Consider the following 144,179-nt stretch of genomic DNA (forward strand, 5'->3'; position numbering starts at 1 on the left):
GAGGAGCTTAGGAGGAAATGTCCTTGGCATGCCAGTCAATTACACAGAGCAGACACACGACGGGAAACAGTAACAACGCAGACGAAAAAACTGTTATGAAGATCATCAAACCGCTTATGAAACCGTTACTAAGATCATGAAAAAAGAAAGAAAAACAAAAAACAAATGTATCATGAAACCAATTTCATTGAGCAAACTTGATTGAGTTACCAAGCAGGAGGGACCGGTTATCAGGTTACGTTAATGTCACTTTGCTCGATTTCCTCCGTCTTAACTGAAGCTCCTCAAAACACTCAGAACTCGCTCACTGTCCTCAAAGAGCCTCAATCAAAGGGCACCGCTGCCTGTAATGTAAATCAAATGCCAGCAATTTAAGACTTACAACTTGCTGTCCAATTCAATCCCAAAGGAATCCGCTAGTCACAAGGATGAACCGCGGATGAACCCGACGACTTCTGCCATAATCTGCTTAGGGTCAAAATAGAGACTTTCCTTCTGTATGAATGGATTCTCACTACTGAGTCAAAGTAGGACAAATTGCAGATATATAATAATCATAATATTGCTGTGTATCTAGCTGGGGATTATTCCCTCACTGAATGGAACATGGCATGTATTCTACCAGGTGACATGATGACGTGGAGAGGATCTGTGTCTGCACCACGTACTCTCACTACTGGTGTCCCCCAGGGCTCAGTTCTAGGCCCTCTCCTCTTCTCTCTATACACCAAGTGACTCAGCTCCGTCATATCCTCACACGGTCTCTCATATCATTGTTATGCGGATTACACTCAAGTACTTTTTTCCTTCCACCCTTCTGACACCCATGTGGCGACACGCATCTCTGCGTCTCAGCTTGGATGTCGGCCCACCACCTCAAGCTCAACCTCGACAAGACAGAGCTGCTCTTCCTCACGGGGAAGGCCTGACTGCTCCAAGACCTCTCCATCACAGTTGACAACTCCACGGTGTCCCCCTCCCAGAGTGCAAAGAACCTTGGCGTGACCTTGGACAACACTCTGTAATCCTCTGCAAACATAAAAGCAGGGGCTCGCTCCTGCAGGTTCATCCTTACAACATCCGTAGAGTACGACCCTACCTCACACAGGAAGTGGCGCAGGTCTTAATCCAAGCACTTGTCATTTCCCGTCTGGACTACTGCAACTCGCTGTTGGCTGGTCTCCCCACTTGTGCCATCAAACCCCTGCAACTTATCCAGAACGCTGCATCCCGCCCTATGTTCAACCATCCCAAGTTCTCCCATGTCACCCCGCTCCTCCGGACATTCCACTGGCTTCCAGTCGAAGCTCACATCCACTACAAGACCATGGTACTTGCCTATGGAGCAGCAAGAGGAACTGCCCCTCCCTACCTTAAGCCTATGCTCAAACCCTACACCCCAACCCAAACACTCCGTTCTGCCACCTCTGGTCTCTTGGCTCCCACTCAGCCCAGTCCAAGCGCTTCTCTGTCCTGGCACCCCAATGGTGGAACCAGCTCCCCCTGAAGCTAGGACAGCAGAGTCCCTGCCCATCCCCCCCCCCCCCCCCCCCCCCAGCCTTTCATGAACTAACAGTCGCAATTGACGTTTTCCCCCCTCACTAGCTCTGACTTTGCTTATAGCTCCTTTATTGAGGAAAAATGTACTTACTATGACTCTGATATGTGGTTGTCCCACCTTAAGATGAATGCAGTCATTCTGGATAAGAACGTATGCTAAATGACAAATGTAAATGTATTCATTACTGTATCAGTGATTGACATTGTAACCAAATGTTTATTAATTTCACCCCACCCCCACCCCTCTCCTCATTCACATTTTGTAACCTTGTAAGTCTTATCACATCAGAATGTATATAGTATTCCCCTTTCATAACATTTATTTTCAAATCGAGTGACAACCACATTGAAACCTGTTTAAAAGCGGGTCAGATAAATACATTATCATCATTACATTTACATTTTAGTCATTTAGCAGACGCTCTTATCCAGAGCGACTTACAGGAGCAATTAGGGTTAAGTGCCTTGCTCAAGGGCACATTAACGTCATTTAGCAGACGCTCTTAGCCAGAGCGACTCACAAATTGGTGCGTTCACCCTATAGCCAGTGGGATAACCACTTTACAATTGGGGGGGGGGGGGTAGAAGGATTCCTTTATCCTATCCCAGGTATTCCTTAAAGAGGTGGGGTTTCAAATGTCTCCGGAAGGTGGTGAGTGACTCCGCTGTCCTGGCGTCGTGAGGGAGCTTGTTCCACCATTGGGGTGCCAGAGCAGCGAACAGTTTTGACTGGGCTGAGCGGGAACTATGCTTCCGCAGAGGAAGGGGAGCCAGCAGGCCAGAGGTGGATGAGCGCAATACTCTCGTTTGGGTGTAGGGACTGATCAGAGCCTGAAGGTACAGAGGTGCCGTTCCCCTCACTGCTCCATAGGCAAGCACCATGGTCTTGTAGCGGATGCGAGCTTCAACTGGAAGCCAGTGGAGTGTGCGGAGGAGGGGGGTGACGTGAGAGAACTTGGGAAGGTTGAACACCAGACGGGCTGCGGCATTCTGGATGAGTTGTAGGGGTTTAATGGCACAGGCAGGGAGGCCAGCCAACAGCGAGTTGCAGTAGTCCAGACGGGAGATGACAAGCGCCTGGACCAGGACCTGTGCCGCTTCCTGTGTAAGGCAGGGTCGTACTCTCCGAATGTTGTAGAGCATGAACCTGCAGGAGCGGGTCACCGCCTTGATGTTGGCGGAGAACGACAGGGTGTTGTCCAGGGTCACGCCTAGGCTCTTCGCACTCTGGGAGGAGGACACAGCGGAGTTGTCAACCGTGATGGCGAGATCATGGAACGGGCAGTCCTTCCCCGGGAGGAAGAGCAGCTCCGTCTTGCCAGGGTTCAGCTTGAGGTGGTGATCCGTCATCCATACTGATATGTCTGCCAGACATGCAGAGATGCGATTCGCCACCTGGTTATCAGAAGGGGGAAAGGAGAAGATTAGTTGTGTATCGTCAGCGTAGCAATGATAGGAGAGACCATGTGAGGATATGACAGAGCCAAGTGACTTGGTGTATAGGGAGAAAAGGAGAGGGCCTAGAACTGAGCCTTGGGGGACACCAGTGGTGAGAGCACGTGGTGCGGAGACAGCTTCTCGCCACGCCACTTGGTAGGAGCGACCGGTCAGGTAGGACGCAATCCAGGAGTGAGCCGCGCCGGAGATGCCCAGCTCGGAGAGGGTGGAGAGGAGGATCTCAATCAATTTTATTTTATATAGCCCTTCTTACATCAGCTAATATCTCGAAGTGCTGTACAGAAACCCAGCCTAAAACCCCAAACAGCTAGTAATGCAGGTGTAGAAGCACGGTGGCTAGGAAAAACTCCCTAGAAAGGCAAAACCTAGGAAGAAACCTAGAGAGGAACCAGGCTATGAGGGGTGGCCAGTCCTCTTCTGGCTGTGCCGGGTGGAGATTATAACAGAACCATGCCAAGATGTTCAAAAATGTTCATAAGTGACAAGCATGGTCAAATAATAATCAGGAATAAATCTCAGTTGGCTTTTCATAGCCGATCATTAGAGTTTAAAACAGCAGGTCTGGGACAGGTAGGGGTTCCATAACCGCAGGCAGAACAGTTTAAACTGGAATAGCAGCAAGGCCAGGCGGACTGGGGATAGCAAGGAGTCACCACGGCCGGTAGTCCCGACGTATGGTCCTAGGGCTCAGGTCTCTCAGTTGGCTTTTCATAGCCGATCATTTAGAGTTGAAAACAGCAGGTCTGGGACAGGTAGGGGTTTCGTAGCCGCAGGCAGAACAGTTGAAACTGGAATAGCAGCAAGGCCAGGCGGACTGGGGGCAGCAGGGTGTCATCATGCCCGGTAGTCCTGACGTATGGTCCTAGGGCTCAGGTTCTCAGAGAGAAAGAGAGAACGAGAGAATTAGAGAGAGCATACTTAAATTCACACAGGACACTGGATAAGACAGGAGAAGTACTCCAGGTATAACCAACTAACCCCAGCCCCCCGACACATAAACTACTGCAGCATAAATACTGGAGGCTGAGACAGGAGCGGTCCGGAGACACTGTGGCCCCATCCGAAGAAACCCCCGGACAGGGCCAAACAGGAAGGATATAACCCCACCCACTCCGCCAAAGCACAGCCCCCGCACCACTAGAGGGATATCCCCAACCACCAACTTACAATCCTGAGACAAGGCCGAGTATAGCCCACAGAGGTCTCCACCACAGCACAAACCAAGGGGGGGGGGGGGCGCCAACCCAGACAGGAAGATCACGCCAGTAACTCAACCCACTCAAGTGACGCACCCCTCCCAGGGACGGCATGAAAGAGCACCAGCAGGCCAGTGACTCAGCCCCTGCAACAGGGTTAGAGGCAGAGAACCCCAGTGGAGAGGGGAACCGGCCTGGCAGAGACAGCAAGGGCTGTTCGTTGCTCCAGCCTTTCCGTTCACCTTCACACTCCTGGGCCAGACTACACTCAATCATATGACCTACTGAAGAGATAAGTCTTCAGTAAAGACTTAAAGGTTGAGACCGAGTCTGCGTCTCTCACATGGGTAGGCAGACTGTTCCATAAAAATGGAGATCTATAGGAGAAAGCCCTGCCTCCCGCTGTTTGCTTAGAAATTCTAGGGACAATTAGGAGGCCTGCGTCTTGTGACCGTAGCGTACGTATTGGTATGTACGGCAGGACCAACTCGGAAAGATAGGTAGGAGCAAGCCCATGTAACGCTTTATAGGTTAACAGTAAAACCTTGAAATCAGCCCTTGCCTTAACAGGAAGCCAGTGTAGGGAAGCTAGCACTGGAGTAATATGATCAAATTTCTTGGTTCTAGTCAGGATTCTAGCAGCCGTATTTAGCACTAACTGAAGTTTATTGATTGATTGATTGATTGATTGGAGAGGAGGATCTGATGGTTCACAGTATCAAAGGCAGCAGACAGGTCTAGAAGGACAAGAGCAGAGGAGAGAGAGTTAGCTTTAGCAGTGCGGAGAGTTTCCGTGACACAGAGAAGAGCAGTCTCAGTTGAATGACCAGTCCTGAAACCTGATTGGTTTGGATCAAGAAGGTCATTCTGAGAGAGATAGCAAGAGAGTTGGCTAAAGACGGCACGCTCAATAGTTTTGGAAAGAAAAGAAAGAAGGGATACTGGTCTGTAGTTGTTGACATCAGTGGGGTCGAGTGTTGGTTTTTTGAGAAGGGGAGTAACTCTCGCTCTCTTGAAGACGGAAGGGACATGGCCAGCGGTCAAGGATGAGTTGATCAGCGAGGTGAGGTAGGGGAGAAGGTCACCGGAGATGGTCTGGAGAAGGGAGGAGGGGATGGGGTCAAGCGGGCAGGTTGTTGGGCGGCCTGCAGTCACAAGTCGCAGGATTTTATCTGGAGAGAGAGGGGAGAAAGAAGTCAAAGCATAGGGTAGGGCAGTGTGAGCAGGACCAGCAGTGTCATTAGACTTAACAAACGAGGATCGGATGTCGTCAACCTTCTTTTCAAAGTGGTTGACGAAGTCATCCACAGAGAGAGAGGAGGGGGGGGGGGGGGGATTCAGGAGGGAGGAAAATGTGGCAAAGAGCTTCCTAAGGTTAGAGGCAGATGCTTGGAATTTAGAGTGGTAGAAGGTGGCCTTAGCAGCAGAAACAGATGAAGAAAATGTAGAGAGGAGGGAGTGAAAAGATGCCAGGTCGGCAGGGAGTTTAGTTTTCTTCCATTTCCGCTCCGCTGCCCGGAGCTCTGTTCTGTGAGCTCGCAGTGAGTCATCAAGCCACGGAGCTGGAGGGGAGGACCGAGCCGGCCGGGAGGATAGGGGACACAGAGAGTCAAAGGATGCAGAAAGGGAGGAGAGGAGGGTTGAGGAGGCAGAATCAGGAGATTGGAGGGAGAAGGATTGAGCAGAGGGAAGAGATGATAGGATGGAAGAGGAGAGAGTAGTGGGAGAGAGAGAGCGAAGGTTGCGGCGGCGCATTACCATCTGTGTAGGGGCAGAGTGAGGGGGGGAGAGGGGGGGAGAGAAGGAGAGAGAGACCCAGTAAAGTTCTGCTTACCCAGTTAGAGTGCACTAGTATAATCTGTGCAGCGCGACCGTAATAAAGACGACCTGGAACGCAACAAGAGTCTGAATAGACCAGAGCGACACGTTTATGTGACTACATGGGATTTATTCAAATGAGCAGCACACAACATACATAGATTTTTATCTGCATCGTTCTAGGCATTGAATCCCATTAAAAATATATATCATAAATATTTTATTGTCACATATACCGGATAGTTGCAGTGGATGTTTTGTTTTACAGGGTCAGCCATACTAGTACTGCACCCCTGGAGCAAATTAGGGTTAAGTGCCTTGCTCAAGGGCACATCGGAAGATTTTTCACTTTGTCGGCTCAGGTATTCGTACCAGCGACCTTTCAGTTATTGGCCATAAACTCCAACCACTAGGCTACCTGCCACCCTTAAAATAAGCCATGAAATAAGCCCTATGTGTTTGAATCCACATACACTCTTCTACCTCATATTAGTTAACTCTCTCTTCCTATAACCTCCACTCTCTGTGTTCTCACCCTATTCAAAGGGTGTAAATTCTAATTTCTTAACGTGACTCTCCATCTCTCTCTTTATCTCCAGGGCACTACCCTGGCGAGGCAGATCGGCGCCGTGGCCTACACAGAGTGTACGTCCAAGTACTCGGAGAACAGCGTCCGCGATGTCTTCCACGTCACCACCCTGACCTCGGTGACGCGCCTCCACCGGCCCCAGCTAAAACGCAGCGGCTCACGCCGCGGCCTCAAGCGGGTCTCCCAGCAACCTCCCCGGACGGAGGTTCTGGAGCACCCCCCCGCCATGAGAAAGAACCGGGCCAAGAGCTGTGTGCTCATGTAGGGTTCAGACTGGCCAGACTGAACCAACTGACCCCAAACGATGTACAAAAGAGACAATGTATATTATAAATGTACTTTATTTATTGGTTCAATTTTGTTTGCACTGCAAATGAATGCAGGTCATTGCAGCGGGGATGATGATTTTCCTTTTCAAACCATCAACCTGTGGAGAAAGAACGATGGAGAAACATGGACACAAACATGGATTTGTTGGCTATAGGAATAGAGTGAGAGAGAAAATATGAGGGGATGAGGTAAAGAAAAAATAATGAAGTGGTTGGTTAAACTCAGACGAGCCAATTGTAATGAGATTGTCCTGGAATCCCTTTCTATTCTGTCTCTTGTCCTGAGATGCCATTCTATTTAAGTGTTTAACCAAATGAAGCACAAAAAGATGCACGCAAAGTGTAACGACTTAAATGTCAGGGAATTATATTATTATTCCATCTGATGAAGCTTAACAAACCAAGGTTTTATGCCCAGAGCGACAAAAAACAATGGGCCAACGTGACACAAATGTTCTAAACCCACAAGTGCTTTGGAGGAGAAAAACGTAACAAATCACTGACATCACATAACATTGATGTGTTACTGAAAATTAACATTGTTCGGATTTGAACAATTATATTTTAGGGAAATCTCAGAAGGGAAACGGTTATAACACAGTTTTTGCTATATGTCTTGCTGTATGTGTGATTCTGAAATAAAGTAACTAGCTCTGCTAAATGAAGAGAATTTAACCCTGGTTTTATTATTTGTTAACATGACTGTAGTCCATCCAGCTCCCCCAGGGTCCAAAGACACAGAGACCAGAAACATACGTTGTTTTGAATAAGTGAGATAAAAAAATTGATTTGGTACCATGAAAATCTGCAACCCACAATGTTGCCTCAATATTAACTTGAAGTTGTGGGCCTTAACATGCCATTGCTACGTAGGCGGCCATGTATGAACCAGAAATGTTCACATGTCTTTGGGGTAGAGTCCAAGTCAAGTCTCAAGTCTTTTAGGGCCAAGTCTAAGTCAAGTCCCCTTTGGCAATGGCTTTCTGCTTGCTGTGGTTAGGTCTATAAACCTTGTAAATTATTTGAAGAGACTCCCTTCATTAGTCCATACTTGTATGAAAGAAAGCACATCAGGCACTATTTAAATCAAAATAAATGTCCTTTTAAAATGTAGACAGTTTACATGAATAAAAGTAACTGTACCGGATATGAAAATAAGCTAAGATAACATTTTAAAGTGCATAGTATTTTGTGGCAGACATTGTTTATATTTCACTTCATTCTGTCACACAAACAGAAAATCTGTAGGTGTCTCCCGAGTGGCGTAGTGGTCTAAGGCACTGCATCGCGGTGCTAGCTGTGCCACTAGAAATCCTGGTTCGAATCCAGGCTCTGTTGTAGCCGGCCGCGACCGGGAGACCCATGGGGTGGCGCACAATTGGCCCAGGGTAGGGGAGGGAATTGCCGGCAGGGATGTAGCTCAGTTGGTATAGCATGGGTTGTGGGTTCGATTCCCACAGGGGGCCAGTCAAAAATAATTATGTATGCACTCACTAACTGTAAGTCGCTCTGGATAAGAGCGTCTGCTAAATGACTAAAAGATAAATGACAAGTATAAATGTAAACTAAAATGACTGATAACTGTTCAATAACTGCACTACTAAAGTGTTCTAGATCCCTAAAATATACTTACTGACCTGGACACTTAACAACAGAAACACAATTTCCTGTAGCAAATTACATCCTGTGCCATTAGACAGAGAACATTTCTGTTGCAGACAGGTTACATTTCAGAAAGATCAAGTTTGTCAGCGTTCTTGCGCTGAGCCTGGCACGATGAGGGCGCATGATTAGGCCTCCATGACTAAACACTCTCTCCACTGGGGCACTGGTGGCAGGCACAGCCAACACTGTCATTGCTACCTGCTTGAGCCTTGGAAAGTCTTTCGCATGGATTCTCCAAAAATCCAAGTAATCAACTTCATTTTCATCAGAAGATACTTGAATGTAGCGAATAATCTCTGCTATGACAGATGACTTTATGTCTCCTTACTTCTTGCTGATCTTGTTGCGGTAGCCAGAGAACAATCTGGAGGGTTTGGCAGGTGGTTGTTCTTCTTCTTCTCCACTACTAAAATTCATAAAATGATGTATATAATCAAGAATATAACAGGATACATTATACATGAAAACAAATCATTATTATTTGAATGCAAGTGGCATAGAAAATTGGATAGCTTTAACATCAGCGTTGTACTCTTCACCAAATTCTTCCCATAGGCTGGGGTTATCCACATCATCATCATCACCATCATGATCATTGCTTGCTTTGGGGAAACAAACTGTGAAGGCCTTTTTCATATTTGCAGCGTTATCACATATGATATAATCTAATTTATATTTTATGCCAAAATTATCACATATTACTTCAAATGTATCACTGATTCTTTCCCCAGTGTGTGACCCTGTGAATCTATCACAGCTCAACAGAACTGACTCCAGTCTAGGAGTTTTTTTCATTTTTCATGGCCATGTAATGGGCCGTTACTCCCATGGTCCGGTCAGTCCATATATCTACAGTGACAGACACTGATTCTGTCTTCTCTAGGGCACTTTTGATTGTAGCCTCTTTGTTCAGTGTTAAGTCATGCAGGCGCCTGGTCAACTTGGGCCTACTTACTGGTCTATATTTGTCATCTACCACTGACATGAAATGCCTAAAGTGAGGGTTGTCCACTAAGGACATAGGCAGGTTGCAGGAAATGATCAGGTCTTGCAGTATAGCCTCTGTTATGGCCTTCTGCCTGGGGTGGCCCTGGCTGTACACATGGATACCTGTGGTGGTCAAGAATGAGTCAATGCTGCTCTGTCCTTCTGTCCCTGCGCTGGCCACCTTTGCTTTGCAGAATTCAGTGAACCTGCAGATGAACAACATGATGGATAGTTGTTGCTGACTTGAGATGGAAGTACAAGGACACAAACAAATATATATGGTCTATGGAATTTTTCAGCAGAAATGTCCAAGAAGTTGCATGCTTTGAACTCTCGTTTTATACTAAGTTACTTCCTAGGACCAGGCTACAACAGAAAGTATATTAAATCCCATAGTGATATGCATATCGCTGAGATGTAATTTAATAATCTCTCCTAACAAGTAGGCCTAGCTATCTGACAACCCACCTCTTAAACTTTCGAGAAATATTCGACAGTAATACATTTCCAGTTAGCTAAAAGATGACACACAAGAAAGCTAGCTATATCAAGCTGGCATCTGCTAAACAGGCTATTATTAGTTTAACCACATTGTAACGTTGTTAGCTAGCTAGCTAGCCTGACCTTTCGCTGTGAGTTTTCAAATGTCAGATGAAGTTAGATGTAGTTGCGCCACCATCTTTAATGTTAATTCCACAAGTTTTGCAAACAGCATTTCGTTTTTTGCCACTGGCATTATACTGCAGGTTCTTGTAACCAAATTGAACAACGAAAGCCTCACCACCTGATGACATTGTTGCTGATTACAATTGTTTAGCTGTAGTACTACAGTAACGTACAAATGACGCAGCCATTCTAGAATGCTTTTCAGCCCTCTGTATTAAACTACTATCTCTGTGTTACAATGCCGCCTGTTCCATGTTATCTGACAGAATGCACAACAAAAACTTATCCCAGTACTGACTTGCATTGTTCACAAGTCTCTCATCTAGAGTCCAAGTCAATTGATCATGAGTCTAAATCAAGTCGCAAGTCATTTTCTTTGCGATTTAAGTGCGACTCGAGTCCGAGTCTCAGACTCGAGTTTCCATCTCTGGTATGAACCACATATTAACATTGGCAGTGTTTCTTTTCTCACAGTAGCTGATATACAGGTAAGTGCCAAAATAAAGGAAACACCAACATAGTGCCTTAATAGGGCATTGGGCCACCACAAGCCGCTAGAACAGCTTCAATGATTCTACAAGTGTATGGAACTCTATTGGAGGGATGTGACACCATTCTTCCATGAGAAATTCCATAATTTGGTGTTTTGTTGATGGTGGTGGAAAACGCTGTCTCAGGCGCCTCTCCAGAATCTCCTATAAGTGTTCAATTGGGTTGAGATCTTGTGACTGAGACACACACACACACACACACCCTTTAAACCCCTTATGCTCCTTTGAGACCCCTCTTTCAAACCCACTGAGATCTCTTCTTCTAGCCATGGTAGCCAAAATAATGGGCAACTGGGAATTTTTAAGGAGTACATGACCCTAAGCATGATGGGATGTTAATTGCTTAATTAACTCAGGAACCACACCTGTGTGGAAGCACTTGCTTTCAATATATTTTGTATCCTTCATTTACATGTCTTTCCTTTATTTTGGCAGTTACTGGTATTTGATTCAGTAAACCAGAACTGAAATACTAGAATTCCAGCTTTGAAACATCGGGTTACCCTCAAAGTAAAAAAGCCATGTTCTGAAAAGTAGGCTAACAACAGTATAGCACATCCAGTTTTTAAATTCTAGTGCTTCAATCTAATCTGATCTGTTGTTATACCATAACACTACACATTGGTGTCCAATTTGTAAGTCGCTCTGGATAAGAGCGTCTGCTAAATGACGTAAATGTAAATGTGAATGTAGTCGGTAGACCTGAAACCTCTACTGCGACATTTTCTAGTGCTCACAGCTCACAACAGTTTCTCCTCCTGAATCCTTCCCCCACCTCTCTCCCTCTCTCCATGCAGTGGAGCCCCCCCAGCAAGTTACTGCCTCTGTGAGCAGTGTCATTTCACAAAGTGACATTTCACAGCGTCACCGCGATGTCTCCATGCGGCTTGGAGTGCGAGGTCGTGCGGTGCGCCCAAGGCAAGGCCAGTGTTGGCCTCCAGTCACAGAGACTTACTCACAGCAGAGGTTCCCTGAGACTGTTGGGGCAGAATACATTTAGACAGCTGTATAGGCTATCCCACTGGGCACATACATCAATTCAACATCTATTCCACGTTGGTTCAATGTAATTTAATTTAAATGACATGGAAACAACGTTGATTCAACCAGTGTGTGCCCAGTGGGATGATATTGCAAGCCATGGCCTTGTATCACGGTCTAAGCTTTCACCAGAGCTTTTAATAAACCCATTTTGGTCAACACTTGTGCATATACAGTATTTTATTGATCCTTTTTAATGTATTTGTCATTGGAGTGAGCGCAGTGTTTGGCAAGTGGCTTTAGACACACAGATATTTCTGGCTTGTGTTTTCGTGGCTACATTCCACTCCATAACCTAAAACTAGTCAACTACAACACACTGTCTACTCTGCAACCCAGAACTTGTCAGCTCCAAAACCTCCCATAACACAACACTAGTCAACTCCACCATCTAATTCTACACCCTAGAGCTACTGTGTAGACTAATACAGTCATCATCTCCTTGCCTGAGCCTTCAACAAACATTCAGATGACAAACCTCCAGTCTGTCTGCCCTCACCTTGTTGTCTTGTCCCTTTCCTTTACCCCAAGGCTAGTGGCCATGTTTAGCAAACACTCACCCCATCTCCTCTTGTCCTTGTTGCTCCTCCTTGTCCTCTATGTGACTCTGCTTGAACAGCCTGAAGCAGCTAGTGTTCCTATAGAGAGGACCACAGTCTGTTCACAATTGTGTCATTGGGGTCAATGCCATCCGAATTCCAGTCACTTCAGCAACAGCATTGCACTCATCTGGGTCGGGTTTAGGAGAGAAAACGGAAGAAAATGGTCAGAAACTGAGTGAAACAAGGAGGTATCTGAACTTGTGCTTTACGTTGCAAAATGTTTTGCTTCAGTGCACCCTAATGAACACCACCCTGGATGAAATTTCACATGCAACTCATTTGACAGTAACATAGGTCAACTGGTTTGCATGAGTTTGTTGAATCACCTGCCAGCTCTGTCTAATGTGCGGTGGATCAGCCTCCAGTCAGTCACCCTCATTAGGGTGTGTTTGCTCACTGGCTTAGAAACAGCTCCTCGCACCTCTAGCGTACCTCTCGTTGGTCTCAGCATCGAAACACTCATCCACAAACCATAAGGCCAGTTCAGTTCTACCTCCTCTATCACCTCCACCCTGTGAATCACTGTCCGTGTACAGACCCCAAAAAAATGGTATATGAGGCACACACATAAAATGCCTTATGATACACCTATAGTGCATTATGATACACTTATAGTGCACTTGCTACAAACTGTAATAAAGTAGTTACAAGATTCCTATAATACATTCAATATGTTACTGAGAATTTTTGGAGACAAATTAAATAAGCCTTAATTATATTATATAGTAAAGAAAGAAAGCCACATAATATAGTGAATAAATGGGTCATTCCACGACTAGAGTGCCTTTTATGACCCTCAGACATTATGTGTGTACATTTTTGTAAAACATTATATTGAACAGTTGGATCACATACATCTATGCTCTTACTAAACTAAACATTATTTTAAAAAATACAATAGCAGTGTGTTTTCATTCAAATAAGTTATTTGTTTTCTCTGAAATCCCCATTTTGGCGTGTACCACGTCATGTTTAACCCCAATATTTCCCGAAATTTTCACCATCATTGTAAAGCCCTAGTTATTTTGTTGCTTTGGGAAAGTAATTTCTGAAATGTTTAACTTATTTCATGTGATTAGTAATTCATTTACATTAGTCCCTCTGGTTTAAGGTCAACCCTGTAACGTGAACTGAACTCTCTTTTTAATAGTTAAACTATTCCTTTTGAAATATTTTCTAAAGAAACATTGAGCATCTAATAGTTACCCATACTGTAGATAGACTAGAAATGTTTTAACCATATCAGTCCCAAGCCAAATTAGCCTATGAGTCCAGTTTTGTCACTAATTTCATGTATCTGCTTGGCAAGCCGTCATATTTAGCCTCACAATGAAGTGCTTTACTGTTTTCTTTTCAGGACAACCAGGACTACAAGTAAAATGTAAACAAATTTGACATAAAAAGTTACATTCATGAGTTTTATTGACAAATGTCACTATAACAATGAGGTTCGCCAAACAAAAACCTTATAAAAAAGGCATTCATAAGAATAATGTAAGCATAAACACGAGACTCAGGTGGTGTTCAGAACCAAAGATGGTAGATAAATGAAGATGTCTTACTCAGGCCGTTTACCATTGAATAAAATGGTCACAGTTACGCACACACACACACACACCAAGTCAAAGCAGTTCTCCCCTGGAGCAGATTCATACACACACAAACAAACGTTATGATATGTCACCTGTTGTCAGCATGCCCCACAGGACTGAGCACCAGACTGTGTGTCTGTGTACGTACACATGGTTGGATGCTAGAGGGAGGGTGGGATGTATTGTCTACCTACATACTATATGAAATGTGTTATAACTAACTGTAAGTCGCTCTGGATAAGAGCGTCTGCTAAATGACTAAAACGTAAACGTAAAATGTACACAGAGGCCCACAGACCCTCCAGTTTATATCATTATCTCCACACACACACACACAACTTAGAGAGGGGGTCCATCTTTCCTTTTAATCCCACCATAAACTTGCTTGATTAGTGGCCCTCCCAGACCAGACCCTCCTGCATTTTTAATGGTGGCTCCCGCTTGCATTGTGTCAGCTGCCATAAAACTTCGGAATAGAAGTTACCCTTAGGTACAGATCTAGGATCAGCTCACCCTCTCCAATGCCTAACGTTAACCATTAGGGGAGGAAACGTAAAACTGACTGTAAATCAGTGCAGAGGGCCCATAAAACCTCTTTGTAATACGCCGCTCCAAACAGAAGTTACCCTTTGGCACAGATCTAGGAACAGCACACCCTCACCAATGCCTTACCTTAACCATTATGGGGGAACAAAGCCAAACTGACTTCAGATCAGTGTTGAGGGGTAAGTAACGTCATCCTACTCCAGTAACGCAAGCCATTATGACAATGCGATGGTTACGGCTGCCATGTCTGTGGAGAGAGAGTGAGGCATTAACAATGCATTACCCATTTAAACAGCATGAAAAATTAAGCAGATAAAACATATATGCAGCCTGTGTCCACATGGGCTGGAACTCGCCTTCTGCTCTCCTCACAACAGTTAGAGACAAACAGCGCATGGCTCCAGGGCTGCCGGGCAACTCTTTTCCACACACACACCAGGGTGAGACACACACAGACAAGTGTGTTTACAACTATGTAACTACGGAGTGTGTGTGTGTGTGTGTGTGTGTGTGTGTGTGTGTGTGTGTGTGTGTGTGTGTGTGTGTGTGTGTGTGTGTGTGTGTGTGTGTGTGTGTGTGTGTGTGTGTGTGTGTGTGTGTGTGTGTGTGTGTGTGTGTGTGTGTGTGTGTGTGTGTGGAGATGACAGGGGCCTCTGACTTCTGTGATGTAATAGCGATGGTTGCACTGCAGCAGTGTGTGTGTGTGTGTGAGGGAGAGACAGTTTATGTGTCTCTATGTGTGTGTGTGTGTGAGTGAGTGAGTGAGTGAGTGAGTGAGTGAGTGAGTGAGTGAGTGAGTGAGTTCAGTTGTGAGTAAGGGATGTTCCAAAACTGTTGCTGAAACGTTACCTCTGCCGCTAGAGAGCGGGGTAATCGTGAGAGCGCAATCGGGTCATCACATACAGTTGCACTCTATTCACAGTGGTGAGACTACGGAATGTTGATGACACCACACACACACACACGCAGACACACACACCCTCATATGAACATCCCAGACTAAGACAGCACTTATACTGAACAAAAATGTAAATGCAACATGCAACAATTTCAAAGATTTTACTGAGTTACAGTTCCTAGAAGGAAATCAGTCAATTGAAATACATTAATTAGGCCCTAATCTATGGATTTCACATGACTGGGCAGGGGCGCAGCCATGGGTGGGCATAGACCCACCCACTTGGGAGCCAGGTCCTCCCACTGGGTGAGTTTTTCCCCACAAAAGGACTTTATTGCATACAAAAATACTCCTCAGCACACCCCTCCCTCAGACGATCCCTCAGTGAAGAAGCCGGATGTGGATGTCCTGGGCTGTCGTGGTTACACGTGGTCTGTGGTTGTGAGGCCAGTTGGAGGTACTGCCAAATTCTCTAAAAAGACGTTGGAGGCGGCTTATGGTAGAGAAATGAACATTCAATTATCTGGCAACAGCTCTGGTGGACATTCCTGCAGTCAACATGTAAATTGCACGCTCCCTCAACTTGAGACATCTGTGGCATTGTGTTGTGTGACAAAACTGCACATTTTAGAGTGGCCTTTTATTGTCCCCAGCACAAGGTGCACCTGTGTAATGATCATGCTGTTTAATCAGCTTCTTGATATGCCACACCTGTCAGGTGGATGGATTATATTTGCAAAGGAGAAATGCTCACTAACAGGGATGTAAACAAATTTGTGCACATAATTAGAGAGAAATAAGCTTTTTGTGCATATGGAAAACTTCTGGGATCTTTTATTTCAGGTCATGAAACATGGGACCAACACTTTACATGTTGCGTTTATATTTTTGTTCAGTGTAGATACTGTATCTGTTCACACTGCTGCAGAATTGAATTTTGGGGAAAACAACATTTGCTCCAGATATACCACTAAGTATGGCCTAGGTGCATGGTAAAGAACATTAGATTAAAATCACCTCAAAGACAGTCATCCTACTTGCTAGGCTAAGTGGCTAACTGTTCACCCAGGAGGCAAACAAGCTGTCTTCAGGTCTCAGCATGGTCATGGTGATCAAGCCAACAAGTCTATAACATCTCATCTACACACATACACGTGTGCATAAAAACATGCTACACGCACACACAGTATGTCATACATACAAATCTCACACACAAGCATCACGCCAGATGGCCTCACAGATTGTTTAGTGCTAATTTCCCCTGTGATACATTTCAACAGCAGCAGCATCATTCACAAAGGGATGCTGCCTAGCCTGCAGTCCAGGCTTTGCTCTTCAAACCATTCCCTCCACATCCACATTTTAACAATCGGTCTTTCCACACAGATCCATATGTCAGCTGAATGATTTTCTTTAATGCCCACTTTTAATTGTTTGGTACAAATGTGTGATTGTTAGGTTACAAAGCTCCTTTATGTAGAGACATTAACAAGACAATGGTTTCATCCCAAATGACACCCTGTTCCCTATATAGTACCCTACTTTTGACACGGGCCCATATGGCTCAGGGGCTTCATTTATAACCGTTCTGTAAATATCTGCATGCGCCATTTCTGAAAAGAATAGGTAAGTCTAAAAATATTCAGATTTATAAACTTGGCACACGCCATACATAAGCATGTTTCCCATAATAAATCAGACCTGTTATAAAACTTTCCACAGGTGAACAGCATTAAAACCACTGCCCGGAAAACACCCTCCATTCACCTTTAATGGTGACAATAACGCCCTTTATTTGGCACAATTGGAATTTGTAAAAGAAAGAGCAATATCATATTTGATCACATTTCTGTAAAGGTGTGGGCAGAATGTTTTGATATTTTGCAGTGACTTTTTCAAGCTAAACATGCATGCATGCCTATAGCGAGTGCCTGTCCGTGAATTCTGCAAGATTGATTGTATACACACTTGCAGACACTCATACACACATCTTCATATGAACATCCCAGAATTGAATTTTGGGGAAAACAACATTTACTCCAGATATACCAGTAAGTATGGCCTAGGTGCATGGTAAAGAACATTAGATTCAAATCACCTCAAAGACAGTCATCCTACTTGCTAGGTTAAGTGACTAACTGTTCACCCAGGAGGCAAACAAGCTGTCTTCAGGTCTCAGCCTGGTCATGGTTATCAAGCCAACCAGTCTATGATGCCTCATCTCCTCTACACACATACATAAAAACATACTACACGCACACACATAGTATATAGTACATACAAATCTCACACACAAGCATCACGCCAGATGGCCTCACAGATTGTTTAGTGCTAATTTCCCCTGTGATACATTTCAACAGCAGCATCATTCACAAAGGGATGCTGCCTAGCCTGCAGTCCAGGCTTTGTCTGTACCATTCCCTCCACATCCATATTTCAACAATCTGTCCACATTTCTTTCCACACGTTAGCTGAATGATTTTGCTCAATGCCCACTTTTAATTGTTTGGTAAAAATGTCTGATCGCTAGGTTACAAAGCTCCTTTATGTAGAGCCATTAACAAGACAATGGTTTCATCCCAAATGACACCCTGTTCCCTATATAGTACCCTACTTTTGACCCGGGCCCATTTGGCTCAGGGGCTTCATAAAATATGCGTACATTTCACATTAAATATCTGCGTGAGACATTTTGAAAAGAATATGTATGTCAAAAAATATTGAGATATATAAACTTCGCGCACGCCATGCATTCCCATGTTTCCCCTTATAAATCAGACCTGTAGTAAAACTGTGCGCGGGGGAAAACCGTTTAAAACTAATGCCAGGAAAACGCCCTCCATTCACCTTTTATGGTGTCAATAACTCCCTTTATTTGCTCTATAATTAGCCTACCCATACCGTCAAATATTTTACATAAGCTGGTCTATTTACTGTGTTGGAAGAATGTTTTAATTTTTTTTGCAGTAATTTATGCTTATGACAGTTTGAGTTTCTGTAAGATAAAACAATTGCAAATTGTTGTGGACCTGTCAGCTGATCTTTTGAATTCAACAATGTTTTGCACCAACTTTTCCCCCAACCTAAATATGCTGGACTGCTCGTGAATTCTGAAACATTGTCTAGAGCCTCTTAGATGTTAAGTCCCCTTATACTGTACTAAGGAATCTCCAAGAATACCTTCCAGTTTCAACTCCAGCAACAACCACGCTGTACATTCGTCAATGACACTGTTAATATAAAACATATATACAATCTAATAAATAAGTGTTGCGATTGACATTTTGGTTTACAAAGCGCCCTGTGAACATCGTAGGGTCCCGTACCTTATAGTGCCAGAAAGCCCCATTTGTCTGCTCTCCCCTACCATTTTTTCAGCGGAAAGGTGACAGTCTAGCGAATCCAACATTTGTCATTTCACCTCGCTGTGACATTCTCAGCCAGATTTAGATGTCACAACATGAAAACAAATACTAAATAATTTAATAGAATTGAAACAAGTCCACTTTCTCTTGGTCACAGACAGGATGAAATCACGTTGTGCTTAAAGCTGAAGTTGTAACGAGCCTGCACACATTTGAATCATGTCTCTGCACCGCTCAGTGGACATTTAGGATACAATTATTTGTCGTCAGTTATATGAAATATTATACTGTCACTAAGTTTGATCATAGTTATAAGAAAGGTGAAATGTTATATTATGTTGTTACTATATTTAGAAAGCATTTCAGTCATTTCAAGCCCTATTGCCCCACTTTCGTTGAATAGGGGAAAAAAATAGATTTTTCATAATTTTTGTACTATACACTTGAGCTTGTGTCCTCAGCAATTTGTTCTTTTTTCCAGACCTTTCTTAAACTATGCAACATTACCAGTTATTGTTTATAGGGTATGTCTATTTAGGCAGACATCTAAATGTTGCCCTATCATTCAAGACTAGGTACATACTAAAGAAAGAAAGAAAATACGTTTTGGGCAAAAGTTTTTTTTTTTTTACACAACTGAAAACTTCAAGGAGTAAGGCACTCAAGAAGTTGGTCTGATGGGAATCCGTGATGTCATCGGCCTCCCCCCTTACTTGAGGAGCAGTAGAGGAGAAATAGAGAACAAAAGAGGAAAGGCCCACCCCCCTTCCTCTTGTGCCATGTCATGACATACCTGGACCACCTATTGAGATGTGCCTTTTATTAAATAAATCAGGTGTTAAATGAGGTGAAAAGCAGACTCCCAAATGACACCCTATATACTTGTGCCGTACTTTTGACTTGGGGCCTAATTTATAAACCGTACGTACGCACAAAATATACCTCAAAATGTGCATCGCCATCTCGAGACAACTCTGATATAAAGTGTTTTTTCTCAAAGTTGTCGGGATGTCATGTGTCCTACTTATATCAGTACACTCGTAACAACCTTAACATTACAAAACTTTATTAGATCAAATAAACCTAATGTAGCAAATAAGCCATTACGTTTTTTATTGACCAAATTGAAAACTCTCTCATAGACCTCCATGCAAAAACTCCTTGCTTAGTGTGGGAAAGAAACAACGTCACCTGCTGGAGAAGACAAGTTTTTGGCCCAGTTATCCCTCTGACTTCGCCTCTGTTTAGATCAGAGATGGGCAACTGGTGGCCCACGGTGGCCCCCATTTCGAAGGCCCTCGGATCAATCGGGGTCTCAACTTACAGTTGCGAAGTAGAATAGTAGTCTAAGGGGAATATCAAGACAGTTGATCTTTTACTTTGAAGTATGCATGCTACTACTGTATGTAGCCTACTGTCATTTCAATTAGTTTTGAGTAGCCTACACTGTATTTATACTTGGGATATCACTTTTCAAAAGTCAAAGGACGTCTTTAATGCTATTCTCTTCAGTATGCCAAGGGACTTCCCATCTCAGTGCTTTTGGACAAACGCTGTGACACGGTAGTTGTTGGTGAGGTTCATAAAAGCCAATTTATGCTTGATCCAAAATTGTGGCCGGCTCCGTATGGAGGGTGTGACGCAATTGCGGAGCCTCCGGAGGCACGCAGAGGCCAAATTGAGCTCGGTACTGCATCGCTGTGCACCTCCCAAATTTTGTAACAATGCGGAGGGCTCAATATAGCTCCGCATTGACATGATTGGTTGATGGTAGGTGGGGGCGGGAGGTCCTGTATAAACACAAACTTCCTTCACAACAGCTCTGCTTAACAGCTCTGCGTTGCTCCACGCAGCGCAAGAAGTATGAATGCCCGGACGTCTGCAGAGGCCATATCACCATAAATGCTGCACAGCTAATGCAGACGTTGGATTGACCATGCAGCGCCTTTTAGGCATGGTGTGGAGGGGACGAGGGGCTGCCCCAACAGCGGAGGTGCATAGAAAATGGCAGCCACCATGCACTTACAACAAATGCCTTGTTGGTTAAATTCGCTGTATTCAGTAGATAGTGCTAAAACCATAGAAATAGAATGATTAGAACGGGCGTCCCCATTCAAGTCAATGATTGCATAATGGGTGGACTGGCAGCCATTGCAAGTATACCCATAGGAGCAAAGCAGGACATGTACACATCAATATGTGCTGTGATTTGTTGATTCAACTCAATTGGCATTACAAAAATACAGGACATATACACATCAATATGTGCTGTGATTTGTTGATTCAACTCAATTGGCATTACAAAAATACATTCCATTGAATGAACCACATCAGGCAACATAATTTCAATGACAATTCTACATTACCAGGGAAATTATTGCATCACAATATCAGGCAGCCATTGAGAGTGGACCCATGAGTTTACCAGTCAAATTGACAGGGTTAAGGGTTCCAAGCCCGTTCTATTCATTCTATTTCTATGGCTAAAACAATGACATCATTCCAACATCTTTATGCACATTCGCCATTGTCTATTGAACCATTTGAATGTGTCCATTGTTGTTTGGCCCTTAAAAATCACTCTCGTAACAGTGCAATAACTCAGCTGATGGCTATGCGCAGTGGTCAGGACAGAGAAACAGTGTCACATTGAGACAAGTACTGAAAGAGCTGAGACCCAATTCAGTGTTTTCTTCTTGTCTCCCATAAAGTGCATGCTATTGTCAAAGACAGTTAAGCTGAATCCACACTCCACAATGTTTCTCTGTGGCTTTGGGGGAAAACTTTTCCATTTGAAAATCAGCTGATCAAATGAAAACAGCATTCAGGGCTCAGTGACACCAAAGTGCACATCTGGCATTTGAAAGGCCAGCAAGTCAGAATTGTGACTATTGTTTTCTTCTATTTTCGGCTATGACGGAGTCAGTAACAGCCTTGTTCGAGTCGGAGATGGAGCGTTGATATGAGGACATTATGGCACTTTGGTTTGTTTTGAATGGAAGATTTCAGAGTGCTTTCAGCTGAATTCTCACGGCTATTCTCAGTCTTCAATAGTATGCCCGAAGCGTTCACATCATTCTTTAAACTGAGGGTTTATGAATAATTATGAAACTGTTATTGCTGATGTTCCAAAGGGGGGTTAAGGCTGTTTTGTAATAGGCAACTTGAGTCTAGAACTTAATTTTCATGACTCAGAACGTCCAGCAGAACTTCGTTCTCCACCCCCTCCATAGCTCCAAATGCTATACACTGTAATAGAATGTTCATGGATGTTGGAAGTGTTGTATTTGAGTGTTTCAGTGAAAGGTTAGTGAGGGAGGCCTCGCTTCCCCAGATGTTTAGTTAATTTCATTCCGATCTCCTTTGCATTAGTGGACTGGAGGGTAGCCTATGCTACCCTCCAGTCCCTCGACTTCTTTGGCGCAGACGGAAACATGGATTACTACAGAAAACACTGCTACTCCTACTGCTCTCTCCTCGTCTGACCATGTGTTCTCGCATACCCCGAGAGCATCTGGTCAGCGGGGCGGTGGCACAGGAATCCTCATCTCTCCCAAGTGGACATTCTCTCTTTCTCCCCTGACCCATCTGTCTATCTCTTCATTTGAATTCCATGCGGTCACAGTCACTAGCCCATTCAAGCTTAACATCCTTATCATTTATCGCCCTCCAGGTTCCCTTGGAGAGTTCATCAATGAGCTTGATGCCTTGATAAGTTCCTTTCCTGAGGATGGCTCACCCCTCACAGTTCTGGGTGACTTTAACCTCCCTACGTCTACCTTTGACTCATTTCTCTCTGCCTCCTTCTTTCCACTCCTCTCCTCTTTTGACCTCACCCTCTCACCGTCTCCCCCTACTCACAAGGCAGGCAATACGCTTGACCTCATCTTTACTAGATGCTGTTCTTCTACTAATCTCACTGCAACTCCCCTCCAAGTCTCCGACCACTACTTCGTATCCTTTTCTCTCTCACTCTCCTCCAACACTACTCACTCTGCCCCTACTCAGAAGGTAATGTGCCGTCGCAACCTTCGCTCTCTCTCTCTCTCTCCCACTACTCTCTCCTCTTCCATCCTATCATCTCTTCCCTCTGCTAAATCCTTCTCCCTCCAATCTCCTGATTCTGCCTCCTCAACCCTCCTCTCCTCCCTCTCTGAATCTTTTGACTCTCTATGTCCCCTATTCTCCCGGCTGGCTCGGTCCTCCCCTCCTGCTCCGTGGCTTGACAATTCATTGCGAGCTCACAGAACAGGGCTCCGGGCAGCCGAGCGGAAATGGAGGAAAACTAGACTCCCTGCGGACCTGTCATCTTTCCACTCCCTCCTCTCTACATTCTCTTCCTCCGTTTCTGCTGCTAAAGCCACTTTCTACCACTCTAACCCTAGGAAGCTCGTTGCCACCTTCTCCTCCCTGCTGAATCCTCCTCCTCCTCCCCCTCCCTCCTCACTCTCTGTGGATGACTTCGTCAACCATTTTGAAAAGAAGGTTGACGACATCCGATCCTCATTTATTAAGTCAAATGACACCGCTGGTCCTGCTCACACTGCTCTACCCTATGCTTTGACTTCTTTCTCCCCTCTCTCTCCAGATGAAATCTTGTGACTTGTGACGGCCGGCCGCCCAACAACATGCCCACTTGACCCTATCCCCTCCTCTCTTCTCCAGACCATTTCCAGAGACCTTCTCCCTTACCTCACCTCGCTCATCAACTCATCCTTGTCCGCTGGCTATGTGCCTTCCATCTTCAAGAAAGCGAGAGTTGCACCCCTCCTCAAAAAACCTACACTCGATCCCTCGGATTTCAACAACTACAGACCAGTATCCCTTCTTTCTTTTCTCTCCAAAACTCTTGAGCGTGCCGTCTATAGCCAACTCTCCTGCCATCTCTCTCAGAATGACCTTCTTGATCCAAACCAGTCATGTTTCAAGACTGGTCATTCAACTGAGACTGCTCTTCTCTGTGTGACGGAGGCTCTCCGCACTGCTAAAGCTAACTCTCTCTCATCCTTCTAGACCTATCTGCTGCCTTTGATACTGTGAACCATCAGATCCTCCACTCTGAGTTGGGCATCTCCGGCGCGGCTCACTCTTGGAGCTCACTCTTGGATTGCGTCCTACCTGACAAGTCGCTCCTACCAGGTGGCGAGGCGAGAATCTGTCTCCGCACCACGTGCTCTCACCACTGGTGTCCCCCAAGGCTCAGTTATAGGCCCTCTCCTATTCTCTCTATACACCAAGTCACTTGGCTCTGTCATATCCTCACATGGTCTCTCCTATCATTGCTATGCAGACGACACACAATTAATCTTCTCCTCTCCCCCCTTTTGATAACCAGGTGGCGAATCGCATCTCTGCATGTCTGGCAGACATATCAGTGTGGATGTCGGATCACCACCTCAAGCTGAACCTCGGCAAGACGGAGCTGCTCTTCCTCCCGGGGAAGGACTGCCCGCTCCATGATCTCGCCATCACGGTTGACAACTCCGTTGTGTCTTCCTCCCAGAGTGCAAAGAACCTTGGTGTGACCCTGGACAACACCCTGTCGTTCTCCGCTAACATCAAAGCGGTGACCCAATCCTGTAGGTTCATGCTCTATAACATTCACAGAGTACGACCCTACCTTACACAGGAAGCGGCAGAGGTCCTAATCCAGGCACTTGTCATCTCCTGTCTGGATTACTGCAACTCGCTGTTGGCTGGGCTCCCTGCCTCTGCCATTAAACCCCTACAACTCATCCAGAACGCTGCAGCCCGTCTGGTGTTCAACCTTCCCAAGTTCTCTCACGTCACCACGCAGCCCAGTCAAAACTGTTCGCTGCTCTGGCACCCCAATGGTGGAACAAACTCCCTCACCACGCCAGGACAGCGGAGTCACTGACCACCTTCCAGAGACACTTGAAACCCTACCTCTTTAAGGAATACCTGGGATAGTATAAAAGTAATCATTTAACCCCCCTCCCCCTACCCCGCTATGCGCTTCAGCTTTCGGCGGTCCCGTTCTGTGAGCTTGTGTGGCCTACCACTTTGCGGCTGAGCCATTGATGCAACTAGAAGTTTCCACTTCACAATAACAGCACTTACAGTTGACCGGGGCAGCTCTAGCAGGGCAGAAATTTGACGAACTGACTTGTTGGAAAGGTGGCACGTTGAAAGTCACTGAGCTCTTCAGTAAGGCCATTCTACTGCCAATGTTTGTCTATGGAGATTGCATGGCTGTGTGCTCGATTTTATACACCTGTCAGCAACTGTCAGTGTGGCTGAAATTGCCAAATCCACTAATTTGAAAGGGTGTCCACATACTTTTGTATATAAAGTGTATATGTGCACAAGACTAAATTTAAAACATACATGCATAATATTACCCCGTCTAATTCACAACTTCTTGATGAAAACCTTTTCAGATTCCCTCAGTAGGTGATAATGTATAAAATAGCAGACGATAAAGCAGTATAGCAGGCCCTGTGGGCACCGCCAATCAATAAACCAGCGGCAGGCAAAACACTTCCAGCAGCACAGGCAACGGCTCTGTCGATATTTATAACCCAACCTCTACCTGGAGTAGGCTGTGGCCAACAGGGTAGGACTCACTGAAGAGAGGAGAGACGTCCTTGAGGGGTCACTCTTCCATCAGTGTGGTCTACCATAAAAGTACAACCCAATATAGGGATATTATTACAAGCTTACAACTGGGAATCAGGACTATCTTTCCGTCTCGGTCGCACTGTCATATTTGCTCTCGCTGCATCTTGTGATAGCAGACCAACAGATATATAAAATTGCTGAACATATGGTATAGCATTATGTACAGTGCGGAGAACAAGTATTTGATACACTGCCGATTTTGCAGGTTTTCCTACTTACAAAGCATGTAGAGGTCTGTAATTTTTAGCATAGGTACACTTCAACTGTGAGAGACGGAATCTAAAACAAAAATCCAGAAAATCACATTGTATGATTTTTAAGTAAATCATTTGCTTTTTATTGCATGACATAAGTATTTGATACATCAGAAAAGCAGAACTTAATATTTGGTACAGAAACCTTTGTTTGCAATTACAGAGATCATACGTTTCCTGTAGGTCTTGACCAGGTTTGCACACACTCCAGCAGGGATTTTGGCCCACTCCTCCATACAGACCTTCTCCAGATCCTTCAGGTTTCGGGGCTGTCGCTGGGCAATACGGACTTTCAGCTCCCCCCAAAGATTTTCTATTGGGTTCAGGTCTGGAGACTGGCTAGGCCACTCCAGGACCGTGAGATGCTTCTTACGGAGCCACTCCTTAGTTGCCCTGGCTGTGTGTTTCAGGTCGTTGTCATGCTGGAAGACCCAGCCACGACCCATCTTCAATGCTCTTACTGAGGAAAGGAGGTTGTTGGCCAAGATCTCGCGATACATGGCCCCACCTATCCTCCCCTCAATACGGTGCAGTCGTCCTGTCCCCTTTGCAGAAAAGCATCCCCAAAGAATGATGTTTCCACCTCCATGTTTCACGGTTGGGATGGTGTTCTTGGGGTTGTACTCATCCTTCTTCTTCCTCCAAACATGGCGAGTGGAGTTTAGACCAAAAAGCTATATTTTTGTCTCATCAGACCACATGACCTTCTCCCATTCCTCCTCTGGATCATCCAGATGGTCATTGGCAAACTTCAGATGGGCCTGGACATGTGCTGGCTTGACAGGGGGACCTTGCGTGCGCTGCAGGATTTTAATCCAAGACGGCGTAGTGTGTTACTAATGGTTTTCTTTGAGACTGTGGTCCCAGCTCTCTTCAGGTCATTGACCAGGTCCTGCCGTGTAGTTCTGGGCTGATCCCTCACCTTCCTCATGATCATTGATGCCCCGCGAGGTGAGATCTTGCATGGAGCCCCAGACCGAGGGTGATTGACCGTCATCTTGAACTTCTTCCATTTTCTAATAATTGCGCCAACAGTTGTTGCCTTCTCACCAAGCTGCTTGCCTATTGTCCTGTAGCCCATCCCAGCCTTGTGCAGGTCTACAATTTTTTCCCTGATGTCCTTACATAGCTCTCTGGTCTTGGCCATTGTGGAGAGGTTGGAGTCTGTTTGATTGAGTGTGTGGACAGGTGTCTTTTATACAGGTAATGAGTGGAGAACAGGAGGACTTCTTAAAGAAAAACTAACAGGTCTGTGAGAGCCGGAATTCTTACTGGTTGGTAGGTGATCAAATACTTATGTCATGCAATAAAATGCAAATTAATTACTTAAAAATCATACAATGTGATTTTCTGGATTTTTGTTTTAGATTCCGTCTTTCACAGTTGAAGTGTACCTATGATCAAAATTACAGACCTCTACATGATTTGTAAGTAGGAAAACCTGCAAAATCAGCAGTGTATCGAATACTTGTTCTCCCCACTGTATATCAATGTTTTTGTCTTGCATACATTTGGCTAGTTTCAATACATTATTTAGACAGTGCTTTTTCCATATGTGATCGTTAGAGATATTGTCACCCTTTGGGGTCCAATTATAGTCAAGCCAGACATGAGGCCTTCTGTCTCTCACAGCAGGAACGGTGCTCCATTACAACATGCCACACAACTAACTGTCCTTTGTTCATATGCATGCCTTTCAACTATTAAGATTATCATGGACCTGATGCATCCATAGCATATGGTGCCTTGAGGGTGAAAATTAATTATTTCTATCCATTCTATAGGAGAGGGTGAACTTGCAGAATGACTAAAATCAGAGAATGTGTCCCTTCCTGCTACCATTGAGGTTAGTACCCTAATGTGTTATTGAGTTAAATTTTTTGGGGTGATTGTAGTATCGAGTAAATGCTGGCAATTATTGCTGATAAACAAAGGAGTCCGCTCATACTGAACCTTTGATCATAAGTTTATTCATATCACAAGATTCCAGCATAAGTGACGGATGTCATGACCACCCGGAGAGCGACTTCCCAGATTGCAATGGCCGCTCTACCTCTTCTTCGCTTTTTACCCAGTATATATAATCTTCCCAAGATGTGGGTGGCTCCCTCTACTGTCCAATCCCCTGTCTACAACACACACTTCCTGTCTGTTGTATGTGGCGTTACACTAAAACATTCCCTCTTGATACTAAAATAAACATCCTCAAAGGTTCCACTTAACCCCATTAAGAAAGTCATAATCTTAATACACTACATGATTTTCATTATCGATTAAATTGTCCGAAGCACATGGGGAATGTTATTTTGGTCTTTAATACCCTGGATACATACAAATGAGTTTGGATGGAACAGTGCCCTTAGGCTTTTACATTGCAACTGTACCACATGCCACTAAATGTGCTACAGTCTTTCATTGCACAATATTTAGGACACCACCAACTTTGTCTATCAGGAACATCCTCCCAGGCTTATGTGACCAACCAGATATGCAACCCGGATCATCTGCGCGCCACAAGACCGTGTTAGCCTGTTGAGCTAAACCTAGGCATCAGCTCGGGGAGCTAACTCAAGTCTTCAGGTCTCAATGTCAGGCTACCCTAGTCACGCTAGCTTACTTACAGTCACAGAAGTGCAACAGGCTCTCAAATTATGGACGAGGGCCCCTTAATGTGCTTGTGGTCCTCTCCACTCCTCTCAATCTCTACCCTCTCTGTCTGCTTTTCTATTCCCATGTCGCCTGTTCAATAATTCAGTAGAACGCTTGCTACTGGCAGAGCATATTCCTGCTCCCCCCCTCTCCGCGCTGGTCTTGTTTAGGATATCTAGTGAACAGGGATCTGAAAGCCTTGTAGGATACACATACAGTGGGCTTTAATGAACCAGGGGTAAAAAGCTTCTTCAACATTAAAATGCATGAGACCTTGAGAGGAGAGAAGAGAACGGCATCCTGGGAAGTCAAGGTAAATAAATACTAATAGGTTTTCCTGAAAATAAAACACTCAGATGACGCTGGCTCAAAACAACAGGTGTGTCAGATAAAAGGTTAAGCCAGTTGGCGCTCCTGGCCCTCAAACAAAGGTATTTTTTCCTGCCCCGTAGAACAGTTTTGTGCTTGGCCCGCTCTTGCAATATGCTACTGATTCACAGAGATGCTCTGGCCTGCAGCACAGTTAGTGTATAATGTCAAATAGTGGAGAACATTTCGAAACAGGCCTGTGAGCCCCACAAGCATTCCCCTTTTTGGGGTTGTTTTCAGGGTATACCAGGGTTTTTGGAGGAACCTGAGAGAGAGGGAGGGAAAACGGAGGCAAAAGAAGACAATGTTGCTCCACCCTATTAAGATTCCGGTTCGCTTTCCCTGTGTGTGTGTTTATATATACAAGAGTGTGTTTGTGCGAACGTGTGCGCATGTGTGTATGTATGCGTGCATATATAATAAACACCAGCCTCTGGCTCTCTTCAGGTCGCTGGTTTCTCATTCTCACAGGATAAAAAAATAATTTGTTTCCATGTGAGTCGTTTTAAGTAAGAGAACATTAACTTTATGTACATCACACAGGGTTTAGTTATAACACAAAGCGACTGCATAAAAACTATTTTAAAGGAAGTCATGTAGTCATGGCAATAAAAACAAGTCAACCTCAGGAGGATGGGGTAAAGTGCAGTAATTGCGCTCAGTCTTTTGAACTGGTTGATCATGGATTGTCTCTTAGGCATACAGTGCCTTCAGAATGTATTCACATCCCTTGACTTTTTCCACATTTTGTTTGTGTTACAGCCAGAATTTAAAATGGAATAAATTGAGATTTTTGGTCACTGGCTCACACACACAATACCCCATAAATATCAAAGTGAAATTTAATTTTTACAAATTTATAAAAAAATGTAAAGCAGAAATGTCTATAGTCAATAAGTATTCAACCCCTTTGTTATGGCAAGCCTAAATAAGTTCCCATAATAAGTGTGCAGTATTAGTGTTTAGCATGATCTTTTTAATGACTACCTCATCTCTGTGCCCCACACAATTATCTGTAAGGTCCCTCAATCGGGCAGTGAATTTCAAACACAGATTCAACCACAAAGACCAGGGAGATTTTCCAATGCCTCGCAAAGGGCACCTATTGCTATGGTGTATCAGCACACCCAGTCACTGCAAAGATACAGGAGTCCTTCCTAACTCAGTTGCCGGAGAGGAAGGAAACCGTTCAGGGATTTCACCATGAGGTAAATTGTGACTTTAAAACCGTTATAGAGTTTAATGGCTGTGATAGGAGAAAACTGAGGATGGATCAACAACAATGTAATTACTCCACAATACTAACCTAATTGACAGAGTGAAAAGAAATCATGTACAGAATACAAATATTCAAATACATGCATTCTGTTTGCAACAAGGCACTAAAGTAATATTGCAAAACATTTGCCAAAGCAATTCACTTTTTGTCCTGAATACAAAGTGTTATGTTTGGGGCAAATCCAATACAACACATTACTGAGCACAACTCTCCATATTTTCAAGCATAGTGGTGGCTGCATCATGTTATGGGTATGCTTGTAATCGTTAAGGACTGGGGAGTGTTTCAGGATAAAAAAAAATTAACGGAATGGAACTAAGCACAGGCAAAATCCTAGACGAAAACCTGGTTCAGTCTGCTTTTCACCAGACACTGGGAGATAAATTCACCTTTCATCAGGACGATAACCTAAAACACAAGGCCAAATCTATACTGGTGTTGCTTACCAAGAAGACAGTGAATGTTCCTGAGTGGCTGTGTTAGTTTTGACTTATATCTACTTGAAAAACTATGGCAAGACCTGAAAATGGTTGTTTAGCAACGATCAACAACCAATTTGATAGAACTTAGAAGAATTTTGAAAAGAGTAATGGGCAGGTGTGGAAAGCTCTTACAGACTTACCCAGAAATACTCACAGCTGTAATTGCTGCCAACTGTGCTTCTACAAAGTATTGACTCAGGGGTGTGAATACTTTCTGTATTTCATTTTCAATACATTTGCTATAATTTTTTAAAACATGTTTTCACTTTGTCATTAACAGGGTATTGTGAGTAGATGGGTGAGCAATTTTTTTTTAATTTCATCCATTTTGAATTCAGGCTGTAACACAAAATGTGGAATAAGTCAAAGGGTATGAATACTTTCTGAAGGCACTGTATTAAGAAAGAGGGTGGCAGGGGAGCCATTTGGACGTGACACCAGGGACGGTCTCTAGTAGCGTAGAGTAGAGTAGGTCCAGGCCAGGGGAGCGATTTGGATGTGACACCAGGTCTGGAGGTTACGTTCTGTAGTTGTCGAGGCTTTGAAGGGTGTAGGTTGCCACAGTATCAAATAGCCAACCACGGGTGATGACCGTGGCTTTCCTCTGGAGGGCTGTGGAGAAGACACAGGAAGTGAGGATGAGATATATGTTGCTATGGCAACACCCTCAACAACAATGGCCACAGGTGCATTCAACAACAACAGGTAGACACAGTGATATGACATCACACACAGCGGATCGACTTCTTACACCATTTGCTCTTCCCAATGTGAGCGTGGCCTTGTGTTACCTTGTGTATGGGCTGATGTGTGTAGTGTGTGCGCGTGATGTGAATATGTTTGATTAAAATCGATGGTGCAGAGGGGCTAGCAGGTATACTTGGTTACCTGGGAGAGCCTGCGGACATTGGGTAAGAAAGGCCACATGAAATATGCAACTACACAAACCAGACCACCAGGAGAGGGATTTATTGCGTGTGGAGCTGTTTGTAACTTGCTATATTTTATGAAAGAAATCGCATTTTGTGGCACAGAATTGATATTTTTCACAAAATATAGCATGTTAAAAACGGTGCCCCATAGGGATGCTGCTGCTGCACCAACCTCTCTCTCCTCTCCCTCTTTAACACCCCTCCCTTTCCACTTTCCTCTTCAGCTTTATTAGTCAATTTGTTACAGTGAACAACAATTTATTTTCTATTTGTTTCTCAGACCCCCAGATAGTATGCACAAACACAGCTTTTTCTCCTCCCCCTCTGTCTGACACGCTAGAGGTCTATCCCTGTGCAGTGCTTCAGCCTCAGGGCGTGGATGACTTATGTAACCGCCCTGTCGCTGGCCGGGATGGCACAATAATCACAGCATTTCGGGACGGAGTCTAACGGTGTGTGTTTGTGTGAGAATGTGTGAGAGAGAGAAAAACTTTGAAAATGTGTGTGTGAAAGAGAATAATATTCTCTTTCACACACACATTTTCAAAATGTTTGTGTGACTGTGTGTGCACCCGCGAGTGAGAATGTGTGTGTGTGGGGAAGAGTGTGTGTTTCCACTTGTGAGACTCACCTTGGTAGTTTATTGGTGATTGGTCCGAGCCTGGTTGTACCACTATTAGCTGACGAGTTTTCTGACAAAAGAATAATATAATTTAAAATCCCCTCTTCCCCTCTAGTGTATCCCGAATTATCCACTCAAGTAAAGAACAAGAGTAATTTAGTATTTCTCCACTTTCAGTCCTTTCAGTGCAGTTGCAACACAGGTCTTACAAGTAAAGGCCCACACTGTGATATTTACAGCCGATAGACACAGTAAGCCCTTCTCCAGGGTTCACACACACACAAACATATACACAGAGAGGATACTTGAGCATAGTTTTGGTTGTTGAGTGTAGTAGTGTGTGGATGTTAGACTTGTAACGTGTGAAGAGGGAACTATCTGCATCTATCTTGCACTGACTCTATGCATACTTAGAATACTATATTTACACTATATACAGTGAGTGCCAAAAGTATTGGGACAGGGACACATATTTTGTTGTTTTGGCTATGTACTCCAGCACTTTGGATTTGAAATGATACAATGACTATGAGGTTAAAGTGCAGACTGTAACTTTAATTTGAGGGTATTTTCATCCATATCGTTTAGTAATTACAGCACTTTTTGTACATAGTCACCCCATTTTTGAGGACCGAAAGTATTGAGAAAAATTCACTTATACGTGCATTAAAGTAGTCAAAGGTTTAGTATTTGGTCCCATATTCCTAGCACTCAATGATTACATCAAGCTTGTGACTCTACAAACTTGTTGGATGCATTTGTTTTGGTTGTTTCTCAGATTATTTTGTGCCCAATAGAAATTAATTGTAAATAATGTATTGTCATTTTGGACAATGTGCTGTAATTTCTAAACGGTTCACCCGATATGGATGAAAATACCGTAAAATTAAAGTTACAGTCTGCACTTTAACCTCATAGTCATTGTATCATTTCAAATCCAAAGAGCTGGAGCACAGAGTCAAAACAACAAAAGAATGTGTCACTGTCCCAATACTTTTGGAGCTCACTATATACACTCACTCACTACACTAACACTCTCACACAAACCCACACTTTCATACTCATCATATGCTGCTGCTGCTACTCTATTCTTTATTTGACTCTTATTATTATTATTATCTATCCTGATGCATCGTTGGGAAGGGCTCGTAAGTAAGCATTTCACGGTAAAGTCTGTTGTATTCGGCGCATGTGACAAATAACATTTCATTGGAAGGTCAGACAGACACTCTTACCTGTTTACCAGTGAAGAGAAGAGGCTCTTTGACCACTGTCGCACCGCAAAGCTCCACCATCCACTCCATCTGACCTGGAGAAAAGGGAGGGGGCGAGAAAGACATACTTCCTGATTAAGAGACAGAGGTCAGTGAGTTTCCCAGAGCCTTCATTAGTAACGTGGCTCTTAAAAACCTCTGCACGTCTACGAGTGATCCAGACAACTCGTAGGGCAGCCAAAGGGCGTTGTTAGATGCCTTTTTGCCTTTCCGCGTCACATTATTTACAGAACATCTCTGCTAAACATATAATCAAGATGTTTAGGCTCTGTCTGACAGTACAACTTGGTCTCAGAGCATTGCGTATAATTCTGTACGTACATCAGAAATACTCCATATGGTATGCATTAATTTGAGGATGTCCATCACCCATTTCGTATAATATGCTACGAATTACAATTCATATTATGTTATGAATTTTCAAACAGTACAATATGCTACGAATTTGTAAAATGTACTATACACTACATGACAAAAAGTATGTGGACACCTGCTCGTCGAACATCTAATTCCAAAATCATGGGCATTAATATGGAGTTGGTCCCCCCTTTGCTGCTATAACAGCCTCTACTCTTCTGGGAAGGCTTTCCACTAGATGTTGGGACATTGCTGCAGGGACTTCAAATCAAAATCAAATCAAATTTATTGGTCACATACACATGGTTAGCAGATGTTATTTAGAGTGTAGCGAAATGCTTGTGCTTCTAGTTCCGACAGTGCGGTAATATCTAGCAAGTAATATCTAACAGTCCCACAACAAATATCTAATACACACACATCTAAGTAAAGGAATGGAATAAGAATATATACATATATGGATGAGCAATGTCATTGTCAGAGCGGCATAGGCTAAGATGCAATAGATAGTATAGAATACAGTATATACAGTGGGGAGAACAAGTATTTGATACACTGCCGATTTTGCAGGTTTTCCTACTTACAAAGCATGTAGAGGTCTGTAATTTTTTATCATAGGTACACTGCAACTGTGAGAGACGGAATCTAAAACAAAAATCCAGAAAATCACATTGTATGATTTTTAAGTAATTAATTTGCATTTTATTGCATGACATAAGTATTTGATACATCAGAAAAGCAGAACTTAATATTTGGTAAAGAAACCTTTGTTTGCAATTACAGAGATCATACGTTTCCTGTAGGTCTTGACCAGGTTTGCACACACTGCAGCAGGGATTTTGGCCCACTCCTCCACACAGACCTTCTCCAGATCCTTCAGGTTTTGGGGATGTCGCTGGGCAATACGGACTTTCAGCTCCCTCCAAAGATTTTCTATTGGGTTCAGGTCTGGAGACTGGCTAGGCCACTCCAGGACCTTGAGATGCTTCTTACGGAGCCACTCCTTAGTTGCCCTGGCTGTGTGTTTCGGGTCGTTGTCATGCTGGAAGACCCAGCCACGACCCATCTTCAATGCTCTTACTGAGGGAAGGAGGTTGTTGGCCAAGATCTCGCGATACATGGCCCCATCCATCCTCCCCTTAATACGGTGCAGTCGTCCTGTCCCCTTTGCAGAAAAGCATCCCCAAAGAATGATGTTTCCACCTCGATGCTTCACGGTTGGGATGGTGTTCTTGGGGTTGTACTCATCCTTCTTCCTCCTCCAAACACGGCGAGTGGAGTTTAGACCAAAAAGCTATATTTTTGTCTCATCAGACCACATGACCTTCTCCCATTCCTCCTCTGGATCATCCAGATGGTCATTGGCAAACTTCAGATGGGCCTGGACATGCGCTGGCTTGAGCAGGGGGACCTTGCATGCGCTGCAGGATTTTAATCCATGACGGCGTAGTGTGTTACTAATGGTTTTCTTTGAGACTGTGGTCCCAGCTCTCTACAGGTCATTGACCAGGTCCTGCCGTGTAGTTCTGGGCTGATCCCTCACCTTCCTCATGATCATTGATGCCCCGCGAGGTGAGATCTTGCATGGAGCCCCAGACCGAGGGTGATTGACCGTCATCTTGAACTTCTTCCATTTTCTAATAATTGCGCCAACAGTTGTTGCCTTCTCACCAAGCTGCTTGTGCAGGTCTACAATTTTATCCCTGATGTCCTTACACAGCTCTCTGGTCTTGGCCATTGTGGAGAGGTTGGAGTCTTTTTTATTGAGTGTGTGGACAGGTGTCTTTTATACAGGTAACGAGTTCAAACAGGTGCAGTTAATACAGGTAATGAGTGGAGAACAGGAGGGCTTCTTAAAGAAAAACTAAACAGGTCTGTGAGAGCCGGAATTCTTACTGGTTGGTAGGTGATCAAATACTTATGTCATGCAATAAAATGCAAATTATTCACTTAAAAATCGTACAATGTGATTTTCTGGATGTTTGTTTTCGATTCCGTCTCTCACAGTTGAAGTGTACCTATGATACAAATTACAGACCTCTACATGCTTTGTAAGTAGGAAAACCTGCAAAATCGGCAGTGTATCAAATACTTGTTCTCCCCACTGTACATATGAGATGGGTAATGCAAGATATGTAAACATTATTACGATAGTATAGAATACAATATATACATATGAGACGAGTAATGCAAGATATGTAAACATGATTAAAGTGGCATTATTAAAGTGACTAGTGTTCCATTTATTAAAGTCTGTATGTAGGCAGCAGCGCCTCTGTGCTAGTGATGGCTGTTTAACAGTCTAATGGCCTTGAGATAGGACTTGCTTCCATTCAGCCACAAGAGCATTAGTGAGGTCGGGCACTGATGCTGGGTGATTAGGCCTGGCTCGCAGTCGGCGTTCCAATTCATCCCAAAGGTGTTTGATGGGGTGGAGGTCAGGCCTCTGTGCAGGCCAGTCAAGTTCTTCCACACCGATCTCGACAAACCATTTCTGTATGGGCATTGCTTTGTGCATGGGGGCATTGCCATGCTGAAACAGGAAAGGGCCTTCCCCAAACTGTTGCCACAAAGTTGGAAGCACAGAATCGTCTAGAATATCATTGTAAGCTGTAGCGTTAAGATTTCCCTTCACTGGAACTAAAGGGGCCTAGACCGAACCATGAAAAACAGCCCCAGACCAGTATTCCTCCTCCTCCAAACTTTACAGTTGGCACTATGCATTGGGGCAGGTAGCGTTCTCCTGGCATCCTCCAAACCCAGATTTGTCTGTTGGACTGCCAGATGGTGAAGCGTGGTTCATCACTCCAGAGAACGCATTTCCACTGCTCCAGAGTCCAATGGCGGAGAGCTTTACACCACTCCAACCAACGCTTGGCATTGCGCATGGTGAACTTAGGCTTGTATGCGGCTGCTCGGCCATGGAAACCCGTATCATGAAGCTCCCGACGAACAGTTATTGTGCTGACGTTGCCTTCCAGAACTCAGTAGTGAGCATTGCAACCGAGGACAGATGATTTTTACACGCTACGCGCTTCAGCACTCGCCGGTCCCGTTCTGTGGGCTTGTGTGGCCTACCCCTTCGTGGCTGAGAAGTTGTTGCAACTCGACGTTTCCACTTTATAATAACAGGACTTACAGTTGACTGGGGCAGGTCTCGCAGGGCAGAAATTTGACGAACTGACTTGATGGAAAGGTGGCATCCTATGATGATGATGAGCTCCTGAGTGGCGCAGTGGTCTAAGGCACTGCATCGCAGTGCTAACTGTGCCACTAGAGATCCTGGTTCGAATCCAGGCTCTGTCGCAGCCGGCCGCGACCGGGAGACTCATGGGCGGCGCACAATTGGCCCAGCGTCGTCTAGGGTAGGGGAGGGAATGGCCGGCAGGGATGTAGCTCAGTTGATAGAGCATGGTGTTTGCAACGCCAGGGTTGTGGGTTCGATTCCCACGGGGGGCCAGTATAAAAAAAATATGTAATCACTAACTGTAAGTCGCTCTGGATAAGAGCGTCTGCTAAATGACTAAAATGTAAATGTAAATGTAATGATGCCATGTTGAAAGTCACTGAGCTTTTCAGTAAAGCCATTCTACTGCCAATGTTTGTCTATGGAGATTGCATGGCTTTGGGCTCAATTTTATACACTTGTCAGCAACGGGTGTGGCTGAAATAGCCGAATCCATTAATTTGAAGGGGTGTCCATATATTTTTGTATATACAGTGAGGGAAAAAAGTATTTGATCCCCTGCTGATTTTGTACATTTGCCCACTGACAAAGAAATGATCAGTCAATAATTTTAATGGTAGGTTTATTTGAACAGTGAGATACAGAATAACAACAAAAAAATCCAGAAAAACGCATGTCAAAAATGTTATAAAATGATTTGCATTTTAATGAGAGAAATAAGTATTTGACCCCCTCTCAATCAGAAAGATTTCTGGCTCCCAGGTGTCTTTTATACAGGTAACGAGCTGAGATTAGGAGCCCACTCTTAAAGGGAGTGCTCCTAATCTCAGCTTGTTACTTGTATAAAAGACACCTGTCCACAGAAGCAATCAATCAGATTCCAAACTCTCCACCATGGCGAAGACCAAAGAGCTCTCCAAGGATGTCAGGGATAAGATTGTAGACCTACACAAGGCTGGAATGGGCCATCGCCAAGCAGCTTGGTGAGAAGGTGACAACAGTTGGTGCGATTATTTGCAAATGGAAGAAACACAAAAGAACTGTCAATCTCACTCGGCCTGGGGCTCCATGCAAGATCACCTCGTGGAGTTGCAATGCTCATGAGAACGGTGAGGAATCAGCCCAGAACTACACGGGAGGATCTTGTCAATGATCTCAAGGCAGCTGGGACCATAGTCACCAAGAAAACAATTGGTAACACACTACGCCGTGAAGGACTGAAATCCTGCAGTGCCCGCAAGGTCCCCCTGCTCAAGAAAGCACATATACAGGCCCGTCTGAAGTTTGCCAATGAACATCTGAATGATTCAGAAGAGAACTGGGTGAAAGTGTTGTGGTCAGATGAGACCAAAATCGAGCTCTTTGGCATCAACTCAACTCGCCGTGTTTGGAGGAGGAGGAATGCTGCCTATGACCCCTAGAACACCATCCCCACCGTCAAACATGGAGGTGGAAACATTATGCTTTGGGAGTGTTTTTCTGCTAAGGGGACAGGACAACTTCACCGCATCAAAGGGACGATGGACGGGGCCATGTACCATCAAATCTTGGGTGAGAACCTCCTTCCCTCAGCCAGGGCATTGAAAATGGGTCGTGGATGGGTATTCCAGCATGACAATGACCCAAAACACATGGCCAAGGCAACAAAGGAGTGGCTCGAGAAGAAGCACATTTAGGTCCTGGAGTGGCCTAGCCAGTTTCCAGACCTTAATCCCATAGAAAATCTGTGGAGGGAGCTGAAGGTTCGAGTTGCCAAACGTCAGCCTCGAAACCTTAATGACTTGGAGAAGATCTGCAAAGAGGAGTGGAACAAAATCCCTCCTGAGATGTGTGCAAACCTGGTGGCCAACTACAAGAAACGTCTGACCTCTGTGCCAACAAGGGTTTTGCCACTTGTACTAAGTCGTGTTTTTCAGAGGGGTCAATACTTATTTCCCTCATTAAAATGCAAATCAATTCATAAAAATTTTCACATGCGTTTTTCTGGATTTCTTTGTTGTTATTCTGTCTCTCACTGTTCAAATAAACATACCATTAAAATTATTGACTGATCTTGTCTTTGTCAGTGGGCAAACGTACAAAATCAACAGGGGATCAAATACTTTTTTCCCTCACTGTATAGTGTATGTTATGAATATGCTAAACGTATGATATGTTACGAATTCTAGGTAGGTGGCTAAGTGGATAACGTTAGCTAGCTGGCTAATGTTAGCTAGGCTATGGGTTAGGGTTAAGGTTAAGTTTAGGAGTTAGGTTAAAGGGTTAAGGTTAGGGTTAGTGGAAGGGTTAGCTAACATGTTAGTAGTTGCAAAGTAGCAAAAAAGTAGATCGTAGTTGAAAAGTTGCTAATTAGCTAAAACGCTAAAGTTGTCTGTGATGAGATTCGAACTCGCAACCTTTGTGTTGCTAGACGTTCGCGTTATACGTGCCCAATCTGTGATTTAGTGCATTATTATTGGGTAAGCATAATAAGCCGCCTCAATAGCCTATTTGCAGCCAGTGGCATGTATTCATGGATGCCAAGGGACCCAGGCTACTCCCAAAAAATTGTCTAAGAAAAAAAGAAAAACACATAAAAGAATGTACTTTTCGTCTCTCTGCTTCAATTCACAAGAGCGGAGAAAGCATCCAAGTGAGCAAAACATCGCATTTCTGTCTATGTGAAGCCCATCTATCTGATGCCGTCTGGTCAAAAGGAATATGGTATTGTTGCCACCAGTAGCATTGAATACAAGGGAAGCCAGCAAGCATTTGGCCTCCCTTGATATCTATATATATATATATATTTTTTTCTTCAATTATAGCCAATCAGCGTTGAGCTAAACTGAGTGAGCTCAACTGTGAATGGTCCTGGCGCACCAAAAAAAAAGTCTAAAGGGAAGCCAGTTTAGATTTGGCTTCAGACCAATCATATCACCCCGAAAACCAAACGTCATTTACAGAAAAAACTTGAATTGTTGCATCTCGTTGTGTTGTTGTCTTCCGGTGGCTAGCTAGCTAGCTAAAAAAGGCCCTTTCCTAAATTAGCCATGGATGGAGACAGGGATTTGGACTTGTGGTTTTACTTAATTCTCCGTACTGGCAAATGAATTGTTGGGTTTTATTTTTCTCATAATTGGATTTGTATGTGATGAATAGCTTGGAAGGAATGCATTGATGATTAAGCATGAAGGGTTTGTACTGTACTGATATAAATTGTTTCACCTAACAAGCTGTGATTAATGTGAGGAGCTGTTTTAGGGAGTAGGGGGAGATAAGAACTTGTGTCTCAAAATACTAGACCTCACTGCCTCTTTGTGATCTGTGAACCGTCCTTGAACGTAGGTACATAGAGTACAGTGGAACGGTGTCTTTTCGGTGCTGACTCTGCAGGTTATTATCATAGCAACTATGCCTGGCAACAAATGGAGTGCCAAGGAGTTGAGACCAACCCCCGCGCCAACGGATTGGCTGAAATGGAGTCTGGACCACACTCAGTCCTTTGCTCTGGTTGGCCAACAGAAGAGGTGGAGGCTTTCTGTCAGAGTATTTGAGAAAGAATCTGTAAACAATAATTCTAGTTCTCTGTCGGCCCTGCGTGGTTTGTCAGTGAGCCCGTATACGAACTTTCATACTTATCATACATACATTTTGCATATAATAAATTAAGCTTGGATTGAAGATCTCTTGATTCTTATTCCAATACCAGATTTGAATTACGCAATTTCTAACAATTATAATGTCGATTCTGATCCAACCATAAATTCATACATTGTGCCACTGGCCTGAAAGGATGGAAGTTCAACATGTAGCTAGATGTAGTAGGCTAATGTTAACTAGCTGGCCTGGTATTTTATCCAGGTAGCCTAGGACAACAAAAACTAAACCGTGTACTGTATCATGACAGTGTCATAGACCATTTAGGCAACATGAAAGAGGAAGATGGCATTGGCGTTTCTCTACAAGTAGGGTGAGTCAACATGTTTTTTTCCTACTTGCGCACACACACACACACACACACACATCATATTTAGCTGACGTTGATTGGACTAAATCTTTTTTGGTATATTTTAGTTGTCACTGTATTAGCATAGGTGATTAGATTATGTTGAAGTTGAAATGGTGATGGAATAGTGGAGGCAGCGCCTGTTTTCTTTGCGATTTGTGGTAACTCTCTGTGGTTCTAAATCAATAGTTGTTTAGTAGTCAGAAAATGTCGGAAACATTAACTTGTTTGACCATGCTGTAGGTCAAATAACTGTTTGTTACATGCAATATGCTTTGTGGACTTCACTAGACAAATTTTGCTCTCAGGTTTTGTGATGAAACAAAAGGTGTGGTTGAATGTATTCTGCCACTGTGTCTTCTTATTGTCTCGGCCTTAGGCCTATGCATCACAGTGTCAAGACATATGAACTAACAGGTTATAGAGCAAACAACGCAATTATCACAACACGTAGGTTGTAATATGGCTTATTTTCCTGGCTTCGCTTCTCCAGTGATTTTACCCACGCACCGCTACTGTTTACAGCCATAGGTGGTAATATCTCTCGGAGCTGATCCCTAGTCAGTATTGTGGAATGATTCTAATGTTAATTTTAATGAAAGCTGATCCAAGAGCAGCACTGCTTTTCTTTCAATCCTATCAGTATCGACACATGGTCTAACGACGCACTTAGCGAACATTCTCTCTACATTTAAAAGTTGTCTCGAGGCCATGTTCATCTTAAGTAACAGTCAAATCAGAAGGCCGCTAAACCTCGTCATGGATAGGTATCGACTCCTTCATTCACCAAGTCACAAGACTTCATTTCCTCTTTATCTCCTCTCCCCAGTCTTCCACATCACCAAAAACGATTTAGAGCATGGATTCATTACAGGATTTGATCACGCGAATGGGAAGAGATAGGGAGAAAAGTATAGCGGGGGATGGACGTAGCAGTGGGTTGGTGGAGAAGGAAGATGGGGGAAAGACCCTCACCATGTGTCAATCACCACATAGAACCTGTCCATGGGACTCCCGAGTGGCGCAGTGGTCTAAGGCTGTGCCACTAGAGATCCTGGTTCGAATGCAGGCTCTGTCGTAGCCGGCAGCGACCGGGAGACCCATGGGGCGGCGCACAATTGGCCCAGCGTCGTCCAGGGTAGGGGAGGGAATGGCCGGCAGGGATGTAGCTCAGTTGGTAGAGCAGTTTGCAACGCCAGGGTTGTGGGTTCGATTCCCATGGGGGGCCAGTATGAAAAATATACAAATAATGTATGCACTAACTGTACGTCGCTCTGGATAAGAGCGTCTGCTAAATGACTAAAATGTAAAAAAATGAAGACCATGTAAATTCTCTCTGACGATGAGATAGTGTAAAACGTCCCCCCCCCTTAAGTTCCCATCTTCTCGCCATATAAATTCATACCCAGAGGTCACCTCGGGTTTAGGTTGGTTTTGCGATGACTACACCGACTGCATTGCTTTGAAGTATTACTTTATCCACTTTGTTTATGTCTTCAGTCTGTCTTGTTTATGTCTGTCTTCATCCACAGGTGGTGGTGTGATGTTCGGGGAGTTTCCATCATATTTCTTAGCTATACCTGGGGTGGCCAGCCATTCTCCTGGAGAACTACTGGGTGGCTTGTCATTACATTCAGTACCCTTTTCACATTAACGAGTCCACACAAACAGAGTCGAAGCCGAGCTGTACTTCCCTTCACTGAGCTAGCCTGGTTATGCGTTCACCATAGTGGCTGGAAACGTTTGGCACAATATGTGAAAAGGGTATAATGTTGCTGCTCAAGACTCAGGACAGACTGTTGGACAACAAACATGGGGGAAGGAACATTTCCTGAAAAACTATATATTTTGTGGGTCTAGCCAAGTCGTTATTGGAAAATATAATTTGTTCTCTTCAGGAAGAAAAACTTAATTCCAAATATTACAAGGTTAGAAACGGAAATTACATTGTGTGTAAATCAACAAGCTACACAGAGGAACCCAACCGCAACATTGATGATTCTTTGCTTTCTGGGCTCGGTTCAAAGCACTTTGTAATTGCAATCTATATCCCAGAGAAATAACAAAATAATTCTGCACCAACAAAGTGGCACTCGTAGACAAATGCCAAGTCTCCAGCGAAGCCGGTGCACCCAAAACCACAGTTTTATTCATACTTAACTTTTATTCAGCCAGGTAAGTCACGGATAAATTATCTTTTGCAATAACCTCGTTCGTCAACATGCAAAAAGTTAAACATTGTCGGACTAAAAATAACTTCAAAATGTCTGCCTCATTTTCTACTTCACGAGAATCCTCATTTGGGGAAAGCCAAGTAAATGCACATGATGTAGAGATGATATAGATTGCACTTATTGTATATGATCCACACAGTGGAAGCAGGCAGGTAAATAATAGATCCTGTTGAGACATGTTGCAGAGGAGAACAGACTCCAGTTGTGTACCCTCTCCACGTGAAAGAAAGCCACAAACACATGCACGCCCGCTGACACTAGAGACATTTAGCACGCAATCTATAGCAGGGGTTCTAAAAGCGGGGTCCACGGACCCCCAGAGTTACTGCAGGGGGTCCACCCCCTCCGTTTAAACAACAGATTAAATAATTTTGGCCAAGGGATCTGTGGAATAAGTTGAGGAAGGAGTACAATACAATGTAATATTAATCTACCATTTATGTTCTTAACCCTGGGCAACATGGGCCTGGGAGGCTCACAGGGATATTGGTATCCACAGTACTCCACCTATTACAATTATTATTTGTATTTTTTACACTAATTTAAAGTAACTGTCCAGTGAAAATCTAACTTTTAAAAGTTAATATTCTATTAACTCATACCCAAATAATGTTGACTCATCCTATAGGTCGTATTTGTGGCCAATGTTCCCTCTAAGCTGCACGGGTGAGCGGCCGCGCACCTCCTCCAGGACTGCCTCGTAGAAGAAATGCCAGGCCGCGAAGAGACGAAAGACATTGAACTTCACTGAGTTCGCCCCATTAGTTTGCACTATATAGATCAATGTTCTTTCTGTGATCGAGTCAACATTATAAATAGGCCCCTTTTCAATGCAACAAACCAAAACAAATCTAACTTTTCAAGATTGAGTTTGTGATTCTGTTGTAGGCAGAGCCAGAGCGCAATGCAGTAGAATTATATTGGCAGAGGTAGCCCCCGAGTGGTCATTCAATCACCCGCAAGTGAATGCGCTTTTCAGATCAGTTCTGATCAGAGATCAGAGCGCAGAGCCGCGCGTTTGCAAATTTTTTTATATCCTTTGCTAGTTAGCAAGTTATTAGTCCAGTTATAGATAAGTATAGGTCAGCAATGGGGAGTTACTGCTTCCTACAAGAGCACAAAACGTGTAGGCTAAATTTTTTTGAAAAGCAAGTCAGGTAAAAAGCTAATGTCTTAATTAAAGGGCCGGTGTTGTATTTTGCGACAGGCTTGAATATGTAAATAAGCCAATAGGCAGAGGGGTAGCCTACATTGTCTAATTATCTGTATGGTAATAATAATTACTTTTATTTTGTAAAGTGGTTTTTTGTTGCATCATATAACAGAATACAATGCAATTTACAGTCACCTATTTGGCCCATGGGGTTACAGACTTTTTTTAAAAGTCTCATGCAATGTTGGCCTGCATTGAACACCACATATAGGCTCCTGTGGGATATATCATAGAAATCAAAAGCTATTTCCATGTGAAAATGTTATGGGATTTGATTAATTGGTTTTGTTGGTAGGCCTACATTATGCTCAAATAGCCACAATAGTCTATTGGCTACTGTCTAAAACTGTCAGGGTACAGCCTCAAAGTTTACTGTAAACGCATGCCGGAAGAAGAAAAATGTTTTCACAACATTTAAGTTTCCGGTCACAAGACCTAAAATTTGCTCAGTGCCCCAAATAATTAGAGGGTGGAGCCTCCCGAGCGGTGCAGCAGTCTAAGGCATTGCATCCCAGTGCTAGAGGCATCACTACAGATCAGGGGTTCGATCCCGGGCTGTTTCGCAGCCAGCCGCGACCGGGAGACCAATGAGGCGGCGCACAATTGGCCCAGCGTCGTCCGGGTTAGGGGAGGGTTCGGCAGGCTAGGATGTCCTAGTCCCATCGCACTCTAGCGACTCCTTGTGGCGGCCAGGCGCATGCCCGCTGACTTCGGACGCCAGTTTCCGGGTTAAGCGAGTAGTGTCAAGAAGCAGTGCAGTTTGGTGGGTTGTGTTTCGGAGGACGCATTGCTCTCGACCTTCACCTCTCCTGAGTCCGTACGGGAGTTGCAGCGATGGGACAAGACTAACTACCAATTGGATATCACGAAATTGGGGAGAAAAAAGGGGTAAAAAGTACTAAAAAATTGAAATTAAATAAAAGAGGGCACATTGTTTGTGGCCAAAGCATACATTTGAGGGGAAAAAAAACACTTAAAATAAAACAACCTCAAACTTATATCTCAAAACAGACTTGCCATTTCCTCATTGAGGATGATGTCACCCTCCTGAGTATGAGCTGGCCAATCAGCAGTCTACTTGCATGACTATTTTTTATGACCGATATATACCCACACCATTCTGTTTTTGGGGTATGCCCACATCATTCCAACAAAGAAAAGCAGATTTTGAACATGCATAATTACCATTTTTTGGAAGGAAAACCGTTTCTCTCATATTGTAATTAGTTATAGGTCATGGTTCATAGAAATCTGGAAACAGTGGGCAGTTACATTAAGCTTTAAAACCGCAAGGTTCTCTCTCTGCCTCATTGCAAAATGTGTAGAATTGCAGGATATTAGCTTTGAAGCTGCAACATTTTCTCTCCAATGTAAAGAGCTGGGCTTTTAAAATATTATTTCCCACTGCCCGAGACTTGCTTCGTCCGGCCATGCACTGCCGAAGTCAATGTAAAACTTATTGTATGCTTTAAATCACTTGAGTTGTGTTCTGATTATGAGGGGGTGCCTGATGAATTTGCTATCACAAAAGGGGTCCCAGGCCCCAAAAAGCTTGAGAACCCCTGATTTATAGTGCACACACGGACGCCGAACGCATGCACGCACACCCATTAGCCAAGCCTGCATTGATCCAGCCTGCAGAAATACACAGAAGGAGTACTTTGATGCCCCAGGACCTTCACCCATCCATCCAACCACTCTCCCACTATACGGGGACGAAGGGGAAGAAATGTTTTTGCATGACGGAATATGAACTCTCCTCTACCTCTTCCGAACAGTGGCTCTTCTAATACGGAGTGGACAGGGAGGACAAGATACAGATATCCTTTACAGTCTCTTTCCATCAGTGTTTGCCTCTTATCAAATTTGTGATGAAGGGAGAAGATTGAACCTCTGAACCTTTACTACCTACAGTGCCTTCAGAAAGTATTCATACCCCTGAGTCAATACTTTGTAGAAGCACCTTTAGCAGCCATTACAGCTATGAGTCTTTCTGGGTAAGTCTCTAAGAGCTTTCCACACCTGGATTGTGCAACATTTGCCTATTACTCTTTTCAAAAGTATTCAAGCTCTGTTGAATTGGTTGTTGATCATTGCTAGACAACCATTTTCAGGTCTTGCCATAGATTTTCAAGTAGAACATTCACTGTCTTCTTGGTAAGCAACTCCGGTATAGATTTGGCCTTGTGTTTTAGGTTATTGTCCTGCTAAAAGGTGAATTCATCTCCCAGTGTCTGGTGGAAAGCAGAGACTGAACCAGGTTTTCCTCTAGGATCTAGTGGTTTCCTTCCTATCTGGCAACTGAGTTAGGAAGGACGCCTGTATCTTTGTAGCAAATGGGTGTATTGATACATCATCCAAAGTGTAATTAATAACATCACCATGCTCAAAGGGATATTCAATGTCTGCTTTTCTTTCCCTCTACCCAAATACCAATAGGTACCCTTCTTTGCGAGGCATTGGAAAACCTCCCTGGTCTTTGTGGTTAAATCTGTGTTAGAAATTCACTGCTCGACTGAGGGACCTTACAGATAATTGTATGTGTGGGGTATGCAACATGTGACTAAGCACATTTTTACTCCTGAACTTATTTAGGCTTGCCATAACAAAGGGGTTCAATACTTATTGCCTCAAGACATTTCAGCTTTTCATTTTTAATTAAATTGTAAACATTTCAAATGTAATTCATTTTAAATTCAGGCTGTAACATAATAAAAGTGGGAAAAGTCAAGGGGTGTGAATACTTTCTGAAGGCACTGTACTTGAGGCTAAAAGGATTCTACAAGAAGAGTGAAAGATTGCGTCTTAAGACAATTAAAACATATTTACATGTTCAGACCTTTGGCACCAACTTCACTTCACAGTTAGCCCTAAGGGCAAATCATTTCTGTATAATGTACAGGTAAGTGGCAAAATAAAGGAAACACTTGAGTAAATGAGGGATATAAAGTATATTGAAAGCAGGTGTTTCCACACAGGTGTGGTTCCAGAGTTAATTAAGCAATTAAAACATCCCATCATGCTTAGGGTCATGTATAAAAATGCCCAGTTGCCCATTATTGTGGCTACCATGGCTAGAAGAAGAGATCTCAGTGACTTTGAAAGAGGGGTCTCAAAGGAGCATAGGGGGTTTAAAGGGTGTGTGTGTGTGTGTGTGTGTGTCTCAGTCACCAGATCTCAACCTAATTAAACCCTTACGGGAGATTCTGGAGCGGTGTCTGGGCAGCGTTTTCCAGCACCATCAACAAAACACCAAATCATGGAATGGTGTCGAATCCCTCCGATAGAGTTCCAGACACTTGTACAATCTATGCCAAGGCACACCTACGTTTTTCTGGCAGCTCGTGGTGGCACAACGCCCTGATAAGACACGTACGTGTTTTCTTTATTTTGGCAGTTACCTGTAGCTCCTCTTGTGACTCTGCCACAAGTGAGGTGATAGGCATATATACTGTACAGACAGTGCCTTTGAATGTTTTCAGACCACTTTTTCCACATTTTGTTACGTTACAGCCTTAATCTAAAATGGATTAAATAAATAGAAAATCCTTACAGAAGGACAACCATCTCTGCAGCACTCCACCAATCAGGCCTTTTTGGTAGTGGCCAGATGGAAGCCATTCCTCAGTAAACGGCACGACAGCCCGCTTGGAGTTTGCCAAAAGGCACCTAAAGGACTCTCAGACCATGAGAAACAAGATTCTCTGGTCTGATGAAACCAAGATTGAACTCTTTACTGAATGCCAAGCATCACGTCTGGAGGAAACCTGGCACCATCCCTACGGTGAAGCATGGTGGTGGCAGCATCATGCTGTGGGGATGTTATTGAGCGGCAGGGACTGGGAGACTAGTCAGGATCGAGGGAAAGAAGAACGGAGCAAAGTACAGAGAAAACCTGCTCCAGAGCGCTCAGGACCTCAGACTGGGGCGAAGGTTCACCTTCCAACAGTACAACGGCCCTAAGCACACAGCCAAGACAACGGAGGAGTGGCTTTGGGACAAGTCTCTGAATGTCCTTGAGTGGTCCGGCCAGAGCCCGGACTTGAACCTGATCGAACATCTCTGGAGAGACCTGAAAATAGCTGTGCAGCGACGCTCCCCATCCAACCTGACAGAGCTTGAGAGGATCTGCAGAGAAGAATGGGAGAGGATGTAATCGCGGCTGTAATCGCTGCCAAAGGTGCTTCAACAAAGTACTGAGTAAAGGGTCTGAATACTTATGTAAATGTGATATATATATATTATATTTTTTTACATTTGCAAAAATGTAAAAAAAAACTGTTTTTTCTTTGCCACTATGGGGTATTGTGTGTAGATTGATGAGGGAGAAAACTATTTCATCCATTTTAGAATAAGGCTGTAACGTAACAAAATGTGGAAACGGTCAAGGGGTCTGAATACTTTCCAAATGCACTGTATTTTTGCATTTTGAAGGGGGATTGCACATTTTTGCTTTTTGATTGACTTTGGGACTATTTTTTGTTAGGATTCTATTTGGACTTGCTGAACTTTGTTTTTGGTCTAGTTGAAGAAAGTGAATTAGTTTGGTGGATTGAAATGCTTTATATATATATATATATATATATATATATATATATATATATATATATATGTATATATATATATATATATATATATATATATATATATATATATAATATATATATCAATATATGCATATTTTGCTCACTTTATTCATTTTGTCTGTCTTGCTTTGGTTACTCATATGAAGACATAGGAACACAGTATGTCTTTGAACTTTTATATTGTAGCATGGTTTGAGATCCAAGCTGGTTGTTACACTCTAGGTATGACTCATCCACAACTTTTAGTCTATTCTCAACCCTCCCACAGACTATCAGCACATTGTCATTTTTAACCATTCAATAAATTGACAGGCACAAAACAATGGGCTTCAAACTGTTCCCAACGAAATGAGAGAACTACTCCTCCATGCCAGTGTGTGTGTGTGTGTGTGTGTGAGAAAGAGAGAGTGTGTCAGTGAGTGAGTCCTACAGTTCACAGTGGTAAATGAGGGGGAGTGGGTAGAGAGAGGTGGATTCATTTTCTTGTCTCTAAAGAGACAGCGGTACTACCAGGAGTCCTGGGGAGGCTTTCCATAAATGAATGTCACCTTTTGTTTTTCATGAATGCCAGGCTTCTTCCTTTTCACTTTAAAAATAAATAAATAAATGAAAACAGCATAATATCTCTTGTTCCATTAGCCGACGTTCCCAAAGTTCAGCCGATTAGCTGTCACCTGCAAAAGGCTCTAGGGGAAACTGATGATACTTCTAGTTCAAATGGATTTCTATTTTGAATGAGGGTGTTAGTAGTGAGAGTAGTGTATTTTTTCCCAAAACATTAAAAACATCCACCACTGCCAAATAAATCAATGGTATTTTCTAAAATAAAAAATTCAAGCAAACCTAAAAGTGTTCCATCAATTTCAATCCTCCAACCATTTCTTGGCGAGGTGAGATTGTGTGTAGTATGGTCTGTAGTAGGTTGTTTTCTGGTCGGCGTTGCGGTCACTTACCAGTGGTCATATCGGTGAAAGGGCCTTGGAAACAGATCTCGTAGTCCTTCATCAGCAGCTAGGGAGAGAGACAGGAGCTCAGTTTAGATTTAGTGCATTCAGGAGATAATACCCTTTTCCAGGTGGGGCACAAAGGCCCAAAGCAACATTCAGGCCCTGTGGGACCATAATGTTCCATTGAAATCAGTGAAGCCAAGGTTGGGGGGGTCCACCCTGCCTATATAATTGTGTGGAAAACACTGTTTCAAACCAAAAGCCCTAACTGCTTTTGAATCCAGTATGGTGTCGAAAACAGAACATGGGGACAAAAAAGGCTCAACAGCTGGAACGACCTAGCTGTAATATTTGGAGACGCTTTCTCTCGGTTGGGACAGACGCGAACTGGCTAAATCAATTCAGTAGCTAGCTCTACACTTAACTAGCTATCAGTAGCTACTAAGGGTAAGTTATAACCTATATTTATTTTTAATCTGTACGTACTGGTAACCAGAGTCTTTCAAAAGGAATTCAAGACATGGGTGACTTAACGTTAGCTTGGCTCTCTGTGTTTAATACCGTGGGGGGAGGGGTTGGTTTGCTGACTGAGAGCAATGGCTAGCTAATATGCTAACTATTCTAGCTAGCTAACTAACTAACTGGCTGAATAAGTTACTTCTGCGTTATGAAAGGAACTAGACACGGACACGAATTATCCGTTGGTAGTTCATTGTAACCAAGTATTGGTGCTAAACCGTGTGATATTGGATGCTAGTTAGCTATGGCGTCATAGGATACGGTGCCCTGTGCGGTTTTCACGGAAGAATACTGTACCAAGTTAGCTAGCTGAATAAACTAAGTTAGAGTCTATTCCTGGAAACATTGATTACAAAAATTATAATTTCTAAAGTGGAAGTTGGAAGAGTTGTATTTGAGTGTTTCCGTGAAAGGTTAGTGAGGGAGGCCTCCCTTCCCCAGATGTTTAGTTAATTTCATTCCGATCTCCTTTGCATTAGTGTAGCCTTTTCTGTAGCCTGTCAACTATGTGTCTGTCTATCCCTGTTCTCTCCTCTCCGCACAGGCTATACAAATGCCTAACTCCGCGTGGCTGCTGCCATTCTAACCTCGTGGTCCCTGCACGCATGACCCACGTGGAGTTCCATGTCTCCGGCAGCCTCTGGAACTGCCGTTCTGCGGCCAACAAGGCAGAGTTCATCTCAGCCTATGCTACCCTCCAGTCCCTCGACTTCTTGGCGCTGACGGAAACATGGACTACCACAGAAAACACTGCTACTCCTACTGCTCTCTCCTCGTCTGACCATGTGTTCTCGCATACCCAGAGAGCATCTGGTCAGTGGGGTGGTGGCACAGGAATCCTCATCTCTCCCAAGTGGACTCTCTTTCTCCCCTGACCCATCTGTCTATCTCCTCATTTGAATTCCATGCTGTCACAGTAACTAGCCCATTCAAGCTTAACATCCTTATCATTTATCGCCCTCCAGGTTCCCTTGGAGAGTTCATCAATGAGCTTGACGCCTTGATAAGTTCCTTTCCTGAGGATGGCTCACCCCTCACAGTTCTGGGTGACTTTAACCTCCCTACGTCTACCTTGGACTCATTTCTCTCTGCCTCCTTCTTTCCACTCCTCTCCTCTTTTGACCTCACCCTCTCACCGTCCCCCTCTACTCACAAGGCAGGCAATACGCTTGACCTCATCTTTACTAGATGCTGTTCTTCTACTAATCTCACTGCAACTTCCCTCCAAGTCTCCGACCACTACTTTGTATCCTTTTCTCTCTCGCTCTCCTCCAACACTACTCACTCTGCCCCTACTCAGATGGTAATGCGCCGTCGCAACCTTCGCTCTCTCTCTCCCCCGCTACTCTCTCCTCTTCCATACTATCATCTCTTCCCTCTGCTAAATCCTTCTCCCTCCAATCTCCTGATTCCGCCTCCTCAACCCTCCTCTCCTCCCTTTCTGCATCCTTTGACTCTCTATGTCCCCTATCCTCCCGGCCGGCTCGGTCCTCCCCTCCTGCTCCGTGGCTTGACGACTCATTGCGAGCTCACAGAACAGGGCTCCGGGCAGCCGAGTGGAAACGGAGGAAAACTAGACTCCCTGCGGACCTGGCATCTTTTCACTCCCTCCTCTCTACATTTTCTTCCTCTGTTTCCGCTGATAAAGCCACTTTCTACCACTCTAAATTCCAAGCATCTGCCTCTAACCCTAGGAAGCTCTTTGCCACCTTCTCCTCCCTGCTGAATCCTCCTCCCTCCCTCTCTGTGGATGACTTCGTCAACCATTTTGAAAAGAAAGTTGACGACATCCGATCCTCGTTTGTTAAATCAAATGACACCGCTGGTCCTGCTCACACTGCCCTACCCTATGCTTTGACTTCTCCCCTCTCTCTCCAGATGAAATCTATCCCCTCCTCTCTTCTCCAGACCATTTCCGGAGACCTTCTCCCTTACCTAACCTCGCTCATCAACTCATCCTTGACCGCTGGCTATGTCCCTTCCGTCTTCAAGAGAGCGAGAGTTGCACCCTCAAAAAACCTACACTCGATCCCTCCACTCGATCCCTCAACAACTACAGACCAGTATCCCTTTTTTCTTTTCTCGCCAAAACTCTTGAGCGTGCCGTCTTTAGCCAACTCTCTTGCTATCTCTCTCAGAATGACCTTCTTGATCCAAACCAGTCAGGTTTCAAGACTGGTCATTCTACTGAGACTGCTCTTCTCTGTGTCACGGAGGCTCTACGCACTGCTAAAGCTAACTCTCTCTCCTCTGCTCTCGTCCTTCTAGACCTATCTGCTGCCTTTGATACTGTGAACCATCAGATCCTCCCCTCCACCCTCTCCGAGTTGGGCATCTCCGGCGCGGCTCACCCTTGGATTGCGTCCTACCTGACAGGTCGCTCCTACCAGGTGGCGTGGCGAGAATCTGTCTCCGCACCACGTGCTCTCACCACTGGTGTCACTTGGCTCTGTCATATCCTCACATGGCCTCTCCTATCATTGCTATGCAGATGACACACAATTAATCTTCTCCTTTCCCCCTTCTGATAACCAGGTGGCGAATCGCATCTCTGCATGTCTGGCAGACATATCAGTGTGGATGACGGATCACCACCTCAAGCTGAACCTCGGCAAGACGGAACTGCTCTTCCTCCCGGGGAAGGACTGCCCGTTCCATGACCTCGCCATCACGGTTGACAACTCCGTTGTGTCCTCCTCCCAGAGTGCAAAGAGCCTTGGCGTGACCCTGGACAACACCCTGTCGTTCTCCACTAACATCGAGGCGGTGACCCGATCCTGTAGGTTCATGCTCTACAACATTCGGAGAGTACGACCCTGCCTTACACAGGAAGTGGCACAGGTCCTAATCCAGGCACTTGTCATCTCCCGTCTGGAAAGTTCTCTCACGTCACCCCGCTCCTCCGCACACTCCACTGGCTTCCAGTTGAAGCTTGCATCTGCTACAAGACCATGGTGCTTGCCTACGGAGCTGTGAGGGGAACGGCACCTCCGTACCTTCAGGTTCTGATCAGTCCCTACACCCAAACGAGGGCATTGCGTTCATCCACCTCTGGCCTGCTGGCCCCCCTACCTCTGCGGAAGCACAGTTCCCGCTCAGCCCAGTCAAAACTGTTGGCTGCTCTGGCACCCCAATGGTGGAACAAGCTCCCTCACGACGCCAGGACAGCGGAGTCACTCACCACCTTCCGGAGACACTTGAAATCCCACCTCTTTAAGGAATACCTGGGATAGGATAAAGTAATCATTCTACCCCCCCTTACCCCACCCCAAAGAAAAATAAAATAAACATATTGTAAAGTGGTTGTCCCACTGGCTATCATAAGGTGAATGCACCAATTTGTAAGTCGCTCTGGATAAGAGCGTCTGCTAAATGACGAAAATGTAATGTAAAAAATTTACAGAATTCTCCAAGGTAACATCATGCTTTTGGCAAAGTGCAACGCCAGTCAGGCACATCTCTAGTGTTTACAGTTAATTTAGGCCTAGAATGGCAAAGGTATGTTCTAAATGGGTATCTCATGAAGTACTTCATTATCAATAGTTAACATTTGTCCAAACAAAGTTATTTATAGCCAGTCAAGCCATATAAAGCCACAACACTCTGATTTCACATTAAAGCCAAGGCTAATATCCACGGTTCGGTTGAATGTTACTGTTTTAGAAGATAAAGCTCCAACCTATTTGACTGAGAAATGCTCAATCTCAACACCTCTGTGCCCATCCATAATGATCATTAGCCCGCTATGGCGGTCTGATGAACAAACGTCTCGCTTACAGATTTCTCATTTAGACACCTAAAGAACAAGGACATGATAACACACACATACACAAATGTGTACAAACGTGCACACACACGCACGTAAAAATACACACAAGTACACACAACCTCCCTTTCACCCACCTCCCTACCAGCCACATCTTGCCATCAGCATTCTGGTGACAAACACCTAGAATACCAATTTATCAGTTTGACTGTCTGTCCTATTCGTCTGGCGACAGCAAGCGAATATGAACACGGCAGTCTGTCTGAAGCCATCAAGGTGGAGAGATTGTAATCGGGTCCTTCAAATAGGCCTGAAATTACTGCTTAATTCAATTAGGGGCCTCCTCAAAGCAGCCAATAATACCAACATGACATCCAGCCATTTCAAATTTTCCTCTTCAGTTGCAAAGTATCCTCTGCTGCTGCTTTCAGGACTGGCCCCACTCCAGCAGGAGACGAAAGCGCCATTAGAAAATGGTTTTGACTTTTTAAAGCGGGACTAGGCGAGCACTCCAAGATGACATATCTAGTGGTTTGAAACATGTGCTGGAGATTAAAAAGTAAAAGGAAGACTGCACACATCTTGTAATATGGGGTGTATTAGTTTGAATGCAATATGGGGTAATAAGTTGTAATAGAATACCGAGGTGTACTTTGGGATGGAATAATGGAGGTGTGATATGGGGTCTAGTATGTATTATGGGGTGTAATAGTGAAGGTGTAACAAAACAGGTGTAAAACTCACACTTGTGTACCCTGTGGTGCGTGCTCTCATGGGCCCTTGGTGATCAAGTCCGTTCACAACATCTCCTCGCACCTCAAATGGCGTCTGTGGGGGGACGAGGGGCGACGAAGGGTTAAAATATTCTTAATAGGGAAGTCGGTAGTATCGTTTGTCATAGAGAGAATAAAATCAACTAACATGTTTTTTTTTTTTTTTAAACGACCAAGACTTTGGAAAAAACAACTAAGACCAAGAAAATTACAAATTAAAATCCATGCTTCACAAACAGCTGCTCCCATCAATAGTTTAAGAGTTTAACTCAATGGGAAACATATGGAATATTCTGTAATCTGCTCTTGGAATATTAATATGACATGCAACCTGAGAACGTACCTCATTTAAGACTTTCCCTTGTTTGAAGCACTCAGAAATCCCTGCGGAGTATAGGAACAAAAAACAATGCTTATAGTCTGCAACACAAACAATCCCTATTTTCCTTGAGCTGTGCTACATAAGAAACCTTCCCTCCCCTGTGGTTTCACATAAACACTGGTTTTCCTAAATCTGTCTGTGGTGGGGGGACTAATTACAGTGACGGAACTCTGAACTCACACTGGAAGCTCACCACCCACTTCCTGCCTGCGATGCCCAGGAAGTACTTGAGCGTGCGCTCACACACCAGATCATCATCTGTGAAGGACAGACAAGAGGTAGGGTAGACGTGAGAAAACATACACATAGAACACATGCACAAACAGAAAACACACCTTCAATGAATGTCATCCATAGCTTTTCATGAAAAAGGCCTCAAAACACGTCTTTAACCTCATACAATGAAATCACTGTTCACAAATACTTAATTGTTGCCATATTGGGGATTTGTGATTTGATGACAAGATTTTCAAACGACAGTAAGATCATGACACCATTTTGTATACATCTGGCCCTTCATTGGACACTGTTAACAAACCTTAAAACGAGCTTCAATGCCATACAGCACTCCTTCCGTAGCCTCCAACTGCAATTAAACACTAGTAAAACTAAATGCATGCTCTTCAATCGAACGCTGCTCGCACCCGCCCGCCCGACTAGAATCACTACTCTCAGCGGGTCTGACTTAGAATATGTGGACAACTACAAATACCTAGGTGTCTGGTTAGACCGTACATTCTCCTTCCAGACTCACATTAAGCATCTCCAATCCAAAGTTAAATCTAGAATCGCAGTCCTATTTCGCAACAAAGCCTCCTTCACTCATGCTGCCAAACATGCCCTCGTAAAACTGACTATCCTACCGATCCTTGACTTCGTCGATGTCATTTACAAAATAGCCTCCAACACTCTACTCAGAAAATTGGATGTAGTCTATCACAGTGCCATTCGTTTTGTCACCAAAGCCCCATATACTACCCACCATTGTGACCTGTACGCTCTCGTTGGCTGGCCCTCAATACATACTCGTCGCCAAACCCACTGGCTCCAGGTCATCTATAAATCACTGCTAGGCAAATCCCCGCCTTATATTAGCTCATTGGTCACCTTAGCAACCCACCCGTAGTATGCGCTCCAGCAGGTATATTTCACTGGTCACCCCCAAAGCCAAAACCTCCTTTGGCCGCCATTCCTTCCAGTTCTCTGCTGCCAATGACTGGAACGAACTGCAAAAATCTCTGAAGCTGGAGACACTTATCTCCCTCACTAACTTTAAGCATCAGTTGTCAGAGCAGCTTACCGATCACTGCACCTGTACACAGCCCATCTGTAATTAGCCCACCCAACTACCTCATCCCCATATTGTTATTTATTTTGCTCTTTTGCACCCCAGTATCTCTATTTGCACATCATCTTCTGCACATCTATCATTCCAGTGTTAATACTAAATTGTAATTATTTTGCACTATGGCCTATTTATTGCCTTACCTCCATAACTTACATTTGCACACACTGTATATAGATTTTCTATTGTGTTATTGACTGTACGTTTTGTTTACCCCAAATGTAACTCTGTGTTGTTGTTGTTTTTATCGCACTGCTTTGCTTTATCTTGGCCAGGTCACAGTTGTAAATGAGAACTTGTTCTCAACTGGCTTACCTGGTTAAATAAAGGTGAAAAAAATAAAATAATGAACTGAACTTGGAATTCCAGCAGTAAAATGGTAGAGCAGAGCATCAATCGGAAATCCATAGTCGTATTTTACAGTGGAGTACAAGTCAGCATTCTGTGGGAAATGAATGCTTTCCCGCACGTGATCCACAACTAGCTTAGAGAGACATGTCATGAAGTCTAGTGATACTTCATAAATCTGTGTAATAAAGTTAAAATGTTTATGAAGTTACACTAGATATCAAGCATGCTGTGGTTGACAGTGCAGAGTAGACAGCTGACCCAGAAGGCATTAGGAAGGAAATGCTGAAAACCAGGGGCCACAAAAACACAGGGCAATGAGTGCGTAGGCGAGAGCCCTGCTGTGATCTTAGGGATAGTGCCTGGAGCTTCCTCTGCAACAGTCTTGTCATCGGTTATGTCTTTGTCACAATCCATAAACCATCTAGGGCTCCTGTAGCTCAGTTGGTAGAGCATGGCGCTTGCAACGCCAGGGTTGTGGGTTCGATTCCCACGGGGGGCCAGTATGAAACATTTATGCACTCACTACTGTAAGTCTGGATAAGAGCATCTGCTAAATGACTAAAATGTAAATGTAACTCGGAAAGTATTCAGAGACCTTCACCTTTTCCCCATTTTGTTAAATTACAGCCTTATTATAAAATGGATTAAATTGATATTTTTCCTCATCAATCTACACACAATAACCAATACTGACAAAGCAAAATATCACATTTACAAAAAAGATTCAGAGCCTTTACTCAGTACTTTGTTGAAGCACCTTTGGCAGCGATTACAGCCTTGTGCCTTTTACTGAGGAGTGGCTTCCGTCTGGCCACTCTACCATAAAAGACCTGATTGGTAGAGTGCTGCAGAGATGGTTGTCCTTCTGGAAGGTTCTCCCATCTCCACAAACGAACTATGGAGCTCTGTCAGAGTGACCATCGGGTTCTTGGTCACCTCCCTGACCAAGGCCCTTCTCCCCCGATTGCTGAGTTTGGCTGGGTGGCCAGCTTTAGGAAGAGTCTTGGTGGTTCTAAACTTCTTTCATTTAAGAATGATGGAGGCCACTGTGTTCTTGGGGACCATCAATGCTGCAGACATTTTTTGGTACCCTTCCCCAGATCTGTGCCTTGACACAACCCTGTCTCGAAGCTCTACAGACAATTCCTTTGACCTCAAGGCTTGGTCTTTGCTCCGACATGCACTGTCAACTGTGGGACCTTATATAGACAGGTGTGTGCCTTTCCAAATCATGTCCAATCAATTGAATTTACCACAGGTGGACTCCAATCAAGTTGTAGAATCATCTCAAGGATGATCAATGGAAACAGGATGCACCTGAGCTCAAATTTCGAGTCTCATAGCAAAGGCTCTGAATACTTATGTAAATAAGGTATCGTTTTTTTTTTTTTATACATTTGCAAAGATTTCTAAAAACCTGTTTTCGCTTTGTCATTGTGTGTAGATTGAAGAGGGAAAACATTTTTTTGTTGTTGCCATTTTAGAATAAGGCTGTAACGTAACAAAATGTGGAAAAAGTGAAAGGGTCTGAATATTTTCCGAATGCACTGTATGTCACCACATTGAGGAGTGCAACATGTCAAGTACAGGGTTGTAATCATTAGTGCTCTTCCATTTGGTGCCTAATGAATAGTACCTAGGTGTGGAATTCAAACGTCTGTTTTAGTCTAATGACCATGGTGAGACAACTCTTTCTCGCAGGCAGACCCAAACTTTCCTCCTCCTACTCCTCCTCTCCAACCTTTCACTAGCCCCAAAAGATCAAGAACCTGAACACTTTCATTTGGCGGTTGCCGGGGTAACAGCTGCCATTAACGTGGCTTCCTTAAAGCACTCTTCAGCTAATGTTGTGCTTTGGAGGAGGCGGCTTTGAAATCCAAAGAATCCATCAGAGAGCGCAATTAAGGATGGAAGACTGTGTGTGTGTGTGTGTGTGTGTGTGTGTGTGTGTGTGTGTGTGTGTGTGTGTTTGTGTGTGGAGGGGTGTGTGTGTGTGTTAGGGATGGGAATTGCCATTGAACTGATGATACGATATTATCACGGTACTTACAGTGCCTTCAGAAAGTATTCACACACCTAGACTTTTCCCACATTTTGTTGTGTGACCGCCAGAATTTAAAATGGATTAAATAGAGATTTGTTGTCACTGGCCTAAATAAAATACACCACAATGTCAAAGTGGAATTATGTTTTTTGAAATGTTTACAAATTAATAAAAAAATTAAATGTCTTGAGTTAATAAGTATTCAACCTCTTTGTTATGGCAAGCCTAAATAAGTTAAGGAATAAATATTTGGTCCCGTAATGAGTTGCATGGACTCACTCCGTGTGCAATAATAGTGTTTAAAAATGTTTTTATGACTGTCCCACCTGTGTACCCCACACATACAATTATCTGTAAGTCGAGCAGTGAATTTCAAACACAGATTCATCCACAAATTCTTCTGTACATAATGTTTCTGCCACCGTCTCTTATGACCATAAAGAGCTTCTGGATATCAGGACAGCGATTACTCACCTCATATTGGACAAAGATTTTTTCTTCAACGAGTCGGACGCAAAGGATATCCTACAGACACCCGACAAGGCCGAAATCCCCGTCATTCGCATGAGAAAGAGACGGAGATATCGTGGACGTAGGTCAGGGTGCCTTGTAAGGATCCGACGGTGAGCGAATAAACTGCCTCTTCCATCAATCCTATTAGCCAATGTTCAATAATTTGAAAACAAATTGGATGACCTAAGATTAAGGTTATCCTACCAACGGGACATTAAAAACTGTAATATCTTATGTTTCCCCGAGTCGTGGCTGAACGACCTGGATAACATACAGCTGGCGGATATACGCTACATCGGCAGGATAGAACGGTGGGCTCCGGTAAGACAAGGGGTGGCGGTCTGTGTATATTTGCAAACAACAGCTGGTGCATAAAATATAATACTAAGGAAGTCTCGAGGTTTTGCTCGCCTGAGGTAGAGTATCTCATGATAAGCTGTAGACCACACTATTTACCAAGAGAGTTCTATATCTATATTTTTCATAGCTGTCTATTTACCGCCACAAACCGATGCTGGCACTAAGATTGCACTCAATGAGCTGTATAAGGCAATAAGTAAACAGGAAAACGCTAACCCAGCGGCAGCACTCCTAGTGGCCGGAGACTTTAATGCAGGGAAACTTAAATCCATTCTACCTCATTTCTACCAGCATGTTAAATGTGCAACCAGAGGAAAAAAAACTCTAGACCAACTTTACTCCACACACAGAGACGCGTACAAAGCTCTCCCTCGCCTTCCATTTGGCAAATCTGACCATAACTCTATCCTCCTGATTCCTGCTTATAAGCAAAAACTAAAGCAGGACGCACCAGTGACTCGGTTAATAAAAAAGTGGTCAGATGACGCAGATGCTAAGCTACAGAACTGTTTTGCTAGCTTCCGATAGCAATGAGGAGTATACCACATCAGTCACTGGCTTCATCAATAAGTGCATCGATGACGTCGTCCCCACAGTGACCATACGTACATATCCCATCCAGAAGCCATGGATTACAGGCAACATCCGCACTGAGCTAAAGGGTAGAGCTGCCGCTTTCAAGGAGCGGGACTCTAACCAGGACGCTTATAAGAAATCCCGCTGTGCCCTCCGACGAACCATCAAACAGGCAAAGAGTCAATACAGGACTAAGATTGAATCGTACTACACCAGCTCTGACGCTCGTCGGATGTGGCAGGGCTTGAAAACTATTACAGACTACAAAGGGAAGCACAGCCGCGAGCTGCCCAGTGACACAAGCCTACCAGACGAGCTAAATCACTTATATGCTCGCTTCGAGGCAAGCAACACTGAAGCATGCATGAGAGCATCAGCTGTTCCGGATGCAGGGCCAGACGAATTACCAGGACGTATACTCCGAGCATGCGCTGACCAACTGGCAAGTGTCTTCACTGACATTTTCAACATGTCCCTGACTGAGTCTGTAATACCAACATGTTTCAAGCAGACCACCCTAGTCCCTGTGCCAAGGACACTAAGATAACCTGCCTAAATGACTACCGACCCGTAGCACTCACGTCTGTAGCCATGAAGTGCTTTGAAAGGCTGGTCATGGCTCACATCAACATCATTATCCCAGAAACCCTAGACCCACTCCAATTTGCATACCGCCCCAATAGAGCCACAGATTATGCAATCTTTATTGCATTCCACACTGCCCTTTCCCACCTGGACAAGAGGAACACCTACGTGAGAATGCTATTAATTGACTACAGCTCAGCGTTCAACACCATAGTGCCCTCAAAGCTCATCACTAAGCTAAGGAACCTGGGACTAAACACCTCCCTCTGCAACTGGATCCTGGACTTCCTGACGGGCCGCCCCCAGGTGGTAAGGGTAGGTAACAACACATCTGCCACGCTGATCCTCAACACGGGGGCCACTCAGGGGTTGCGTGCTCAGTCCCCTACTGTACTCCCTGTTCACCCATGACTGCATGGCCAGGCACAACTCCAACCCCATCATTAAGTTTGCCGACGACACAACAGTGGTAGGCCTGATCACCGACAACGATGAGACAGCCTATAGGGAGGAGGTCAGAGACCTGGCCGTGTGGTGCCAGGATAACAACCTCTCCCTCAACGTGACAAAGACAAAGGAGATGATTGTGGACTACAGGAAAGAAAAGAGGACTGAGCACACCCCCATTCTCATCGACGGGGCTGTAGTGGAACAGGTTGAGAGCTTCAAGTTCCTTGGTGTCCACATCACCAACAAACTATCATGGTCTAAACACACCAAGACAGTTGTGAAGAGGGCACGACAAAGCCCATTCCCCCTCAGGAGACTGAAAAGATTTGGCATGGGGTCCTCAGATCATCAAAAAGTTATACGGCTGCACCATCGAGAGCATCCTGACTGGTTGCATCACCGCCTGGTATGGCAACCGCTCAGCTTCCGACCGCAAGGCACTACAGAGGGTAGTGCGTACGGCCCAGTACATCACCGGGGCCAAGCTTCCTGCTATCCAGGACTTCTATACCAGGCGGTGTCAGAGGAAGGCCCTAAAAATGGTCAAATATTCCAGCCACCCTAGTCAGACTGTTCTCTCTGCTACCGCACGGCAAGCGGTACCGGAGCGCCAAGTCTAGGTCCAAAAGGCTTAACAGCTTCTACCCCCAAGCCATAAGACTCCTGAACAGCTAATCATGGCTACCCAGACTATTTGCACTGCCCCTCCACCCCACCCCCCTCTTTCACGCTGCTGCTACTCTGCTTATTTATGCATATTCACTTTAACTCTACCCACATGTACATATTAACTCAATTACCTCGACTAGCCGGTGCCCCCGCACATTGACTCTGTACCGGTACCCCCCTGTATATAGCCTCCCTACTGTTTATTTTACTGCTGCTCTTTAGTTATTTGCTTTTATCTATTTTTTACTTAACACTATTATTATTTTTATTTAAAAAACTGCATTGTTGGTTAAGGACTTGTAAGTAAGCATGTCACTGTAATGTCTACACCTGTTGTATTCAGCGCATGTGGCAAATACAATTTGATTTGATTTTTGTTGCCAACAGGATTCATGTTTTAGAATATTTTTTTTTTTGTACAGGCTTCCTTCTTGGCACTCTTTCAATTAGGTTAGTATTGTGGAGTAACTACAATGTTGTTGATCCATCCTCAGTTTCTCCTATCACAGCCATTAAACTCTGTAACTGTTTTAAAGTCCCCATTGGCCTCATGGTGAAATCCCTGATGTGGTTGTCTTCCCTTCCGGCAGCTGAGTTAGGAAGGACGCCTGTATCTTTGTAGTGACTGGGTGTATTGATACATTATCCAAAGTGTAATTAAGAACTTCACCATGCTCAAAGGAATATTCAATGTCATTTTTTTTTATCCAACTACCAATAGGTGCCCTTTGTGAGGCATTGGAAAACCTTCCTGTTCTTTGTGGTTGAATCTTTGTTTGAAATTCACTGCTCGACTGAGGGACCTTACAGATAATTGTATGTGTGGGGTACAGAGATGAGGTAGTCATTCAAAAATCCTGTTAAACACTATTATTGCACTCAGAGTGAGTCCATGCAACTTGTTATGTGACTTGTTAAGCACATTTTTATTCCTGAACGTATTTAGGCTTGCCATAGCAAAGGGGTTGAGTACTTATTGACTCAAGACATTTCAGCGTTTCATTTAAAATGTATTTGTAAAAACATAATTCCATTTCGATATTATGTGATATTGTGTGTAGGCCAGTGACACAAATTCTAAATTTAATACATTTTAATTCAGGCTGTAAAATGTTGAAAAAGTCAAGGGGTGCTAATACTTTCTGAAGACACTGTAGCTAGTACCTACTGGCTAAAACTTGACATTTACAGATACTAATGAAAGAGCTTGTAGGCCTAATGTGTATTGTGTAGGCTATACAATAAATCCTTTGTCCTCCATGTGTTGTACACTTACCAAACAATATAATCAAGAAGTATAGTTAATGAATTAAGATGCATTGATGACTTTAATGTCCCCCAAAAAACTGTCCACTGGCACTCAGCCAAGGATGCATAAATACAGTGTAATATAATGTAGGCTTACCTGTTACAACTGACCCATGTTACATTCAGCCGTGGTCTCCCCTATGCACTCAACGTGAATGGCTGAGCGCTAAACGCCACTAAACCATGCTACTACAGTGCCTTGCATAAGTATTCATCCCCGTTGGCATTTTTCCTATTTTGTTGCATTACAACCTGTAATTGAAATTGATTTTTATTTGGATTTCATGTAACGGACATATACAAAATAGTCAAAATTGGTGAAGTGAAATGAAAAAAATTGCTTGTTTAAAAAAATTCTAAAAAATAAATAACGGAAAAGTGGTGCAAGTGCACCAGTCCCTCCTGCAGCAAAGCACCCCCACAGCATGATGCTGCCACCCCCGTGCTTCACGTTTGGTATGGTGTTCTTCGGCGTGCAAGCAACCCCCTTTTTCCTCCAAACATAACGATGGTCATTATGGCCAAAACAGTTCTATTTTTGTTTCATCAGACCAGAGGACATTTCTCCAAAAAGTACAATCTTTGTCCCCATGTGCAGTTGCAAACCGTAGTCTGGCTTTTTATGGCGGTTTTGGAGCACTGGCTTCTTCCTTGCTGAGCGGCCTTTCAGGTTATGTCGATATAGGACTTGTTTTACTGTGGATATAGATACTTTTGTATCTGTTTCCTCTAGCATCTTCACAAGGTCCTTTGTTGTTGTTCTGGGATTGATTTGCACTTTTCGCACCAAAGTACGTTCATCTCTAGGAGACAGCCTTCCTGAGCGGTATGACGGCTGCGTGCTCCCATGGTGTTTATACTTGCGTACTACTGTTTGTACAGATGAACGTGGTACCTTCAGGCGTTTGGAAATTGCTCCCAAGGATGAACCAGACTTGTGGAGGTCTACAATTTTCTTTCTGGGGTCTTGGCTGATTTATTTTGATTTTCCCATGATGTCAAGCAAAGAGGCACTGAGTTTGAAGGTAGGCCTTGAAATACATCCACAGGTTCACCTCCAATTGACTCAAATGATGTCAATTAGCCTATCAGAAGCTTCTAAAGCCATGACATCATCCTGGAATTTTCCAAGCTGTTTAAAGGCACAGTCAACTTAGTGTATGTAAACGTCTGACCCACTGTAATTGTGATACAGTGAATTATAAGTGAAATAATCTGCCTGTAAACAATTGTTGGAAAAATTACTTGTGTCATGCACAAAGTAGATGTCCTATAGTTTGATAACAAGAAATGTGTGGAGTGATTGAAAAACGAGTTTTAATGACTCCAACCTAAGTGTATGTAAACTTCCGACTTCAACTTTATGTCTGCAACACCACTAAGCAAGGGGCACCACCAAGCAAGCGGCACCATGAAGACCAATGAGCTCTCCAAACAGGTCAGGGACAAAGTTGTGGAGAAGTACAGATCAGGGTTAGGTCATAAAAAAAAATTCTGAAACTTTGAACATCCCACGGAGCACCATTAAACCCATTATTAAAACATGGAAAGAATATGGCACCACAACAAACCTGCCAAGAGAGGGTCCGCCCACCGAAACTCACGGACCAGGCAAGGAGGGCATTGATCAGAGAGGCAACAAAGAGACCAAAGATAACCCTGAAGGAGCTGCAAAGCTCCACAGTGGAGATTGGAGTATCTGTCCATAGGACCACTTTAAGCCGTACACTCCAAGCTGGGCTTCACGGAAGAGTGGCCAGAAAAAAGCCATTGCTTAAAGAAAAAAATAAGCAAACACGTTTGCCAAAAGGCATGTGGGAGACTCCCCAAACATATGGAAGAAGGTATTCTGGACAGATGAGACTAGAATTGAGCTTTTTGGCCATCAAGGAAAACGCTATGTCTGGTGCAAACCCAACACCACCCCGAGAACACCATCTCCACAGTGAAGCATGGTGGTGGCAGCATCATGCTGTGGAGATGTTTTTCATCGACAGGGACTGAGAAACTGGTCAGAATTGAAGGAATGACGGATGGCGCTAAATACAGGGAAATTCTTGAGGGAAACTTGTTTCAGTCTTCCAGAGATTTGAGACTGGGACGGAGGTTCACCTTCCAGCAGGACAATGACCCTAAGCATACTACTAAAGCAACACTCGAGTGGTTTAAGGGGAAACATTTTCATGTCTTGGAATGGCCTAGTCAAAGCCCAATTTTTATGCACGCTCAAGTTGTTTTTTTGTCTTATTTCTTGTTTGTTTTTGCATCTTCAAAGCGGTAGGCATGTTGTGCAAATCAAATGATACAACCCCCCCCCCCCAAATCCATTTTAATTCCAGGTTGTAAGGCAACAAAATAGGAAAAATGCCAAGGGGGGGGGGGGGGGGGGGTGAATACTTTCGCAAGCCACTGTATATACTCCGGTTTAAGGAGTTGAGAAATAAATGTAGTCGCAATGGAAAGCTGGGATTCCCCTCTTTCAAAAGTGCTTTGAGAATAATATTCAAATGTATTTTGCATAAATTTACATAAATTATTAGCATAAATGTCAAAGTTTAGGTGATATGCGTATTGGCTTACAGCATCGCATGTCCACACATGCTGAAATGAGGGAAGCACCAGAAAATGTAGCCAACTTTAATTAGACTTAATTATAGGCTAAACGGCAGTCATGTTTGACTAATTTAATGAAGGATAATTAACGTTAACGTCTAAAGGCTTGATTCTGTCTGCATACTTAAGGCACGGTTCGTTCACATAGGAGAGAAAGGAAAGTGCCTGTTGCGCACCGCCTACTGGAATCTGAGTGGAGGCAGTCAGCATTTTGAAACTATTTAACCATAAACTTAATTGTTTAAAACCTGGACATTCTTTTATTTTGTCATTTTATAAAGGCATGTCTAACATTGTTTCAAAGTAGCCTAGCCAAAATCCGACCAAATAAATACTGAGGGAATTATTACTGCCGTGTGCGTATTTATGCAGTTAATGTTAAGAAATACGTTTTATCAACATTTTATGCTAACGTTCTGATCAGCTGCATCAGCCTCATTACTTTTTTACGTTAATTTTTTATTTACAGCGGTTGTATGAATTTGGGATCTATCGTCGCACAACTGTCCCAGAATCTGTTTTGAACCGTGAGACATTTTTTTTAATGGTCCCCGTGACGCCCTTAATTTCAAGCCGCCTCGAGATAAATATTTATTTCTCGCACAGAACGACAAGCTGAGCAATAGTATAGGTAACCTTTTCTATGGGGGATAGTAGATTGACATAGGCCAGTAATTTTGCTGTTCGTTTCTCGTCTTGATGGCTGAGGAGAGATAAATGTGGACAGTTCTTCTAACATGTTTAAAGTGTGCCTCGGAATTCAATAAGAAGGACGCGCACCGTTGCATTCCCTATGTGTCTGTCTTCATTTGTACTTAGGAGCTGTGAGGCCTGTGAGGAGCTGATCACGTGACGGGCATTGGCAAATAAGAATTGAGATCTGAGAAAGCCATTTGAGTGAGAGATGCTTCAGAGCAAGGCGACTGGTAGCCGGGGGAAGGGAATTATAATTATTATATTTAGCCCAAGGACCCAACGGCCACAAGGCATGGATTTTTGGTGGGGGGCATTATGGCCACACAAGGGGGCATCGAAGGCCCTGCTGCCGTGAAATTCGAGGCCTGGACCTACATGAATTAGTCCAATAAGAAATGCTTGTTTAATTTTCTGTAGCAAAAGGTTACCCCACACTAACCTGTACTCATGATGACGTGGGTGGTCTCGGACGTAACCTGTGAACACACACGGCCTCCCATCCTCTTGGCAAACTTTTTCACCATCGACTGTAGAGAAAGTGGGGGAAAAAATCTGTCATCAGTCAGCAAACTCGAGACTCAAGTGCCACAGAAGTACAAAAAAGTACACAGAAGTACAACCAGTATCTATAAAGTAGATTAAATATGGTAGATTAAAGTTATACTATATTAAAACCTAATCACTTCAAGTATTAACACACATTAAACACCTGGAACGTGTGAATTGAAGTACTAGGATGTGTCACAGAAACATTTACCTGTTCTGGTACACTGAGTCCTGATGCTACCAGCACCAACTTGACCCCAGCAGGTTCCCGTAGTGGAATGTGTATTGATGGGTGTGTGTTAGAGGGCTGGATGACCCCTGAGGTGTCCTTGACCTCCAGCCCAGCTGATGTGGGAGCATTGGTTCCGCTGCGCCCTCTGACCCCTGACGACACCTGGTTGGGCAAATCTCTCATGCTGCTCCTAAGGCTCCGTCCTGACTGTCTGCCAAGCCGCCCTGCTGACGTAGACACACAAATACATTAATATATTACAAAATAACATTTATCAATCAAAACCTTGAACTAACAAACATGTAATACTACTATTGATGTGTACAAACAGACCAGCTATGACCTCCGTAAGGCAACGACAGTACAGGGACAAAGTAGAGTCGCAATTCAACGGCTCAGACACAAGACGCATGTGACAGGGACTCCAGACAATCACAGTTTATAAAGAGAAAGCCAGCCACGTCACGGACACCGTCGCCTCCCTCCCGGACAAGCGAAACACCTACTTTGCCCGCTTCGTGGAAAACAACACCTAGCTGCCATTGTGGGCCCCGCCGCTCACGAGGACTGTGTGCTCCCGATCTCCATGGCCGACTTGAGTAAGACATTCAAGCACATTAACCCTCGCAAGGCTGCCAGCACAGAAGGCATCCCAAATCGCATCCTTAGAGCATGTGCAGACCAGCTGGCTGGTGTGTTTATGGACATATTCAATCTCTCCCTATCCCAGTCGGTTGTTCCCACTTACTTCAAAATGTCCACCATTGTTCCTGTACCCAAGAAAGCGAAGGTAATTGAACTAAATGACTATCGCCCTGTAGCACTCACTTCTGTCATCATGAAGTGCTTTGAGAAGATAGTTAACTATCATATCACCTCCACCTTACACGACACCCTAGACCCACTACAATTTTATTTGCATACCACCCCAACAGATCCACAGATGACACAATCGCCATTGCACTGCCCTATCCCACCTGGACAAGAATGATGTTCATAACCTAGAGCTCAGCCTTCAACACCATAGTGGCCTCCAAGTTCATCACTAAGCTCAGGGCCCTGGGTCTGAACCCCTACCTGTGCAACTGGGTCCTAGACTTCCTGGGCCCTCAACAAAACTAAGGAGCTGATTGTGGACTACAGGAGACAGCAGAGAGAGCACGCCCCCCATCCACATCGACGAGACTGCAGTGGAGAAGGTCAAAAGCTTTAAATTCCATGGCGTGCACACCACTGAGGACCTGAAATGGTCCCTTCATACAGATGGCGTGGTGAACGCGCAAAAGCGCCTCAACCTCAGGAGGCTGAAGAAAATTTGGCTTTGCCCCTAAAAGGCGTCCACATGATTCCCAGCCGAAACAGTTCATGCGCATATAGATATATATATATAATGTGTATGTATGTGTACCACTCCACAAATTTCTTGTTAACAAACTATAGTTTTGGCATGTCGGTTAGGACATCTACTTTGTGCATGACAGATTATTTCACTTATAATTCACTGTATAACAGTTCCAGTGGGTCAGAATTTTACATACACTAAGTTGACTGTGCCTTTAAACAGCTTGGAAAATTACAGAAAATGAGGTCACGGTTTTAGAAGCTTCTGATAGGCTAATTGACATCATTTGAGTCAATTGGAGGTGTACCTGTGGATGTATTTCAAGGCCTACCTTTAAACGCAGTGCCTCATTGCTTGACATCATGGGAAAATCAAAAGAATTCAGCCAAGACCTCAGAAAAAAAATTGTAGACCTCCACAAGTCTGGTTCATCCTTGGGAGCAATTTCCAAACGCCTGAAGGTACCATGTTCATCTGTACAAACAATAGTACACAGGTATAAATACCATGGGACCACGCAGCTGTCATACCGCTCAGGAAGGAGACGCGTTCTGTCTCCTAGAGATGAACGTATTTTGGTGCGAAAAGTGCAAATCAATCCCAGAACAACAGCAAAGGACCTTGTGAATATTCTGGGGGAAACAGGTACAAAAGTATCTATATCCACAGTAAAACAAGTCTTATATCGACATAACTTGAAAGGCCGCTCAGCAAGGAAGCAGCCACTGCTCCAAAACCGCCATAAAAAAGCCAGACTACGGTTTGCAAATGCACATGGGGACAAAGATCGTACTTTTTGGAGAAATGTCCTCTGGTCTGATGAAACAAAAATAGAACTGTTTGGCCATAATGACCATCTTTATGTTTGAAGGAAAAAGGGGACGCTTGCAAGCCGAAGAACACCATCCCAACCATGAAGCACGGGGGTGGCAGCATCATGCTGTGGGGGTGCTTTGCAGCAGGAGGGACTGGTGCACTTCACAAAATAGATGGCATCATGAGGAAGGAAAATGATGTGGATATATTGAAGCAACATCTCAAGACATCAGTCAGGAAGTTAAAGCTTGGTCGCAAATGGGTCTTTCAAATGGACAATGACCCCAAGCATACTTCTAAAGTTGTGGCAAAATGGCTTAAGGACAACAAAGTCAAGGTATTGGAGTGGCCATCACAAAGCCCTGACCTCAATCCTATAGAACATTTGTGGGCAGAACTGAAAAAGCGTGCGCGAGCAAGGAGGCCTACAAACCTGACTCAGTTACACCAGCTCTGTCAGGAGGAATGGGCCAAAATTCACCCAACTTATTGTGGGAAGCTTGTGGAAGGCTACCCGAAACGTTTGACCCAAGTTAAACAATTTAAAGGCAATGGTAGCAAATACTAATTGAGTGTATGTAAACTTCTGACCCACTTGGAATGTGATGAAAGAAAAAAAGCTGAAAGAAATCACTCTCTCTACTATTATTCTGACATTTCACATTCTTAAAATAAAGTGAGCCTACCTGACCTAAGACAGGGAATTGTTACTAGGATTAAATGTCAGGAATTGTGAAAAACTGAGTTTAAATGTATTTGGCTAAGGTGCATGTAAACTTCCGACTTCAACTGCACACACACACACACACACACACACACAGTGCTATGAAAAAGTATTTGCCACCTTTGTAATTGTCTCTACTTTTGCATATTTGTGATACTGAATGTTATCAGATCTTCAACCAAAACCTAATATTAGATAAAGGGAACATAAGTGGACAAATAACACAACAATTACATATTTATTTAATTTATTTCATAAACAAAGTTATGCAACACCCAATTCCCCTGTGTGAAAAAGTTATTGCCCCCTTACACTCAATAACTGGTTGTGCCACCTTTAGATGCAATGACTCCAACCAAATACTTCCTGTAGTTGTTGATCAGTCTCTCACGTCGTATTTAGTCAGCCACCAATTGTGCAAGTTCTCCAACTTAAAAAGATGAGAGAGGCCTGTAATTTTCATCATAGGTCACGTCAACTATGACAGACAAAATGAGAAAAGAAAATCCAGAAAAAAACATTGTACGATTTTTATTGAATTTATTTGCAAATTATGGTGGAAAATAAGTATTTGGTCAATAACAAAAGTTTCTCAATACTTTGTTATATACCCTTTGTTGGGAATGACACAGGTCAAACGTTTTCTGTAAGTCTTCACAAGGTTTTCACACACTGTGGCTGGTATTTTGGCCCATTCCTCCATGCAGATCTCCTCTAAAGCAGTGATGTTTTGGGGCTGTCGCTGGTCAACACGGACTTTCAACTCCCTCCAAAGATTTTCTATGGGGTTGAGATCTGGAGACTGGCTAGGCCACTCCAGGACCTTGAAATGCTTCTTACGAAGCCACTCCTTCGTTGTGTTTGGGATCATTGTCATGCTGAAAGACCCAGCCACGTTTCATCTTCAATGCCCTTGCTGATGGAAGGAGGTTTACACTCAAAATCTCACGATACATGGCCCCATTCATTCTTTCCTTTACACGGATCAGTCGTCCTGGTCCCTTTGCAGAAAAACAGCCCCAAAGCATGATGTTTCCACCCCCATGCTTCACAGTAGGTATGGTGTTCTTTGGATGCAACTCAGCATTCTTTGTCCTCCAAACACGACGAGTTGAGTTTTTACCAAAAAGTTCTATTTTGGTTTCATCTGACCATATGACATTCTCCCAATCCTCTTCTGGATCATCCAAATGCACTCTAGCAAACTTCAGACGGGCCTGAACATGTACTGGCTTAAGCAGGGGGACACGTCTGGCACTGCAGGATTTGAGTCCCTGGCGGCGTAGTGTGTTACTGATGGTAGGCTTTGTTACTTTGGTCCCAGCTCTCTGCAGGTCATTCACTAGGTCCCCCCGTGTGGTTCTGGGATTTTTGCTCACCGTTCTTGTGATCATTGTGACCCCACGGGGTGAGATCTTGCGTGGAGCCTCAGATCGAGGGAGATTATCAGTGGTCTTGTATGTCTTCCATTTCCTAATAATTGCTCCCACAGTTGATTTCTTCAAACCAAGCTGCTTACCTATTGCAGATTCAGTCTTCCCAGCCTGGTGCAGGTCTACAATTTTGTTTCTGGTGTCCTTTGACAGCTCTTTGGTCTTGGCCATAGTGGAGTTTGGAGTGTGACTGTTTGAGGTTGTGGACAGGTGCCATTAATACAGGTAACGAGTGGAGGACAGAGGAGCCTCTTAAAGAAGAAGTTACAGGTCTGTGAGAGCCAGAAATCTTGCTTGTTTGTAGGTGACCAAATACTTATTTTCCACCATAATTTGCAAATAAATTCATTAAAAATCCTACAATGTGATTTTCTGGAGAAAAAAATTCTCAATTTGTCTGTCATAGTTGACGTGTACCTATGATGATAATTACAGGCTTGCACAATTGGTGGCTGACTAAATACTTTTTTCCCCCACTGTAAGTATTTGATCACCTACCAACCAGTAAGAATTCCGGCTCTCACAGACCTGTTAGTTTTTCTTTAAGAAGCCCTCCTGTTCTCCACTCATTACCTATATTATCTGCACCTGTTTGAACTCGTTACCTGTAAAAAAAAAACACCTGTCCACACACTCAATCAAACAGACTCCAACCTCTCCAAAATGGCCAAGACCAGAGAGCTGTGTAAGGACATCAGGGATAAAATTGTGCACAAGGCTGGGATGGGCTACAGGACAATAGGCAAGCAGCTTGGTGAGAAGGCAACAACTGTTGGCGCAATTATTAGAAAATGGAAGAAGTTCAAGATGACGGTCAATCACCCTCGGTCTGGGGCTCCATGCAAGATCTCACCTCGTGGGGCATCAATGATCATGAGGAAGGTGAGGGATCAGCCCAGAACTACACGGCAGGACCTGGTCAATGACCTGAAGAGAGCTGGGACCACAGTCTCAAAGAAAACTATTAGTAACACACTACGCTGTCATGGATTAAAATCCTGCAGCGCACGCAAGGTCCCCCTGCTCAAGCCAGCGCATGTCCAGGCCCATCTGAAGTTTGCCAATGACCATCTGGATGATCCAGAGGAGGAATGGGAGAAGGTCACGTGGTCTGATGAGACAAAAATATAGCTTGTTTGGAGGAAGAAGAAGGATGAGTACAACCCTAAGAACACTATCCCAACCGTGAAGCATGGAGGTGGAAACATCATTCTTTGGGGATGCTTTTCTGCAAAGGGGACAGGACGACTGCACCGTATTGAGGGGAGGATGGATGGGGCCATGTATCGCGAGATATTGGCCAACAACCTCCTTCCCTCAGTAAGAGCATTGAAGATGGGTCGTGGCTGGGTCTTCCAGCATGACAACGACCCGAAACACACAGCCAGAGCAACTAAGGAGTGGCTCCGTAAGAATCATCTCAAGGTCCTGGAGTGGCCTAGCCAGTCTCCAGACCTGAACCCAATAGAAAATCTTTGGAGGGAGCTGAAAGTCCGTATTGCCCAGCGACAGCCCTGAAACCTGAAGGATCAGGAGAAGGTCTGTATGGAGGAGTGGGCCAAAATCCTGCTGCAGTGTGTGGAAACCTGGTGAAGACCTACAGGAAACGTATGATCTCTGTAATTGCAAACAAAGGTTTCTGTACCAAATATAAAGTTCTGCTTTTCTGATGTATCAAATACTTATGTCATGCAATAAAATGCAAATTAATTAATTACAAATCATACAATGTGATTTTCTGGATTTTTGTTTTTGATTCCGTCTCACAGTTGAAGTGTACCTATGATAAAAATTACAGACCTCTACATGCTTTGTAAGAAGGAAAACCTGCAAAATCGGCAGTTTATCAAATACTTGTTCTCCCCACTGTAGTTGTGTTTTATGTTTATTGCACATTTATAAAACACAGACTAGACAGCTAGTATAACGGTCTTTGGATAAAATGCTGCTAGCGGTATGTGGTACCCCAATGCCACGCGCAACAAACTGAGCGTTCATTGATACTCTCGTTTTAGTAGTGTCTGCTCTGCTCTCAATTTCAGTAGTTGAGACAAAGGGTATCATTACAAAAGTTAACTTCTCCTCTATTACAGTAAAATAATGTCTATGTGTTTGTGTCCATATGACCAATTCCATTTGACCAAACCTCAAATGCAAATAGCGAGTTGAAAACGCTTGTCAGAGAGGAAGATGTGATTTCGCAACTTTGTTGGCGTGAGAGGCAGGGGGAAGGGCTTGGTGTGTGTGTAAACCATAGAAGAAGAGGCGAAGCTCAAATCTGTCAAAAATAAGGCCAATGCGGTTCTATAGGCTTATTTTGGTCACCTGCCTTCCCGCCTTTGGGACAACGACTCCCATTGTTAGGGCTGAGACATCTCATCATTATATACAGATCTCTGGTGTAAATGGGAAGCTGCAAACAGCACAGAGGAGCGAAGGAAACAAGACCAGAAATACAACACGAGAACAAGCGGACATAAATGCTCATTAAAACGAAAATTTACAAAACCTCGATTCTTGCGATACAGGCATTTGGAATATCGCGCGAAAACATAAAATCTAATTAATCAAATTAATATATCGCCCAGCTCTACCACCCGATACTCTACCCCCCTTAGAGACTGCTGCCATACGTACATAGTCATTGAACACTGGTCACTTCAATAATATTTACACTGTTTTACCCACTTCATATGTATATACTGTATTCTAGTCATGGCTCATCCTATATAACTACTGCTATACACACCTTTTCTATTCATATACTGTCCATACTGTCTATACACATCATTCACATACATACACTACCAGTCAAAAATTTGGACTCACCTACTCATTCAAGGGTTTTTCTTTACATTGTAGAATAATAGTGAAGACATCAAAACTATGAAATAACACATATGGAATCATGTAGTAACCAAAAAAGTGTTAAACAAATCAAAATATATTTTATATTTGAGATTCTTCAAATAGCCAACCTTTGCCTTGAACACACTTGGCATTCTCTCAACCAGCTTCATGAGGTAGTCATCTGGAATGCATTTCAATTAACAGGTGTGTTTGAACCAATCAGTTGTGTTGTGACAAGGTAGGGGGGTATACAGAAGATAGCCCTATTTGGTAAAAGACCAAGTCCATATTATGTCAAGAACAGCTCAAATCAGCAAAGAAAAATGACAGTCCATCCTTACTTTAAGACATGGTCAGTCAATACGAAACATTTCAATAACTTTTAAAGTTTCTTCAAGTGCAGTCGCAAAAACCATCAAGAGCTATGATGAAACTGGCTCTCATGAGGACCACCACAGGAATGGAATCCCAGAGCTACCTCTGCTGCAGAGGATAAGTTCATTAGAGTTACCAGCCTCAGAAATTGCAGCCCAAATAAATGCTTCACACGAGTTCAAGTCACAGACACATCTCAACTGTTCAGAGGGTACTGTGTGAATCAGGACTTCATGGTCGAATTGCTGCAAAGAAACCATTACTAAAGGACACCAATAAGAAGAAGAGACCTGCTTGGGCCAAGAAACACGAGCAATGGACATTAGACAGGTGGAAATGTGTCCTTTGGTCTGGAGTGCAAATTGGAGATTTTTGGTTCCAACCATCGTGTCTTTGTGAGACATGGTGTGGGTGAACGGATGATCTCTGCATGTATAGTTCCCACCGTAAAGGATGGAGGAGGTGGTGTTATGGTGCTTTGCTAGTGACACTGTCAGTGATTTATTTAGAATTCAAGGGACACTTAACCAGCATGGCTACCACAGCATTCTGCAGCGATACGCCATCCCATCTGGTTTGGGCTTAGTGGGACTATCATTTGTTTTTCAACAGGACAATGACCCAACACACCTCCAGGCTGTGTTAGGGCTATTTTTCGAAGAAGGAGAGTGATGGAGTGCTGCATCAGATGACCTCCACAATCCCCCGACCTCAACCCAATTGAGATGGTTTGTGAAGGAAAAGCAGCCAACAAGTGCTCAGCATTTGTGGGAACTCCTTCAAGACTGTTGGAAAAGCATTCCAGGGGAAGCTGGTTGAGAGAATGCCAAGAGTGTGCAACGTTGTCATCATTTGTAGCAACCCCTATTACTAGCCTGTTCAACCTCTCTTTCATAATGTCTGAGATCCCCAGAGATTTGAAAGCTGCCGCGGTCATCCCCCTCTTCAAAGGGGGTGACACTCTAGATCCAAACTGTTACAGACCTATATCCTTCCTGCCCTGCCTTTCGAAAGTTTTTGAAAGCCAAGTTAACAAACAGCACACCAACCATTTCGAATCCCACCGTACCTTCTCCGCTATGCAATCCGGTTTCCGAGCTGGCATGGGTGCACCTCAGCCACGCTCAAGGTCCTAAACAATATTATAACCGCGATCGATAAAAGACAGTACTGTGCAGCCGTCTTTATCGACCTGGCCAAGGCTTTCGACTCTGTCAACCACCGCATTCTTATTGGCAGACTAAATAGCCTTGGTTTCTAAAATGACTGCCTCGCCTGGTTCACCAACTACTTCTCAGATGGAGTTCAATGCGTCAAATCGGAGGGCCTGTTGTCTGGACCTATGGCAGTCTATGGGGGTGCCACAGGGTTAAATTATTGGGCCGACTCTTTTCTCTGTGTATATCAATGATGTCGCTCTTGCTGCTGGTGACTCTCAGATCCACCTCTACGCAGACGACACCATTTTGTATACATCTGGCCCTTCATTGGACACTGTGTTAACAAACCTCCAAACGAGCTTCAATGCCATACAACACTCCTTCCGTAGCCTCCAACTGCTCTTAAACACTAGTAAAACTAAATGCATGCTCTTCAATCAAACGCTGCTGGCACCCGCCCACCCGACTAGAATCACTACTCTCGATGGGTCTGACCTAGAGTATGTGGACAACTACAAATACCTAGGTGTCTGGTTAGACTGTAAACTCTCCTTCCAGACTGACATTAAGAATCTCCAATCCAAAGTTAGATCTAGAATCGGCTTCCTATTTCGCAACAAAGCCTCCTTCACTCATGCTGCCAAACATGCCCTCGTAAAACTGACTATCCTACCGATCCTTGACTTCGGCGATGTCATTTACAAAATAGCCTCCAACACTCTACTCAGCAAATTGGATGTAGTCTATCACAGTGCCATCCGTTTTGTCACCAAAGCCCCATATACTACCCACCACTGTTTCCTGTACACTCTTGTTGGCTGGTCCTCACTACATGTTCGTCGTCAAACCCACTGGCTCCAGGCCATCTATAAATCACTGCTAGGCAAATCCCCGCCTTATCTTAGCTCATTGGTCACCATAGCAGCACCCACCCGTAGTCTGCGCTCCAGCAGGTATATCTCACTGGTCATTCCCAAAGCCAACACCTCCTTTGGCCGCCATTCCTTCCAGTTCTCTGCTGCCAATGACTGGAACGAACTGCAAAAATCTCTGAAGCTGGAGACTATTATCTCCCTCACTAACTTTAAGCATCAGTTGTCAGAGCACCTTACCGATCACTGCACCTGTACACAGCCCATCTGTAATTAGCCCACCCAACTACCTCATCCCCATATTGTTATTTATTTTGCTCATTTGCACCCCAGTATCTCTATTTGCACATCTATCATTCCAGTGTTAATACTAAATTGTAATTATTTTGCACTATGGCCTATTTATTGTCTTACCTCCATAACTTGCTACAGTTGCACACACTGTATATATATTTTCTGTTGTATTTTGACTTTATGTTTTGTTTTACCCCATATGTAACTCTGTTGTTGTTTTTATCGCACTGCTTTGCTTTATCTTGGCCAGGTCGCAGTTGTAAATGAGAACTTGTTCTCAACTGGTTTACCTGGTTAAATGAAAAATAAAACATGATTCCATATGTGTTATTTCACAGTTTTCATGTCTTCACTATTATTCTAGAATGTAGAAAAATAAAGAAAAACCCTGGAATGAGTAGCTGTGTCCAAACTTTTGACTGGTACTGTATATATTTATATTCTAGACGGACATTGCTCGTTCTGATATTGCTCGTTCTGATATGTCTTAACTTTTTGTAATAAAAATAAAAACTTTAGGATTATGTGTTGTTATTGTATTGCTATATATTACTGCACTATTAGAGCTAGACACATAAGCATTTTGCTGCATCTGCCATAACATCTGCAAAACTGTGTACGCGACCAATAAACTTTGATTTGATGCAAGTTCATGGCAACACACAAACACTCAGATTTAGACAGAGATGGGTATTCTCTATATTACTTGGGCTTGTTACTCGGTATCCTCTCACCTCAAAACGCATTGGAGAAATATTTGGGAAGGGACCTTCTCCAAAACGACTGAAAAGGTGGGAGGACATAGAAAGCGAGGATTTGTGGAAAGACTAATAGATGGGTCACCTGACAATGTCACAAAAACAATGGGTGCGCTTCAAAGGGGCAGAAGACCGTGTTGTTATGGTTCTGGATTGCCCGATAGCTAGCAACAATGACAAGAAACTCCCATGTGGTGAATTGGGTCTTGTTTCAGCTCGTTTGATCATGTTCCTGTTTTTGAGGTGTTGACTGATGTCACGTCTATGCTAATATGGCAAAACAATGGCTAGCTAACCAACAACTGTAGCGATGTTTTTGAGAGACAAGTGCTAATTGTGTAACTTTAATATGTTTTCAATAAACATTGGAGATGAAATATAGTTTACATGTAATCAACGATCTAAGCCAACCCAGTCTGTTTTGCCCCATAATTGCACACGGTTTTGTTGCTAAACAACCAACACGTCTATTGAGATGGAGCCGCAGTCTTTCTCCAGACATCATTGCAGCACGTGTCACACAGGAAGCATTTTATTAATCTTATTAGGCTAATGCCATTGTAGTTGCCACTGGATCTGTGGACTTACCCCCAGTCCCTCCAGGCCCCTCATGCTTGGTGCGGCAGGGCGTGGTGGGGGTGGGCCCAAGGACCTCACAGTCTCCAAGAACAGGGGGCGGTGAGGCGGCATTTTCCCCAATGTTTTGGGCACCTTCCCTGGGGGAGAAGAAGAGAGAACATCGGTCTATGTGGAAAGTGTTTGGGAAAGAGCAGCCACGGCAAAGAACCACAAGGAAGAGACATTGACAGGTACACATTTTATTAATAAAAGTGTGGTTGACAGTTATGACTAAAAGGTTAACGCTCGTGATTAAAAATGGAATATAACCTAGTGAAGCAAGATTAAATTGCTTCTCTAAGTCTCTGTTTGGTGCATCAAAAAATATGCAATATAAACTTACTCTCCAGGGACATTTTGATCAGGATAAGGTAATGCAGCAACTTGACAGAACTCCTGTATTTAAATGACCAGTGGCTAGATTATAATAGATGTCCCAGGTAAAAGATTTCCAAAACATCATTGCAACCCATTCCTTACAATTTCACCAATCTCCTCCATGTCTCCAGACATACACAGTAAAATAGAGGCGAGCAAATCTTGTCGCATATGATCCCAGTCTCTCCTCTTTTCCCCCCTCATCCCTCTCTCTCAGGGCCAGCCCTAGCCTTTTGGGGACCCAAAGCAAGATTTGGTTGGGGGTTGGGGGGCCCAACTCGCGGGCAAAACATTTTAGAGGCCCCCCTCTTGATGGCGGAGAGAAAAATGTAACGATTTAAAGTACATTTCCTGCAATTCTACACATTTTGCCATTGGTACTGATATCTGAGTTAGAGTGACTAACAAAATCAATGGGAGCCCCCTGGAGGTCAGGGCCCCTGGGCACATGCCCTGTGTGCCCGGTCGGTATATGGCCATGATTACTACAAGTTTACATAGCTGGCTAGACTAACTTAGCAATCAAAAAATTGCTAGCTGACATGGCTAATTGATTGACTGTCAGTGACTGATATAACAACAGAAAAACTGCTGATACACAACCACATTTTGAAATTGCACCTTGTATATTCTTCTATTCTAACTCTCAACAGTAAGCCGAGACCCCGACTGAGTTCCTAAAAATCTGGGGGCCCCCTAGCAGCCGGGGGCCCTAAGCGACAGCTTATGTCGCTTATGCCTGGAGCCGGCCCTGCTCTCTCCCTCCCCCAGAGGAGGGCACTTAGAACCCTGGAGATGAGGGAGGAGGGAGAGATAGGGAGATGCAGTCAAGCAGGAGAGATAAATTACCGTGGCAACCCAAGTTTCCCTCTAAGTGCTCCAAATGACAAATAAGATGCAGCCGCTAATTACTTTTTGATTCTCCGCAGCATAAGCAGATTCCGGCTTCATTAGGGAGATTATCCGCCTGTCCTCCGAGATGCATCACCCTCTATCCAAAAAACTGCACCAGGCAGACGCTGAGCTAGCTAACACAAAGATACTAGCTAACACAAGCTAACTTTCTCTGACTTTCCCTCAGTCACAGGTTGAGGGAGAGAGCAATTACATGGCAAACGCTCTTACAATTATTGGTATGTTGAGGTTGAAATTTGGGCCCTGAAAAATGGCTGTGAAGCTGATATAGGGCCCCATTCTGATGAAATGAGCATATACTGCCTGAAGGTTGTAGCCAACGACACCCACCCCCCTCCATAAGTCGCGCCTCAATAAGCAGCAGATTCTGATAACTTGCTGTTGTGGTGATGGCTCATAAGTAAGCAGCTGGCAATAATAGTGCTTCCATCTCATGCTGTGAATGAAAAGTGAGCTTGCCATCATCTAAGTGCGATTTCCTACATTCTAAACTCAGTGGGGGACGACCCTGTTTTAATTAAAAACGCACAAATTAGGATTTTTCTACTTGCACAGCCTTAATTTGTGCTAATTTGCGATAACATCTATATTTTTCAATAACTCCCAAATATTTTATGAAGTAGTAAGCAAAACCTTACCAACAGCACCGGGTTATTGAGGTGATGGTGTAGTGAAGTGTTGAATCGTCTATCCTTTCATGAAGTCTGTTGTGAATGTGTGGTGCCTTGTTAACCTCCGGCTTTGCTCACCTGCTGGCAGCTCTCTCCCTGGTGCCCTGGCCACACGGCAGGGTCGTCTGGAGATCGAGGCCTGAGGAAACTAAACTCACAGACAAAACCAACAAATTCAGGTCAGCTGCCATTCGAAAGCAGAGAGCTTTCAAACAATACTGTCAACCAGTCCCTGCTGATATTTCTTAAAAGGTAGACTGAACTGAAACGATTCCCTATTCTACACGACAATCTCTTCAGTACAATACATTTCTATCTGATCGGTCAGTTATGTTGCACCCTCCTGAACAAAGCCCAGTTCTGTACCTGTGGACCTGTCTGGGTGAGGCAGCGCTGGGAGATATGGGGCCCCGGGGTTGACTTTGGCCCCAGTGGGCCCCTCCTTTTCCTGGAGCGCTTCAGACACCAGCACCATCATTCTCTCCAGCCTCCGCAGCTCCTCCTGCATCGCAACCTTTTGCTGAAGGAGAGAAAGGGAGAGCAAGAGCGATACATAACTATAGATGAGCGAAGCAGAATGAGGAAAAATATATACAGCAATTGAAAGGGAGAAACTGACTGATATAATTGGTTGAGCGCCTGCTTAGTGTGTATTTGTGTATGTACACTACATGACCAAAAGTATGTGGACACCTGCTTGTCGAAAAAGATAGAGCCGCATACTCTAGGAGCTCAGACGCAATCATTTAATAACCAACGGTTAATTTACAGATATAAATAGAACATATAAAAAAACATGAATGGATAGCATACGATCATAGATACAATTTGAATACATAGGCCTACAAACATTTACAATGAATAGCAAAATCACAATAATCACAAGAATGGCTTCAGATCAAAGTCTACGTTGAGACCGAAGGGAGCAAGGGTCTTTAAAATGAAAGATCCAGGCAGCCTCTCGTTTTAATAATAAATTGTCAAGGTCACCCCCTCTCCTAGGGAGGGTGATGTGTTGCGGCCCACTTTTTGTAAGCGAACCACTATTTCATCCCTACTTTATATCGGCATCGAACACGTCACCCTCCCTAGGAGAGGGGGTGACCTTGACAATTTATTATTAAAACGAGAGGCTGCCTGGATCTTTCATTTTAAAGACCCTTGCTCCCTTCGGTCTCAACGTAGACTTTGATCTGAAGCCATTCTTGTGATTCTTGTGATTTTGTAAATGTTTGTAGGCCTATGTAGCCAAATTGTTTCTATGATCGTATGCTATCCATTCATGTTTTTTATATGTTCTATTTATATCCGTAAATTAACCAATAATATCAAGCCACACCCGGCCATGATTACAGACACCTGTGTGTGTCCTTTGAAACTATATAAACTAGTGACACGCAGTGTTTGTCATTATACCCTGATGAAGACAGCTTGTCTGTCGAAATGTTGGTTATTAGGTTATCAAATGATTGCATCTGAGCTCCTAGAGTGTGCGGCTCTCCTTTTCTTTTTCAGGCATTCTACTACGCTAGCCAGCACCTCGCCTAAACAGGTGTGCGTTTCTTTCGCCTCCAGAGACACCTGCTCGTCGAACATCTCATTCCAAAATCATTGGCATTAATATGGAGTTGGTCCCCCCTTTGCTGCTATAACAGCCTCCACTCTTCTGGGAAGGCTTTCCACTAGATGTTGGATCATTGATGCAGGGACTTGCTTCCATTCAGCCACAAGAGCATTAGTGAGGTCGGGCACTGATGTTGGGCGATTAGGCCTGGCTCGCAGTCGGCGTTCCAATTCATCCCAAAGGTGTTCGATGGGGTTGAGGTCAGGGCTCTGTGCAGGCCAGTCAAGTTCTTCCACACCGATCTTGACAAAACATTTCTGTATGGTCCTCGCTTTGTGCACAGGGGTATTGCTGAAACAGGAAAGGGCCTTCCCCAAACTGTTGCCACAAAGTTGGAAGCACAGAATCGTCTAGAATGTCACTTTACAGTTGGCACTATGCAGTCGGGCAGGTAGCGTTCTCCTGGCATCTACCAAACCCAGATTCGTCCGTCGGACTGCCAGATGGTGAAGCGTGATTCATCACTCCAAAGAACGCGTTTCCACTGCTCCGACACTTGGCATTGTGCATGGTGATCTTAGGCTTGCGTGCGGCTGCTCGGACATGGAAACCCATTTCATGAAGCTCCCGACGAACAGTTCTTGTGCTGACGTTGCTTCAAGAGGCAGTTTGGAACTTGGCAGTGAATGTTGCAACCGAGGACAGACGATTTTTACGCACTACGCGCTTCAGCACTCGTCGGTCCCGTTCTGTGAGCTTGTGTGGCATACCACTTCGCGGCTGAGCCGTTGTTGCTCCTAGACGTTTCCACTTCACAATAACAGCACTTACAGTTGACCGGGGCAGCTCTAGCAGTGCAGAAATTTGACGAACTGACTTATTGGAAAGGTGGCATCCTATGACGGTGACACATTGAAAGTCACTGAGCTCTTCAGTAAGGCCATTCTACTGCCAATGTTTGTCTATGGAGATTGCATGGCTGTGTGCTCAACGGGTGTGGCTGAGATAGCCAAATCCACTAATTTGAAGGTGTGTCCACATATCTTTGTATATATAGTGTGTGTGTGTGTGTGTGTGTGTGAGAGAAAGTTCTAACGCATCTGTTGCCTTTACGCTGATATGGGTAAACAATAGAAAACATCCATCAACTAGGAGAGGACGGTGCTAGAAATGTCATTCGACTGGTGGTGACAGAATCAAACATTAAGGATGGATTTTCTAACATGCAGCATTACTGGCGTTTGCAGCGTAAACTTGCTTGAAGCACTGAACACTTCATCAAAAAGAGGGAAAATGACAAAGAGGGATGGAGAGGAGGAAGATAGAAAGAGACAGAGAGAGAGGTAAAAAAAAAAAAGTGAGGGAGACATACAGAGATGCACACACACACACACACGGTGTAAGCTGGGGTGCAGTCATTTGTCTGAGGGGAAGACCTAGGGGTCCACGGTTCAGCGCAGATATGGAAGACACCCAGCCCCAAAAGGCTTGCAGCCATGCCCATGGCCCCCTAGATGTGTCAGGGCTTTGGCTAAGCTCATTACTCACTGACCATGACTGAGCATTGAGCCAAAACCAGACAGACCCAGAGTGACAACTGGTGAGTAAATCCTCTATGAGGCCAAGAGATGGGATGTATGAGATCATTTTCTATCGGAGTAACATATACTGTAGTCATATCTCCAAACACTTGCGCACACGCAAGCGTGCATGGACGCTTGTAGACACAGACACCCACTTGTCAGAGAGACCCAATCCTCAACTGGGTGTATAGCTGTGAATAAACCTGCCTCGAAACTCCTCTCCTCCCCGCTGCCTAAAACCACATAAACCAAACTCCCAATCAAATACAGCAGACAGATAAAAGTAGGAGTGCATGAAGATGGATGGGGCAGAAAACGAGAATAATTTCCTCAAACATAAAAGAAATGCAATTTAGAAAGATGCTGAGGGGGACATTCTTTATGCGTCCATGTAGTCGATCTTCCAAGCATTGACAGCTTGGTGCAAAAAAAATATGCAACGTCTGCCATCTATTGGACATGGCGTGCCAACGCAGCACAAAGCATACAGTACTGCAAACTACTACTGCTTGTCCCGTGTAGCTCAGTTGGTAGAGCATTGCGCTTGCAACGCCAGTGTTGTGGGTTCAATTCCCACGGAGGACCAGTATGAAAAATGTATGCACTCACTAAACTGTAAGTCGCTCTAGATAAGAGCGTCTGCTAAATGACTAAAATGTAAAATGTAAATATGGAGGGCCATATTTACATTTTAAAATCATAGCTACATATGTACCAAAGATTGGTGTGACACGTGTAGAGTATTAAATTAGCTGGAAAACATTGGCAAAAATACAGAGAAAACATTTATGCTTAGCTGAGATGAAGATATATAAAAATCTACATCACTACCCCATGTGAGATTTACACACTAGGGTTTCCTTTTGTTAAACAATGACAATAAATCAAAGTAAGTTATAACTTGGTTGTTAATGTCTACTGTCTAGTAACCTATGAGTTACGGAGTATAAATATCCTTACCTGAGTGGCAATAAATTCGCTTGAAAATTGTGATGATTCCTGTGTCAGGCCAGTGTCACCTGCCATACCTTCAGCTGAAAGATTAGAAACAATTGAAAGTGTATTTGGGCGTTTCATGTTTCAGTCTCAGTTCAATCACAGCTAATAAGATTAATATAATAAGGCCTCAAATGTACTCACCTTCTTCTGGTGTGCCAAACAGGTCCACAGATGCCTGGCTGGTGGTGATCCATTCGGGACTGGGGCACAGGGGAGGACTGCCCTCTCGCTGCCCATCTTCAGCTGCAGCACAGGTACCATCACCAGCCTCCCTGTAGCTTCCTTGTTCCCTGGCATGGTCTTCGAGCAATGTGACCGATTCCTCCTCCTCCTCCACAGCTGTTGGTGGACAAGCCAAAGGTCTGAAAATTTGCGCAAGGGAAGGCAGTTCCTCTTCCTCCCCACTGCAGTCGGACTCCGAGGAAGACTCCAGTCTCTGAGCCTTCCTCCTCTTCCTCTGCTTTAGGCTGCTCTTGATGGGAGAGTGTGTGCTGACCTCGCCACTTCCTTTACTCCTCTCTGCCTCTTGGATAACTACTGATTGGACAATTAGAGGAAGGAGGTCCTCTGGAGTCAAGGAGGACTCTGTATTGGCCATGTTTCCAGTCATGTTCTCTGGCCACATTTTGTTTGGCTCCACTACAGTCTCTGGTCCAACACTGTGGCTACTCTCCAGTTCTGTTGGACTTTTCCTAATGCTGCTCTCCACTTCGTATGGCTGCTGACTCTTTGAAGCTACAGGCGTCGGATCTGGTAGATCTTCCTCAGAGGTGCCAAAAGCTGGAAAGAGCAGACCAGAACCCACAGCTTGGTGGGGAGATTCCATTTGACTTTTTGCGACTTTGTTGTTGGGACTGAGGGCACTTCTTGAGCTGTATTCAGAAAGCCTGTCCAGAATCTGTTTCTGGGTCTTCCCATTGGCATCAGGGTTTGAAGACTCCACTACTTCCTGAGGTGGTCTGGTAAGAACTGACTTTCTGAGCCTTTTACGATTTCTCTGCGCTTCTTCTCGTGAAATATGGTTGGGGGAACTTGAAGGTGGGCTCAAATCACTACAGCAAGAATTTTCTAATACTGTCCTTTTCCCAGATTCCTGCTGGACCGTGGGACACTCCATTGTCCTTGGAAATCCCTGCCCATTTTCTGCTTCCATATCTGTGCCGACATGTTTGTTCTCTTGAGTATTTGTAAGAGTTGTATTTTCCTTGTTGGACCAGAAGGAACTCCTCTTGATATTTGGACTACCAAGGTGGAAGGATTTCCTTTTGGTGGCTTTGAAGCTCTTCAGCAGTTGCTCAGTGTCCAGCTCACTGTCATTCCGGTCATCCTCCTCCATATCAATGCATTTGGCCTGGCTGGCTGACGTCTCCTGTGGTACATTTGATCTCAAGTCATCTAATGGTTTGATAACCGGATTACTTTGGTTTACACTCTCAGGCACAGAGCATGAGACACTTGCCTCAGGGGTACTAATTGAACTTTGTAACATAGCCACTGAACAAGCAATATCAGCGTGACAAGGACTTCCTGTAGTTGGGACTTCAACAATAGACTCCTCAACCGGGTTCACTTTCTGTGCCTCAATCATTTCACTGGATCTTTTCTCGCTAGACTCCAAGTTCTCAATACCTCCCATCTCTTCATTTAAAACACATCCGTTTTTCTTTACAGACTTTTCTGTATTTTGGTTCTGCAAACAAGCCACATTATCCACGTCAGTGTCAGCTTTCGCCTCCTCTGATTGCTGCATCTCATTGCAGTCTGAATCAATAATGACAACCTTTGTGGATCTTGCAGTGCCGATCTTCTTGTTACTCCCTTGTACTTCCTCTGTGAAGAGCTGAAGCCTCCGACTCCTCCTGGTTCTCCTCATGATCGGGCTTCCTGGGTCCTCACTGCTAGGGTAACTCTCAATCTGAACCTCAATCTGGCCTGACGTTGGTCTGCTCTTAGGTATCTTAGGGTCACTTCCACCCTCTCCGACACCCACAAGGACTAAGGATTTGGCTGCCTTGCTCTTTTCCGCCTGGATGTTTTCCCCTTTTTTCTTGCCAGGCTTTTTTTGCTTGTTATTCTCTGACTTTACTTTCCCTTGCGCTTGCAAATCCCCGTCGACGTCCTGCCACCTACCGTGCATCTTTTTATTCGATTTCCTCCCAGGTTTCCGTAGTGGCACATCGAACACAGGACTGTCCTCAACATCTTCATTATCTTTGTTGTCACCTTCTGGCAACTCATCAAGCTCTTCTCCTTGCTTGTCAGAGCTATTAGAATTCAGCTCCTCAGTCAGGTCAATCATCTTTTCTTCAGTATCTTTTGGGTGTTCATTGGGAGAATCCTCTTGTGGTTCTGTCATCTCTCGTTGGTCATCCATGAGACTGTTTTCATTCTCCTCAGATCTTGGTCTCTTGACAAAGTCAGCAGGTGTCAGTTTACTGCTCATCCTCCTTTTGGCAATCTTCTTCAGGATCTGGAGTTCCTCAGCTGGACAGGGTGGTGGAGGGTCTGTGATCGCTTTGTTTTGTGGTGAATAACTGCGGTTCCCTCTTCGATCTCGTTTGTAAACAGCCCCAAATACCAGCGCCTCAAGACATTTGCCATGTCCTTCTCTCTTTGGAATCTCGTCCTTATTTCTGAGGTTATCCTCTAAGGGTGAGGAGGGGGAACAACTTCCTGCCAGAGACACGGAGTCATAAGAGCCCTCTGTGTTTTTCTCCTTCTCAGAATTTTCTTCCGTTGAGGAATTCTTCATGAGCCACTCAGATACTTTTTCTAGACTTTTCTTCTGATTCTGGTCAATCATTTTGGTCAAGGACTCTCTTTTGTTATTCCTCGAAGATCGTCTGACAAGTTGGTTTTCGACCTTTTCAGGATGGCATGGTGGATCTTGAGGATTAGTGGTTATCTTTTTCCCAAGCTTTTGAGGTCGTGAAGGAGCTCTTTCAACAACCTCAGGTATTTCTGTCTCTAATGCTGGCTTCTGTTTATCTGTGGTGGAGGTGGCTTTAGAGTCGTCGGTTTCCTTTTCAGAGGCTGGAGGTATGTCACCTAGGCCGCTGTCAAACCCCTCGTCCGAAATGACAGGGCAAGAATCTTCAAGACCCATGAGCTTTGCAAAGCCATCCTTGGCTGAAGAGAGAGGCATGGCAGTGACTAACAACACAACACTCATAATATTTCACATGCTTAAATAATAATGTGAAAAGTATGCTTTTAAAGACACATTCTAAGACTTTCAGTAATTTCAATGAATGAAATATACCCTATTATTTTGAAAAATGAGTTATTCTAATACAGCTGTCCATCAATAATGCTATTAAGGAATTGTTACAGGAAAATTGACAACACACCATACCCAAATTAAAATCTCTCACCTGCTATAGTTGACGAGCAGGACATTGGAAACTGATGAGGCCCTTCATCCTCGTCATCGGCATGGTCAGTAGCCCACACTTCATCAGATGAGACATCATGGCCGTTTTTCTTTTGCACAGTCTCTGTGACACTGTTTAGAGGAGAAAGATGGAAGGACATGTTGAATGAAATACTAATTCATTTGAAAAATATGCAGGAGTGACAACAGATATAAAAATACTTATTGTAAGTAAATGTACCACGTCTTTATTGAAACTAGCTCTATTATTTTTCGGTGCTACTGTCCTTACCTCATATGTCTCCTCACCTGGGACATTCCAGTGAAGTCTGAAAAAAAGATAGAATCTTACAGTCAAACTGTAAGTCATCATTATCAAAATTCTAGCACATTTCAAACATTACATATACCGTATTTTCCGCACTATAAGGCGCACTTAAAAGCCTTTAATTTTCTCCAAAAACGACAGTGCGCCTTATAATCCGGAGCGCCTTATATATGGATCAATTGGTTAATTGGTTGATCCATGCTGGTTGTACACGCCGCTCAAGGCGCTCTGTCAAAATGTTTCAGTATGAAAAACCAATAAAAACAATTTAATAATAATGAAATGTTTCAGTACGACTGGTAAACTACAAAGCCGCACCGCTTGCAGCATTACGGCTACCGTTGTCAGTAAACACCGGTACTGTGCTTACTCACAGTCCCACACCACTTGTCTGTGTATAAAGACCCCAAAATGGCAGCTTTCAAGAGACACGCTTACGACGCAGAGTTCAAGCTCAAGGCTGTCGGTCACGCAGTAGAATATGGGAATAGAGCAGCAGCGAGAGAATTCAACATTAATGAATCAATGGGCTGATATATCAGTCTCAACTGTGGTCCAAGCTTTCACGAAGGCAGGACTAATCTCTAAACTGCCAGGCAACAGCAGCGACACTGACTCGGATAATGACGAGAGGGAGCCGGGCAGGTTGGATGCCGTAGTCGCCCAACTGTTCAATTCGGACACTGAAGAAGAATTTGAGGGATTCGTGGACGGGGAATGAACTGAAAAAGTGAGCTTTACGTGTTATACGTAACTGAACAATGTTGAGTTATGCACTAACGTTTGATTTAGTGGTATCAGACTGTTTCTTTTACTACGTGTTTACTGAATCAGGGAAAAGTTCCCCTCCACGTTTGGGAGAAGAGTGAGCAAGGCTGGGAGATATTGTTAATATGCACATTAACGTTTGAACAACGTTACCATGGGAGTGAACGGAGTTGTCAGAACGCTTAATCCAGGCTCTGCCGTAGCTGGCCGCGACCGGGAGACCCATGGGGCGGCGCACAATTGGCCCAGCGTCGTCCAGGGTAGGGGAGGGAATTGCCGGCAGGGATGTAGCTCAGTTGGTAGAGCATGGTGTTTGCAACACCAGGGCTGTGGGTTCAATTCCCACGGGGGGTATAAAAAATAATGTATGCACTAACTGTAAGTCGCTCTGGATAAGAGCGTCTGCTAAATGACTAAAATGTAAATGTTAATAAAGTTTGACTTTATCTGACTGTTTTGTTGACATTCCCTTTAGCACAGCTCCATCTAGTGGATGCATAACGCAACCCCAGTCAATCGTTTGACTATCTTCTATTCTATGCGCCTTATAATCCGGTGCGCCCTATATATGAAAACAGTTCTAAAATAAGCCAGTCATTGAAGGTGCGCCTTATAATCCGGTGCGCCTTATAGTGCGGAAAATACGGTAGTATAGTAACATGTTTTGATGATGGAAGCTAAACAATGTGGCTCACAGTTTGTGCAGGTGTCATGTTCATAGGCCTGGACCATATTCTGCAATCCCTCGGCCAATCTCTGGAACCCAGGGCTCTCCTGCAAACTCCTGCACACAGACAACAGGGTCAAATAACACATTTGACCCAATTGTACAGTGGGGGAAAAAAGTATTTAGTCAGCCACCAATTGTGCAAGTTCTCCCACTTAAAAAGATGAGAGAGGCCTGTAATTTTCATCATAGGTACACGTCAACTATGACAGACAAATTGAGAGAGAAAAATCCAGAAAATCACATTGTAGGATTTTTAATGAATTTATTTGCAATTTATGGTGGAAAATAAGTATTTGGTCACCTACAAACAAGCAAGATTTCTGGCTCTCACAGACCTGTAACTTCTTCTTTAAGAGGCTCCTCTGTCCTCCACTCGTTACCTGTATTAATGGCACCTGTTTGAACTTGTTATCAGTATAAAAGACACCTATCCACAACCTCAAACAGTCACACTCCAAACTCCACTATGGCCAAGACCAAAGAGCTGTCAAAGGACACCAGAAACAAAATTGTAGACCTGCACCAGGCTGGGAAGACTGAATCTGCAATAGGTAAGCAGCTTAGTTTGAAGAAATCAACTGTGGGAGCAATTATTAGGAAATGGAAGACATACAAGACCACTGATAATCTCCCTCGATCTGGGGCTCCACGCAAGATCTCACCCCATGGGGTCAAAATGATCACAAGAACGGTGAGCAAAAATCCCAGAACCACACAGGGGGACCTAGTGAATGACCTGCAGAGAGCTGGGACCAAAGTAACAAAGCCTACCATCAGTAACACACTATGCCGCCAGGGGCTCAAATCCTGCAGTGCCAGACGTGTCCCCCTGCTTAAGCCAGTACATGTCCAGGCCCGTCTGAAGTTTGCTAGAGTGCATTTGGATAATCCAGAAGAGGATTGGGAGAATGTCATATGGTCAGATGAAACCAAAATATAACTTTTTGGTAAAAACTCAACTTGTCGTGTTTGGAGGACAAAGAATGCTGAGTTGCATCCAAAGAACACCATACCTACTGTGAAGCATGGGGGTGGAAACATCATGCTTTGGGGCTGTTTTTCTGCAAAGGGACCAGGACGACTGATCCGTGTAAAGGAAAGAATGAATGGGGCCATGTAACGTGAGATTTTGAGTGAAAACCTCCTTCCATCAGCAAGGGCATTGAAGATGAAACGTGGCTGGGTCTTTCAGCATGACAATGATCCCAAACACACCGCCTGGGCAACGAAGGAGTGGCTTCGTAAGAAGCATTTCAAGGTCCTGGAGTGGCCTAGCCAGTCTCCAGATCTCAACCCCATAGAAAATCTTTGGAAGGAGTTGAAAGTCTGTGATGCCCAGCGACAGCCCCAAAACATCACTGCTCTAGAGGAGATCTGCATGGAGGAATGGGACAAAATACCAGCAACAGTGTGTGAAAACCTTGTGAAGACTTACAGAAAACGTTTGACCTGTGTCATTGCCAACAAAGGGTATATAACAAAGTATTGAGAAACTTTTGTTATTGACCAAATACTTATTTTCCACCATAATTAGCAAATAAATTCATAAAAAATCCTACAATGTGATTTTCTGGAATTTTTTTCCTCATTTTGTCTGTCATAGTTGACGTTTACCTATGATGAAAATTACAGGCCTCTCTCATCTTTTTAAGTGGGAGAACTTGCACAATTGGTGGCTGACTAAATACTTTTTTTCCCCACTGTAAATGACACGTAGTCACTGGTTACCAGGAAACAAAGTAAACAGGCTTACACCCAGAGTATGATTCATTATGGCAGAATAATTCAAAACATTGAGACCTTTTGAGAAGTACAGTATAGTACACATTTCCTTTTAAACATATCTCACTGACACATTCACTCTCATAATGAACGTGTTATTCCTCTACAGTCAATACAGCATACCTTTTTGTGATCTTTGTCTTACAAACTGGACAGTTGGCCTCCTTTCTCCTACTGCTGTCCAAAAGCTTCATCATACAAAACCTATTCATAGAGAGAGCAACAACTGTGAGTGCTTGAACAATGTAAAACACTGCCAGGTTAGTGGGAGATGTCAATGCGTAACACTGTCATTGAAAATAAACTTTAAAATCACTTACAAACATTCACCTACACTACAGAATGAACCAGCAGTAAAGTTGATTTGGACCACAGCAAAGAAAGTGAAAGCCTACTTACTTGCAAAACTGGTGGTCACATTTTGTAGACACAGGTGTGGTCATCAAGTCCAAACTACATGGAACAGAGAGCATAGAGCAGAAGAACAAACTATGAACAGGATCGTAATTGCCTACTTCCAACTGTTTATAAGACAACAATTGATTTCAACATAAAGTAGAAACAACCTGCATAGTAAACAGTCAACTACCACCAAAAGCATATGTAACATCAACACACCTTACACAATACAGTAACCTTCTATAGATGGCTAACGTTATTCTGCTGTCACACTCACCATATTGGACACTGCAAGATCTCCCAGATGACAGAGATCCCCTGTCTGACATCTTCAGCCTTCGGGGATTTCATGGTGTTCATTTTCTCATGTGCAGCACAAATGTAACTAAGTAATGGGAGATTTCATTAGTTTCTGACCATCCTGAAAACGACAAGCATTGGCGCTTTTACTAGCAAGTTGATTTCCTAGCTATCTAAGTTCCTACTAGCTGCTATAAGCATCACTGGTGAATTTAGTAAACTAACTTTGCTCGTATTGTATAGGGTTGCACAAAAACAGTCAGCAGGAAGCCAGAAGTTAAATAACATTTCATTTCAAGTTATTGTGCTGGTGGGCAGGACAGGACGGTTGGTCATTATGACACAGGGAATTTGAGATAAAATATCTAAAGGAACATATTATTAAACAGGCTTTCCAAACATGTCAAAATAAAAGTCCCACACGCGCGCCATATGTGGACAAAAAATTAATAACTTGTGGGGGACTTTTATTTATAAAAAATGTTTTTAGATGTTTCTCTAACTTTATGGCAAGTCAAGCTAGCTTGCAGAGCAGCTAACTAGCTAAAAGCTAGGCTAAAGATACCACTGTAGCTAGCAACCTCCACCTAATAATTATCACACACAAAAAAACGTTATTGCCATCAAACTTAAAACGGGAGACAACGCTCATAATATAGTTGTTTTAACAGCCAATGTGTATTATTTAACATTATTATTAAAATAGTACTCACTTACAGGAATGAGTAATTGTTTACAAGTTGCTAGCTACCCCATAAAGCCACCACTGAAAACCACATATTTTCCAATTTTTCTGTGGTTTGGTCACTGGCTGAAGTATGCGGTGTTGGTCTAGCAACGGAGCATTCAACCGCAAGGGGGGAATTGTGATTCCACTCAGTCGTGGACGTCTCCATTTAAATGAATGACATCCGGCGCAACATAATGGAGTGCCTATGGTGAATATGAACTAGGCATTAGAAGTTCAGAACGTGTAGAAATAATTATCCTCAAAATGAACAATCGTTAAACTAAATAATGAAGTTTCTATAATCCTAATCCAGGTGTAGATTAAATCTCACATTCCAGTGTTCGAATTTGTGTAAACAAGGCTGCATATAATTTCTGTTTTTGCAACTCCCGCAGCCAATGGCAATGTCCGCTTTAGGTATAATTCTGGGAGCCACTTGTGGATTTGACAGGTCTAATGCCGCGTTTAAAACAACTGGGAACTCGGAAAAATACGAGGTCAAATTATGATGTCAGTGATCTTCAGGTCGGAGCTCTAAAAAGAGTCCCGAGTTGGATGACTATTCAAAACGATTTTTCCCAGTCGGAGCTCGTTTTCTTCCAAGTTCCCAGTTGTTTTGAACGTGGCATAAACGGTTCCACCAACACGTCAAAACAACCGCTATGCTGATGTTGGCTAAAGAAGCGGATCTGATTTAATCGAGCCTTACATTCCTACTAGTTAAGTGTTGTAACGTTAACTAATAGCAATATTTTGTTATTCGTAAAGAGTTTATTAATTTGCCAAATATATAAAAAGATGAAGACTAGTGTGTCAGTGTCCTTGCATGCTAGCTAGCTAACAACAACTACACGGGCGGGCACTAACGTTACACACTGTTGTTGCTGTGGCTAGTTAGTTAGCGCCAATTACACAACTCGAGTTTGAGTGGAGACAGGCATAATAATGTAATGAATGACGAGACAGTTTCATTTCAATAAGATCACCTATAGAGCAAATACATCTTATAACACTACATCTGACACAAATACTGAACGAATGAAGAAAATAGTACAACTTTACAGTACTTCTGTAGTTTGCTTCTCTCCTCGATTGAGTTTGGTTTTCCCGCAACTATTTTGGCGCGTGACCACAACCCTTCCCATTGAAGTATGACGACTTCCTTTCGCGAGCAATGTTAAAGGCGTCATATCCGTTAAAAACAACAATAAAGGAAGTCCTCGGGTAAGAAAATATATATTTTGAAATACTTAAGTCTCTTTGTTGTTGAAATATAAATAAATATGAGTCTTTGCTACTCACATTGTGTTGTTTTCAACTGAAATGTCACCGCCGAGTTAGTACCGTATTTTAGCCAGCTAGCTACTGTTAGCTAACATTAGCCCAATATAATGTTCTAAAGGAGCCTAGCTAATTATAACATGACTTCTTATATAGTCCAAGGTTGGACCGTACATGTTCTGTTTAAAGGCAAAATGGCTCTGGAAGGCAACATTTAAGCATTCATCGATTCTCAATTGCGGTACGGTTCTATAAAGATAAATACCTGTACTTTCATCAAAAATAATTTCACAAATGCAAAATACACACTTGTACATTGTTTTAACACAGTTGCAGCCGACAATATTTTTCAATGACTAACGTTACATGGATGTATTAATTCCGCCGATTCTATTGCAAAACGTTTCTTAAACGGAACGAAACGTGGATGGACCTACCTGAATTTGTCCAATAGAAACTCTTGTTTTAGTTGTAAAACTGAAGTTTTGCATCTATTTGGACTAATGATTACACCCCACGTTTGTGGCGTCATCTTCCCTTTACACACAGGTGTTCGGAGACACAGATAGTTAATTAACACAGGTAGTCAGTCCACTGTCTTCAGTCTGTTTTCCGTAAACAAGCGCTGTAATATGGAAATATGGCCGTGTGGGAACCCTAACGCTATAAAGGTGTAGTCATTTACCTTTAGTTTTTTGCCAATTATTTCTCTCTGATATGAAAGGTATGTTCCTTATGTTTCCAAAACAGTACCGCAAGCGATGCATGTTAATGTTTAGAGCAGGGTTCTTAACAAAACACACCCGGTGAGAAGATACTATCGTCAATAGGCGCTAAAGTATGTCAAAGTCGCGTCAATTCAAACCTGGTATTAGGAACAAAAGAGGTCAACACGACTTCTAAGATATACTAGTTATTTTAATTAATGCAAAAACCTTCAATGGTAAATATGATGTTTCGTATATACGGGCTCTCTGAGATACCTCGCAGGGCACCCCAGAGAACTAACCCATTGTTCTGGGTTCTTGCTCAAATACTCTTACAGAGGGAGTTTCCCACCTCTCTGCTGACCAATTAGAGTAGAGACTTGAGCGTGGTTTAGACTTACTCAGTCAATCCGTTGATGCATCTCTGTTACCAGGCATATGTCCATATCATAACAAGCTGTCATAGTGAGAAGAGCCAGCTCCCTTAGACACCATTCCTACGTCCAAGGAAGGTTCACAGATCACAAAGAACCAGTATAGTCTGGCATTTGGAGACACAAATCCTTATCTCCCTTTACCCCCTAAAACAGCTCTTCACATCAATCACAGCCTGCCAGGTGTCACAACCTACATTAGCCCAGTCAAGAATGCATTCTTTCTAAGTTAGTCATCCCATCAATCCAATTATTTAGAAAATAGAACCCAACAAGTAGTTAGCGTCAATGAATGGGGTAAGCTAAACTGTGCTAGCAAAACCACCAGTCACGAGTAGTTTGTCTACCAGCTAACACTGTTCATTCTGTTTCCAGTGTTGCAATGGAGGGCTCCAAGTCCTCTAGTACTACCATGCAGGTCAGCTTCGTGTGTCAGCGCTGCAGTCAGCCTCTCAAGCTGGACACATCCTTCAATGTGCTCGACCGTGTCACCATCCAGGAACTTATTGGTATGTTTACCTGAGTGTATGTTTGAGAGCTAGAGAGAGAGCGTGTGTGGGTGCGTGTGTGTATGCGCACGCTTTGGAGAGAGCTACAGAGGAAGAGATGGAGATCAGCGTTGTGAGTCTGTGTGTCTTCTGTCCCATCAGCTCCTCTGGTCACAGTGACACCAAGCAAGCAGACAGAAAGCAATGAGGGGGAAAGGGCTCCAGAGGTGAGAGACACTGGGTTGTTTCAATCCAATGGGAAGATGGTTTTGTAACCAGGGTTCACAGCAATATCCTTAATAGAAATTGAGTTTTAAACACTGACAGGGATTCTGAGTTTCCTCTCTTCCTCCAGGAAACCTTTGTGGAAACAAAGCAAGATGGCGTCGCAAGAAAATACATCCCTCCTGCAAGGTAGCATCAAGTCTAACTACCTTCCAACCTGCTTGGCCTACAGTGTAATGCCCTGCTCTCAACTTGAACTACCATACCCTCTAGATCTAGGATGATACCTACATAGTTTCAACAGTGTGTGTGTGTGCGTGCGTAGGATGATGTCCACAGAGAGCGCCAACAGCTTCACTCTGATTGGAGAAGCGTCGGACGGGGGCACCATGGAGAACCTCAGTCGGAGGCTGAAGGTGACCAGTGATCTGTTTGACATCATGTCGGGCCAGACCGACGTAGACCACCCGCTGTGCGAGGAGTGTACAGACACCCTGCTAGACCACCTGGACACGCAGCTCAACATCACAGAGAATGAGTGCCAGAACTACAAGTGAGTAGTCATGCACTGCTACTAAACTAACATTACAGAACTAGTGGGTAGTCAAAGTGTACTACACTATGCAACACATAGCAGGTTTGCCCAATAAATATTTGCTTAGGCAGGGAGCCAAGACCCACGAGGGCTCAGTTTACACCAATATTTTGTTGCCTGGAGCAATATTGTGCATCAAAAGGATCACTTATTTGCATGCTTGAATCATGTGTGTGTATATGTGTGTTTTTGATGTCTGTATGTATGGGGCAATTTCTTGTTCATGTTCGATTCTTGCGTGCGCATCCCGGTGTGGTGACACTGATGGTTTCTCAGAACTGATGGCTTCTACGGTTGTGGCTAGCTAGATGGAGAATTTACATAGCAGGTTAGGATAATTAAAGTAGCAGGTTAGGATAATTAAGTTAAGAAAAAGGGTTAGGCTAAAATGCTGTACTCCATCTAGCCACAACCATAGAAGCCATCACTTCAGAGAAACCATCAGTGTCACCACACCAAAAAGCTCTGTAGCAGGATCGCTGACGCTAAAGTTAACAGTGAGTGAGTGAAGACACGGAAGACTGAGGGCTATAGCTATGTAAAACAAGTTCACTTATTCTTCTGGCTTTATCTAGCTCTATTTGTGATATTTTACCTTGCCTCACTGGCTTGCTAGGTAATCAATCCTCTGACATCTGCGACGTTGTGGACGATAACATCTGATTACGTGTTTGTTAACTTGCATGAGCTGCATTTGAAGTTGCATGTGATTGTATCCACTGCTAGGTAAACAGAGGTTTGTAATGACGAACTGCACGCACAACTTTTCATGACGCGGCCGGGTTTCGTGTTTTTCATGTGTCTATATCCTTGTCTGAATATGGTGTGTGTCCTCTTCTAGGAACTGCCTGGAGCTGCTGTCCCAGCTGCAGGAGGACGAGGAGGACAGCCTGTTGCTGGAACTCCAGAAACTGGGCGAGGAGGAGGAGTCACTGGTGGGGGAGTTGGAGGCGGTGGAAGAGCAGAGGGCTGCCGTGGCTGAGGACCTGGTCCAGGGACGCAGCCATTCCCAGCAGCTAGACACTGAGGAACTGCAGTGAGTAATGGCTGTCTGTTCTCCAGTCTGAGGAATTTTGGATGATGTATTTCCAAGTTCAAAGCACTTTGGCTGTGGCGGCTGTCATGCTGTCTCACAGGTAGAACGTAAAATGAGCTTGTGAAGTCCTCCATCTCAACCTTATGCACATAGTAAAGAAATGAATGGGACACCGTTCACCCTACTGGGAACATGCAAAAACACACATTCTGAGAATGTATCCAGCAGGGTTTCCCAAACTCGGTCCTCGGGACTTCAAGGGGTGCTCGTGTTTGGTTTTTGTCTTTGCGGTAAACAGCCGTATCAAATAATCAACTAATCATCAAGCTTTGATCATTTGAGTCAACTGTGTAGTGTTATGGCAAAATCCAAAACGTGCACCTCTTGGGGTCCTGAGGACCAAGTTTGGGAAACGCTGCATTTTGCAAGACAGGAGAATGGGAAGAGGGAGACTCCAGATCGACCCCTACTCTCTGCACGATATAATTCAATTTCACAAATGAATCCCTTATCCTCCCCTGGCCTGTGTGAGTGATGTGTGTCCGTGTGCTCCAGGTACCAGAAGGAGTACAGTGAGTTCAAGCGGCAGCAGCTGGAGCTGGATGACGAGTTGAAGAGTGTGGACAACCAAATGCGCTACTGCCAGATCCAACTGGACCGCCTGAAGAAGACCAACGTCTTCAACGCCACCTTCCACATCTGGTAAGGACACATACTCTGACGCATTACAGACACGTATACATACACTAAAATTCAGACGCACAAATGGACAAACACCCATGAATTATTGACCAAATGTATGTTAGTTTAGCGACTTAAGCTCCTCTGTTTGAAGTGGTGGCGCTTGCTTGCTTGTATTTAGAATGAAAGCACAGCTGCCTCTCTCTCACCCCTCATCTTGTCTTCACATAGAATTTTGAACGGCATCCTTTACATTGATAGTTTCTAGTGCTGATAATAACTTTGTCTCTGGTCCCCAGGCACAGTGGCCAGTTTGGCACTATCAACAACTTCCGTCTGGGCCGACTACCCAGTGTCCCCGTTGAGTGGAATGAGATCAACGCCGCCTGGGGTCAGACCGTGCTACTGCTCCACGCCCTCGCCAACAAGATGGGGCTACGCTTCCAGAGGTCAGACATGACACACACACACAAGGACATAGACGTGGCACACACCCTTTTACGCCATGTAATATGTTCAATTGCCAAAGAAGTAACTGTATTTTAATCAGTTCTTTTGTCATATCCAAATAAACATGATACATTGTACAATGTCATTAAAATAATGTAAAATATCTTGGTGAATTTCTTGAACCTCTCTCTATAGATACCGCCTGGTCCCATATGGAAACCACTCTTACCTGGAGTCACTTACAGACAAGTCCAAGGTAATGGTTGTTACCAACAAGTGAGGTCTCAAACCAAAAGGCACATGAACACACTTACCACTGGATACTATATGTTTAATGAGCTGTGAAAGAGTGAACTATCCTTTTAATATTATTTTGCAATACTCATTAGACTGGCCCAAGCCAACCCCCATGAATAGGCCATGTTGTAATGGTACATTCCACTCTCTCTTTCCTCTTTGTGTGTGTAGGAGCTACCACTGTACTGTTCAGGGGGCCTACGCTTCTTCTGGGACAACAAGTTTGACCATGCCATGGTGGCCTTCCTGGACTGTGTGCAGCAGTTCAAGGAGGAGGTGGAGAAGGGAGACACTGGATTCTGCCTGCCCTACAGGTCAGTCAACTAGTCTAGCAGACATCATCAAATTATAATTGTAATCATCTATGGATTATGCAGAGAAACAAAGGATTAAGCTGTCAAAAGCTGACCAACTTCAGTTATTTGTGTAAGTTTGGCATGTTATACAACTAAATCAATTAGTTTCTTTCTTCATTTTGCCAATTCATATTATAATTTTTTCACTCCTTTTCATATTCAGATTTGACAAATACATTCCCTTGTTTTTTAATATTTCATTTATTATACTTTCCTGTACTAGTAACACATCTGACAGAATGATTTAGATGAGTGTTTTACACAGGTGTTTCTGTAGATTTGAGGAACTGCTGAACACTGTTGGTTTAGATGGTTCTGGATACAATACTGCCTCCTAGTAGTACTGCCTCTTATTGGAACCCTCACAGATTCCAAAGTAGATGTCCTCTTTTGGGCAGCAGGTGGTTTAGCAGTCACTGTATGTCTGTCTGTCTGTTCAATCCAAAATACAAAAGAGCAACAGACTCTGGTCCCTTGGTGCATGACACCACAGATCGCTTCATGTAGCCGGCCATTACAGTGCCCTTGAGCCGGTGCTTGGTGGAGTCATAGACCCCCCGTCTAGAGCTATTGGAAGAGAGCTTGGCACAGATCTCGCTGTGTTTCTCCAGGCGGCTAGGATCAAAGCACCGGCCGCAGTGCTCACACTGCTTCAGCTTGGAGTTGGCTGCACTCATCCCAAATCGACGTTTCAACACCACCTGAATTAATGGATGTTATCAGATGGGCAGCTAGGGCAACAAATACAACATGTACAAACCAGATGAGGCTGGTGGGAGGAGCTATAGGAGGACAGGCTCATTGTAATGGCTAGAATGGAATAAAGGGAACGGTATCACACACACAATCATATGGAAACCACATTTGACTCCGTTCCATTTATTCCATTCCAGCAATTACGAGCCCATACTTCTATAGCTCCTCCCATCAACCTCCTCTGATACAAACGCATGTGATCACCAACACTACACTAGATCAGAAGTTAGCATGGCTTTGAAATGTCAAGCTACTTTACCTGTCCGTCCTCCTTTTTCTCTTCCATGGTCAAACCCTTCTTCACTTCCTTTGGCTTGCTCACAGCGTATCTCGTGACTGTCTGCTTTGGCTTACTTGCCACGCTGCTTTCTTCTCAATTTCTCCTCACCTCTTTACTCCTTCCTTCCTCTTCTTCGTAATCTCTTATCATCTCCCATAGGTCAGAATCCACCTTCATCAGGCAGATCTCCTGGATGTACTTCTCCACCTTTTTTCTGAACAGTTCCTTTCCGTTTTTCTCCTCCAAAGCCTGAGCACCCATCTTGGACCCACTCTTAATCAGGTTCAATTCTTGGGTGACACTGATCAGCTTGGCCTTCAAATATGCCATCACCTGCCCAGCCTCGGAGTTGAAAACGTCCCATACCATCTCATCGGGGCATGGCGGTAGATCCTGTACAGTTAGCGTCTTGAACTGAATGTGTTTCTTCACAACCTGCCTTCTGATCTTTGAAGCAGCAGGACGAGGGCTGCCCTCTGGTCTGACTGGCTGGAATGGCTCCTTCTTGGCATCATTGTTTGGCACTCTGGCTCTAATGGGAGGCAGTGGCATCTTGGCGACTATTTTGGCTCCATGGACTGCCTTCAATGGGTTGGCGCTATGGAGGTAGATGTCTTTCACCACGCAGGTTTGATCCCTCTTGTTGCGGATGGGTTGCAGTGGCTTCCGGATGGGAGGAACAGTAGCCTTCCCTCGCTGCTGAGATGTTGGAGCTACATGCAGTCCTTGACTCTTCCCATTGCAGATGGACCTCTTCTTCTGCAGTACTGGGATTTTGGAGGGAGGATGTGGTTTCTTTTCCTCAGTGTCAAACTTTTCCACAGCCTTCAAACTGGCAAGTCGTTGCAGAGCACTCTTTCTTTCTTCAGTCAACTCCAGTACTGGGATTCTGGAGGTGTTTAAACTGTTTTGATTGAGCGCAGGAAGCTTCTCAGTGGCCTTGGGTTGAGATGGTGGGGCAGGCTGAACGGAGTTGCTACTGGCAGCTCCAAGGTTCCCTGTTAAAGCATTATCTTCCTGTATCGGCTGCAGGAATCTCCTCATCATCAAGGAGATCGACAGTGGCATTCTTCTAACCCCGTTCTGCAACCTCAAGTTTTCGTCTAGTAGCATTTTCTATATTTTATGGTGATCTAATTTGTTAACTATATCTCAGGAGGCATCCGCTAGATTGTCTTGAATACTGATGTTCTATGTTCAGCAATCAGGCACCAGAATGTTCAAACAGAACATTTGGAATTCATTGATCAGTTGTGACATCATCGTTGGTTCACACAGATTGAGACTTCTAGAATCTCACAGTTTATGTGGATGTCATGTCATAATGGACCATAATATACTGCCCAAAATGGTTAATGTGACCTATCTGTGTTGAACTGCTTGCCCACATCTCATATTTAAACATGCCACCTTTCTTTGAGGGGAAACATATTACTATACTCTCTGAATTATCAATTTAAAGAAATCTTGGCAATTTATTCATTACAAAATTTAGCTAACATAATTTTTTTAAATTAGATATTTTTATTTTACCCCTTTTTCTCCCCAATTTCGTGGGGAGAAATGTCCCATCGCTGAAACTCCCGTACGGACTCGGGAGAGGCGTGCATTCTCCGAAACACAACCCAGCCGAGCCGCACTGCTGTTTGACACAATGCCTGCTTAACCCGGAAGCACCAATGTGTCAGAGGCAACACTGTGCACCTGGCGACCGTGTCAGCGTGCACTGCCCGCCACAGGAGCAATGGGACAAGAATACTCCTGTCGGCCAAACCCTCCCCTAACCTGGACGACACTGGGCCATTTGTGCGCCACCCCATGGGTCTCCTGGTCGCGGCAGACTGCGACAGAGCCTGGTCTCAAACCAGGATCTCTAGTGGCACAGCTAGCACTGTGATGCTGTGCCTTAGAGCACTACGCCACTCGGGAGGCAAATTTAACTAACATTAGATAGTTAATCCAGAGATTCTTGCCTCTGCAGTCTCGTCCAGATCATCATGGCATTTGTAGTTCTTTATGATAGCCACATTAGTATCTAATTAGCATTTCATTTTGGGGGGCTAAATACAGGCGAATATATTAAGTCACCTTGTCCTACAGAGATTTACTCGGTTATCAAAACATCACACAAGGGTAAGCCTACATGAAGCACAGCCCTTATTTTAAGTTTTTCTAAAATCCCCTAAGGGACTGCTATGTTTTATGGGTATTATGACTCATACTGTGGTACTCTGATTTAATAACTTGCCAAATTTACACAAAGAACTGGAGTTGGTCAGCTTTTGACAGCTTAATCCTTTGTCTCTGCATGAACATTTGCCTCCCACTAGTCACTAGCATGAGAAATCTGCAGATTAGTTTGTCATAGCGTACTGGCTTTAGATACAAATGTTGGTGTCAGCAGCTGTAGATGTTGCACCAGGTTCTTTCATACCCCTCTTGAGAAATAAATAAACCTCAAACCCTCAAGTCTTTAACTCACCTTTTTTCAGGATGGACGTGGAGAAGGGCAAGATTGAGGACACGGGTGGCAGCGGTGGCTCCTACTCCATCAAGACCCAGTTCAACTCGGAGGAGCAGTGGACCAAGGCGCTCAAGTTCATGTTGACCAACCTCAAGTGGGGCCTGGCGTGGGTGTCATCTCAGTTTTACAATCGATAGAGGAGGAAGATGAGGACTTATCCTGGGTGTGAAAACCAACATTTCCTCACAATGTGTGAATCTCAAAAGTTCCTCTCCTCGGATCTTCTCCTACAATGCTCTCCTTGCTTCCCTATGATGTTTTGAGAGGGTTGGGAGAAGACTGGAGAAATGACTTTTGAGATTCACCACTGGTGTGAGTTCCAATCCAATAAGTCTTGTTTCCTTGTTTGATTTCCATATTGACCATTTGAAAGGACAAGATAAAAACGGTTAAATTATACACATTCAAGTCCAGCTAGACTAGTAGGTGTTATGAAGGGAGCTATCTGAGACTTTTGGCGCACATCCCAGGATTGCATCCTAATAGTAGCTAAGTGGCTTCTGGTTGTCTCTTTTCCTTCTTATACACAGATCTTATGACACTGGATAGGTGAAAGCATCAGATGTGTCCAGTTGACCTGTTCAGTTCTTAAAGATCAGTACAAGTGAAGGGAAGGGAGACTAGGAGAGAAGGATACGTTGAACTACTGAGATGCAGCACTGGAATGGGTTCTTATTATGTATCACATGCTTCTTACTTTGCTCCAGAAGCAAAACTGGAGTGGCAAGAATCTGGTTTTCTGCCTATTTTTTTCAATTAGTTTGTGTCTTTCTGAGGGTTAACTCCACTCTAGCCACAGAATAATATACATTGTGCATGTTTTAATAGTTTTTATTTTACTGTGCTGGTAAGGTAAAACATTTTTCTATTTCACCAGGCGTTGGAACAGCATTGGAACGCTTGTCTTGTCTGTACCCACTCGCAGTGCGCACCAAGTATCTACCGAAAGCTTTGGCGTCGGGATTATACTGTGTGCTTTTGTTCATTGGCAAATTCAACAAGTCAATCCTTTTACTACAAGAGACTGCTTGGTGTGGATTAAATGTAGACAAGGAGGCTTGTGGCAGTATTTAATGCCCATATCAATGTGTTGATTGGTTTTTCAGGTTCATTACCCATATGAACATGCCAATGATAATGGACCCACACAGAACGCTTTAAGTAAAAGGATATTTACAATTCTAACATTTGTAAAAAAATAAATATATATATAAATAAGTATTCAACCTCCTGAGTCAATACATGGTAAAATCACCTTTGGCAGCGATCACAGCTGTGAGTCTTTCTGGGTAAGTCTCTAAATGCTTTGCACACAAGGATTGTACAATATTTGCACGTTATTCTTTTTTAAATTCTTCAAGCTCTGTCAAGTTGGTTGTTGATACAAAGCCATTTTCAAGTCTTGCCATATATTTTCAAGCCGATTTGAGTCAAAACTGTAACTAGGCCACTCGGGAACATTCAGTGTCGTCTTGGTAAGCAACTCCAGTGTATATTTGGCCTTGTTTTAGGTTATTGTCCTTCTGAAAGGTGAATATCTCCCAATGTCTGTAAAGCAGACTGAACCAGGTTTTCCTCTAGGATTTTGCCTGTGCTTAGCGCTATTCCGTTTATTTTCATCATGAACATCCTTGCCGATGACATGCATACACATAACATGATGCAGCCACCACCATGCTTGAAAATATGAAGAGTGGTACTCACTGATGATGTTGGATTTGCCCCAAACATAACGCTTTGTATTCAGGACATAAAGTCCATTTCTTTGCCACATTTTTTGCAGTATTACTTTACTGCCTTATTGCAAACAGGGTGAATGTTTTGGAATATTTTTATTCTGTACAGGCTTATTATTCACTGTCATTTAGGTTAGTATTGTGGAGTAACTACAATGTTGTTGATCCATCCTTTGTTTTAGCCATTAAACTCTGTTTTAAAGTCACCATTGGCCTCATGGTGAAATCCCTGAGCGGTTTCCTTCCTCTCTGGCAATATATATTGATACACCATCCAAAGTGTAATTATTAACTTCACCATGCTCAAAGGGATATTCAATGTCTGTTTGTTTTTTTACCCATCTACCAATAGGTGCCCTTCTTTGCGAGGGATTGGAAAACCTCCCTGGTCTTTTGTGGTTGAATCTGTGTTTGAAATTCCCTGCTCGACTGAGGGACCTTACAGATAATTAATTGTATGTGTGGGGTACAGAGATGAGGTAGTCATTCATCAAATGTGTGACTTATTAAGCACATTTTTACTCCTGAACTTTATGCTTGCCATAACAAAGGGGTTGAATACTTATTGACGCTAGACTTTCCATGAATTAATTTGTAAAAATTTATAGAAACATAATTCCACTTTGACATTATTGGGTATTGTGTATAGGTCAGTGACAAAATCTCAATTTAATCCACACAACAAAATGTGGAAAAAGTCAAGTGGTGTGAATACTTTCTATAGGCTCTTTATGAGATTGGCTCTTCAGGCAGTTGTTGGGTGCTAGCTCTGTATGTCTGTGTATATTTGAGTATTACCAGTTAAGCTATTCTGCTTTTCTCTGGTATACTATGCTCGAGGGAAATCAGGTTTCACAATGTCCTAAAATAACTTTGTCAATGACTATATTCTTGGGAAATATATAGAGTTCAACGTATGATACAACTCAAGCAAAAATGTATAAAAAAGCTTTTCTTTCAAAACATAAAATGGAATGGCACGGTTTGGTTATCCCGAAAACAGGTATGCACAGGGCACACACTACACACACACTGTTACTTTAGGCCATTCATGCAGGTGGGAAGCCATTGGGTCTTATAGACAAGCCAGACTGGCACTGCCCCTTCGTGTCTTAGGAGGGGTGGGGAGAGGGAGGGCACTTCAGCTATTACTCCTCCATCCCCATCCTTTGTTCTGTTTTTACCCCGTCCCCTCCATCCTCCTTCCCCCATCCCTCTCTCCAGGCAGCGGCGGATGAAGGCCTGATGGAGAGAGAGAGGTAAAGGCACCGAAGTGAGATGTTTATTTTTTTTTGGGAGGGGCGGGTAGATCAGCTTTAATATTGCAGATAGATTGTGGCTTCCATCAATGTAATTGTCTGCATCATTTCAAATCCCCCATATATATATACACATACATACATACATATACACATACATTAAAAGTCAAAAGTTTGGACACACCTACTCATTCAAGGGGGCTGATCCCTCACCTTCCTCATGATCATTGATGCCCCACGAGGTGAGATCTTGCATGGAGCCCCAGACCGAGGGTGATTGACCGTCATCTTGAACTTCTTCCATTTTCTAATAATTGCGCCAACAGTTGTTGCCTTCTCACCAAGCTGCTTGCCTATTGTCCTGTAGCCCATCCCAGCCTTGTGCAGGTCTACAATTTTATCCCTGATGTCCTTACACAGCTCTCTGGTCTTGGCCATTGTGGAGAGGTTGTAGTCTGTCTGATTGAGTGTGTGGACAGGTGTCTTTTATACAGGTAACAAGTTCAAACAGGTGCAGTTAATACAGGTAATGAGTGGAGAACAGGAGGGCTTCTTAAAGAAAAACTAACACGTCTGTGAGAGCCGGAATTCTTACTGGTTGGTAGGTGATCAAATACTTATGTCATGCAATAAAATGCAAATTAATTACTTAAAAATCATACAATGTGATTTTCTGGATTTTTGTTTTAGATTCCGTCTCTCACAGTTGAAGTGTACCTATGATAAAAATGACAGACGTCTACATGCTTTGTAAGTAGGAAAACCTGCAAAATCGGCAGTGTATCAAATACTTGTTCTCCCCACTGGGGACACAACCATCCCAGCTCTGAAGATTTTGCTGCGAAGAGACAAAATCACTAGAATATTTGTTTCTGTACTGTCCATATGCAGCTTGTTTTTGGTTGCATGTTCAGGAATGGCTGAAGAATTGCAACATTTACCTGGAGATAATTCTCCAAATAGCACTGCTGGGGGATTTGAAAAGTCATAGTCCAATTGATCAATAATATAATAATATTCTTAGCAAAAATGTATGTTTTAACTTACACTCTTTAAAACTATGAGAATGGAAAGGTTCAGAATTTTGTGAAACAGCACAGTTGAAAAGTATATGGCAAATATATATCAACTGGATGGTGTTCGGAGAGGAGTTGAGTGGAGCTGAAAGATGGGACTAAAACCAAACAAAAGATAACTATTGTAAACTAAACTGTAAAATGTATGTAGTATGTATAAGCTGGAAGTAGAAGCGTAAGTGTTGTCCTTTAGTTTACTCCAATTAGGGGAGGTAGGGTTAGGGAAAAATAATAAAGGAAAATGTATATTATTTTATATATATATATACATATATATATATATATACATATATACATATATATATATACACACATACACACACACACACACACACACACACACACTACCAGTCAAAAGTTTGGACACACCTACTCATTCCAGGGTTTTTCTTTATTTTTACTATTTTCTACATTGTAGAATAATAGTGAAGACATCAAAACAATGGAATAACACATATGGAATCATGTAATAACCAAAAAAGTGTTAAACAAATCAAAATATATTTTATATTTACTTCAAATATATTTACTTCATACTTCAAATAGTCACCCTTTGCCTTGATGACAGCTTTGCACACTCAATAAGGCCAGTTTTATTGCTTCTTTAATCAGCACAACAGTTTTAAGCTGTGCTAACATAATTGCAAAAGGGTTTTCTAATGATCAATTAGCCTTTTAAAATGATAAACTTGCATTAGCAAACACAACGTGCCATTGGAACACAGGACTGATGGTTGCTGATAATGGGCCTCTGTACGCCAATGTAGATATTCCATTAAAAATTAGCAGTTTCCAGCTACAATAGCCATTTACAACATTAACAATGTCTACACTGTATTTCTGATAAATTTGATGTTATTTTAATGGACAAAAAAAATGCTTTTCTAAGTGACCCCCAAACTTTTGAATGGTTGTGTATATGTGTGTGTGTGTGTGTATACAGCTCTGGAAAAAATTAAGAGACCAGTGCAAATGTTTCTTAAACCAGCATCTCTACATGTGACAGCCATTCCATTCCAGTGTCTGTTGAATTCCAACACAGGCACCCCTCATTCTACTGAATTAGGTACTGATTAGGTGATCACCTGAACCAAATCATATTTAACGAGGAAAAGTATAAAACCCACTGCTGTGGTCATCACTATCCTCTTGCAATAGGACCAGCTGGATGGCAAAAACAGTGCTAATAGTACCTCAAAAATAACTATGGACCATGCCAAAAGAGTTGAAAAGGAACGTTTTGAGTGAGGAAAATAAGGGTTCAGTTCTGGCTTTACTGGCAAAGGGATACAGTTAGCATCAGGTTGCTTCCGTCCTTAACATTTCAAAGATGGCGGTTCATAAGAACAAGGTCAAGCAGCAGACATTGGGGACAACAAAGCTACAGACCGGCAGAGGGCGAAAACGAGACTCTGCTGACCGGGATGACCACCAACTCATTCGAATGTCACTCAACAACTGTAGGATGACATCAAGTGACCTACAAAAAGAATGGCAAACGGCAGCTGGGGTGCACGGCGAGGACGGTTCGAAACAGGCTCCTAGGGGCAGGGCTGAAGTCGTGCAAAGCTAGAAAAAAGCCCTTCATCAATGAGAAGCAAAGAAGAGCCAGGCTGAGGTTTGCAAAAGACCATGAGGATTGGACCGTAGAGGACTGGAGTAAGGTCATTTTCTCTGAGTCCAATTTTCAGCTTTGCCCAACACCTGGTCGTCTAATGGTTAGACGGAGACCTGGAGAGGCCTACAAGCCACAGTGTCTCGCACCCACTGTGAAATTTGGTGGAGGATCAGTGATGATCTGAGGGTGCTTCAGCAAGGCTGGAATCGGGCAGATTTGTTTTTGTGAAGGACGCATGAATCAAGCCACGTATAAGGTTGTCCTGGAAGAAAACTTGCTTCCTTTTGCTCTGACATTGTTCCCCAACTCTGAGTATTTTTTTCCAGCAGGACAATGCGCCATGCTACACAGCCAGGTCAATCAAGGTGTGGATGGAGGACCACCAGATCAAGACCCTTTCATGGCCAGCCCAATCTCCAGACCTGACCCCCATTGGAAACTTCTGGAATGTGATCAAGAGGAAGATGGATGGTCACAAGCCATCAAACAAAGCCGAGCTGCTTGAATTTTTGCGCCAGGAGTGGCATAAAGTCACCCAACATCAATGTGAAAGACTGGTGGAGAGCATGCCAAGACTCATGAAAGCTGTAATTGAAAATCAGGGTTATTCCACCAAATATTGATTTCTAAACTCTTCCTAAGTTAAAACATTAGTATTGTGTTGTTTAAAATGAACATTAACTTATTTTCTTTGCATTATTCGAGGTCTGACAACACTGTCTCTTTTTTGTTATTTTGACAAGTTTTCATTTTCTGTAAATAAATGCTCTAAATGACAATATTTTTATTTGGAATTTGGGAGAAATGTTTTCAGTAGTTTCTAGAATTTTAAAAAAAAGTTAATTTTACCCAAACACATACCTATAAATAGTAAAACCAGAGAAACTGATAATTTTGCAGTGTTCTCATTTGAACAGTGAGAGACCGAATAACAACAAAATAATCCAGAAAAACGCATGTCAAAAATGTTATAAATTGATTTGCATTTTATTGAGGGAAATAAGTATTTGACCCCCTCTCAATCAGAAAGATTTCTGACTCCCAGGTGTCTTTTTATACAGGTAACGAGCTGAGATTAGGAGCACGCTCTTAAAGGGAGTGCTCCTAATCTCAGTTTGTTACTTGTATAAAAGACACCTGTCCACAGAAGCAGTCAATCAATCAGATTCCAAACTCTCCACCATGGCCAAGACCAAAGAGCTCTCCAACGATGTCAGGGACAATATTGTAGACCTACACAAGGCTGGAATGGGCTACAAGACCATCGCCAAGCAGCTTGTGGAGAAGGTGACAACAGTTGGTGCGATTATTCGCAAATGGAAGAAACACAAAAGACCTGTCAATCTCCCTCGGCCTGGGGCTCCATGCAAGATCTCACCTCGTGGAGTTGCAATGATCATGAGAACGGTGAGGAATCAGCCCAGAACTACACGGGAGGATCTTGTCAATGATCTCAAGGCAGCTGGGACCATAGTCACCAAGAAAACAATTGGTAACACACTATGCCGTGAAGGACTGAAATCCTGCAGCGCCCACAAGGTCCCCCTGCTCAAGAAAGCACATATACAGGGCCGTCTGAAGTTTGCCAATGAACATCTGAATGATTCAGAGGAGAACTGGGTGAAAGTGTTGTGGTCAGATGAGACCAAAATGGAGCTCTTTGGCATCAACTCAACTCGCCGTGTTTGGAGGAGGAGGAATGCTGCCTATGACCCCAAGAACACCATCCCCACCGTCAAACATGGAGGTGGAAACATTATGCTTTGGGGGTGTTTTTCTGCTAAGGGGACAGGACAACTTCACCGCATCAAAGGGACGATGGACGGGGCCATGTACTGTCAAATCTTGGGTGAGAACCTCCTTCCCTCAGCCAGGGCATTGAAAATGGGTCGTGGATGGGTATTCCAGCATGACAATGACCCAAAACACACGGCCAAGGCAACAAAGGAGTGGCTCAAGAAGAAGCACATTAAGGTCCTGGAGTGGCCTAGCCAGTCTCCAGACCTTAATCCCATAGAAAATCTGTGGAGGAAGCTGAAGGTTCGAGTTGCCAAACGTCAGCCTCGAAACCTTAATGATTTGGAGAAGATCTGCAAAGAGGAGTGGGACAAAATCCCTCCTGAGATGTGTGCAAACCTGGTGGCCAACTACAAGAAACGCCTGACCTCTGTGATTGCCAACAAGGGTTTTGCCACCAAGTACTAAGTCATGTTTTGCAGAGGGGTCAAATACTTATTTCCCTCATTAAAATGCAAATCAATTTATTATATGCGTTTTTCTAGATTTTTTGGTTGTTGTTATTCTGTCTCTCACTGTTCAAATAAACCTACCATTAAAATTATAAACTGATCATGTCTTTGTCAGTGGGAAAACGTACAAAATCAGCAGGGGATAAAATACTTTTTTCCCTCACTGTATATATGTACCTGTTTTCGGGATAACCAAACCGCGCCATTCCATTTGATGTTTTGAGAGAAAAGCTTTTTTTTAATACATTTTTGCTTGAGTTGTATCGTAAGTTGAACTCTGCGTGGTGAAAGATATCTACCTCCATAGCGCCAAGCCATTGAAGGCAGTCCATGGAGCCAAAATAGTCGCCAAGATGCCACTGCCTCCCATTAGAGCCAGAGTGCCAAACAATGATGCCAAGAAGGAGCCATTCCAGCCAGTCAGACCAGAGGGCAGCCCTCGTCCTGCTGCTTCAAAGATCAGAAGGCAGGTTGTGAAGAAACACATTCCGTTCAAGACCCTAACTGTACAGGATCTACCGCCATGCCCCGATGAGATGGTGTGGGACGTCTTCAACTCCGAGTCTGAGCAGGTGATGGCATATCTGAAGGCCAAGCTGATCAGTGTCACCCAAGAATTGAACCTGATTAAGAGTGGGTCCAAGATGGGTGCTCAGGCTTTGGAGGAGAAAAACGCAAAGGAACTGTTCAGAAAAAAGGTGGTGAAGTACATTCAGGAGATCTGCCTGATGAAGGTGGATTCTGACCTATGGGAGATGATAAGAGATTACGAAGAAGAAGAAGGAAGGAGTAAAGAGGTGAGGAGAAATGGAGAAGAAAGCAGCGTGGCAAGTAAGCCAAAGCAGACAGTCACGAGATACGCTGTGAGCAAGCCAAAGGAAGTGAAGAAGGGTTTGACCATTGAAGAGAAAAAGGACAGACAGGTAAAGTAGCTTGATATATCAAAGCCATGCTAACTGCTGATCTAGTGTAGTGTTGGTGATCACATGCGTTTGTATCAGAGGAGGTTGATGGGAGGAGCTATAGAAGGATGGGCTCCTAATGGCTGGAATGGAATTAATGGAGCAGAGTCAAATGTGGTTTCCATATGATTGTGTGTGTGATACCGTTCCCTTTATTCCATTCTAGCCATTACAATGATCCTGTCCTCCTATAGCTCCTCCCACCAGCCTCATCTGGTTTGTACATGTTGTATATCTTGTATTTGTTGCCCTAGCTGCCCATTATTTGGCCCATCTGATAACATCCATTAATTCAGGTGGTGTTGAAACGTCGATTTGGGATGAGTGCAGCCAACTCCAAGCTGAAGCAGTGTGAGCACTGCGGCCGGTGCTTTGATCCTAGCCGCCTGGAGAAACACAGCGAGATCTGTGCCAAGCTCTCCTCCAATAGCTCTAGACGGGGGGTCTATGACTCCACCAAGCACCGGCTCAAGGGCACTGAAATGGCCGGCTACATGAAGCGATCTGTGGTGTGATGCACCAAGGGACCAGAGTCTGTTGCTCTTTTGTATTTTGGATTGAACAGACAGACAGACATACAGTGACTGCTAAACCACCTGCTGCCCAAAAGAGGACATCTACTTTGGAATCTGTGAGGGTTCCAATAAGAGGCAGTACTACTAGGAGGCAGTATTGTATCCAGAACCATCTAAACCAACAGTGTTCAGCAGTTCCTCAAATCTACAGAAACACCTGTGTAAAACACTCATCTAAATCATTCTGTCAGATGTGTTACTAGTAAAGGAAAGTATAATAAATGAAATATTAAGAAACAAGGGAATGTATTTGTCATTTCTGAATATGAAAAGGAGTGAAAAAATTATAATACGAATTGGCAAAATGAAGAAAGAAACTAATTGATTTAGTTGTATAACATGCCAAACTTACACAAATAACTGAAGTTGGTCAGCTTTTGACAGCTTAATCCTTTGTTTCTCTGCATAATCCATAGATGATTACAATTATAATTTGATGATGTCTGCTAGACTAGTTGACTGCCCTGTAGGGCAGGCAGAATCCAGTGTCTCCCTTCTCCACCTCGAACTGCTGCACAGTCCAGGAAGGCCACCATGGCATGGTCAAACTTGTTGTCCCAGAAGAAGCGTAGGCCCCCTGAACAGTACAGTGGTAGCTCCTACACACACAAAGAGGAAAGAGAGAGTGGAATGTACCATTACAACATGGCCTATTCACGGGGGTTGGCTTGGCTAATGAGTATTGCAAAATAATATTTAAAGGATAGTTCAGTCTTTCACAGCTCATGAAACATTTTTTGTTGTTTGTCTCCATATAGTATCCAGTGGTAAGTGTGTTCATGTGCCTTTTGGTTTGAAACCTCACTTGTTGGTAACAACCATTACCTTGGACTTGTCTGTAAGTGACTCCAGGTTTGAGTGGTTTCCATATGGGACCAGGCGGTATCTATAGAGAGAGGTTCAAGAAATTCACCAAGATATTTTACATTATTTTAATGACACATGTTTATTTGGATATGACAAAGGAGCTGATTAAAATTCAGTTACTTCTTTGGCAATTGAACATATTACATGGCGTAAAAGGGTGTGTGCCACGTCTATGTCCTTGTGTGTGTCATGTCTGACCTCTGGAAGCGTAGCCCCATCTTGTTGGCGAGGGCGTGGAGCAGTAGCACGGTCTGACCCCAGGCGGCATTGATCTCGTTCCACTCTACGGGGACACTGGGTAGTCGGCCCAGACGGAAGTTGTTGATAGTGCCAAACTGGCCACTGTGCCTGGGGACCAGAGACAAAGTTATTATCACCACTAGTAACTATCAATGTAAAGGATGCCGTTCAAAATTCTATGTGAAGACAAGATGAGGGGTGAGAGACAGAGGCAGCTGTGCTTTCATTCTAAATACAAGCAAGCAAGTGCCACCACTTCAAACAGAGGAGCTTAAGTCGCTAAACTGACATACAGTGCCTTGCAAAAGTATTCATCCCCTTTGGCGTTTTTCCTATTTTGTTGCATTACAACCTGTAATTTTAATGGATTTTTATTTGGATTTCATGTAATGGACATACACAAAATAGTCCAAATTGGTGAAGTGAAATGAAAAAAATAACTTGTTTAAAAAAATTCAAAAAAATAAATAACGGAAAAGTGGTGAGTGCATATGTATTCACACCCTTTGCTATGGAGCCCCTAAATAAGATCTGGTGCAACCAATTACCTTCAGAAGTCACTAATTAGTTAAATAAAGTCCACCTGTGTGCAATCTAAGTGTCACATGATCTCAGTATATATACACCTGATCTGAAAGGCCCCAGAGTCTGCAACACCACTAAGCAACGGGAAACCTGTTTCAGACTTCCAGAGATTTGAGACTGGGACGGAGGTTCACCTTCCAGCAGGACAATGACTCTAAGTATACTGCTAAAGCAACACTCGAGTGGTTCTATATCGTGGAGCTCCGCCCCATAGGGGCGCTCTGCTCCTAATGGTTTACCCTCTGCCCTAAGGCAGCAGCAGCCTGAGACAAAATTTTGCACACACCTACAGCCAATAGGAGTACAGGTGTCCCTATAAGAGGGGGTGCCTCCCCTCAATCAGCCTCCCTTTTTCTTCAGCGACTGGACTAGACTGAAGAAGCCAAGAAGAGACGAAGAGAAGACTCAGGACGAAGAAAACGCCGTCGATTTTCCAGATCATCGACGTCGTCCTACAATGAGCACACCAAGCTTATCCATAGGGTAAGTATTTAACAAAAGCTATTTTCAGAGCTCAATGTCGCTGTTCCCCTTGGCGGCTGTCGACCCCCCCGACATTTGTTTCGTGGGTTGAGGGACACAGCACGCCAGGGACAGCTTCATTAATCCCCCACTATGCGCCAGCTGCGCCCTCCTTTTTTGAAGGAGTGGAAGCAGCGTTGGGCATTTTTAGGGAGGATATTCCTCTTGAGGATGTGCTATCAGTGTTAGTCTCAGCTTCTGAGGCATCATCTGAAGGCGCTGACTCAGGAGATGACAGGGCTATTGGGGAAGAAATGAATATTCTATTGGAACAATTCATTACACTGACCCAGATGTTTAACACCCCTTTTCCTTCGGGAAATTGTGAGGTCATTACATCCCTGGATGATGACGCCACAGCCTCTCTGTGCCTGAATTCTCAGGTCTCATTGAGTGGGCTGCTAAACAGCGGAAGATTAAGCTGCCCCCCATTCCCTCCAACCCGGAAGTGGATATGAGGAAGGGCGGCCGTTACTCTCGCTACAGCTTCGCGTCAGACGGCGGCCTCCAGCAGCAAGGGAGCGGGCCTCGCCCCCCCCTGCAGCGCCAGAGGTGCCGGCGAGAGAGGTCATTAAAGCGTCATCCTGGCATCACCCGAAGGGCGGCCAGAAGAGACGCCGTTTATGACAGGCGAGGGGGAGAGAACGGAAGACGGCACAGCGCCTGCTGTGACCGAGCCCACTGTCCCCCCCCACTCTACCGTTGAGTGTATGGAGGAGAATGTTTTTTGTTGATGTGTGTAATAAAGAGTTGGCTCTACTTGACACTGTCAAAAAAGAGCCCCTTTTCCATAATACATCCGAGAGCGTTCGACCTTCCTCACTCTCGCTCTCTCTCTTACCACTATGAGTGCAGCTCAGCCCACCATGGTGCGTTGCTGAATGCACACATAAGGCAGGTATATAAAAGGTATTAAGTGTACCTTATAAAGACCTCACTTTACAGACTCCTAGGAGTGCTGTAGTGAGTGTCTCACATAGCAGGCTGCAGTCTCAGCCAGATAATGGCATGATGACGCGACCGCTATTCGGGACGGCGCTCTGTCTCAGGCTAACGCCTCAGTCAGTGCAGTTCAGACCCGTGCTGCGTTCACGGAGGGCCTGATTACTACGGTTACGGGCGTAACCAACGTATCGGCGCCCCCGTTTTCTCTCAGAACGCGCTGATAATAACCACATTGGGGATGGCGCACCATCACAGACTAAGGTCTCTGTTAGTACGACCCAGACCCATGCTGCGTTCAAGAAGGGCCCGATTACCACGGTCACGAAGGTGCCCAGTGTATCGGCGCCCCCACCTTTTTCTGAACGCGCCCAGGCTCACCACACTGAGTGTAGTTCAGCCCACCAGAGGTGCAGAGCTGAACGCACACAGGAGGTGAAAGGAGGAATAATACCTAGACGCCGTCTTGGTTTATCTCAAAGAGACCTCACATTACAGACTCCAAGGAGTACTGTAGTGAGTGCCTCTCATAGCAGGCTGCAGTCTCAGTCAGGAGACATGATGACGCAGCCGCTAGTTGGGGATGGCGCACTATCGCAGACTAAGGTCTCGGTTAGTGCGATTCAGACCCATGCTGCGTTCACGGAGGGCCCGATTACCACGGTGACGAACGTTCCCAGTGTATCGGCGCCCCCACTTCTTTCTGAACGCGCTAATACTCACCACACTGAGCGTGACTCAACCCACCAGGGGTGCAGAGTTGAACACACACAGAAGGTGAAAGTTAAGAAGGTATCAAGGCGCCGCCTTGTTTTACCTCATAGAGACCTCATACTACAGACTTCTAGAAGTACTGTAGTGAAGGGCTCTGATAGCGAATTGCAGTCACCTAAGATGACGCAATCGCTTGCTGGGGATGGTGCCCTGCCGCAGGCTGTGGCCTCGGTCAGCGCAATTCAGACCCGCGATGCGTTCAAGGAGGGCAGGAATACGACGGTTACGGGTTTAACCGATGTCCCTACTCCTCTTTCTTTCTCAGAACGCATTTCCTCTCCCTTTCACGGGAGGCCCACCTTGGGCTGTTCCACCACTTTAATGTTGGGGAACAGTGGCGGTAAGGGCCATAGAGGAATACAGGTCCTTCCTACTGGATGCACCACAGCTTCGCGCCCAGCCACTTTCTCTGCATTGCTGGCAGTGGCGAAGAAGCTGCACCCTCTCACGCTGGCTAGAACAGACGTTGCAGAAGGGTTATGCTCTCCAATTCCACCGGACCCCACCCCCGTTCAGGGGAGTGGTGGAGACGGTGATGAAAACGCCAGACAAAGTGGCCGCTCTGATGACAGAGATTACGGAACTTTTGGCGAAGGAGGCGGTGACAGTAGTTCCCCGGGAGCAAAGGAACAAAGGGCTATATTCGCCTTATTTCCTAGTGCCCAAAAAGACGGGGGGAGTGAGGCCGATTTTGGATTTACGCATTCTCAACGAGAGCATAACCAAACGGCCCTTCCGAATGCTAACGACAAAACGTCTGCTGGAATGTGTCCAGAGAGGGGACTTTTGTACGAGCATAGACCTAAAGGACGCGTACTTTCATGTGCCGGTTCAGCCGCGTCACAGGAAGTTTCTGCGGTTCGCCTTTCAAGGGGTGGCGTACAAATACACGAGGATGCCATTTGGGTACGCCCTGGCACCTCGCACATTTTCCAAGTGTGTGGAGGCGGCATTGGAACCGCTGCGTCGTCAGGGAATACGGCTACTAGCCTACCTGGACGACCTACTGGTTCTCGCCCCGTCAGCAGAGCTGGCGATCACTCACACAACACAGACAGTGATGCATCTCACAAGTCTGGGGTTCGCTGTGAATTGGAAAAAGAGCGCGCCCTGGCCCACTCATCAGATTGTCTACCTGGGGATACAGCTAGACACTGTGAGGATGAGGGCTCGAATTTCGGACCCCCGAAGGGTAGCCTTGTTACTAGCCCTAAGGAAGTGTCGTCCGAATCACACGGTGACGGCGCTGTCGATCAAGTCACTTTTGGGTCTCATGTCGTCAGCCCACTCTGTGGTTCCGCTGGGACTCCTGCACATGCGCAGGACGCAGCGATGGTTCGCCCAACTAAGACTAGACCCATTGCATCAACGTCATCGGTTGGTGGTGGTTCCCCTCTCGCTCAGTGCAGACCTAAACTATTGGAGAAACTCGCACGGAGTCCCGATAGGAAAGGTGTCCTCTCACATCCCAGTATTCACGGATGCGTCCCTGACTTGATGGGGAGGGACATGTCAGACACAAGCGATAGGAGGTGTGTGGCCTCAATCAGGTCGTCACATCAACCTCCTGGAGTTGGAAACGGTTAGACTGGTTCTGACCCAATTCGCGTCTACCCTACGGGGTCGCGATGTGCTGGTCTGGTCAGACAACCGGACCACAGTAGCCCACATAAATCACCAGGGTGGAGTCAGGTCTCCTGCTCTCCATCGGGCGGCAGAGGAATTGTGGCTGTGGGCTCACGAGCACCTTCGCTCATTGAGAGCAGCACACATTCCGGGCTACTTGAACGTAGGAGCAGACCTCATGTCAAGAGGGGGTCCTCGAGACGACGAGTGGTGTCTGCATCCAGACATTGTTCTCCAGATTTGGGAACAATTCGGGAGAGCCGAGGTGGACCTATTCGCGTCACGCGTGAACGCGCAATGTCCTCTGCGGTTCTCTCTGAGGGAACAGGACGAACCGCCACTGGGAAGGGACGCCTTTGCGCACCAACCGTGGCCGAGAGTTCTCCGGTATGCATTTCCTCCGCTGTCCTGCATTCTCCCACTGCTAGCCAGGGTGAGGTCAGGGGGGCTGTCAGTGATACTGATAGCGCCCGATCGCCCGGGGGCTCTGTGGTTTGCGGAGATGAGTCAGATGTTGATTGCGCCACCTTGGCCAATTCCACATCGACGGGACGCGTTGTCTCAGGCGGCTGGCACGATAGGGAAATTACCCATAATCGGCCAACCACTGAAGGCCTGGCTGCTGAGAGGGACAGGCTAGAGCACCGTGGGTTATCTGATGCAGTGATCAGGACCATACAGGGTTCACGTGCCAGTTCCACTTCTAAGATGTATGCCAGTAGATGGAACGTGTTTTCACGATGGTGTGTCACACAAGGTGTGGACCCCATGAGCTGTCAGGTGGAGAGTATTCTCTCTTTTCTGCAGCTCATGTTTGATAAGCAAAAATCGCCTGCCACGATTAGAGTGTTTGCAGCAGCGATTTCAGCTTGTCATGAGGGTTTTGGCAGAGACAATGTCTTTAGTCACCCTCTAGTGAAACGCTTCCTATTAGGAACGCGGCGACTTAGGCCAACACCTAGAGTCACGCTTCCTCAGTGGGATTTGGCTTTGGTACTCGAAGCGCTATGTAAGTCGCCGTTCGAGCCATTGAATCAAATACCCCTCAAGATGCTGTCTATCAAGACAGCACTGTTGCTCGCTTTGACTACAGCTAAGCGGGTCAGTGATTTGTGTGCTCTTTCGACGAGACCTGACTGCCTGGCCATCAATGGTGACCTGAGCAGAGCAGTGTTACGTCCTAACCCGGCATTTGTGCCGAAGGTTATTAAGAGTTCATATAGGTCACAGACCGTGGAGCTGTGGAGCTGTGGGCTTTTTCTCCTCCTCCTCATAGAGAGAGGAGTGAGGAGAAGCTCCATCGCCTGTGCCCGGCGCACAGCACCGATTAGGTCATCGCCTCAGTTGTTTGTGTGTCACGGTGCGGCTACACTAGGTAGACCACTTTCAAAACAGAGGCTGTCTCACTGGCTTTGTGAAGGCATTGAGACAGCTTATGAGGTAGCAGGGCGGCAATTGCCTCAGGGTATCAGAGCTCACTCCACTCGTGGAGTAGCGGCTTCTACTGCCCTTTTTAGAGGAACAGGAGTAGAGGATATCTGTAGAGCAGCATCCTGGTGGACGCCGTCTCCATTTATCCGTTTCTATCTCTTAGATATGTCTTCTAATTCTCTGGCTCGATCTGTACTCAGCGTGGCTGAAGGGAGATCTTGAGCAAGAAAGAGAGGGAAAAGCAGGATTATGGACTGGGTTTCCATCAGGTCTGCTTTGGATAAGAAAACATATTTTGTGGCATGAATCCTGACTGACAGGGTCAGTACAGTAGAGGCATGCGTTGATTAACAGAGTATGAGGTCATCTATCTGCTTGTTCAGTTAGTATGACTCATGTTTTTGTTCCTGCCCACTAATCTCTGGGATTCCATTGAGTGAGTGAGGCGGTCTACCGCGTTCATAATGTAGAGTGACACTTGATGTCATTCCATTAGTGGTCGGTAGTGTTTTCACAGGATATTGAGACATCTATCTGCTAGTACAGATTAGTATGGCTTCTATTCTGGTGATCTGCCCACTAGTCATTGGCATTGCCATTGGACTAGGTGGGGCGGGTATTTTAACCGATGACGCGGTATATTGTGATGCCCGTAGGGGTTTTTAGTTGCAGTACTGCGGGACTCGGTTGCAGCCATTGCTAGGCTTGACTTTCTCGTTTCGATGGGAAGTGTTAGGCTCGGCAGGGAGTACATTTTGGAGCGCTACGCTCCGCCTTAAACCATTAGGAGCAGAGCTCCCCTATGGGGCGGAGCTCCACGATATAGAACGATTAGTTACCGGAGTGTAACTCCAGTTCTATGAGTGGAGCGGAGCCCCATAGGACTTAAGGCCCTGCCGACCCTCTCTAGTCTCGCTGAAGAAAAATATCTCGTGAGGCTGATTGAGGGGAGGCACCCCCTCTTATAGGGACACCTGTACTCCTATTGGCTGTAGGTGTGTGCATAATTTTGTCTCAGGCTGCTGCTGCCTTAGGGCAGAGGGTAAACCATTAGGAGCAGAGCTCCTCTATGGGGCTCCGCTCCGCTCATAGAACTGGAGTTACACTCCGGTAACTAATCGTTTAAGGGGAAACATTTAAATGTCTTGGAATGGCCTAGTCAAAGCCCAGACCTCAATCCAATTGAGAATCTGTGGTATGACTTAAAGATTGCTGTACACCAGCGGAACCCATCCAACTTGAAGGAGCTGGAGCAGTTTTGCCTTGAGGAATGGGAAAAATCCCAGTGGCTAGATGTGCCAAATTTTATAGAGACATACTCCAAGAGACTTGCAGCTGTAATTGCTGCAAAAGGTGGCTCTACAAAGTATTGACTTTGAAGGGGTGAATAGTTATGCACGCTCAAGTTTTCATTTTTTTTGTCTTATTTCTTGTTTGTTTCAAAATAAAACATATTTTGCATCTTCAAAGTGGTAGGCATGTTGTGTAAATGAAATGATAGAAACCCCCAAATAATCAATTTTAATTTCAGGTTGTAAGGCAAAAAATATAAAAAATGCCAAGGGGGGTGAATACTTTGGTCAATAATTAATGTGTGTGTCTGTGTGTTTTAGTGTATGTATATGTAACAGAGTTATATTGGTGATTCCCCTTGCCACTTTATTGTTAAGCCAATGGGTTTTTGGTTTTGTCTTGCCTTCACCTACTCAACATGGCATCTTATTGGCTGGTTGGCGTAGCTTGCTTACGAGGGAGGATGTTTCAGTTAGAATCGTCCCAGTGAACAAGCACCAAACCAGCGGTTGCATAGCACTGTACATCAAAAGGGATTTTTATGCTCCCAAGTGATGATGTAAATGTATAATTTATATCAATTTGTTTGTAAATGTTATTCGAACATCACACATAAGATGCAGTGTTTTTTGGTGAATATTTGTTGTGCATTTTGTTGTAGAGATTTCCAGCTAATACTAGCTAGCAACTTACTGTGTCTGGTGGGGGGGTTGTATATTTTGTACAGTGCGTGCGTGCAGAGTTGGATGGTGAGCCGTGCATTGCATGATGTGCAATTTTGTGCTGTTCCTATCAGAATAAAGCTCCATGACTGGTGTTACAAGATGGAGTTCGTGTTGATGATTGATTGTACACAACGCAAGAAGAGTACTATTACAGTAGTGCCGTGACCGTTCTTCTGGATCAGATCATCCTTCGCTGGATTTCAATCTCAGAACTTCGCCGTGGTTGCCTTTGAAGAATCAGATAAGACGTTGCTGGTGCAGTTTATGGCAATATCGTGGCAATGGCAATATCGTATTACTATCGAAATGGATGATTTCTCTGGTTGAGACTTTCTCTTCGTGGATAAACAATATACCTTTTGTGTTACTTGTTTATTTGCAATTCTAACGTATATCTGATATAAGTAGGGTGAGTTTTACCAGTGTACTAGATATAGGTTAGATTTTGAAGTGAGGTAAAAAAAAATATATATATATATATATATATATATATTTTTCCATTTACATTTTTATTAGTGTGTTGACTTCCAATTGTTAAGATGGAAGGTGTTGGTAGAGGTAGGGGTTTAATCTGTCATTTAATCTGTCACCATGTGTTGGTAGGGGTTCAGCCATAATTCTAGTTGCTTCTACACCTATGCCTAAACTGGAGGGTTTTGGGAGTTTTGATGATAGTTTAACCATGGAATGTGTATGAAAGAGTTTTGCCAAATGCAGGGAGTGGGGATATCTCCATGGATTTCATAGCAGACATGGTACAGCAGATTGGTCATTCCATTGGGGAGAACATTACCTCCTGTTTGGAGTCAAAGGCAATTGTTGGACATGTTGGTGACAATGTAATGGGAAATGCATGCAGCTCTAGGGGTATGGATGTGTCAGTCTGATATCAGGGAACCGGTGTACTTTCGGTTCTGAAAAGTGCACAGTGCATGAGTGGGAGGATATGGTCATGGTTTACATGCGTAAGAGGGGCGTATCTGTGATGGACCAAGCAGATGAGGTTATGGGTAGGCTTATGGGAAGGGCTGGTGATGTTGTTAAAGTGGGCATACGCAGCAATCCCTCCATTGATTTATCTAAAGGCCCGAGTCCCATCTTTGACATACTGAAACAACATTTTAGTGGCACTGCTTTTTCAAGCATGCCCCTCGCTGACTTTTATGCCACATTACCTCTGACTGATGAACAACCATTCGACTATTGGCTCAGACTGAACAGGGCTATGGAGGTTGCTGAAGATTGTCTAAAGAGACAGAAAAAAGTGTTGAAGACCCATCTCGTGAGCTCACAGTCATGTTCATCAGACATTGCCCTAACGCCGAACTGTCGCTTATCTTTAAGTGCAAACCATTACAGCAGTGGACCGCTGCAGATGTTCATGAGAGGTTGGATTAATACAGAAGGGAGCAGAGGTACTCTCACTTATCTAAGGTGACCCCAGCCATCGCAACAATGAAGCAGGAAGTTGGTGCTGTCATGCCAATCACCATGCCTGCTGTGAGGCCCCACATGGAAGTACCTAATGCGTTGCCTTCTCCAGCCCAGACTATTCAGGGCTCAGCTGAGCCGATGGAACGTATCCTTGCAATGCTGGAGCGTGTGCTGGAGCAGAGGCCACAACAGTCTGACCGTAAGTTCCAAAATGAGAATAGGAGCAAATTGAAGTCTAATGGGCCATGTAATGTGTGCGGGGATGCTGGACGTGATACTTACTTTCACTGCAGGGCCAATCACCTCTGCTTTCTTTTTCATGTAGCTGGCCACGCACGCTCTCAGTGCCCCAAGGCCGCAGCTCTGAGCACAGCTGGTGGAGTCCCTACAGTAATCACTGCTCAGCTCCCGGGAAACTAGCAGGCCTGCATGTAGAAGGGGAGAGTGTTGGGCCTTTTGTAGAGTCCCCATCGGTGAGAGCTGTTGATTTGGAGTCTGTATATAAAAGTATTTGTGACGAAATGGAGACTGAGAAGAGTATCATAATGCAGAACACACAGAGACTTTCCCCATATCATGATTTATTCTATGCCAAGGTGTTAATAGGAGGAGAAGTAGAAGTGAGAGCTATGCTTGACAGTGGGTCCATGGCTTGTACCTTGAGCTCTAGGGTCTTACCTGTTGAAAAGTCCATCATTGAGTCCTACAGAGGTAGTCTTGGTTGGTTGTGGTGGGTTGAAGACGAGGCCTTCGGGAGTATGTGAGCTGGAGATGGAGGTGTACGGCTGTAGAGTTGCCGTGCCTACACTGGTGGTTGAAGGCCAGAGTGATGACCTCATCTTGGGCAGCAATCTCCTAAAGCACTTGATTCGCCACCTGAAGACTAATGGAGATCTCTGGAAGAGGGTTTATACTCCTGTGTGTGATGGGGGTGAGGAGAGCAAGCTAATCAACATGATGGCTAATGTGGAGAGATAGTGAAGTACCTGACAAAGTTGGAACTGTGAGACTAGAGCCTATGCAGGGGCACTTAGTCTGGGGCAGACTACGAAACACTCAGAATCTATCAGCGGGCAGTACTGTTCTCATTGAGCCCAGCAGTTTAAGGTCAACACCAAGGTCAATCCTGGTAGGGAGGACAGTAGCTCTATTGCGGGGGGATGGGTGGCTCCCTGTTAGAGTGATAAACCCTTCTCAGAAGACAGTGACATTGAGACGAAACGCCACTCTAGCCGATGTCTTTCCTTGCATGGCTCTAGAGGACTTTGACTGTTCGTGTGTGAATGATGATTCATCAGCAGCTTTTCAGCAGCAAGTGCAGAGAACGGCTGATATACTCACTGACTTCAAAGATGACTTGACACTGACTGATGACGGTTCCAGCCAACTTCACGATACTGACGGACCTGACAGTTCAAGCAGTCCTGAGGTCTTACATTTTTACATTTTACTCATTTAGCAGACGCCCTTATCCAGAGCGACTTACAGTTAGCACATACATTTTATTTTTTATTTTTCATACCCCCCCCCCCCAGGAATCGAACCCACAACCCTGGTGTTGCAAACGCCATGCTCTACCAACTGAGCTACATCCCTGCCGGCCATTCCCTCCCCTACCTTGGACGACGCTGGAACAATTGTGCGCCGCCCCATGGGTCTCCCGGTCACGGCCGGCTACGACAGAGCCTGGATTTGAACCAGGATCTATAGTGGCACAGCCTTAGACCACTGCGCTACTCGGGAGACCACGAGTGGCGCAGTTACGTGACTTAGGTTTGACTGATATTGATGTCGACTCCTGTCAACTGTCTCCTGCTGGTAAGAAGAAACTCATCCAGCTCATAGCTGAGTACCAGTCCATTTTTTCCAGGCACAAGTTGGATTGTGGAAAAGCTTCTGGATGTCTTCACCGCATTCAACTGAGTGATGAGAAACCCTTTCGGATGCCCTACCGACGCCTTTCACCAAATCATTATGAGAAGCTCAAGCAAGCATTGAATGAGATGGAAGAACGTGAAATCATAAGGAAGTCTAGTAGTGAGTTCGCCTCTCCCCTTGTCCTTGTATGGAAGAAATCTGGAGACCTGAGACTCTGTACTGATTTTCGTTTGCTCAATGCTCGCACCATCAAGGACGCACACCCACTCCCTCACCAGGCTAATGCGCTGGCTGCTTTAGGTGGAAATGCCTTTTTCTCGACAATGGACCTTACCTCTGGCTACTACAATGTGGAAGTGCATGAGGATGACCGGAGATTCACAGCTTTTATGTCGCCATTTGGATTGTACGAATACAATCGTATGCCACAGGGGTTATGTAATAGTCCTGCAACCTTTATGAGGATGATACTAAACATCTTTGTGGATCAGAACTTTCTTAGCCTGCTGTGTTACCTTGCCGATGTCTTGGTCTATGCACCCACTGAAGATCTGGCTATACAGCGCCTGGAAATGGTTTTTGAGCGTCTCAAGGCTCACAACCTGAAGTTGGCGCCTAAAAAGTGTAACTTTCTGCAGAGGTCTGTGAAGTTTCTGGGGCATATCATTAGTGCGGATGGTGTAGCTACAGACCCTGAGAAGGTGAGGGCCATTACAGGAGTAACAGAAGCTGATCTGATGGAAGATGGCACTGACATTCCATCTCAGAAGAAATTGAGGTCATTCCTTGGTGGTGTATTATCAACAATTCATTGAAGGTTGCTCGACCATCGCAAAGCCTCTCTTTGGATTGACTACTGGACACAAGGCTCCACGCTGGAAAATGAAGCGACGCTCACCTGTCAGGAAGTTGACGGCTGCCGACTGGACAACAGAATGCAGACAGGCCTTATTCCAGCTAAAGCAAGCCTTACTGGACCAGGTTTTGTTGGCCCACCCCAACTTCGACAAACCCTTTCTACTCTCGGTGGATGCGTCCAGCAACGGCTTAGGTGCTGTGCTGTCCCAGGTGCAGGAACAGGGAGCTACAGCGAGACCTATAGCCTTCGCAAGCAAGTCCCTCAGTTATGCGCAGTCAAGGTATCCTGCGCACCGGCTCGAGTTCTTTGCCATGAAATGGGCTATCTGTGACAAGTTCCACCACTGGCTACGGGGACAGCAGTTCACAGTATGGACAGATAATAATCCCTTGACATACATTCTGACCAAAGCAAAGCTTGATGCTTGTGAACAGAGATGGGTCGCCAAGCTGGCACCGTACGAGTTTGACATCAAGTACATCCCTGGAAAAATAAATGTTGTTGCAGATGCTTTGAGCAGAGAGCCCTTCGTACGACCCAGTGCACTCCATCGCCTGACAAGGGTCCCGTACAAGACCTTACTAGCTGAAGCTAACGCTGTGCGCACAGACAGAGTGCAAGATGTGTTTCGCTGGTCCAGCCACCCCTTTGACAAAGCCTCTGACACCAACGAAGTGGTCATTAACTGTCAGGCTACTGTTGACCCCCCATCTGGTGCTTTATCAAGACATGAAGTTGCAGCTGTTCTTCATTCACACAGGTGCTGGGTGGGTGAAGTGGGCTCACATGCACTACTGTTGCCACAGCTTCCACAGGCTGTAATGCCATCAGAGCAGACCGATGTCGATGTTCTGCCACACGACCTACTGATGAGTAAGCAGCGTGATGACAACGTGATCAGCAGAGTGATCTTCTTTGTGGAGAGGGGGAGAAGACCATCCCGGAGAGAGCGTGCCCATGAGAGTGTTGAGGTTTTGTGTCTTCTCAGGGACGAGTTGACCATGAAGATGGGTGTACTGTATTGTGTTTCGAAGAATGTGGTTACAAAGAGGAAGATGTATCTGTATGTGGTTCCAGCCTTCATGAAAGCAATGGTGTTGAAGGGTGTCCATGATGAAGCTGGCCACCAGGGCCAACAGAGAACAGTCTACCTGACAAGACAGAGGTTCTTCTGGCATGGCCTGGAGAGGGAGGTAAAAGCATATGTGAAGTGCTGCAGGAGATGCGTCGTGAGCAAGACTCCTGATCCGGAAGCAAGAGCTCCTCTTGAGAGCATAATAACAACAGAGCCTCTTGAACTAGTGTGCATAGACTTTTGGTCTGCAGAAGATTCTTCAGACAAGTCCTTGGATGCGTTCGTTGTTACTGATCCCTCACGTTTGAGTACAATTGTACCATCCACGAGACCACAGGCTTTGCCAAGACTGCCTGTTGACATAGTCTTTGGCTCTGTCATAGAGGACCCAGAAGTTGTCGACTTTGATCAATTCGTTCAGTCTTTGAGGAGAGATCTGAAAGAAGCCATGAATACAGCACAGGCATCTGCCGCGAAGCAGTTGAAGAGGCACGCTGACCTTTATGACAGAAGAGTCAGAGGAGCACCAGTGGAGATTGGGGATCGAGTGTTGCTGGCTAACAAGGGGGAGCGAGGAAAGCGGAAGCTCGCTGACCGTTGGGAGGATACTGTCTACCTTGTCACTGGATTGAATGCTGACAGTCACACTTTTAAGATTCAGAACAGCTCCACTGGACAGGAGAAGACGGTACATCGCAACCTGATAATGCCAGTCAACTTTCTTCCTCTTCCCCATGCTGCCGTTGATGAGGGAACAGACATGTCTGGATTAACAGAGTCTGAGGACATGAATGACAGCTTTGTGGTCTCAGCTGCCATGGACACTGCAGTGGATGATGATGCTGAGTACAGAACAAGAGTGTGGGTGTCAGAGTTGCCTTCTGAAGGAATAGGTGACACAAGCCTGGAGGGTGATGTGCGATCCTTGGAAGCTCAGGATATTCCACCTTTGGATTCTGTGGAAGATATACTGCAGCTGGAAGGTCTGCCTCCATCAGAGAGTCTTCAAGAATCTGACCGAGACCGTAACAGTGTAGTGAGAGAGATAATTGACCAGTCTGCTTAAGATATCCATACTGACCTACCAAACTCGGACCATTCCTTACCTGATCAGTTACGCACTGACTGTGTTGACAGACCCACTATTGCAACAGTACACAACACTGTTACCCCTTATGCAGTTGAAGGTACTCGGGGTCGTATTAGGTCAAGGGCAGGAAGAATATTTAAACCAGTGTCTAGACTGATTGAGATTATGAATCAGCAGAAAGTTAGCTCTTGAAGGTTAGTATGTGAATGGTATTGACATCTTTTATTTGTTTTGTTTTACATCATTGTGACCATGATTAGAGGTTGCAGGATGGTAATGTGACGGATATGATAAAGTCTCTTATGGTTGTTTATTTTATTACTTGGATGTTTTAAAGTCACTGAGTGTACTTAACATGTAACAGGCATGTTTACCTATGAGGGCTAAGGGGATTGATCAACCGCTTTTCACTCTAATTCTCAAGGAGAATAGTCTAATGACTGGAATATTTAGTGACTGTTTTAAAGCAGGGTCTGCATCCTCGATATACACAGCTTTACCTTTTAGTTTTCTATATTAGGTAGTATAAAAATATATCTATAAAAAGTTTTTTTTATTTTCTCTCTCTGAATTATTCTGTACATATGTTGAGTGTTTCTGTACTTGGTATGTTTGCCCAGTGCCGTTTTGTATTTTTATTATTTTTCTTTGCAAGTGGAATTCAGTAGGGGGGAGTGTAACAGAGTTATGTTGGTGATTCCCCTTGCCACTTTATTGTTAAGCCAATGGGTTTTTGGTTTTGTCTTGCCTTCACCTACTCAAAATGGCATCTTATTGGCTGGTTGGCGTAGCTTGCTTACGAGGGAGGATGTTGGTCTTCTTCAGGTGGTCCAGTTGGATCTGGCAGTAGCGCATCTGGTTGTCCACGCTCGTCATCCAGCTCCAGCTGCTGCCGCTTGAACTCACTGTACTCCTTCTGGTACCTGGAGCACACGGACACACATTGTCACGGTTTCGGCCGAGGCTGCTCCACCTCCTTGTTCGGGCAGGCTTCGGCGTTCGCCGTCCCCGGAGTATTAGCTGCCCCCGCTCTATGTTTCTGTGTTTGATTGCTTTTGTCTGTCTGTCACACCTGTGTCTGGTTGAGTGTTGATTATGTGTCTTATAAGTTCCTTGTTTTGCTGTATGGTAATTGTGTGTTGTTATTTTTCCGTTGCCTCTTTTATATGATACGTGTTTGTTTTTCCGTATCATTTTTCTATGTTTAGTGTTTTATGCGTGTGCGTAATGTTCCCTCGCCTCTTCGTGTTATTCGAGGTCGGGGTTTATACATTTGCTTTTGAGACTATTAAAAGTCTTGTTGGACTAAACCTCTGCTTCCTGCGCTTGACTCCTCCACCACATCCACGACGGTTTTATGACAGAACAACACACCATTATGGAGTCAGCAGGATCAGCGACGGCACCCGAATCCCTGCTGGACCGGATCAATTTCCAGGACGCCATGATCCAGCAACTCGGGACCGTCATGGACGAGGTGTCCAACGCCCTGCGCCGATTGGTGAACTCTGAGGTGGCCAAGGACCCTTACAACTTCGCATCACCAACGGCCAGTCCTCCTCTCTCAGTACCGGAACCCAGTGGCATTCGGCTCTCACTCCCGAGGGCATATGACGGTTCTGCAGCCGGGTGTCAGGGATTCCTCCTGCAGATAGAACTGTACCTTGCCACTATACACCCGGCGCCCTCGGGATACGAGAGCGTCTCCGCCCTCATCTCCTGTCTCTCCGGCAAGGCGTTGGAATGGGCCAACGCCGAATGGAGGGGAATAGACGCCGCTACCATCACCTACGCGGAGTTCTCCCGCCGCTTCAGGGCTGTCTTCGATCATCCCCCTGAGGGGAAAGCGGCGGGAGAGCGTCTATTCCACCTCCGACAGGGGAAGAGGAGCGCACAGGAGTTCGCACTGGAGTTCCGGACACTAGCGGCGGATGCGGGGTGGAATGAGAGGGCCCTCATCGACCAGTACCGATGTAGTCTACGAGAGGACATTCGTAGGGAGCTGGCCTGCAGGGACACCAACCTGTCTTTTGACCAGTTGGTGGACATTTCCATCCGTCTGGATACCCTGCTGGCTACCCGCGGACGTCCCGAGTGGGGGTCGTCCAGTCCACCCTCTAGCACCCCCGAGCTGATTCCCATGGAGCTAGGGGGTGCTGGCGCTAGAGAGAGGAGGAGAGGGAACCCGAGGGGGGCCATCCACTGCACCACCTGCGGTCGTGGAGGACACACTGCGGCCAGGTGCTGGGGAGGGTCTCCTGGGAGAGGTGACAACAGGCCACGCACTGGGGAGTCATTTCAGGTGAGTAGGCGCCCCACTCACCCAGAGCTCTCTGTTGGTCACATGAGTATTCCTGTGAGGTTTCCACAGGTGGCACCTCATTCCCAGCATAAGGCGCTAGTAGATTCAGGCGCAGCTGGGAACTTTATTGATCGAGCATTTTGTGCTAGGTTAGGAATTCCCCTTCGGCCGGTAGAAGTTCCATTCCCTGTCCACGCATTAGACAGCCGGCCGTTGGGGTCGGGTCTGATCAGGGATGTCACAGCACCACTGACTATGACGACGCAGGGGGGTCATGAGGAAATCATTCAGTTCTATCTGATTGACTCTCCTGCGTACCCAGTGGTGTTGGGCCTTCCCTGGTTAAGTACCCATGATCCTACCATAGCGTGGCAACAGAGGGCTCTTATGGAGTGGTCTGCCCAGTGTGTAGGGAGATGTCTAGGTGTTTCCATAGGGGCAACATCGGTAGAGAGTCCGAACCAAGGGCCCGCACTGCGCATTCCCCCCGAGTATGAGGATTTAGCACTCGTGTTTAGCAAATCGAGGGCAGCACGGCTACCTCCTCATAGACAGGGGGACTGTGCGATAAATCTCCAGACCGGAGCGGCTCTTCCCCGGAGTCATGTGTATCCCCCTGTCTCAAGAGGAGACTGCGGCTATGGAGACCTACATAGCCGAGTCCTTGGCACAGGGATACATACGGTTCTCTACTTCCCCAGTCTCCTCGAGTTTCTTCTTTGTGAAGAAGAAGGACGGGGGATTGCGCCCGTGTATTGATTATCGTAGTCTCAATCAGATCACAGTTAAATACAGCTACCCACTTCCACTGATTGCGACGATGACGGAGTCATTACGCGGAGCGCGGTTCTTCACAAAGTTGGATCTCAGGAGCGCGTACAATCTGGTGCGCATTAGGGAGGGGGATGAATGGAAGACAGCATTTAGCACCACCTCGGGTCATTACGAGTATCTCGTCATGCCATACGGTTTAATGAATGCTCCTTCAGTCTTCCAATCCTTTGTTGACGAGATTTTCCGGGACATGCATGGGCAGGGAGTAGTAGTGTACATAGACGACATCCTAGTGTACTCTGCTACTCGAGCCGAGCATGTAGCCCAGGTACGCCGAGTGTTGAGACGACTGTTGGAGCATGACTTGTATGTCAAGGCAGAGAAATGCCTGTTCTTCCAGGAGTCCGTCTCCTTTTTGGGTTATCGGTTGTCCGCGTCTGGTGTGGAGATAGAGGTAGACCGGGTATCGGCCGTGCGTAATTGGCAAACTCCAACCACTGTAAAAGAGGTGCAACAGTTCTTGGGTTTTGCTAATTACTACCGGAGGTTTATTCGGGGTTTTGGACAGGTTGCAGCTCCCATTACGTCCCTGCTAAAGGGGGGTCCGGTTCGCTTGCAGTGGTCGGCTGAGGCGGACAGGGCATTTGTCAAACTTAAGAACCTGTTCACCTCGGCTCCTGTGCTGGCGCATCCGGATCCCTCTTTACCATTCCAGGTTGAGGTAGACGCGTCCGAGACTGGTATTGGGGCAGTTCTATCACAACGGTCCGGCACGCCACCTAAACTCCGCCCCTGTGCGTTCTACTCCAAGAAGCTCAGTGCGGCGGAGAGTAACTATGATGTCGGGGACAGGGAGCTGTTAGCCGTAGTCCAGGCCCTAAAGGTGTGGAGGCATTGGCTTGAGGGGGCTCAACACCCTTTCCTCATTCTGACGGATCACCGTAACCTGGAGTACATCCGGGCAGCTAGGAGATTGAACCCTCGTCAGGCTAGGTGGAACATGTTCCTAACCCGGTTAGTTTTTAAGATCACATACATCCCTGGGTCCCAGAATGGTAAGGCAGACGCCCTGTCCCGGCGATATGACACAGAGGAGAGGTCCAACGAGCCTACTTCCATACTGCCGGAGTCTTGTTTGGTGGCTCCGGTGGTGTGGGAGGTCGATTCAGAAATCGAGCGGGCACTGCGTACCGACCCTACTCCCCCCGAGTGTCCTGTGGGGCGGACGTACGTTCCGCTCGAGATTCGTGATAGACTTATTTATTGGGCTCATACATCACCCTCCTCTGGACATCCTGGTATTGGCCGGACATTGCACTGTCTTAGCATGAAATACTGGTGGCCAACGTTAGCCAGGGATGTGAGGGTTTATGTCTCCTCCTGCTCGGTGTGTGCCCAGTGTAAGGCGCCTAGACATTTGCCCAGGGGTAAGCTACATCCCCTGCCTGTTCCGCAACGACCATGGTCACACCTATCGGTGGATTTCGTAACCGACCTTCCCCCCTCCCAGGGGAATACCACCATTTTGGTCGTTGTGGATCGGTTTTCCAAGGCCTGTCGTCTCCTTCCCATGCCGGGTCTCCCTACTGCCCTACAAACCGCTGAGGCCCTATTCACCCATGTTTTACGGCACTATGGGGTCCCCGAGGATATTGTGTCTGACCGAGGTCCCCAGTTCACTTCCAGAGTTTGGGGAGCGTTCATGGAACGGTTGGGGGTCTCGGTAAGCCTTACCTCGGGGTACCACCCAGAGAGTAATGGGCAGGTGGAACGTGTCAACCAGGATGTGGGTAGGTTTTTGAGGTCCTATTGCCGGGACCGGCCGGAGGAGTGGTCGAGGTTCATCCCCTGGGCAGAGATGGCCCAGAACTCTCTCCGCCACTCCTCCACCAACTTAACACCTTTCCAGTGTGTTTTAGGTTATCAGCCGGTCCTGGCACCGTGGCACGAGAGCCAGATCGAGGCCCCTGCGGTGGACGAGTGGATTCGGCGCTCGGAGGAGACGTGGGACGCTGCCCATGTCCATCTGCAGCGTGCCATACGTCAACAAAAGGCGAGCGCCGATCGCCACCGCAGCGAGGGGCCGGTGTACACACCGGGAGATCGAGTCTGGCTCTCGACTCGAAACCTGCCCCTCCGCCTGCCCTGCCGGAAGCTGGGTCGGCGGTTTGTGGGGCCCTTCAAAGTCCTGAGAAGATTGAACGACGTGTGTTACAGGTTACAACTGCCAATTGAGTATAAAAATATTAACCCCTCGTTCCATGTGTCTCTTCTCAGGCCGGTGGTAGCTGGCCCACTCCAAGAAGATGAGATAGGAGAGACCCCTCCGCCCCCTTTGGACATCGAGGGGGCCCCGGCGTACAGGGTCAGGACCATCCTGGACTCGAGGCGCCGGAGGAGTGGTCTCCAGTATCTCGTGGAGTGGGAGGGGTACGGTCCGGAGGAACGGTGCTGGGTGCCCAGGGGGGACATACTTGATCCATCCCTCCTGACTGAGTTTCACCATGGGCATCCCACGCGCCCGGGTCCGCGTCCTCCTGGCCGTCCCCGAGGCCGGGGTCGGCGCGCGGCTGGAGCCGCGCGTCAAGGGGGGGGTACTGTCACGGTTTCGGCCGAGGCTGCTCCTCCTCCTTGTTCGGGCAGGCTTCGGCGTTCGCCGTCCCCGGAGTATTAGCTGCCACCGCTCTATGTTTCTGTGTTTGATTGCTTTTGTCTGTCTGTCACACCTGTGTCTGGTTGAGTGTTGATTATGTGTCTTATAAGTTCCTTGTTTTGCTGTATGGTAATTGTGTGTTGTTATTTTTCCGTTGCCTCTTTTATATGATACGTGTTTGTTTTTCCGTATCATTTTTCTATGTTTAGTGTTTTACGCGTGTGCGTAATGTTCCCTCGCCTCTTCGTGTTATTCGAGGTCGGGGTTTATACATTTGCTTTTGAGACTATTAAAAGTCTTGTTGGACTAAACCTCTGCTTCCTGCGCTTGACTCCTCCACCACATCCACGACGGTTTTATGACACACATCACCCACACAGGCCAGGGGAGGATAAGGGATTCATTTGTGAAATTGAATTATATCGTGCAGAGAGTAGGGGTCGATTTGGAGTCTCCCTCTTTTTCCTCATCCCATTCTCCTGTCTTGCAAAATGCAGCGTTTCCCAAACTTGGTCCTCAGGACCCCAAGAGGTGCACATTTTGGATAATGCCATAACACTACACAGTTGATTCAAATGATCAAAGCTAGATGATTAGTTGATTATTTGATTCGGCTGTGTACCGCTAGGATAAGAACCAAAACGAGCACTCCTTGGAGTCCCGAGGACCGAGTTTGGGAAACCCTGCTGGATACATTCTCAGAATGTGTGTTTTTGCATGTTCCCAGTAGGGTGAACGGTGTCCCATTCATTTCTTTACTATGTGCATAAGGTTGAGATAGCAGACTTTACAAGCTCATTTTACGCTCTATCTGTGAGACAGCATGACAGCCGCACCCTTTTTCTTAACTTATTTATACTAACCTGCTACTTTAATTATCCTAAGAGAAACGACAGCCCATCATTACTTTAAGACATGAAGGTCTGTCAATCCGGAATATTTCAAGAACTTTTCAAGTTCTTCAAGTGCAGTCGCAAAAACCATCAAGCACTATGATGAAACTGGCTCTCATGAGGACCGCCACAGGAATTGAAGACCCAGAGTTACCTCTGTTGCAGAGGATAAGTTCATTAGAGCTAACAGCCTCAGAGATTGCAGCCCAAATAAATGCTTCACAGAGTTCAAGTAGCAGACACATCTCAACATCAACTGTTCAGAGGGGACTGTGTGAATCAGGACTTCATGGTCGATCGGCTGCAAAGAAACCACTACTAAAGGACACCAATAAGAAGAACAGACCTGCTTGGGCCAAGAAACACGAGCAATGGACATTAGACCGGTGGAAATGTGTCCTTTGGTCTGGAGTCCAAATTTGACATTTTTGGTTCCAACCGCCGTTTCTTTGTGAGACGCGGTGTGGGTGAACGGATGATCTCCGCATGTGTAGTTCCCACCGATGTATTTAGAATTCAAGGCACACTTGACCAGCATGGCTACCACAGCATTCTGCAGCAATACACCATCCCATCTGGTTTGGGCTTAGTGGGACTATCATTTGTTTTTCAACAGGACAATGACCCAACACAACTCCAGGCTGTGTAAGGGCTATTTTCCCAAGAAGGCGAGTGATGGAGTGCTGCATCAGATGAACTGGTCTCCACAATCACCCGACCGCAACCCAATTGAGATCGTTTGGGATAAGTTGGACCGCAGAGTGAAGGAAAAACAGCCAACAAGTGCTCAGCATATGTGGGAACTCCTTCAAGACTGTTGGAAAAGCATTCAAATAGCCCTTACACAGCCTGGAGGTGTGTTTTGGGTCATTGTCCTGTTGAAAAACAAATGATAGTCCCACTAAGTGAAAACCAGATGGGATTGTGTATCTACTGGTTAAGTGTGCCTTGAATTCTAAATAAACCACACATGCGGAGATCATCCGTTCACTTACTCTGCGTCTCACAAAGACACGCGGTTGGAACCAAAAATCTCAAATTTGGACTCATCAGACCAAAGGACACATTTTCACCGGTCTAACGTCCATTGCTCGTGTTTCTTGGCCCAAGCAAGTCTCTTCTTATTATTTGTGTCTTTTAGTAGTGGTTTCTTTGCAGCAATTTGACCACAAAGGCCTGATTCGCCCAGTCTCCTCTGAACAGTTGATGTTGAGATGTGTCTGTTACTTGAACTCTGTGAAGCATTTATTTGGGCTGCAATCTGAGGAAACTCTGGGTCTTCCTTTCCTGTGGTGGTCCTCATGAGAGCCAGTTTCATCATAGCGCTTGAAGGTTTTTGCGACTGCACTTTAAGAAACTTTCAAAGTTCTTGACATTTTCCGGATTGACTGACCTTCATGTCTTAAAGTAATGATGAACTGTTGTTTCTCTTTGCTTATTTGAGCTGTTCTTGACATAATATGGACTTGGTCTTTTACCAAATAGGGCTATCTTCTGTATACCACCCCTACCTTGTCACAACACAACTGATTGGCTCAAATTAACTTTTAACAAGGCCACCTGTTCATTGAAATGCATTCCAGGTGACTACCTCATGAAGCTGGTTGAGAGAATGCCAAGAGTGTACAAAGCTGTCATCAAGGCAAAGGGTGGCTACTTTGAACAATCTCAAATATAAAATACATTTCGATTTGTTTAACACTTTTTTGGTTACTACATGATTCCATATGTGTTATTTCATAGCTTTGTTGTCTTCACTATTATTTTACAATGTAAAAATAGTAAAAATAAAGAAAACCCCTTGAATGAGTAGGTGTGTCCAAACTTCTGACTAGTGATGTATGTGTATGTATGTATGTATGTATGTATGTATGTATGTATGTATGTATGTATGTATGTATGTATATGGGAGATTTGAAATGATGCAGACAATTACATTGATGGAAGCCACAATCTATCTGCAATATTAAAGCTGATCTACCCGCCCCTCCCAAAAAAAAATAAACATCTCACTTCGGTGCCTTTACCTCTCTCTCTCCGTCAGGCCTTCATCCGCCGCTGCCTGGAGAGAGGGATGGGGGAAGGAGGATGGAGGGGACGGGGTAAAAACAGAACAAAGGATGGGGATGGAGGAGTAATAGCTGAAGTGCACTCCCTCTCCCCACCCCTCCTAAGACACGAAGAGGCAGTGCCAGTCTGGCTTGTCTATAAGACCCAATGGCTGCCCACGCTCATGTACACACATACCCCTGCCACAAAGAAGGGAAAGACCTTACTTGCCCTGTGCAGTGGGCTGCATCTCAGGGCCATTGGAAAATGGCCTAAAGTAACAGTGTGTGTGTAGTGTGTGCCCTGTGCATACCTGTTTTCGGGATAACCAAACCGTGCCATTCCATTTGATGTTTTGAAAGAAAAGCTTTTTTTATACATTTTTGCTTGAGTTGTATCATAAGTTGAACTCTATATATTTCCCAAGAATATAATAATTGACAAAGTTATTTTAGGACATTGTGAAACCTGATTTCCCTCGAGCATAGTATACCAGAGAAAAGCAGAATAGCCTAACTGGTAAAACTCAAATATACACAGCCATACAGAGCTTGCTACATACAGAGCTAGCAACCCAACAACTGCCTGAAGAGCCAATCTCATAAAGAGCCTATAGAAAGTATTCACACCACTTGACTTTTTCCACATTTTGTTGCGTGGATTAAATTGAGATTTTGTCACTGACCTATACACAGTACACCATAATGTCAAAGTGGAATTATGTTTCTAGACATTTTTACAAATTAATTAATGGAAAGTCTTGCGACAATAAGTATTCAACCCCTTTGTTATGACAAGCATAAAGTTCAGGAGTAAAAATGTGCTTAACAAGTCACACATTTTATGAATGACTACCTCATCTCTGTACCCCACACATACAATTAATTATATATAAGATCCCTCAGTCGAGCAGTGAATTTCAAACACAGATTCAACCACAAAGAGCAGGGAGGTTTTCCAATGCTTCGCAAAGAAGGGCACCTATTGGTAGATGGGTAAAAACACAAAACAGACATTGAATATCCCTTTGACATGGTGAAGTTAAAAATTACACTTTGGGTGGTGTATCAATATACCCAGTCACTAGAAAGATACAGGCGTCCTTCCTAACTCAGTTGCCAGAGAGGAAGGAAACCGCTCAGGGATTTCACCATGAGGCCAATGGTGACTTTAAAACAGAGTTTAATGGCTAAAACGAAGGATGGATCAACAACATTGTAGTTACTCCGCAATACTAACCTAAATGACAGTGAAAAGGAAGCCTGTACAGAATAAAAAATATTCCAAAACATTCACCCTGTTTGCAATAAGGCAGTAACGTCATACTGCAAAATATGTGGCAAAGAAATTGACTTTATGTCCTGAATACAAAGCGTTATGTTTGGGGCAAATCCAACAACATCAGTGAGTACCACTCTTCATATTTTCAAGCATGGTGGTGTCAAAATCCTAGAGGAAAACCTGTTTCAGTCTGCTTTACAGACATTGGGAGATATTCACCTTTCAGAAGGACAATAACCTAAAACAAGGCCAAATATACACTGGAGTTGCTTACCAAGACGACACTGAATGCTCTCGAGTGGCCTAGTTACAGTATTGACTCAAATTATCTTGAAAATATATGGCAAGACATGAAAATGGCTTTGTATCAACAACCAACTTGACAGAGCTTGAAGAATTTAAAAAAGAATAACGTGCAAATATTGTACAATCCTTGTGTGCAAAGCATTTAGAGACTTACCCAGAAAGACTCACAGCTTTGATCGTTGCCAAAGGTGATTTTAACATGTATTGACTCAGGAGGTTGAATACTTATTTATACATATTTATTTTTTACAAATGTTAGAATTGTAAATATCCTTTTACTTAAAGCGTTCTGTGTGGGTCCATTATCATTGGCATGTTCATATGGGTAAAAAAAACCAATCAACACATTGATATGGGCATTAAATACTGCCACAAGCCTCCCTGTCTACATTTAATCCACACCAAGCAGTCTCTTGTAGTAAAAGGATTGACTTGTTGAAATTGCCAATGAACAAAAGCACACAGTATAATCCCGACGCCAAAGCTTTCGGTAGATACTTGGTGCGCACTGCGAGTGGGAACAGACAAGACAAGCATTCCAATGCTGTTCCAACGCATGGTGAAATGAATTTTTTTTAACCTTATCAGTACAGTAAAAGAAAAACTATTAAAACATGCACAATGTATATTATTCTGTGGCTAGAGTGGGGTTAAACCTCAGAAAGACACACACTAATTGGAAAAAAATAGGCAGAAAACCAGATTCGTGCCACTCCAGTTTTGCTTCTGGAGCAAAGTAAGAAGCATGTGATACATAATAAGAACCCATTCCAGTGCTGCATCTCAGTAGTTCAACATGTCCTTCTCTCCTAGTCTCCCTTCCCTTCATTTGTACTGATCTTTAAGAACTGAACAGGTCAATTGGAAACATCTGATGCTTTCACCTATCCAGTGTCATAAGATCTGTGTATAAGAAGGAAAAGAGACAACCAGAAGCCACTTAGCTACTATTAGGATGCAATCCTGGGATGTGCTCCAAAAGTCTCAGATAGCTCCCTTCATAACACCTACTAGTCTAGGTGGACTTGAATGTGTATAATTTAACCGTTTTTATCTTGTCCTTTCAAATGGTCAATATGGAAATCAAACAAGGAAACAAGACTTATTGGATTGGAACTCACACCAGTGGTGAATCTCAAAAGTCATTTCTCCAGTCTTCTCCCAACCCTCTCAAAACATCATAGGGAAGCAAGGAGAGCATTGTATGAGAAGATCCGAGGAGAGGAACTTTTGAGATTCACACATTGTGAGGAAATGTTGGTTTTCACACCCAGGGTAAGTCCTCATCTTCCTCCTCTATCGATTGTAAAACTGAGATGACACCCACGCCAGGCCCCACTTGAGGTTGGTCAACATGAACTTGAGTGCCTTGGTCCACTGCTCCTCCGAGTTGAACTGGGTCTTGATGGAGTAGAAGCCACCGCTGCCACCCGTGTCCTCAATCTTGCCCTTCTCCACGTCCATCCTGAAAAAAGGTGAGTTAAAGACTTGGGGGTTTGAGGTTTATTTATTTCTCAAGAGGGGTATGAAAGAACCTGGTGCAACATCTACAGCTGCTGACACCAACATTTGTATCTAAAGCCAGTACGCTATGACAAACTAATCTGCAGATTTCTCATGCTAGTGACTAGTGGGAGGCAAATGTTCATGCAGAGACAAAGGATTAAGCTGTCAAAAGCTGACCAACTCCAGTTCTTTGTGTAAATTTGGCAAGTTATTAAATCAGAGTACCACAGTATGAGTCATAATACCCATAAAACATAGCAGTCCCTTAGGGGATTTTAGAAAAACTTAAAATAAGGGCTGTGTTTCATGTAGGCTTACCCTTGTGTGACGTTTTGATAACCGTGTAAATCTCTGTAGGACAAGGTGACTTAATATATTCGCCTGTATTTAGCCCCCCAAAATGAAATGCTAATTAGATGCTAATATGGCTATCATAAAGAACTACAAATGCCATGATGATCTGGACGAGACTGCAGAGGCAAGAATCTCTGGATTAACTATCTAATGTTAGTTAAATTTGCCTCCCGAGTGGCTTAGTGCTCTAAGGCACAGCATCACAGTGCTAGCTGTGCCACTAGAGATCCTGGTTTGAGACCAGGCTCTGTCGCAGTCTGCCGCGACCAGGAGACCCATGGGGTGGCGCACAATTGGCCCAGTGTCGTCCAGGTTAGGGGAGGGTTTGGCCGACAGGGGTATTCTTGTCCCATTGCTCCTGTGGCGGGCAGTGCACGCTGACACGGTCGCCAGGTGCACAGGGTTGCCTCTGACACATTGGTGCTTCCGGGTTAAGCAGGCATTGTGTCAAACAGCAGTGCGGCTCGGCTGGGTTGTGTTTAGGAGAATGCACGGCTCTCGTCCTTCGCCTCTCCCGAGTCCGTACGGGAGTTTCAGCGATGGGACATTTCTCCCCACGAAATTGGGGAGAAAAAGGGGTAAAATAAAAAATAATGTTAACTACATTTTGTAATGAATAAATTGCCAAGATTTCTTTAAATTGATAATTCAGAGAGTACAGTAATATGTTTCCCCTCAAAGAAAAGTGGCATGTTTAAATATGAGATGAGGGCAAGCAGTTCAACACAGATAGGTCACATTAACCATTTTGGGAAGTATATTATGGTCCATTATGACATGACATCCACATAAGCTGTGAGATTCTAGAAGTCTCAATCTGTGTGAACCAATGATGATGTCACAACTGATCAATAAATTCCAAATGTTCTGTTTGAACATTCTGTTGTCTGATTGCTGAACATAGAACATCAGTATTCAAGAGAATCTAGCAGATGCCTCCTGAGATATAGTTAACACATTAGATCACCATAAAATATAGAAAGTGCTACTAGACGAAAACTTGAGGTTGCAGAACGGGGTTAGAAGAATGCCACTGTCGATCTCCTTGATGATGAGGAGATTCCTGCAGCCGATACAGGAAGATAATGCTTTAACAGGGAACCTTGGAGCTGCCAGTAGCAACTCCGTTCAGCCTGCCCCACCATCTCAACCCAAGGCCACTGAGAAGCTTCCTGCGCTCAATCAAAACAGTTTAAACACCTCCAGAATCCCAGTACTGGAGTTGACTGAAGAAAGAAAGAGTGCTCCGCAACGACTTGCCAGTTTGAAGGCTGTGGAAAAGTTTGACACTGAGGAAAATAAACCACATCCTCCCTCCAAAATCCCAGTACTGCAGAAGAAGAGGTCCATCTGCAATGGGAAGAGTCAAGGACTGCATGTAGCTCCAACATCTCAGCAGCGAGGGAAGGCTACTGTTCCTCCCATCCGGAAGCCACTGCAACCCATCCGCAACAAGAGGGATCAAACCTGCGTGGTGAAAGATATCTACCTCCATAGCGCCAAGCCATTGAAGGCAGTCCATGGAGCCAAAATATTCGTCAAGATGCCACTGCCTCCCATTAGAGCCAGAGTGCCAAACAATGATGCCAAGAAGGAGACATTCCAGCCAGTCAGACCAGAGGGCAGCCCTCGTCCTGCTGCTTCAAAGTTCAGAAGGCAGGTTGTGAAGAAACACATTCAGTTCAAGACGCTAACTGCACAGGATCTACCGCCATGCCCCGATGAGATGGTATGGGATGTCTTCAACTCCGAGGCTGAGCAGGTGATGGCATATTTGAAGGCCAAGCTGATCAGTGTCACCCAAGAATTGAACCTGATTAAGAGTGGGTCCAAGATGGGTGCTCAGGCTTTGGAGGAGAAAAACGGAAAGGAACTGTTCAGAAAAAAGGTGGAGAAGTACATCCAGGAGATCTGCCTGATGAAGGTGGATTCTGACCTATGGGAGATGATAAGATATTACGAAGAAGAGGAAGGAAGGAAGGAGTAAAGAGGTGAGGAGAAATGGAGAAGAAAGCAGCGTGGCAAGTAAGCCAAAGCAGACAGTCACGAGATACGCTGTGAGCAAGCCAAAGGAAGTGAAGAAGGGTTTGAACATGGAAGAGAAAAAGGAGGACGGACAGGTAAAGTAGCTTGACATTTCAAAGCCATGCTAACTGCTGATCTAGTGTAGTGTTGGTGATCACATGCGTTTGTATCAGAGGAGGTTGATGGGAGGAGCTATAGAAGTATGGGCTCATAATTGCTGGAATGGAATAAATGGAACGGAGTCAAATGTGGTTTCCATATGATTGTGTGTGTGATACCGTTCCCTTTATTCCATTCTAGCCATTACAATGAGCCTGTCCTCCTATAGCTCCTCCCACCAGCCTCATCTGGTTTGTACATGTTGTATATCTTGTATTTGTTGCCCTAGCTGCCCATCTGATAACATCTATTAATTCAGGGGGTGTTGAAACGTCGATTTGGGATGAGTGCAGCCAACTCCAAGCTGAAGCAGTGTGAGCACTGCGGCCGGTGCTTTGATCCTAGCCGCCTGGAGAAACACAGCGAGATCTGTGCCAAGCTCTCCTCCAATAGCTCTAGACGGGGGGTCTATGACTCCACCAAGCACCGGCTCAAGGGCACTGAAATGGCCGGCTACATGAAGCGATCTGTGGTGTGATGCACCAAGGGACCAGAGTCTGTTGCTCTTTTGTATTTTGGATTGAACAGACAGACAGACATACAGTGACTGCTAAACCACCTGCTGCCCAAAAGAGGACATCTACTTTGGAATCTGTGAGGGTTCCAATAAGAGGCAGTACTACTAGGAGGCAGTATTGTATCCAGAACCATCTAAACCAACAGCGTTCAGCAGTTCCTCAAATCTACAGAAACACCTGTGTAAAACACTCATCTAAATAAATAAATAAATGAAATATTAAAAAACAAGGGAATGTATTTGTCAAATCTGAATATGAAAAGGAGTGAAAAAAGTATAATATTAATTGGCAAAATGAAGAAAGAAACTAATTGATTTAGTTGTATAACATGCCAAACTTACACAAATAACTGAAGTTGGTCAGCTTTTGACAGCTTAATCCTTTGTTTCTCAGCATAATCCATAGATGATTACAATTATAATTTGATGATGTCTGCTAGACTAGTTGACTGACCTGTAGGGCAGGCAGAATCCCGTGTCTCCCTTCTCCACCTCCTCCTTGAACTGCTGCACACAGTCCAGGAAGGCCACCATGGCATGGTCAAACTTGTTGTCCCAGAAGAAGCGTAGGCCCCCTGAACAGTACAGTGGTAGCTCCTACACACACAAAGAGGAAAGAGAGAGTGGAATGTACCATTACAACATGGCCAATTCACGGGGGTTGGCTTGGCTAATGAGTATTGCAAAATAATATTTAAAGGATAGTTCACTCTTTCACAGCTCATTAAACATTTTTTGTTGTTTGTCTCCATATAGTATCCAGTGTTAAGTGTGTTCATGTGCCTTTTGGTTTGAAACCTCACTTGTTGGTAACAACCATTACCTTGGACTTGTCTGTAAGTGACTCCAGGTTTGAGTGGTTTCCATATGGGACCAGGCGGTATCTATAGAGAGAGGTTCAAGAAATTCACCAAGATATTTTACATTATTTTAATGACATTGTACAATGTATCATGTTTATTTGGATATGACTAAATAACTGATTAAAATACAGTTACTTATTTGGCAATTGAACATATTACATGGCGTACAAGGGTGTGTGCCACATCTATGTCCTTGTGTGTGTGTC

At 44.6% G+C, this 144,179-nt stretch overlaps 5 protein-coding genes and 1 long non-coding RNA gene across 7 annotated transcripts in view; 3 read left to right on the top strand and 3 right to left on the bottom strand.

Annotated features, from left to right (window-relative positions):
• LOC311137038 (rho-related GTP-binding protein RhoN-like) overlaps positions 1–7,623 on the top strand; it is a 57,749-nt gene extending 50,126 nt beyond the window's left edge. For both annotated transcript variants that reach the window (XM_084171351.1, XM_084171352.1), the window contains one exon: positions 6,632–7,623. In XM_084171351.1, the coding sequence (XP_084027477.1) occupies positions 6,632–6,886 (255 nt within the window). In that variant the 3' untranslated portion in view covers positions 6,887–7,623. The remainder of the gene's footprint in view (positions 1–6,631) is intronic.
• Positions 7,624–29,283: 21,660 nt separating this feature from the next.
• On the bottom strand, positions 29,284–94,486 carry LOC311133814 (uncharacterized protein). Its single transcript, XM_084167392.1, has 21 exons — positions 94,433–94,486; positions 92,613–92,720; positions 92,336–92,389; positions 92,060–92,140; positions 90,120–90,208; positions 88,621–88,657; positions 88,330–88,460; positions 85,097–88,084; positions 84,917–84,990; positions 81,176–81,329; positions 80,888–80,957; positions 78,816–78,943; positions 67,583–67,830; positions 67,265–67,352; positions 55,496–55,573; positions 55,277–55,317; positions 54,905–54,988; positions 49,882–49,939; positions 33,328–33,401; positions 32,102–32,162; positions 29,284–31,150 (listed from the first exon to the last, which is right to left on the bottom strand). The coding sequence occupies exons 2-21, from the start codon at positions 92,693–92,695 to the stop codon at positions 31,056–31,058; spliced, it is 4,716 nt and encodes a 1,571-aa protein (XP_084023518.1). The 5' UTR covers positions 92,696–92,720; positions 94,433–94,486; the 3' UTR covers positions 29,284–31,055.
• Positions 94,487–94,538: 52 nt separating this feature from the next.
• LOC311130523 (beclin-1) lies at positions 94,539–105,418 on the top strand. The gene is made up of 11 exons (XM_084163285.1): positions 94,539–94,589; positions 96,163–96,296; positions 96,438–96,502; positions 96,631–96,689; positions 96,826–97,053; positions 97,937–98,131; positions 98,687–98,833; positions 99,112–99,261; positions 99,458–99,518; positions 99,731–99,873; positions 103,444–105,418. Exons 1-11 carry the CDS (start codon positions 94,540–94,542, stop codon positions 103,610–103,612), a joined length of 1,401 nt encoding a protein of 466 aa, XP_084019411.1. The 5' UTR covers position 94,539; the 3' UTR covers positions 103,613–105,418.
• A 5,776-nt stretch (positions 105,419–111,194) lies between these two features.
• On the top strand, positions 111,195–113,185 carry LOC311126982 (uncharacterized protein). The gene is made up of 2 exons (XM_084158711.1): positions 111,195–112,336; positions 112,672–113,185. Exons 1-2 carry the CDS (start codon positions 111,767–111,769, stop codon positions 112,888–112,890), a joined length of 789 nt encoding a protein of 262 aa, XP_084014837.1. The 5' UTR covers positions 111,195–111,766; the 3' UTR covers positions 112,891–113,185.
• Positions 113,186–113,441: 256 nt separating this feature from the next.
• LOC311127444 lies at positions 113,442–114,160 on the bottom strand. The gene is made up of 3 exons (XR_014613120.1): positions 114,016–114,160; positions 113,776–113,836; positions 113,442–113,549 (listed from the first exon to the last, which is right to left on the bottom strand). It is a non-coding gene; the product is annotated as an uncharacterized lncRNA (long non-coding RNA).
• A 25,668-nt stretch (positions 114,161–139,828) lies between these two features.
• Positions 139,829–144,179, bottom strand: part of LOC311133820 (beclin-1) — a gene marked incomplete at its 5' end in the record, with an annotated part of 8,326 nt that continues 3,975 nt past the window's right edge. Inside the window, 3 exons of the mRNA XM_084167413.1 lie at positions 139,829–140,014; positions 143,565–143,707; positions 143,934–143,994. Of these exons, the coding sequence (XP_084023539.1) occupies positions 139,846–140,014; positions 143,565–143,707; positions 143,934–143,994 (373 nt within the window). The 3' untranslated portion in view covers positions 139,829–139,845. The remainder of the gene's footprint in view (positions 140,015–143,564; positions 143,708–143,933; positions 143,995–144,179) is intronic.

The sequence above is a fragment of the Coregonus lavaretus genome (genome assembly GCF_964263955.1).
Source record: "Coregonus lavaretus genome assembly, chromosome: 1".
Lineage (NCBI taxonomy): Eukaryota > Metazoa > Chordata > Actinopteri > Salmoniformes > Salmonidae > Coregonus > Coregonus lavaretus.

Excerpts from the sequence above, each read along its gene's own strand:
- LOC311133814 (XM_084167392.1), bottom strand. The coding sequence starts at position 92,695 with ATGAACACCATGAAATCCCCGAAGGCTGAAGATGTCAGACAGGGGATC. Across the intron at positions 78,944-80,887 it reads AGGGAGAGAGCTGCCAGCAG|GGAAGGTGCCCAAAACATTG; the intron begins GTGAGCAAAGCC and ends CTTCTCCCCCAG. Across the intron at positions 54,989-55,276 it reads AAGGGAAAGTCTTAAATGAG|ACGCCATTTGAGGTGCGAGG; the intron begins GTACGTTCTCAG and ends GTCCCCCCACAG.
- LOC311130523 (XM_084163285.1), top strand. The coding sequence starts at position 94,540 with ATGTTAAAGGCGTCATATCCGTTAAAAACAACAATAAAGGAAGTCCTC. Across the intron at positions 96,690-96,825 it reads AAATACATCCCTCCTGCAAG|GATGATGTCCACAGAGAGCG; the intron begins GTAGCATCAAGT and ends GTGCGTGCGTAG. Across the intron at positions 99,874-103,443 it reads GGATTCTGCCTGCCCTACAG|GATGGACGTGGAGAAGGGCA; the intron begins GTCAGTCAACTA and ends ACCTTTTTTCAG.
- LOC311126982 (XM_084158711.1), top strand. The coding sequence starts at position 111,767 with ATGCCACTGCCTCCCATTAGAGCCAGAGTGCCAAACAATGATGCCAAG. Across the intron at positions 112,337-112,671 it reads AAGAGAAAAAGGACAGACAG|GTGGTGTTGAAACGTCGATT; the intron begins GTAAAGTAGCTT and ends CCATTAATTCAG.